The sequence below is a fragment of the Somniosus microcephalus genome, chromosome 2 (genome assembly GCF_052327205.1).
Source record: "Somniosus microcephalus isolate GS21.2 chromosome 2, FLI_Smic_1.0, whole genome shotgun sequence".
Classification (NCBI taxonomy): domain Eukaryota; kingdom Metazoa; phylum Chordata; class Chondrichthyes; order Squaliformes; family Somniosidae; genus Somniosus; species Somniosus microcephalus.
Genome location: NC_140988.1, coordinates 233,073,272 through 233,217,450, shown reverse-complemented (window position 1 = coordinate 233,217,450; position 144,179 = coordinate 233,073,272). Strand labels below are relative to the sequence as shown.

Below are 144,179 nucleotides of genomic sequence, written 5' to 3'. Positions count from 1 at the left end.
GGTCCCCCCCGCCGCCGCACTCCGCGATTAACGTGGCGACGCTCTCGGGCGTCAGGGGCTCCATATTATGGGGCACGCCCTCCACGGGGGGACCTGCCCTACGGTTCTTGGTTTTCAACCGCGCCTTCTTCCCGACCGGACGCCCCTCCTCCCCCCCGCCAGAGGCCTGGATGGCGTTGACCTCTGACGACGACCGGACCCCGGTAGCATTTGTTTGGGGGGGGGCACGGCTAGACCCGGGGGGAGGAGCGGCGGCGGCGCCAGCCTCGGCCACGCCAGTCGCCCTGGCGGCCTTGGAGGCGGGGCAGTTTTTCCGTACGTGCCCCACCTCCTTACAGGCGTGGCACCGCACGCCGTCCGTCGTCCAGAAGACGCGGTATGGGGTCCCCTCGTAGAGGACTGTAAAGGCCCCGTCCGTCTCCCCCTCCCGCGCCAGCTGGACAAAAGCCTGGCGCCGGAAGGAGAAGACATGGCGAAGGCTGGCCTCCCGGAATCCGAGCGGGATCGGCGAAATCCCCGACCTCACCTCCCCAAGTTGGAGCAAGTGGGGGAGGAGGAGCTCACCGGAGATAAAGGGCGGGACGTTTGATAGTACGACCCTCTGCGCGGTGGCCTCAAGAGGGTCCACCGGCAGGAAGGTCCCGCCCACGGTGAGCCCCTGGGAGATGGCCAGGGCCACCGCCCGCTCGGACTCCAGGAAGAACACAGCCTTCCCATACATTTTTGAGGCGGCGACTATGGCCGGAGGGCCGACAACCCCAGCCATAGCCTTAACGCACGCCTCGATGGTCATGTTGGGGTGGGTGTAGCTCTTCACCCCAAGCTTCTTTGTGATCAGGCGGAACGGCGACGGGGCAGCAGCAGAAGCGGGAGCAGCCGTGGCTTTAGTCGCCACTGCCGCATACGTTCTCGCCGGCCCCGCCACCGCCGCAGATGTGGACGCCATAGTGGGGTGGATCTTACAAGAGCTACACACACCCCAAAGTCACAGGCCTGAAAGTGTTAATGGCCTTGGTGTAGGTGGCTTCCCCTGAGCAGAGGGAGTGTATATTAACTGGCCCGCCTCTCCTCTTTGTGTGAAACCAAAACAAGTTAACAAATAAACTGTAACTAAAAATCTAATAACCCTTTAAATAAACCTTAACAAATCAAATTAAAATTTGGTTATTTAAACTAATTACGCACTCCAGTCCCCGCGGCGCCCACCGGTCACGAAATTGCTCGAGCGCGCCGGCGGACACCGCGTGCTCCATCTCTAGGGCCACCCGGGTGCGAACATCGCCACGGAAGAGGGGGAGGCAATCCGGTCAGACGACCCCCCCGACTGCCCATTGCCTGGACCAATTAATGGCTTTCTTGGCCAGGCCCAGGAGCAGACCCACGAGGAGGTCCTCCAACCTGCCCGCTCCCCTCCGCACGGGGTGACCGTAGATCAGGAGCGTGGGACTGAAGTGCAACCAAAACTTGAGGAGCAGCCCCTTCAAGAAATGGAAGAGGGGCTGCAACCTCTCACACCCCATATATACGTGAAATACGGACTCCTCCAGACCGCAAAACAAACAGGTGGCCTGGGAGTCCGTAAACCTATTTAAAAATCTATTGCACGGGACTGCTCTGTGCAACACCCTCCAGGCCAAGTCCCCAATAGAACAAGGGAGGACTCCCGCATAGAGAGCCACCCATTGGGGACCTCCGCCTCCGCCGGAAGGTAAAACGGCACGCCACGGCATGTCCGGACAGCAGGCGAAGATGGCAAACTGGAAGGTGTGCAGGAGCAGCCCGTACAGGAAACCCCTCCATGCAGAATGAAAAGGCACGGAGGGCATCTCCTCGAGACGGCTCAAGTTGTGAGGCGCCAATCCCCGAGGGGAGTTTTGGGGCAGGGCGCCGATAAGGAATTCCATCTGAACGGGGGTAAGCTCGGGCGGGATCGCCCCACGCGCTTGAGCCGCCTCGATACACCTCGTGGCGCCGGGGTGCAGCCTCGCCTTCACCGCCTCGATGGCATCGACCGCGAGCCGGACGTTGTCCCAAGACATGCGCCGCGCCAACTCCTCCGGCGCCATCCAGCCCGCTCCTCCACCATTGAGTAGGTCCCCGACTCTAGTCACCCTGCCAGGCACAGCCCTCCGTTCCGCCAGCCACCCGAACTCACGGACGCGGAGGTGCGGATTCCTGAACAGCGGCTCTCGAAGGACAGCCGCCATTCCTGACGGGGGAGAGCTCCGCCTGGAAGCGTCGGAGTTCCAAACCCATAGCAGTTCCTGGTAGAAGACAGGCAGCTCCTGCAGGCTGGCACGCCTGCTGCCCACTTCCCAAAACAGGAGCTGCATGTCGTAATTGAGGCCGTGCAGCTGGCGGAAGAAATACGTCGCCAGCGCACACCATCTCGGAGGATCCTCAACGTACAGGTATCTCTGCAGCGTCTGAAGACGGAAAGTCGCAGCCTGGGTGCGGAGGCACACCAACGCCTGACCGCCCTCCCAAAGCGGGAGACTCAGAACCGCGGCAGAGACCCAGTGTATCCTGTTGTTCCAGAAGAAGTCGATGAGCTTCTTCTGCATCTTGGCGACAAACGCAGGGGGGGGGATCAGAGTAACCAACCGGTACCACAACATGGCGGCCACCAGTTGGTTTATGACCAACGCCCGACCCCTGTAGGACAACACTCGGAGCAATCCTGTCCAGCGTCCTAAGCGAGCGGTGACTTTGGCCTCCAACTCGTGCCAGTTCGCCGGCCAGGCGTCCTCGGCCGGGCTAAGGTAGACTCCCAAGTAGAGGAGGTGCGTTGTGCTCCAGGCGAAGGGCCTGAACTCCTCCGGCAGGGAGTCCACCTGCCACTGACCCACCAGGAGTCCAGAACATTTCCCCCAGTTGATCCTGGCGGAGGATGCGTCCGAGTAAGTCTGCTGGCATTCCCGCATCCTCCGCAGGTCAACGGGATCCGTGACCATGAGGAGCACGTCATCGGTGTAAGCCGAGAGGACCACCTCCACGCCCGGCCCTTGCAGAGCCAGTCCCGCCAACCTCTTCCGCAAGAGGCGCAGGAAAGGCTCCACGCAAATGGCATATAACTGGCCGGACATGGGGCATCCCTGACGCACCCCCCTCCCGAAGCGAAGGGGCGCCGTCAAGGACCCGTTAACTTTAATCAGACACTCCGCGGCAGCGTACAGAAGTCGGATCCGGGCGACAAAATGCGTCCCGAACCCGAATGCGCGCAGAGTCCCGAAAAGATACTCGTGATCCACCCTGTCGAACGCCTTCTCCTGATCCAAGGAAAGGAAGGCGACCGACAGACCAGCCCTCTGGGAATGGTGGACCAGGTCCCGGACCAGATGGATGTTATCATGAATGGTCCGGCCTGGGACCGTGTAGGACTGGTCGGGGTGGATCATGTGGGCCAGCACGGCGCCAAGGCGAACAGACATGGCCCTGGCAAAGATTTTGTAATCCGTGCTGAGGAGGGAGACCAGGCTCCAGTTCTTAAGGAGGCGGAGATCACCCCTCTTAGGCAGCAGGACGATCACCGCCCTGCGCCAAGAGAGGGGCATCTCCCCGGTCGCCAAACATTCCCCCAGGACCCGCGCGTAGTCGCCCCCCAGGACGCCCCAGAACGCCCTGTGGAACTCCACGGTCAGCCCGTCCAGCCCCGGGGACTTCCCCCTAGAGAGCTGGTGGAGGGCGCCGGACAGCTCCTCCAAACTCAGAGGAGCGTCCAATTTTTCGGCGCCCTCCAGGCCGACCTTCGGCAGGTCCTCCCACAAAACTCTGCGCGCGTCCTCGCTGGACGGATCCGGAGAGAACAGAGCCCCGTAATAGGCGCGGGTCTCCGCGCGAATTCCCTCCGGATCCGAGACCAGAGATCCGTCGTCGGCCAGCAGCTCCAAGAGCTGCTTACGGACCCCCCGTCTTTTTTCCAGCAAGTAGAAGGGGGAGCCGCGGTCCAGGTCCCGCAGGAACTGGATCCGCGACCTCACGTACGCGCCTCGGGACCTGACGAGCTGCAGGTCCTTCAGCGCGCCCTTCTTCTCTTCGTACACCAACCGCAGGGCCGGGTCCTCGACGACTTGACCGAGACGGGACTCCAGGTCGAGCACCTCCTTCTCCAACTGCCCGACCCGGGCCTCCCGCCTCTTGGTTGACCCCTTCGCGTACTCCTGGCAGAAGAGACGGATGTGAGCCTTGCCCACATCCCACCATAGCCTCAAGGAGGGGAAGCCCCCCTGCTTCCTTCTCCAGCCGGCCCAGAACCGACTGAACGAATCCCGGAACCGCGCGTCCTCCAGCAGCAGGTTGTTAAAGTGCCAATACGCGGACCCCCCCCCCGTGCGCGCAGCGGAACGAGCTCCGCCCACACCAGGTGGTGGTCCGTGCATGGCACCGGCCGCATGGAAGCCGCCGGAACGCAGGAGACGTATGCCCGGGAAATGTAGAGGCAGTCGATCCTGGACGCTCCTCCCCCAGACCTCACAAAAGTGAAGGCGCTGGAGTCGGGATGGAGATTTCGCCAGACGTCCACCAAGTCGAGGGACCCGACCAGGTCCCTCAACTTCTCCGTCACCGCCGGGCAAGGCAGAGTGCCCGTGCGGTCCCTCGCCTCGAGGGTACAATTAAAATCCCCCCCGAGGATGATGCACTCGCCCGCATCGACGGAGGTCAGAAGAGTGGACACTTCTTCAAAGAAGCGCGCTTGCTGCGCACCGGTCTGAGGGGCATACACGTTCACTAGATGGAGCGGCACGCCCCCCAGGCGAACAGTGACCTGGAGCAAGCGGCCCGGCACGAGCTCCTTGACCCCCAAGATCTCCGGCTGAAAATGCGGGGCCAGCAAGATAGCCACTCCACTGGAAACACTGGAGAGGTGACTCATGCTGACCCCTCCTTGCCACTCCAGGAGCCACGTGGCTTCGTCTCCCGGAACGGTGTGGGTTTCTTGCAGGAAGCACACCGCATACTTCCCGTCCCGAAGGACCGAAAAGTTATTAAACCTGCGGCTAGCTTCCCTGCTGCCGTTGATGTTGAAGCTGGCTATGGTTATCTTCATTTCAGAAGCACAAACCAACCCCTACTTATGACTAACGGGGGAAGGGAGGGCAGCCGCTAGTCGACCGCCACTCCCTTAGCAGCCCAGTGAGGAATGACCGGAACTGACGCAGCTCGGACGGGCCCACGCCCGCACTCATGCTCTTGTAGGCGACGCGGGCCGACTCGATGAGCAGCGCCAGCCCCGACCATCTATCGAAGGCCCGCCGGGTGCTGTGGCGACCCTGGCACGTGGCCACAAAGTCCCGGAGTTCCCTACTGGGAATGAGAATGAGGGGGGATCCCGGCGAGGGGCGCGAGGTCATCCATCGCCTCATCGGCGATGGAATCCAAGTCCTCCTCCGCCCCCACCACCGAGTCCCCGTCCTCCTCCAGGGGGTCGCCACCGGCGGCCGACCCGTGCGCCACGCAATGCGCAGCGAGCGGCTCGGCCACGACGGCCGGCCCCGCCTCCGCCCGGATCCCACCCCCAGGATCGGTAGCGGAGGATTCCTCCCTGGGCTCCTCTAGGGTGGCCGGGCCAGAAGACGGCGGCGGTTCGGAGACCCCCTCCGCCCCAGGCGCCGGAACGACCGGAGAGATCGGAGAGCACGTAAAAACGTACTCCTCCAATTCGCCCGGCGCCGGCGACGCAGACAGAGGGCCCCCCTCTTCCGCGCCACCGGCCTCCGACCCAGCAGATGGGGTAATTTCACTTAAACCCTCGACAAGGTCGAGCAGCACCTGGGAAACGACCGGGTCGCTTTGGGCGAGCTCATCTTCAGACGACCCGCCCGACCCGGTCCCCTGGCCGCCCGACCTGTCGAGGGGTAACGGCACCGATAAAGGATCTATCTCCGCCGCGGGTTGTTCCGCGACCCCCCCCACGGGCAGGGTCTCGTCCCCATCCCCGGGAGGCACGAGCTGGGCAGGCACCTCTGCCTCAGCCTCCCCAGGGACAGGCGACCCCTGCCGTTCGCCCACGATGGCGACAGCGGTGGGGTGGGGCGCAGCACCCGCGGCGGGCGACGACTCCCCCCGACCGGAGGGACCTTCCTCCTCCCGGTCCTCCTCCTCATCCAGGGGGTCGCGCCTTCTTTTAAGTGCGGAGGGGTAGAGGGAGACCTCCATTTCTGCAGAGGCCTCCCGCGCTCCCTCCGGTGGAGCGGGTTCTTCGGGTCCCTCGGGCCCAAGCCCGGCCGCAGGTTCTGGCGCTACCGCCTCGGCGGTCGCGGCCACAGGCTCGGGCACGAGGTCCCCCCCGGCGCCGCACTCCGCGATTAACGCAGCGACGCTCTCGGGCGTCAGGGGCTCCATATTATGGGGCACGCCCTCCACGGGGGGACCTGCCCTACGGTTCTTGGTTTTCAACCGCGCCTTCTTCCCGACCGGACGCCCCTCCTCCCCCCCGCCGGAGGCCTGGATGGCGTTGACCTCCGACGACGACCGTACCCCGGTAGCATTTGTTTGGGGGGGGGCACGGCTAGACCCGGGGGGAGGAGCGGCGGCGGCGCCAGCCTCGGCCACGCCAGTCGCCCTGGCGGCCTTGGAGGCGGGGCAGTTTTTCCGTACGTGCCCCACCTCCTTACAGGCGTGGCACCGCACGCCGTCCGTCGTCCAGAAGACGCGGTATGGGGTCCCCTCGTGGAGGACTGTAAAGGCCCCGTCCGTCTCCCCCTCCCGCGCCAGCTGGACAAAAGCCTGGCGCCGGAAGGAGAAGACATGGCGAAGGCTGGCCTCCCGGAATCCGAGCGGGATCGGCGAAATCCCCGACCTCACCTCCCCAAGTCGGAGCAAGTGGGGGAGGAGGAGCTCACCGGAGATAAAGGGCGGGATGTTTGATAGTACGACCCTCTGCGCGGTGGCCTCAAGAGGGTCCACCGGCAGGAAGGTCCTGCCCACGGTGAGCCCCTGGGCGATGGCCAGGGCCACCGCCCGCTCGGACTCCAGGAAGAACACAGCCTTCCCATACATTTTCGAGGTGGCGACTATGGCCGGAGGGCCGACAACCCCAGCCATAGCCTTAACGCACGCCTTGATGGTCATGTTGGGGTGGGTGTAGCTCTTCACCCCAAGCTTCTTTGTGATCAGGCGGAACGGCGACGGGGCAGCAGCAGAAGCGGGAGCAGCCGCGGCTTTAGTCGCCACTGCCGCATACGTTCTCGCCGGCCCCGCCACCGCCGCAGATGTGGACGCCATAGTGGGGTGGATCTTACAAGAGCTACACACACCCCAAAGTCACAGGCCTGAAAGTGTTAATGGCTTTGGTGTAGGTGTCTTCCCCTGAGCAGAGGGAGTGTAAATTAACTGGCCTGCCTCTCCCCTTGGTGGTGTTAATTGGGAGGGGGGGCCCTTTCTTCCCTCTGCTCAATGGGTAATTAGTAAGTAAGAAAAGAGGTGCCTTTTGGAGAGGCAGAGAGAGGACAAGGAGAGAGAGAGAGGGGGGGTGGGAAGAAGGGGGGGCCGCAAAGGCAGAGTCCCCACTCAAGATGTTATTCGGTGGGTGGGTGTCGGCAGGGTGCACTCCCCCGATGGAAAACAAAGTCTTAAGATGGTCTTCGGGCAGGGGGAGAAGATGTCTTCGCCTGGGTAGGCTGGAAAAAGCCCAGGCTCAGCCCACACCAGGTCTTCTCGATGTGAAGGAAACAAGCTTCACCTGGGCAGGCTCCAGCCAACCCAGGCCAGGCTTTCCGGCCCGTCTTCTTTCCTCCCCCCGCCTAGAATGCAAAGTCTTTAGGGGGAATGCACAAAGACACCCACCTGCAGATGTTGAAGATGCAGCAGCTCCTCCCCTCCTTCCAAGTTGTAGTGGAGTGGTGTTCTCTCCCCTCTCTCCCTCTCCTAGGCTGGAGGCCAAATGGGAGGCAGTGCTGGAAGGCCTCTCCAGTTGAATGCTGGCCTCCTCCTCTGTCCTCTCCTCCTCCCTCTCCAGGCACCTCTGTAGATGGTTCAATGTTGGTTGCTCACAGCAGCAGCAGGAACAGCAGCTCAGCAGCACCTGGTTGTGGGTTGCTCACAGCAGCAGCAGGAACAGCAGCAGCAGCACAACCTGCTCCTCTGAGAGCTAGGTCCAGAATGAACTCCTGTGAGGGTGCCAGTCAGTTCCTTCTGTAACCTCTAGATGGCACCTTCACTTGTTTGTTTTCCAGCCCTTTGTTAATTGTTCCTAGCTTCCTGTGTTAATGCTTAACGGCCTGTTAGCTGTTCATGGGTTGCACCTGGTTTTCTTGGTATATAAGTTCTGTGGTTGTTTCACTCCTTGCTCAGTCCTAGCCGGGTAACACTAGCCCTTGCTCTGTGGCTCCTGACTTTAATTAGTTGGTTGCCATAGTTCTCTCGAGCTTTGTATTTAAGATGTATTCTCGAGTTCTGTATTTAAGATGTAACTAACTTTGTGTTCTTGTTGTTCTTAGTCTTGATAAGGTGCTTGTCTGGACTGGCGTGTTGCCATGCTGGCGCTTGTCTTGAGCTCTTGAGAAGCCTGTTACCCCTGCGGCAGCCCCTCGTGATAGCTTGTCTCGAGTCACGTCTCGGCAAGCTGGTTGCGCTTGTGGTAAGCTTATCCCAGCTCAGTATGGACAAGTATGATGCCTCATGGAAGCTGTCCTGAGTTCCTATTCTTGACTAGCCGTTTTGTAACTTGTCTCGAGTTCTATGTATATTGTTCTTCTCTCGAGTTCTATGTATGATGTGGTGTTCCTGTCTCGAGTTCTTGCGTATGCTGTTGTGTTCCTTGTATGAATCTAGTTATGTGTGAATCTAGTTAAGTAATGAATAAAGTACTGTTCCTTAAGATTGTATACCTGCCTTTAGCCTGGTTTCTGCACTTGGGTCCAGAACCTACCTTGCCCGGAGGGCACGGCCCCGTATCTACACGGCCCCGTGGCTCCCCAACCCTGACACAATGAGCCCCCAGATGCCCTATCACGTGGTACATACGCCAACACGCAGGTTGATAGACTGAAGACCCTCCACAATGACCTCTGCCACCCGGGGATCACCAGGTTTTTTCACTTCATCAAATCCCGTAACCTGCCCTACTCCATCGAGGAGGTCAGGACCATGACCAGGAACTGCCAAATCTGTGCCGAGTGCAAACCGCATTTTTATAGGCCAGACAGAGCAAGCCTGATCAAAGCCACGCGCCCCTTTGAACGGCTGAGCGTCGATTTTAAAGGGCCCCTCCCCTCCTCTGACCGCAATGTGTACTTCCTCAACATAATTGACGAGTACTCCCGTTTCCCGTTTGCCATCCCTTGCTCAGACATGACCAGTACCACGGTCATTAAATGTCTGAATGACCTCTTCGCCTTGTTCGGTTTCCCTAGCTATATTCATAGCGACAGGGGCTCATCCTTTATGAGCGACGAACTTCATCAGTACCTGCTCGCGAGAGGTATTGCTACAAGCAGGACCACCAGCTACAACCCCCAGGGGAATGGCCAGGTGGAAAGGGAGAATGCGACGGTCTGGAAGGCAGTCCTTTTAAACTTGAAATCTAAGGGCCTTCCGACCTCTCGCTGGCAGGAGGTCCTCCCTGCGGCGCTCCATTTCATTCGGTCACTGCTCTGTACAGCCACCAATGCCACCCCTCATGAGAGAATGTTCTCCTTCCCCAGGAAGTCCACATCGGGGATCTCGTTACCGATATGGCTGACTTCTCCAGGACCCGTCCTACTGCGGAAGCACGTGAGGTCCCATAAGACGGACCCCCTGGTCAAGAGGATGAGCCTCCTCCATGCCAACCCTCAGTATGCTTACGTGGTGTACCCGGACGGGCGGGAGGACACAGTCTCCATACGAGACCTCGCACCTTCGGGTGCTCCCGAAACACCTCCTTCGCCACCCACGCCTACCCCCAGTACGCTTATGTAGCGTACCCGGACGGGCGGGAGGACACAGCCCCCACACGAGATCTCGCTCCTTCGGGTGCCCCTGAAACACTACCATTGCCATTCACCACTACCCACAACCCAACCCCGCTAGACGGCATGCCGCAGCCCCAGGACCCGTCATTGACCACCCAACCACTCAATGAGATGCCTGATTCAACGTTGGATGCTGCACCATCACCGCCGCCACCACGACGATCAGGACGGCATACAAGGCCACCTGATAGACTTACTTACACGAACCTTTGGTACACTTCACCCCACCGGACTCAATTTTAAACAAGGGGTGAATGTGGTATTGTTGTTCACCGTTGTTGTTGTTGTTGCACACTGTTGTACCTATGCATGCCTCAGCATGTCTCTGCTGGCTCCGCCCCTGGCTCCACCCACAGGCCCAGGTATAAAGGTGACCGCTCTGCAGCCCCCTGCCTTCTTGGAACCCAGTCAACCACGAGAGGCATGCTCTGTTCTTTGCTAATAAAAGCCTTTTAGTTACTCTCCTAACTCTGTCTTTTATGAGTAATTGATAGCGCATCAGACGGCCACTGGTAAGGGGTGTCCACCTGCTCCTCTGGGCTCCAGGTCTTGCTGCAGCATTGCGCAGATGTCACCCACTACCTCTCGTGAAAGTCTGAGCCTCCTTTGGCACTGCTGCTCTGTCATGTTGAGGTAGCTGATCCTCTGTCTGTAGACCCTGTTTTGGGGGTATCTCCTGTGCTGACATGATTCCATGTGCTGGCGCCTTCTGGCCTGTGCAGCTTCAGGTGGGTGAGCAGCAGCTTGGAGCTCCTGCTGTTGCTCCTGCAGTTGGTGCTGCTGTTGTTCCTGGTTCTGCTGTTGCCGCGGTTGGTCTTCGTCCAAATCTGATGTCCAGGAGGAAAAGAAATAAATAGTTCCCATTCTTCTGGTAAATACCTCAGTTGAGGAAGCGCTCAGTCAAGGTGGGGAGAGGGGTTTCCCAGGAGGTCACACTGGAGATGGGTGTCAGGCTCCAAACTTCCAGAACAATGAGTATGCCTGCTAAAAGTTTCCCCAGACATGAGACAACAAAGTTCTGCCACCTGCAAATGATGATTGGTGAAAACTGGTTTATAATGGTGGAGCTGCAGCTGTTAGTAAGCAATCCACTTGTGAAGCCACCAGGATTCACTGGCGTGTTCCACAGGAGGCGTGCAGAACGTGGGAAAAGGGTTAAAATCGGAAAGGCCTCTCAAAATGGGATTATAGAGGCACTTAACTGGTTGTTAAGGGCCTTAACGGCCTATCCCACCTCTTGGAGGCGGGATGGAGACGGGGTCAGAAAACTTGCATGTGGGAAAATTGCTCGGAGGCGGGATCGGGCCTGCCCGCCAGTTTTTGCGATTTTAACACCTCACACGCCTCCAATCCCACCTCCTCGGGCCTGGAAAAATCTAGCCCATAGAGTACAAAAGCAAGAAAGTTATGATGAACCTTTATAAAACACTAGTTCAGCCTCAACTGAAGTATTGTGTCCAATTATGGGCACCGCACTTTAGGAAGGATGTGAAGGCCTTAGAGAGGGTGCAGAAAAGATTTACGCAAATGATTCCAGGTATGAGGGACTTCAGTTACATAGATACATTGGAGAAGCTGGGGTGGTTCTCCTTAGAGCAGAGAAGGTTGAGAGGTGATTTGATAGAGGTATTCAAAATCATGAGGGAGTCTATACAGAATAGATAGAGAAACTGTTCCCATTGATGAAAGGGTCGAGAACCAGAGGACACAAATTTAAGGTGATTGGCAAAAGAACCAAAGGCGACATGAAGAAAATCTTTTTTACACAGCGAGTGGTTAGGATCTGGAATGCACTGCCTGAACGGGTGGTGGCAGCAGACTCAATTATGGCTTTCAAAAAGGCATTGGATAAGTACCTGAAGGAAAATAATTTGCAGGGCTACAGGTAAAGGGTGGGGGAGTGGGATTACCTGAAGTGCTCTTGCAGTGAGCAGACACGGGCTCGACGGGCTGATTGGCCTCCTTCTGTGCTGTAACTATCCTATGATTCTAACACCTTTCATAATTTTAAAGACCTCTATTAGGTCACCCCCCAGCCTTCTTTTTTCAAGAGAAAAGAGACCCAGCCTGTTCATCCTTTCCTGATAGGTATACCCTCACATTTCTGGTATCATCCTTATAAATCTTTTTTGCACTCTCTCCAGTGTCTCTATATCCTATTTATAATATGGCAACGAGTGGTTCTTGGTTTGTTTTTTTATGGCTTTGTTAACCTGTGTTGCTATATTTACTGATATGTGTATTTGTACTCTGAGATCCCTTTGCTCTTCTACCCCATTTAGATTAGTATTTTCCAAGTAATACATGAGCTCCTTATTTTTCTTACCAAAATGTAATACCTCACATTTATCTGTGTTGAATTTCATTTGCCAATTATATGCCCATTCTTCAAGTTTTTTAATGTCTACTTGTAATTTGTTGCAGCCCCCCTCAGTATTGACTATCCCCCCACCCCCCAATTTGGTATCATCTGCAAATTTAGAAATTGTGTTTTTGATTCCAATGTCTTAATCATTAATATAAATTGTGAACAGTGGTCCCAGCACTGATCCTTGTGGAACACCACTTCCTACTTTCTGCCACTCTGAATAGCTACCCTTTACTCCCACTGTCTGCCTTCTGTCTTGAAGCCAGCTAGTTATCCATTCTTCTACTTGACCCTTGACTCCGCATGCGCTCACCTTATTTATTAGTCTATTACGGGGTACCTTATCGTAGGCCTTTTGAAAATCTAGATAAATGACATCTACTACATTACTCTCTCTGTTCGCTCTTCAAAAAATTTAATGAGGTTGGTCAAGCAAGATTTTCCCTTTTGAAATCTATGCTGACTATTCATTATTATATTTTTGGTTTCTAGATGTTCTTCTATTTTTTCCTTTAGTAGGGATTCATTATTTTTCCTACCACCAATATTAAGCTGACCGGTCTATAGTTCCCTGGACATGTTCTATCTCCCTTCTTAAATTCTATACTGTTGCCTGTCTTATAATTCTGTGAGGTTCGATCTTTGCTGTCTCCTTTCAAGGCTGAGAAACCCAAGTTTCTCCAACCTTTTCTCATAACTCAATCCCATGATGCTATAGATCAGCCTTGTGGCTGTTCTCAGCGCCACTTCCAGGGCTAGAGTCTTGGTGATCAATGCTGGGCACAGTACTCAAAGTGTGGACTGACCTACATGGAGTCAGCCCACAGTCCGAGGCGGGGGAGGGACAGGCGATCCTGTTGGAATATGAGGCTGGAGTATTGGCACATGAGGTTGGGGTATTTTTCTGAGGCCAGGAGGAGCATTCTTGCTCCTTCTGGACCCACAATAATAAGATTTAAAAGTATTGGGTTGTTTTTTGAGCAGCCTCCAGCTGTCCCCTTAAGAACTTCTGATTAGGCCACTCAATTCTGGTTTCTAATGGGCAAAGCATACACTTATACCTTAAAACTGCAATCAGTGTCTGATGTACATCAAAGGTTCACATATTAAAAGTAGCCTCTCACCTGAAACAGGTGGGCACCCTGGCTGTCCATCCAAAAGCCTGTACCAAGATGATGGCAGCCGAAGCACCAGTGTAAATGGGGCAGTAAGTGATTAAATACTATTTTCATGCCACTGCCCTCCTGTTTGTGCCGGATGGACACAGTTAAAAGCAACCCCAAATGTGTATAATGTTTGCAGGGTTGTGTATAAGTTTGTGTAGGAGTAAGTCAGTAGTAAAGAACTGAATGGTACCTCCTGCCTGGTATGCTGTATTGCTGTCTTTTGGGGAGAATGCCTTGGTGTATCAAGTAGGTCAAATCTCCTCACATATACTTCATGCAACAATTCGCTATCACTCATTTTTCACCCGGTGATAAAAGTTAAAATTAGCCCCATTAACTCTTAGGCATAAACTGGGTGGTAGATCCAGATGGTTCCTTGATGAGGAATTAAGGTCTTGATAAATATTCTTGTCAGGGTATATATCCGTGTTCTTACAAGTTCCCAATTTGTGTCATGCTTATGGGCTTTACAAGAAATACGTGCAACAGCACACATCATTATCTTCTTCCAGAAACCAGAAAACTTATTACTCATTTCCAGCCAAGTGCAGGGACTCAGTCAGTAACCTCTCTCAATAAAGCTTCCACCTATGTTTTTACCGGAAGGTGGTCTTCCACTCCAAATAGGGCCATCGTCCTTTAGTGTGCCTTCTGCAGCAGGGCCTCCAACTCTTCAGCATTAGAGACCAATATTGCCCGCTGTGACACTGTGATCTGTCTCCAGCAAAACTTGCCTTAAATGGCGAGCTGCAGCCGTTTAAGAGATATTCTTTTGCAGGTTTTTCTACTCCACAGCTAATGTGGGATAGGCAAAGCTTTCTAGGCAAGCTATTAATGTGCCAATGCTTTTTCAAATCCGGGAAAAGATTCCAGTCAAAAAATTTGGTACAACCCACCCCCACGCTAGATGTTCTGTTCGATGATGTTCCTGGTGGCAGCATGGCTCTCATTATATGAGTGTTGGGCAGAAGTGTTGGGGTTGCAGAGGGGAGTCATGAGTCAGGTGGAGAGCGGACAGTCCTTGTCTCCGACCAGCCAGCCATGAGCTTTGCGTGGTGGCTGGAACAGTGCTGGCACACTGGTCTGGCACAGGATGAAGGTATCATGGCTTCTTTGCCAGGATAGCGGGCATTCACATTGAGGATTCGCTGATTGTGGTCAAACGCCAACTGCACATTAATTGAGTGGTAGCCTTTGCGGTTACAGAAGATCCCAGGATCATTATGCGGTGCCTGCAAAGCCATGTGAGTGCAATGGCACCCTGCTCCATGGGGAAGCCCGCTATCCTGGCAAAGCCACATGCACGTTCGTCCTGCTTCTCTCTGGTGATGGGGATGGAAATGTAGTCCCTTCTCCTACTGTAGAGATCCTCTGTGACCTCCCGTATGTAGCGATGGACGGCAAACTGATGTTAGCTATATCTCCTGTTGTAGACTGGAAGGATCCGCTGGCAAAGAAATTGAGGACGACGGTGACCTTGACTGCCGCTGAGAGAGCCGTACCTGCCCTGTTTTGAGGCTGGAGGTCTGGTTGCAGGAGGTGGCAGAGTTCTGTGACCACCTCCTTGGTGAAGCGGAGCCTTCTAATACACTATAACTCGCTTAATTGGAGGTAGAAGTACTCTTAGAATACCCTCGGAGGGTAAGGCCTCCTGTTGAGAGCCCTGATGGCCCTCCTCCTCCCTCTGACCACATGTTCCAATCTTTCTCGCTGCCTCCGCTCCCTCCGGCATAGATCCTGGAGGGTGAGGTCGACTGCCAGTACAGCCCCCATTAATGTAACCAAGTGTAGCACTTTGATATGTTGTGAGAATAAATGTAACTAATTGTTAGTAGCCATAACACTCCTGATACTAAACAACCTTTAAATGACTGAATTAAACTGTTGCACAATGTCAAACTGACAAGGAAGCACTGAAACAGCACTAACATGACAGCTGTGACTCATTACTCATGATCCCTTTAAGTAGCGTCCCTGGAGCTGGTATCCGCCTGCTTGATGCCTCCTCTCCCTATCGCTGTCGGGGCAAGGCGCTAAGGCAGGGGCGACAATTAATTTTACAGATTGGGTGCCCAGTGAGCATTTCACGCTCACTGACATCACGACCTGCCTGGCGCTGAGGTACCCGGTGGAAAATCGTAGCAGTGACGCTATGGGGGGGAGGGGAGGGACTAGATTTGGCGTGTGCCGCTGGATTCACCTCGCCCCGGTGTTACTGCATCAGCGCCCCCTTAGCACGCTCGCCAGGCGCTAACGGGAAGCACTAACCAACTGAATTTTTCCCCTAGAGAGTTTAATGGCAATAGTGCATCAGCGAATAAGGTGAAAGAAGGGAATAATGGTAAAAAAATTAAAATTAAAGGCTTTTTCTTAGAATACATGAAGCATTCATAACAAGATAGATGAATTAGTGGCACAAATAGAGAAAAATGGCTTTGATCTAATAGCCATTACAGAAACTTGGTTGCAAGGTGACCAAGGTTGGGAACTAAATATTCCAGGGTACTTGATGTTTTGAAAAGACAGACAGAAAAGGAGGGGTGGCCCCGATAATAAAGTGAGAAAGGATCTTGGCTCAGAAGATCAGGAAGTAGAATCAGTATGGGTGGAGATAAGAAATAACAAGTGGCAGAAATCACTGGTGGGAGTATTTTATAGGTCCCCAAATGGTAGCTATACCATAATCATGGGGGAATTTAATCTTCATATAGACTGGGCAAATCAAATTGACAAAGGTAGTCTGGAGGTTCATGGAATACATTCAAGACAGTTTTCTAGAACAATATGTCATGGAACCAACCAGGGAACAGGCTATTTTAGATCTTGTATTGTATAATGAGACAGGGTTAATTAGTAATCCCATAGTAAAGGATCCTCGGGAAAGAGTGATCATAATATGATAGAATTTCACATTGAGTTTGAGAGTGAAATACTTAAATCCGAAACGAGAGTCTTAGCCATAAATAAAGCCAATTACATAGGTATGAGGGGTAAGTTGGCTAAGGTAGATTGGGAAATTAGATTAAAAGGTATGATGGTAAATAAGCAGTGGCAGACATTTAAAGAAATATTCCAAAATTCTCAATGAATATATTTTTTTTGAGAAATAAAAATTCCATGGTAAAAGTGGTCCATCCGTGGCTAACTAAAGAAGTTAAGGATAGTATTCGATTAAAAGAAGAGGTTTATAATGTTGCGAAGAATAGTAGTAAGCCTATGGATTGGGAGAGCTTTAGAAACCAGCAAAGGATGACCAAAACATTGATAAAAAGGGAGAAAATAGAACGTGAGAGTAAACTAACAAGAAATATGAAAACAGCTTGTAAGTGCTTCTACCAGTATGTGTGGTGTATGTGCCTTTAAGAGCAATTATGGTGTATGTGCCTTTAAGAGCCCCAGGTGTGCGTAATGCCGGTAATTGCCACTTGGGCTATATAAGCCTGTGTATTGTGTATATCCTTTAGAAACCCCCCCCCGGCAGACTTGCTTAGTAAATACCTATGAACCAACTCCTGTCTTCAGTGTCTTTATCTACACACGGACACTACAGTGGCGACGAAGTGGAAACGGACTTACCTGCAATTTGGCAGCACCTCAAGGACATCGATTCCTCCAGCGTCCAGAAGACTCAAGGAAGTAAGAGAAACTGTGGTTTCACCAGCTGGCCAAGCTGGTGACAGGTACTGCGCTAATCCTTCATGGGCGTCAGGCTGGAGCTCCAGCGGCGGGCTCTACAGCTGAGACAGGCAGCGAAATCGGAGGCAAGCAATAACGGACTGGGAGGGTGCACTCGAGAGATGGCCGGCGCGGCAAGCAGGTCAGCGTTTAGACCTCCGTCGGGAACGAGTCTCCAACAGTGAATAAACGGAAACCACAGTAAAACAGCGTTGTTATCGGTAGCAGCGGCGGGAAAGCGCGGGAAGCGCCATATCGTTGCTACAGAGAAAAAAAAAGCGCGGGAAGCGCCATATCTTTTCTGAAATGCCTAAATCTGGTAATATTGAGGCTTTTGATGGCGAAATAGAAGATTGGACCACATACGTGGAAAGAGTAGAGGTTTATTGCACTGCAAATGGAATAACAGATGAAAAAAAAGCTTCAGTACTTCTGAACTTAATGGGCGCGAAGACATACGGGCTGTTACGAAATTTAATCACTCCAGCCAAACCAAAGGACAAGACTTTTAAAGAAATTGTTGATACCCTGCAGGAGCATTTAAACCCAACACCGCTGCTGATAGCGGAACGATTCAAGTTCTTCAAGAGAAATCAACACAAGAATGAAAGTAACACTGATTACCTAACCGAATTAAGAAAGCTATCAAAGTACTGCCAATTCGGAGCAGGACTATCGGATTATCTTCGAGACAAATTTGTTTGCGGTCTCTTAAGTGAAGGAACACAAAAAAGACTGCTTTCTGAAAAAGATTTAACATTGGACAAAGCTTTCAGTATGGCTGTATCATACGAAGCAGCAGCAAAAGGAGCTGCAGAGATACAACAAGAGACACAGGACTTCGGCACCCATAAAATGACACAGGAGTTCAGAAGATGTTATCGCTGCGGCAGGTCCACCCATAACCAGAGGGACTGCTGGTTCAAGGGCAAAGCATGCAGGCAATGTGGTAAGATTGGACACATTGCACGGGTATGCCAATCTGGACAAAATAAATCCACTGACAGAAAACAAAAAATCAATAAAGAAAAGTACAGGAAGGTACAAATGATGACAGACAATAGCTCCGAAGACCAGAATAGCGATAGCGACTCCGGAAACAAGAGACTAAGCTGTCTCAAATTACATAATGTACTTGCCAAAGAGGATTACCAAACCATTTGGGTTACCCTCACAATAGCAGGGTCCCCAGTTAAAATGGAGCTAGATACAGGATCAGCTCTAACCGTAATAAATCGATGAGATTACGAGAGGCTATTTTCGCATATACCTCTAAAAGACACATCCATTATCTTAAAAACATATGCGGGGCAGAAAGTCTACCCCAAAGGAAAAATAAGGGTGCCCGTGGTATACAACGGCAAAGAAATACAAAAGTTGTATTTATACATTCTACAAGATGGTGGTCCACCGTTGTTGGGACGTGAATGGATAAGGAAGATACGTTTAGACTGGCACTCCATTCAGGCACTGACGGTGACCAGTAAGGAAAAAAACAATGATGACATCATACCTGAACGATTAAAAGACATCTTGGTCAACGCCAAAGAAGTGTTTCAAGAGGAACTAGGAACCTTGAAAGGCATCACCGCCTCAATAAAAGTGGAAGATACAGCAATTACAAAATGTTTTAAGGCAAGACCAGTGCCATACGCAATACGTCCGGCAGTTGAGGCAGAGCTGAAGAATTTGGAAAAGGCAGGTGTATTATCCAAAATAGATTGGAGCGAATGGGCAACACCCATCGTTCCAGTCATGAAAAAAACATTGAAAAATAACTCTGAGGAACAGAAAAAAATTCGCATCTGTGGGGACTTTAAGGTGACTGTAAACCCGGTCATTCACACGGTACAGTATCCTCTTCCGAGGATAGAAGATATTTTCGCCTCACTATCCGGAGGGAAACGTTTCACAAAAATTGACTTGGCACAGGCATATCTACAGATGGAGGTTGAGGAGACCTCTAAAAAGTATCTCACAATAAACACACACAAAGGCCTGTACCAGTACAATCGACTGGTTTTTGGAATAGCATCAGCTCCAGCTATCTGGCAAAGAGCTATGGAGCAAGTCCTGCAAGGGATTCCGGGGACTCAATGCTACCTAGACGACATCCTTATAACAGGAGAAAACGACAATGAGCACCTTGCCAATTTGGAGCAGGTGCTCACTAGGCTGAAAGAACGGGGCCTACGAGCAAATCGCCCCAAGTGCGAATTTTTCCAAATCAGATATCATATTGTGGCCACATAATTAATAAGGAAGGGTTGCATAAGTCACCTGAAAAAATTGAAGCAGTTATAAAAGCCCCAGCACCTGAAAATGTTTCACAATTAAGGTCATTCCTGGGATTAATAAATTACTATCATAAATTTTTACCGAACTTATCAACTATTCTACACCCTCTTAATGATCTTCTACAGACAGGAGTGATTTGGAAATGGAACGAAGACTGTAAACGTGCCTTCCATAAATGTAAAGACTTAATCACATCCGAGAAAATTTTGGCTCATTACAACCCATCACTACCAATCAGACTGGCGTGCGATGCATCCCCTTACGGCATAGGAGCGGTATTGTCCCATAGATTCCCTGATGGCTCGGAACGGCCGATAGCTTTTGCGTCACGCTCATTGAACTCAGCTGAGCGTAACTATGCCCAGATAGACAGGGAAGCACTCAGCCTGGTATGGGGAGTGAAGAAATTCAACCATTACCTACATGGACAAAAATTTACCTTGCTGACTGACCATCAACCCCTCATCTCCATATTCAACCCTAAAAAAGGTGTCCCCATTATGACGGCACAAAGACTACAGAGGTGGTCCCTTTTTCTAGGGGCACACCAATACAACATTGAATACAAAGGGTCAAAACAGCATGGGAATGCTGACGGTTTATCACGCCTACCGTTGCCAACGATAGAAGAGGCACCTACAGTAGACCCAGTAGAGATATTCCACTCTACCATAGTGGAATGTCTACCGGTGACAAATTCTGCCATTGAAAGGGAGACAAGAAATGACCCTACTCTCTCACGGGTCTACGATTTAACAGTGAAGGGATGGCCAGCACATGGCGAACCACTGTTGCCAGCATTCTCGCAAAGAAGAGAACAGCTGTCAGTGTGCTGAGGAACCTTGATGTGTGGATCCAGAGTGGTGATTCCACCCAAACTCCAGGATAAAGTGCTAAAGGAGCTTCACAAGGGGCATCTGGGTGGAGTGAAAATGAAGAACCTAGCTAGGGCGTTTGTATGGTGGCCAGGTATCGATGGAGACATCGAAGACATGACCAAGAGCTGCCTAGGATGCCAGAAGGTCCAAAATGCTCCGCCACAGGCCCCTCTACATCCATGGGAGTGGCCCTCATCTCCCTGGCAAAGGGTGCACATCGACTTTGCTGGTCCATTTATGGACTCAATGTTCTTAATCGCAGTTGATGCACACTCCAAGTGGCCGGAGGTAATAAAGATGTCCTCCACCACCACGGAAAAAACCATCACAGTATTAAGGACCATATTTGCCAGGAATGGGCTGCCGGAGCAGATATGTTCTGATAATGGACCGCAATTTGTGTCCGAAGAATTCAGAAAGTTCTTAAAGAACAATGGGGTAAAGCACTACACGTCCGCCCCATACCATCCCGCCACCAATGGATTGGCTGAAAGGTTTGTCCAGACCTTCAAGAAGGCCATCAAGGCCATGGGTAATGAAGACATAAAACTTCAGCACAAGGTGGATAACTTCTTATTTGCATATAGGAATGCAACGCATATGGTTACTAACCAAACTCCCGCCATGATGTTCTACAATAGAAACCTAAGATGCCGGCTGGATTTGGTCAAGCCCAACATCCGAAGGGACGTGGAGAACCGGCAGTTTCAGGGCATGAATGAAAGGCCAACTAGGGCCTTCCAGATAGGCCAACCGGTTTTGGCCCGGGACTACCGTACTGAGAAATGGCAGCCTGGAACTATCTGCACACGATTAGGACCACTGATGTATACCGTGGACATCGGAGACAGCATAATAAGGCGCCATGCTGACCAAATCATCAAGTCATCCGAAAAGGGACAACCTACACCACCACTCTATACATCTAACGATGAAGTAGAGATACCCATATCTACCTCCGATCCGGTGATACTGGAGCCCGATGAACCCGACACTGGCCTTCAAGCCAAATCAGCCTTGCCAGAAGAACCTACTACACCACCAGAAACTACTACACCCCCGAGGCGTTATCCGGACCGAGTCAGGAAGCCTCCTGAGAGACTAACTTATAATTAATTAATACAGCAATGTATATTATTTTGCATATAACATGTAATTAATAATTACTTAAAATATGATGTATTAGTTAGCTAGAAGGGGAGGAATTGTGGTGTATGTGCCTTTAAGAGCAATTATGGTGTATGTGCCTTTAAGAGCCCCAGGTGTGCGTAATGCCGGTAATTGCCACTTGGGCTGTATAAGCCTGTGTATTGTGTATATCCTTTAGAAACCCCCCCCCCAGACTTGCTTAGTAAATACCTATGAACCAACTCCTGTCTTCAGTGTCTTTATCTACACACGGACACTACAGTATGTAAAAAGGAGCAAAAATAAGCGTTGGTTCCCTAGAGGCTGAGACAGGTGAAATTATAATGGGGAATAAGGAAATGGCAGAGACTTTAAACAAATATTTTGCATCTGTCTTCACAGCAGAAGACACAAAAAACATATCAAAAATAGTGGGGAACCAAGGGGCTAATAAGAATGAGGAACTTAAAGTAATTACTATTAGTAGAGGAAAAAGTACTTAAGAAACTAATAGGACTAAAAGCTGACAAATCCCCTGGACCTGATGGCCTACATCCTAGGGTTCTAAAAGAGGTGGCTGCAGAGATAGTAGATGCATTGGTTGTGATTCTAGAACGGTCCCAGCAGATTGGAAGGCAGCAAATGTAACCCCGCTATTCAAGAAAGGAGGGAGAGAGAAAACAGGGAACTACAGGCCAGTTAGCCTGACATCAGTTGCCGGGAAAATGCTGGAATTCATTATCAAGGAAGTGGTAACAGGGCACTAAGAAAATCATAATATGATTAGACAGAGTCAACATGGTTTTATGAAAGGGAAATGGTGTATAACAACTTGTTTTTTGAGCATGTAACTAGCAGGGTAGATAAAGGGGAACCAGTGGATGTAGTGTATTTGGATTTTCAAAAGGCATTCGATAAGGTACCACATAAAAGGTTGCTACGCAAGATAAGGGCTCAAGGGGTTGGGGTAATATATTAGCATGGATACAGAGGATTGGTTGATGGACAGAAAACAGAGTAGGGATAAATGGGTCATTTTCCAGTTGGCAGGCTGTAACTCGTGGGGTGCTGCAAGGATCAGTGCTTGGGCCTGAGAAATTTACAATCTATATTAATGATGATTTAGATGAAGGGACTGAGTGCAATGTATCCAAGTTTGCTGATGATACAAATCCAAGTGAGAAAGTAAGCTGTGAGGACACAAAGAGCCTGTAAAGGGATATAGACAGGTTAAGTGAGTGGGCAATAAGGTGGCAGATGGAGTATAATGTGGGGAAATGTGAGGTTATTCAATTTGGTAGGAAGAATAGAAAAACAGAATATTTTTTAAATGGTAAGAAACTATTAAATGTTGGTGTTCAGAGAGATTTAGGTGTCCTTGTATGGGAAACACAGAAGGTCAGCATGCAGGCACAGCAAGCAATTAGGAAGGCAAATGGCATGTTGGCCTTTATTGCAAGGGGTTTCGAGTACAAGAGTAAGGAAGTCTTACTACAATTGTACAGGTCTTTGGTGAGCCCATACCTGGAGTACTGTGCACAGTTTTGGCCTCCTTATCTGAGGAAGGACATACTTGCCTTAGAGGCAGTGCAACAAAGGTTGACTAGATTGATCCCTGGGATGAGAGGGTTGTCTTATGAGGGAAGATTGAGTAGATTGGGCCTATGCTCCCTGGAGTTTAGAAAAATGAGAGGTGATCTCATTGAAACATTTAAGATACTGAAGGGGTTGACAGGGTAGATGCTGAGAGGTTGTTTCCCCTGGTTGGAGAGTCCAGAACTAGGGGATATAGTCTCAGGATAAAGGGTCAGCCATTTAAGACCAAGATGAGGAGGAATTTCTTCACTCAGAAGGTAGTGAATCTTTGGAATTCTCTACCCCAAAGGGCTGTTGATGCTGAGTCATTGAGTATATTCAAGGCTGAGATAGATAGATTTTTGGATTCTAGGGGAATCAAGGGATATGGGGATCAGGTGGGAAAGTGGACTTGAGGTTAAAGATCAGCCATGATCTTATTGAATGGTGGAGCAGGCTCGAAGTGCCGTAAGGCCTACTCCTGCTCCTAATTCTTGTGTTCTTATCACTCCGCACACCAACTTACCTTGCAGGTGCACCCATCCCTCTCTGTCTTTGCACTTCCTCATATCTCCATCTGTCCATCCACCACTGACACGCACCTTCATCTTAGTGCAATGTCATGCCTCTCCCTCACAGTCACCCTCAACAAATGTTGTCCAGCCATCCGTTCAACACATTCCATTACTCTCACTCATAATTCTCTTCTTTCCCTCCTTGCAAGAGAAGACGGTGGAGACAGGGACAGCAGTGGAGAGTCTGTGTCAGAGGGCGCAGAATGCTCCAAGCTCCAAGCAGATGCTTAACCTTTAAGGCCATTGATGTAGAGGATAATTTTGGAGCAGCAGCAAAAATTATGAAATGTACCGGCAGGCTTTTCAGCAGCACTGTGCACATTTGCAGAGAGATTGGAGGAGTCCATTTCAAACATGAGTGGCATGATGCCGCAGGCATTTGTGATGATCTCTTTGTCCCTGGATAGAGTGGCCACCTGCATGAAGCATCAAATGCCGCAGTCAAACGAGTGCATGTTGGCCCTCACCAATAGCTTGCATACTCTAAATGTCACCTGAAATAGGATTGATGAAACCCTAGCCGTGGCTTTCAATGCCCCACTGATGTGCAGCAAAGTGCTCTCCAGCTCATTGCTAGCAGGGAAGTGCAGGTGGGCCATGAGAGGGAAGATGGAGAAAGGGAACATGGAAGTGGGGAATCTGCCCAAAGCGCTTCCACTTCTCACCCATTGCCCCCCGCCCCCAACCCCCCGTAGTCAGTGCCCCACATGCTGCCTTGTGTCCCGATGGCCGAGTCTGCCCCTGCACAGGTGCAGGTGGAGCAGTCTTTAGCGGGGCCCTCATGGTCTCCAAAACCCGAGGACATCGGCCAAGAGCATTTCAGCAATCAGAGCAGGGATCTGAGCAGCCTGCCTCTACCTCTGCTGAAGCCACAGGGGTTCCACGACATAAGAGTAGCAGATAAAGGAAGATTAAATATTTGTAGTTGTACAAGGGTATGAACATGGGTGTGTTACATAATGTTACATTGTTAAGTTTCTGTTTAAATTTTGAGCCACATAAATATTATTTCTTTGCACCACTTTCTCGCCTTGCCCATTTTTGCCTGCTGCCTAGCAAGTGGCCTTCTCACTTGCGATGAATGGTAACACAAGACTTAAATCCGAGCAATGGGTGTCTGTGGAAGGGATGGTTTGTTGATTGTAGAATTGCTTTGTGCTGGGGGGTGGGGGGGCGGGGCGCGGGTGGCATGAGGGTCCAGCATGTGGCTGGCAGATGGGTGCACTGGTGCAAGCTAACTAAATCTTGCCATTATGAGGCCATGGTGCCTTGGCCACATGTCGTTCATAGAAACATAGAAGATAGGAGCAGGAGTAGGCCATTCGGCCCCTCGAGCCTGTTCCGCCATTTAATGAGATCATGGCTGATCATCCAAATTCCGTACCCTGTCCCTGCATTCTTCCCATATCCCTTGATCCTTTTAGCCTTAAGAAATATATCCAACTCCTTCTTGAATATATTTAATAAGTTGGCCTCAACTGCCTTCTCTGATAGAGAATTCCACAGGTTCACCACTCTCTGGGTGAAGAAATTCCTCCTCATCTCAGTCCTAAATGGCTTACCCCTTATCCTTAGACTGTGACCCCTGGTTCTGGACTCCCCGCCATCGGGAATATCCTTCCTGAATCTAGTCTGTCAAGTCCTGTTAGAATTTCATAAGTTTCAATGAGATCCCCTCTCATTCTTCTGAACTCTAGCGAATATAAGCCTAATCGACCCAATCTCCCTTCATACGTCATTCCTGCCATCCCAGGTATCAGTCTGGTGAATCTTCGCTGCACTCCATGGCAAGAACATCCTTCCTCAGATAAGACGACCAAAACCGCACACAATACTCAAGGTCTGTTCTCACCAAGGCCCTGTACAACTGCAGCAAGACATCCTTGCTCCTGTACTCGAATCCTCTCGCTATGAAGGCCAACATACCATTTGCCTTCTTAGCTGCCTGCTGCACCTGCATGCTTACCTTCAGCGACTGGCGCACAAGGACACCCAGGTCTCGTTGCACTTCCCCTTTTCCCAATCTATTGCCGTTCAGATAATAATCTGTCTTCCTGTTTTTCCCACCAAAGTGAATAACCTCACATTTATCCACATTATACTGTATCTGCCATGCATCTGCCCAATGACCCAACCTGTCCAAATCATACTGGAGTTTCTCGGCATCCTCCTCACAGCACACACGCCCACCCAGCTTTGTGTCATCTGCAAACTTGGAGATATTACATCTAGTTCCCTCGTCTAGATCATTAATATATATTGTGAATAGCTGGGATCCTAGCACCGATCCCTGCGGTACCCCACTAGTCACTGCCTGCCACTCGGAAAAAGACCCGTTTGTTATAAATCTCATCATCATCAAGAAACTACTCATGAAATAACGCTGGACAGCCAGCTGGTGGCACCGTCCAAGGAGTATAAATACTCGGGCGTGGGCCCAGCTTTCCAGGGACATTTTGTAAGACAGGAACTAGTGAAGTACAACTAGACCTTCATGTTCTGAAACAAGTTGATTAAAGCCTTGCTTTATACTCAAACCAAGTGCGTAGTGAGTTTTATTACGTCACCGTTTATTCCAACTCTTTGCTTCCTGTCTGCCAACCAGTTCTCTATCCAAGTCAGTACCTTACCCCCAATCCCATATGCTTTAACTTTGCACGCCAATCTCTTACGCGGGACCTTATCGAAAGCCTTCTGAAAGTCCAAATACACCACATCCACTGGTTCTCCCTTATCTATTCTACCAGTTACATCCTCAAAAAATTCCAGTAGATTAGTGAAGTATCATTTACCTTTTGTAAATCCGTGTTGATTTTGTCCGATCCTGTCACTGTTTTCCAAGTGCTCTGCTATTACATCTTTTATAATGGACTCTAGCATTTTCCCCACTACCGCTGTCAGGCTTACCGGTCTATAATTCCCCGTTTTCTCTCTACCACCTTTTTTAAATAGTGGGGCTACCCTCCAATCCATGGGAACTATTCCAGAATCTATAGAATTTTGGAAGATGACCAGCAATGCATCTACTATTTCTAGGGCCACTTCCTTAAGTACCCTAGGATGTAGAATATCAGGCCCTGGGGATTTATCGGCCTTCAATGCTATCAATTTCCCTAACACCATTTCCCTACAAATACTGATTTAATTCAATTCCTCCCTCTCATTAGACCCTATGTTCCCCGTCCTTACCATTCCAGGAAGGTTATTTGTGTACTCCTTTGTGAAGACAGAACCAAAGTATGTATTTAATTGATCGGCCATTTCTTTGTTCCCCATTATAAATTCCCCTGATTCTGACTGCAAGGGTCCTACGCTTGACTTCACCAATCTTTTTCTCTTCACATATCTATAGAAGCTTTTACAGTCAGTGTTTATGTTCCCTGAAAGCTTACTCTCATATTCTATTTTCCTCCTCTTAATTAATCCCTTTGTCCTCCTTTGTTGACTCCTAAACTGCTCCCAATCCTCAGGATTATTGCTTTTTCTAGCCAATTTATATGTCCTCTCCTTGGATCTTACGCTATCCCTAATTTCCCTTGTTAGCCACGGTTGAGTCACCTTTTTGGTTTTATTTTTATGCCAAACAGGGATGAACAAATTCTGTAGTTCATCCATGTGATCTTTATTTATATTCAGGACCCTAGTCTCTGAGTCAACTACTTCACTCTCCATCTTAATGAAGAATCCTATCATATTATGATCGCTCTTCCCAAAGGGGCCTCGCACAACAAGATTGCTAATTAATCCTTTCTCATTACATAATACCCAGTCTAAGATGGCCTGATCTCTAGTTGGTTCCTCAACATATTGGTCCAGGAAACCATCCCGTATACACTCTAGTAATTCCTCCTCCACAGTATTATTACTAATTTGGTTTGCCCAATCTATATGCAGATTAAAGTCACCCACGATAACTGCTGTGCCCTTATTGCACGCATCTCTAATTTCCCAGTTAATGCCATCCCCAACCTCAGCAATACTGTTTGGGGGACTGTATACAACTCCCACTAACGTTTTCTGCCCCTTGGTATTTCTCAGCTCTACCCATACAGATTCCACATCATCAGAGCTAATATCCTTCCTTACTATTGTGTTAATCTCCTCTTTAACCAGCAATGCTACCCCACCTCATTTTCCTTTTTGCCTGTCCTTCCTGAATATTGAATACCCCTGGATGTTGAATTCCTAGCCTTGGTCACCCTGGAGGCATGGCTCGGTAATTCCAATTACATCATATCCGTTTACATCGATTTGCACAGCTAATTCATCCACCTTATTACGAATGCTCCTTACATTAAGACACAAAGCCTTCAGGCTTGTTTTTTTAACATTCTTAGTCCTTTTAGAATTACTATTTACTGTAGCCCTGTTTGATTAACACCCCTGATTTCTCTGCCTTCCACTTTTGCTTTTCTCCTTCCTGTCTTTTGTTTCTATCCTTGCTTCCCTTTCCTCTGTCTCCCTGCACAGGCTCCCAACTCCCTGCCGTTTTAGTTTAAACCCTCCCCAACAGCACTAGCAAACACTCCCCCTAGGACATCAGTCCCAGTCCCGCCCAGGTGCAAACCGTCCAGTTTGTACTGGTCCCACCTCCCCCAGAACCGGTTCCAATGTCCCAGGAACTTGAATCCCTCCCCCTTGCACCATTCCTCTAGCCACGTATTCATCTGAAATAGCCTTCTATTTCTACTCTGACTAGCACGTGGCACTGGTAGCAATCCTGAGATTACTACCTTTGAGGTCCTATTTTTTAATTTACCTCCTAACTCCCTATATTCAGCTTTTAGGACCTCATCCCGTTTTCTACCTATATCGTTGGTACCTATATGCACCACGACAGCTGGCTGTTCACCCTCCCCCTCCAGAATGCCCTGCAGCTGCCCCGAGACATCCTTGACCCTTGCACCAGGGAGGCAACATACCATCCTGGAGTCTTGTTTGCGGATGCAGAAACACCTATCTATTCCCCTTACAATAGAATCCACTATCACTATAGCTCTCCCACTCTTTTTCCTTCCGTCCTGTGCAGCAGAACCACCCATGGTGCCAGGAAGTTGGCTGCTGCTGCCTTCCCCCGATAAGCCATCTCCCTCAACAATATCCAAAGTGGTATATCTGTTTGAGAGGGGGATGGCCATAGGGGACCCCTGCAGTACCTGCCTGCTGCTATTACTCTGCCTGGCGGTCACCCATTCCCTTCCTGCCTGTGCAGCCTTTACCTGTGGTGTGACCAACTTCCTAAATGTGCTATCCACGATGTCCTCAGCATCGCGAATGCTCCAGTATGTATCCATTCGCAGCTCCAGTGCCGCAATGCAGTCTGTCAGTAGCTGCAGCTGGATACACTTCCCGCACACATGGTCGTCAGGGACACAGGAAGTGTCCCTGATTTCCCACATAGCGCAGGAGGAGCATGCCACGGGGCCGAGCTATCCTGCCATGACATACCCTTTAATTAATTTAAATTAAATTAAATCAAATCAATACCGCTAATTACACTACAATTAAATGATATTCTCAAGGGCCCTTGGTTACTAGCACTCCCCGATACACACCAGAGACCTTAGAAACTATAACCACAAAAATTAAGACCTTCTAAATTTTATAAACTATTAATCTTAACTGTCAAACTATAGAGTAGTATAAATACTCACCTGGCCGAACTCTCCCAATCAGCTGCTTCCTCTTGCCCGCGTCACTTTTTGAATTGTGACGTGGCTCCGGAACGCCGCCACCGGTCTGTGAGATTGGTAAAAAAGCCAGCGAAAGTGAGTTTTAGTACTCACTGTACCGCCGCTCTCTGCTCCTCCTGACACCGGCCTCTGTAAAAAAGCCCGCGAAAGTGAATTTAAGTACTCACTGTACCTCCGCTCTCTGCTCCTCCCGACACTGGCCTCTGTAAAAAAGCCCGCGAAAGTGAGTTTAAGTACTCACTGTACCACCGCTCTCTGCTCCTCCTGACACCGGCCTTTGTAAAAAAGCCTCCTCTGTAGAGGCACTGTGCTCTGCGCCTTACTCTTCCTGCAGCTCCAATCCTCACTGCTACACTGTGTTGTGCAGAGTGCAGCATACCACGATCATTCTGGAGACTCTGGCTGGTGCGTATTGAAGCGTGCCTCCAGATCTGTTGAGGCAGCTGAAGCACATCTTCAGCATCCTGATTGCTTGCTCAATGACACATCTCGTCACCATAAGGCTTCAATTCTAATGCTCTTGGGCCTCTGCTTGGGCTCCTCATGGGTGTCATCAGCCACGCCATCAGTGGATAGCCCATCTCCAAACAGCAAGCCGGTACGTCTGTTTGAAGGTGCAAAGGACTCAGGGAGGGTGGACTGGCGCAGGCTGAATGCATCATGGGAGCTTCCAGGGAATCTGGCAAACCTGCATAATAATCTTTTTGAGGTTGCAGACGAGCTGCAGATTGATGGAGTGGAAGCCCTCCCAGTTCAGAAACATGGGATCTGGGGGTGCCTTGGTTGCCATATGTGTGCAGTTGATGATGCCCTGCACCTTTGGGAAGCCAGCCAGTGCCGCAAACCCGACGCATGCTCATTATGACTGGCTTCATCGGAGGCAAAGTGTACATAATTACTTGCCCTGGCAAACATGGCATTGGTCACCTGTGTGATGCACTTGCAGGTGGCTGACTGCGAAATGCTGCAAAAGTCTCCTGCAGATCCCTGAAAGGAGCCTGAGGTGAAGAAGTTGAGGGTGGTGGCCACCAGGTCCACTTGGCAGCAAGTCTTGTTCCAGCAGGTTGCAAATGTCTGCCACAATCTGATGCGATACTTTGAGCCTCCTGAGGCACTGGTGTTCAGTTAGGTCCAGGAGGCTGATCCTCTGCCTATATACCCTGCGTTGCAGGTATTGCCTCCTGTGAGCTGCACCTCTGGCCGGAGTTTTCTTTACCTGGGCGGGTCGGGTGCGGGCGGTCGGCGTGGCAGGTTACGACCCCGTTCTTGCTTCCAACCCGCTGCAGAAATCGACTTTGTGCTAATGGGGCCTATTAAACCCACCCTGCGCGTTACCCGGCCCTATTAAATGGTGTGGGTCTGATGACATCATTGATGACGCGTTTTCAGCCGGGATATTTAAAGGAGCCATGGCCACATTGCATTTGAAGGTTCATCTAGGAGTGTGCAGGCACGGCACGGCACTGCACCATTGGACTGCTGGAAAGAGTGTCAAATATGAATGCACTGAGACAGAGGACTGCACCTAGGTTTTCCGATGACTCCCTCCATATGCTTGTGGAGGGAGTCAGAGCATGCAGGGAGGTCCTCTTCCCTTTGAATGGGTGGAAGAGACCTCCCCAGGGGACAAAAAGAGCCTCGTTCCAAATAGCAGAGGAGGTGAACAGCAGAGGTGTGTTCAGGAGGACCTGGGTGCAGTGCCAGAAACATTTCAATTATCTCATTAGATCAGGAAAGGTGAGTACAAAGCCACACTCAACTTCATCCTGCTGTGCCTCTCATCACATCCCCATCACTCTGCCTTCCGAACCCTACTCCTGCACATCCTTACTCACACCAACATACCTTGCACCTCCACCCATCCCTTTCTCTCTATCTACATTATCACAGCCCCATCTTACTAGCCACCCCTCATACTCACCCTCATCCTAATGCGATCATACCAACTAACAACACACAAAGAGGCCACTTGGCATTGCCACTTCAATCCATCATAGTCTCCCTCTAAAGATGTAATCCATTCATTCCTTACACTCATTCCATCACTCTCACTCAACCTTCTCTTCCTTCCCTCGTTGCAGGAAAAGAGAGCGCACAAGGAGAGGGAGAGAACCGGCGGGGGGCCTCCATCATTTGCCACCCTCACAAAAGCAGAGGAGGCTGCGTTAGAAGTATCGGGAGTGACCGAGCAGCTGGAGGTGGGAGATGGAGAGAGGGGGACATCTCAGCAATCTGGTGACAGAATTACATATCATACAGCTAAATGGCATACATCAGTCACTCATAAGGGGACTGATGGCATCAGCCACTGAGTAGTCATCATGTGCATAATGATATCTGTACCCATTCTTCATATGACATATCTAACTCATCTCTTTACTCTCCCACAGGTCTATCAAGAGCTCCCCTCCCCCACCCCCTACCAATGCCAGTGTCCAGGAGGAAGAGGAAGATGACTTCTCGAAGGAGCCTCTAGCCTCTGAGAGTGCAGCATCACTAGACATAAGCGCACCCAGCACCAGCGCAAAGACACACAACTCAGTGGGTACCACGTGAGCTAGTGTGTTTTCACCTGGTGTCTCACAAGTCACAAGTGAGCAAGAGCAGATGGTGAAGACAGGGACAGCAGTGGAGACTCCTCGCCGGAGGGCGCAGGATGCTCCCAGCTCTGCTCAGCTGCATGCTGACGCTGAGCTGCGGGGCCATCCAGAAAGAGGGCGATCCTGGAGATGCAGGAAGAAGTGCAGGAGGCTCTGACAGATTTTGCGACCGCAATGTCTGCAAATGTTCAGAGAATGGAGGAGTCCATCTCCAACATGAGCACCACCATGTTGCAGACGATGGCGACTGTAGGCTCTTCCATTGATAGGATGGCCACCTGCATGGAGCAGCTAATGCGCCACTCACAGGAGCACATGTTCTCTGTGGAGAATAGATGGGAGACGCTCATGGACCTCCTGTCTAGGAGGGATGTCAGCGTAGACGTGGGTCCTCATGGAAGTGCGGGTGGCCCATGAGAGGGATGACAGTGAGAGGGGACATGGAACTGTGGGCTTCTCTCAAAGCGCTCACACTTCTCCCCTGTTACCACCCCCTCAGTCAGAACCCCAGATGCCTCCTCGGATAGCGATGGCCGAATCTGCCCCTGCACAGTTGCAGGAGGAACAGACATTGGAAGGGCCATCACAAGCTCCAAAACCCAGAGGACGTCCGCTAAGAGTGTCTAAACAGTAGCAGCAGGGAAGTGTGCAGGTTGCCTTTACTTGCTTCCATCCTGCTGGCTCCTCAGATGTGTCAAGGCATCTGAAGCGCATTTTCAGCATGCCTATTGTCTGCTCTGTGATACATTTGGTGGAAACGTGGCTTTCATTATATCTCTCCTGGGCCTCAGTACTTGGCCTCCTCAAGGATGTCAAGAGCCACATCTTCAGCGGATAGCCCTTGTCTCCAAGCAGCCAGCTGGAAAGTCTGTTTGGAGGAGCGAAGAGCTGAGGGAGGGTGGACTGGTGAAGGATGAAAGTCATGGCAGCTGCCAGGAAATCTGGCGCAGACATGCATGATGATCTTCCTATGGTTGCAGACCAGCTGCACATTGAGGGAGTGGAAGCCCTTGCGATTGCTAAAGGTTCCTGGGTTATAATGGGGTGCCCTGATGGCCACATGTGTGCAGTCGATGGCGCCCTGCAACCGTGGGAAGCCTGTGGAGCAGCACGTCTGTGAGAAGAAGGCTGCTGCTGCTCCTGCTGGTGTTGTTGCTGCCGGTGCTCATCTAGGTCCTCATCTGAGGTAAAGGTAAAACAGCATAAGCAGCACTCATGCTGATCTGATATATGACAGATTGAAAGTGGAGACGCACAAACCTCCAAAGTAGTGAAAGTTACCTCCAATGTAGTAGAAATTACCTCCAAAGTACTGAAAGCAAACTCTCAGAACAAATGCTGTGAGCAAAAGCCTTTCACTTAGGCAAGGGAGCAGGTGTGAGGTCTCAGTACTTATGGTATTTTCTGCCTATTATTTGTTCAGCCCCCTCAATTGCCTCTGTGCTCTCAACTTGCTTTCACTGGAGAGGTCCACGAAGCCCGGGAAATCCGTACACCCACAGTTAAAGTTGAAAACCTCTGTTAAAAAAGCTGTTAATTACTTCTTAACGGGGGTGAAATTGGATTGGGCCCAAAAACAGGCACGGGGAGCGCATAGCCCGATATGCCCGCGCCTGTTCAAAGTGGTGCAGGCAGCACGCAAAATTTGTGCTGCCTGCTCATTATAATGATTGCAGCACTGAGCTCAGCATTAATCAGCACTGCTGGTTGGCTCAGTGCTCGTGACGGGGGCCAATATCGGGTGCAGTCTACTGGTCAATAAAATGTTGCCAAGGTTCTTTGCACTTCTTAAAGAGGAGGTGGTTTGTTGCAGAAGCACCTCATTCTTACTCTGGATGCATCCTTGTCTCAACAGGGAAGAGAAAGGGCAAGGTGCTTCTCTGATGCAGCACGGGAGGCCTTGGTCCTGGGGGGTAAACAGAAGACAGGTCCTCTACCTGCAGGGGGGCAGAAGGCAGTGAAAGGAGATAGTACTAGCTGTCAGTGCCACGTGCGTTGCCCCCAGGACCTGGATTCAGTGCCACAAGAAGCTTAATGACCTCACACAAGTGGTCAAGGTGAGTGAATGCATCTTCAAATGCCATATCCCACCAACTGCACCACTAGCCTCACACACTGCTCAATGCACCACACTCCCATCACTCACCTACCAACAATCATGATTCATACCTCACAATCATAGCTTCACCTCACCCTCACATACTTACCACTGCTGCTAGCCTCACATCCACATCTCACGTCTTGCACACTGCCAGCTATTCAATCACGACAGGAACATCACCCAAACACATTGCACCAGTCACTGACACACTTCCCTTTCTCTTGCAGGTCAAGGTGGCTCACAACCGCAGTGAGCAGCAGCAGACAGGCGGGGGTGAAGCACATCTTCAAAACCTTACTGCACTGGAGGAGACGGTGCTGGAGATCATTGGAGGGCCGTGGTGAGCAGCGAGGTTGAAAGCATTGCTGATGATGGTATGTTCATACCTAATCCTTCTTCTCACATCCCACTTCCCCTTCATGGCACAATCTCTTCTCACTTACATGCTGCTGAATGTGTAAGCATTCACACCTCGCTTTCCCCTCTCCCCTCATCACAACCTGACCCTTGTGCCTTTCTCCTCTCAGATACCCAAGAACTGCCAGCCGCACAGCCTGCCCCCGACCTAGTAAAGGAGGAGCCTGATGGAGAAGAGGCACTGTCACATGAGCTGACACTCCCAGGCACCAGCTCAGAAAATTGCACTGTGCTTACTTTTGAGGGTAGTATAGAGGTGGGATCTGCATATGGTGAGTCACCGGGCACAAGTGGGCTGCAGCCAGGCCAGGGGGAAAGGTTAGCTCGGGTGCCAGCTCCCAGGAGGGCAAGTTCGCACGAGTTCTGCTACACAGGACTCAGATGATGACTTTGATGGGGCGGCCTTCAGAAGAAGGGTGATAGGCATGCACACAGAAATGCTTGGTGCAATGGCAAGCCTGCCAGAGAGCCTCTTGTCAGTGTAAAGGAGCATGGAGGAGTCCAGCTCCAACATTGCACGGGGCTTTGTGCAGAGCTTGGAGCCCATAATTTCCAGGATGGAAGCAACCCAACCATGGTGCTAGGTGTGATGGCCGATGTCACAGCTTCCACTGCAGCACAAGCAGAAGTGACCCAACGTCTTGAGTGCTGTACTGAAAGCTCAGACTGCTCTCATGCAGGCTCAGCTTGCTGTCACGCAAGCTCAGACTGATGCCATTGTGGTTGGGTTTACAAGTGTGGAAAGGGGCTTGCAGGGTCTCACAGCGGTCCAGCAATCTGTGCTCCAAAGATGGCAAGAAATGCTGAAGCGCCACCCCAGGGGAGTGGCAGTGGCTACGTGAAGCAAGAACCTGCTGTTCTCGCTCAGGATGACAGCCTTCTTACTCCCACTACTGCCACTCCACCAGTGGCTTGTCAGCCAGCCAGCCTAGACTACTGCCGCCTATGCTGAGGTGGTGCAGTCTACAGCTGGGCCTTCTAGGCCCAGAGCTCCTCAAGGTTGTCCTGCAAGGCCATCTGCAGTGTCCCCCATGGAAAGTCAGCAGCCTTCCACCAGCCATGCTGCAGCCACTGGGGTAGCATTGCATAGGAGCACTAGAATAGGCAAAGGAACACGAAAGACAGACAGTAAGGGAATGCACAAGGGTAATTAGTTGACTGTTATGTAGTTTTGGATTGACTCATTTATAAATTATGTTTAGAATGTTTGTTTTGTGGTGGCTCTCATTTCAGCTTTGTGTCCAAGAGAACAGTGTGATGTTCCATGTCAGAGGGATGGTGAGGTGGGGAAGTGGTGAGCAACGAGAATCTGCGGTTTCATTCAGGGGAACCGGAATCTGATGAGCCACTCATGGACAGCCCGTCCAGAATGGGGACCTGCTGCCTGCTTTCTCTCTTACTCCTCCTCCTCTTGCTCCTCCTCCTGAGGTGGTCGCAGAACCCATGGTGGCAAGGACTGCACCCTCATGATGGCCAAGTTGTGGAGGATGCAGCAGGTCACCACGAAATGGGAAACCCGCTCTGTCATATACTGGAGGGCTCGTCCCAAGCAGTAAAGGCAGCGGAACCACTGCTTTCGCACCATGATGGTCTGATTGATGAGGCTCCTCATGGCAGCATGGCTGTCATTATATGATACTGGCCACGAGTGGTGGGATTGTGGAGTGGAGTCATCACCCAGGTGTAGAGCGGATAGCCCTTATCTCCGAGCAGCCACCCTCGGGTTTCATGTGGTGGCTGGAAGATTGCTGGCACACCAGACTGGCGCAGGATAGAAACATAGAAGATAGGAGCAGGAGTAGGCCATTCGGCCCCTCGAGCCTGCTCCGCCATTCGATGTGATCATGGCTGATCATCCAAACTCAGTACCCCGTACCTGCCTTCTCCCCATATCCCTTGATACCTTTAGCTCTAAGAAATATATCTAATTTAAAGACTTGGCCTCAACCGCCTTCTGTGGTAGAGAATTCCACAGGTTCACCACTCTCTGGGTGAAGAAATTCTTCCTCATCTCTGTCCTAAATGGCTTGCCCCTTATCCTTAGACTATGACCCCTGGTTCTGGACTCTCCGACCATCGGGAACATTCTACCTGCATCTAGTTTGTCCAGACCTGTCAGAATTTTATAAGTTTCGATGAGATCCCCTCTCATTCTTCTAAACTCCAGCGAGTATAAGCCCAATCGACCCAATCTCTCCTCATACGTCATTCCTGCCATCCCAGGGATCAGCCTTGTGAATCTTCGCTGAACTCCTTCCATGGCAAGAACATCCTTCCTCAGATAAGGCGACCAAAACTGCACACAGTACTCAAGGTGTGGTCTCACCAAGGCCCTGTACAACTGCAGCAGGACATCCTTGCTCCTGTACTCAAACCCTTTAGCTATGAAGGCCAACATACCATTTGCCTTCTTCACCGCCTGCTGCACCTGCATGCTTACCTTCAGCGACTGGTGCACAAGGACACCCAGGTCTCGTTGCACTTCCCCTTCTCCCAATCTATTGCCATTCAGATAATAGTCTGCCTTTCTGTTTTTGACACCAAAGTGGATAACCTCGCATTTATCCACGTTATATTGCATCTGCCACGCTTCTGCCCAATCACCCAACCTGTCCAAATCATCCTGGAGTTTCTCGGTATCCTCTTCGTAGCACACACGCCCACCCAGCTTTGTGTCGTCTGCAAACTTGCAGATATTACATCTAGTTCCCTTCTCTAGATCATTAATGTATATTGTGAATAGCTGGGGTCCAAGGACCGATCCCTGCGGTATCCCACTAGTCACTGCCTGCCACTCGGAAAAAGACCCGTTAATTCCTACTCTCTGCTTTCTGTCCGCCAACCAGTTCTCTATCCAAGTCAATACCTTGCCCCCAATCCCATGTGCCTTAACTTTACACGCTAATCTCTTATGCGGGACCTTATCGAAAGCCTTTTGAAAGTCCAAATACACCACATCTACTGGTTCTCCCTTATCCATTTTCCCAGTTACATCCTCAAAAAATTCCAGTAGATTAGTCAAGCACGATTTACCTTTTGTAAATCCATGTTGACTTTGTCCGATCCTGTCACTATTTTCCAAGTGCTCAGCTATTACATCCTTTATAATGGACTCTAGCATTTTCCCCACTACCGATGTCAGGCTTACCGGTCTGTAATTCCCCGCTTTCTCTCTACCACCCTTTTTGAATAGTGGGGTAACATTAGCTACCCTCCAATCCAAGGGTACAGTTCCAGATTCCAGCGAATTTTGGAAGATGATCAGCAATGCATCTACTATTTCTAGGGCCACCTCCTTAAGTACCCTAGGATGTAGATTATCAGGCCCTGGGGATTTATCGGCCTTCAATCCCGTCAAATTCCCTAACACCATTTCCCTACAAATGATGAGGGCATCATGACTGCTGCCAAGATACCGGGCATTCACCACCATGATGTGCTGGGCGTGGTCGCACACCAACTGCGCATTAAGTGAGTGGTAACCTCTGCGGTTGCAGTACATCTCAGGATTGATATGCGGCACCCGCAAAGCCACGTGTGTGCAGTCGATGGCGCCCTGCACCATGGGGAAGCCCGATATCCTGGCAAAGCCACATGCGTCCTGTGCGTGATTTGGAGAAGATGTGCAGTCGAGCAGCAACGTTCAAAATAGCAGTTCGTACGTCAAATCAGTGTTGCATGCTGACGGACGTCACGATCTGATTAATGAGCCTTTTTCTGGCAAATGTAGGCAACGGCTGCGCTGCTGACCTGTTCAAAATGAGGGCCACTGCAGGCCGCGCCGGAATAGCGGCATAAATGAGGTGGCCACCATTTTTTTGCAAAAACCTGCCTTAACAGCCGGCGTTAAGGTGTGGAATTTTGCGGCCAACATATTGGCAACCCGCCTCTCCAGAGAGGGTTTCTCGCACGCAGCCAAATGCGCTCCAGTTCAATGCAGAAGTCGGCGGGTTTGAGCCGGCTTCCCGATGTACTGTCAATTTCAGTGCTTTTAAACACACATCCACTCCCAAACCCACTCACTCTTTGCAGTAAATATTCCCCCCTTAGTCTCTTTTTGGTGCCAAGAACTGCTTTATTATCTACTTTTGTGCCATTTATTGTGGGGCTCCAATTGTCCCTCTCCCTACCACCCTCACTTCTAAAGCACGCACACTTCTCATTTTGAATACTCTACACCTTTCGGGGGTAATTTTGACTTTGTGCGAAAGTTTAAAATGAACTTTAGCGAATCAGCAGCCTGTTTTACATCTTTTCCAATTTTTATTTCCATAAGCCTAGAGTATAGAAAGTGCAGGTGTGAAATTAAAAAAGAAATTAGGAAAGCAAAGAGAGGGCATGAAAAAATATTGGCAAGTAAAATGAAGGAAAACTCAAAGGTGTTTTATAAATACATAAAGAGCAAGAGGATAACTAAAGTAAGAGTAGGGCCTATTGGAGACTGAAAAGGTAACCTGTGTGCGGAATGGAAGATGTGGGTGTGGTTCTTAATGAATACTTTGCGTCTGTCTTCACAAAAGAGAGGGACGATGCAGACATTGTATTTAAGGAGAAGTGTGAAATATTAGATGAGATAAACATAGTGATAGAGGATATATTAAGGGGTTTAGCATCTTTGAAAGTAGATAAATCGCCAGGCCCAGATGAAATGTTTCCCAGGCTGTTAAGAGAAGCAAGGGAGGAAATAGCGGAGGCTGAGCATCATTTTCCAATCCTCTCTGGCTACAGGTGTGGTGCTGGAGGACTGCTAACGTTGTACCATTGTTTAAAAAGGGAGAAAGGGATAGACCGAGTAATTATAGGTCATTCAGCTTAACCTCGGTGGTGGGCAAATTATTGGAAAAAATTCTGATGGACAGTATTAATCGTCATTTAGAAAGGCACGGATTAATCAAGGACAGTCAGCATGGATTTGTTAAGGGTAGGTCATGTCTGGCTAACTTGATTGAATTTTTTGAGGAGGTAACAAGGTCAATGAGGGTAGCACGTTTCATGTAGTCTATATGGAATTTAGCAAGGCTTTTGACATGGCAGACTGGTCAGAAAAATAAAAGCCCATGGGATCCAAGGGAAAGTGGAAAGTTGGATCTAAAATTGACTCAGTGGCAGGTAGCAAAGGATAATGGTCGATGGGTGTTTTTGTGACTGGAAGGCTGTTTCCAGTGGTGTTCCACGGGGCTCAGTACTAGGTCCCTTGCTTTTTGTGGTATTTATCAATGATTTAGACTTCAATGTAGGGGGCAGGATTAAGAAGTTTGCAGATGATACAAAAATTAGCCGTGTGGTTGATAGTGATGAAGAAAGCTGTAGACTGCAGGAAGATATCAATGGACTGGTCAGGTAGCCAGAAAAGTGGCAAATGGAATTCAATCCGGAGAAGTGTGAGGTAATGCATTTGGGGAGGGCTAACAAGGCAAGGGAATACATAATAAATGGTAGGATACTGAGAGGTGTAGAGGAACAGAGCGAACCTTTGAGTGCATGTCCACAGATCCCTGAAGGTAGCAGGACAGCTGATAAGGTGGTTCAGAAGGCATACGGGATACTTTCCTTTATTAGCCAAGGCATAGAATATAAGAGCAGGGAGGTTATGCTTGAACTGTATAAAACACTAGTTAGGCCACAGCTAGAGTACTGTGTACAGTTCTGATCACCACATTACAGGAAGGATGTGACTGCACCAGAGAGGGTACAGAGGAGATTTACGAGGATGTTGCCAGGACTGGAGAATTTTAGCTATGAGGAAAGACTGGATCGGCTGGGGTTGTTTTCTTTGGAACAGAGGAGGCTGAGGGGAGACTTGATTGAGGTGTATAAAATTATGAGGATAGAAAGGACCTATTTCCCTTAGCTGAGAGGTCAATAACCAGGGGCATAGATTTAAAGTAATTGGTAGAAGGATTAGAGGGGAGTTGAGGAGAATTTTTTTCACCCAGAGGGTGGTGGGGGTCTGGAACTCACTGCCTGAAAGGTTGGTAGAGACAGAAACTCTAATCACATTTAAAAAGTACTTGGATATGCACTTGAAGTACTGCAACCTACAGGGTTATGGATTAGGCTGGATAGCTCTTTCGGCCAGCACAGATACAATGGGCCGAATGGCCTCCTTCTGTGCCATAAATTTCTATGATTCTATGATTGAAGTCAATGATTACATAGAATTATATAGAATTACATAGGATTTACAGCTCAGAAACAGGCCATTCATCCCAACTGGTCTATGCTGGTGTTTATGCTCCACACGAGCCTCCTCCCACCCTAATTCATCTAACCCTTCAGCATATCCTTCTATTCCTTTATCCCTCATGTATTTATCTACCTGCCCCTTAATGCATCTATGATATTTGTGATTAAATGTGGCCACCTATTTTAGGCTGGGCACTTTCACCAAATGGCAGGAAAGTAGATGGGCAACTGACATGGATGATCCACCAACCGACTGAGTGACCAGCTGAAAATCAGGTGGTAAGAGGAAAATCCAGGCCTTGGTAACCAATTTACATTTTAGAATTTTCCAGACAGCAGCAATAACTCTAATACAGTGTTGTCCAATACATTAACCACTATCCACACATGGTTAATTGGTAATCCAGATGTGGCTAATTGCCTTTTTTTTGTCTTTTAACACTCCTGTGAAGCGCCTTACTACATTAGAGGCACTATATAAATACAAGTTGTTGTTGACCTCAATACTCATTCGCATGGCACATGCACGTTAACCAATTTGTGCATTTGTTTGTAAAATGGTACAGTGAAAAGCAGGGTGTGTGAATGTATTTTGATGTGTTCATTGTGCATGCTTTACTTTCTTGGTTACTGCTTATTGGTTATCTGCTAAAATGGAGTGTAACATGGGTGAAAACCCCAGACTTCAACACCATGGAAATACCAACAACAGTGTATGGAGAGGGGAGCTTGCAGAAGATCCAAAGGCGACATGAGGTAACACTTTTTTATGCAGTGAGTGGTTATGATCTGGAATGAACTACCTGAAAGGGTGGTGGAGGCAGATTCAATACTGGCTTTCAAAAGGGAATTGGATAAGTACCTGAAGGAAAAAAAATTGCTGGGCTACAGGGAAAGGGCAGGGGAGTGGGACTAGCTGAATTGCTCTGGCAGAGAGCCGGCATAGGCTCGACGGGCCAAATGGCCTCCTACTGTGCTGTAACGTTACTATGATTCTGTTATTGACGTCAACTCAACCAATCGGAATAACCACTCCAAGCCAGCCAATAACAAACAGCTCCAATGGGGCTCGTCAGGGCAAAGAGCAAGTAACATCCAACTACGTTCCCGATAGAGAGCAGGAGTGGGTCTGGTGCACAGTTGTACAATCAACATTCTCAGCACTCTGATGAAATCAAAGTACGGCTCGGAATTGTCGGAAAAAAAAACTTAAGCTGCATGTCTGACATGTGTTGAGTTGGTCAAATTCATGCTAGAATTCCAAACTTTGGTTTTGCATTGAATGGTGGTAGAGGGTTGTTAAAACCTAACTCTTTGACCAAGCTATAGATCATCTGCCCTAATTTCTTCTTTATGTGGCTCGGTGCCAATTTTTTGTCTTATAATACTCCTGTGAAGCGCCTTGGCACGTTTTACTACGTTAAAGGAGCTATATAAATACAAGTAGTTGTTGTCAAGTAAATGTACAGATGAAGTAGTTACCTGTATTATTACGTAAGGCAGTTTCTATTACAATTTGAGCATGTGGCTAAAACAGTGCTGCTATAGCCGCTCCTGTGTCTAGTCAATGATTTATATTGGACAACACTGCTCTAACAGTGTGTCTGACTGAGAGATGCAACAAATAAAGTTGCTTAAGCGTTTCTAAGGTGACTAACAGGCTACCTCCCGAAACAACAAAAAATGCTGGAAACACTCAGCAAGATCGTGAAGCCTCCCGATCCGACTCAGCGCTTGGTATCTCGAGCGTGAACCCTGCGGCATTGCGTCACTTCCTTCCCATGTGCTCTTTGACCCGATGAGTCGCGCTAGGGGGCGGGGTGGGACGGGGAGCTGGCGCGCTCGCGATCTTTGGCTGTGGCCGCTCTGTTCTGCTGCGTTGCGCAGCGTCTCTATGGAGCTGGCGGCCTCCGGGATGATGGCGGACTTTGATGCGATCTATGAAGAAGAAGAAGACGAGGAGCGAGCTCTGGAGGAGCAGCTGCTGAAGTACGCGCCCGACCCGGTGGTGGTGCGGGGATCAGGACACGTCACCGTGTAAGACCAACCGTAAAACGGGGGGGGCCGGGGGTGGCGGCACGGAGAAAGTAACCTGAGCCGCGGGAGATGACAGGGAGCCAGGGCCCGAGCCTGCCTAGGGTTTAGGTCCAAGGTGTGAAACAGCGTTGACACAGAGCCCAGGCAATGGCGGTAACAGTCCACCCCACGCCAGCCCGGGATGACCGCGATGTCCCGCTGTTTCTCTGCAGAAAAAGTTAATGTTGATTGTAATCGCGACGCTGCCCAAACATCCTGGTGCAGTGAACAGTCTGACTCAGCTTGAGTCAACTCCCAGTAGAGGGTCTTTTTCACAACTCTGCAGGTGATGGGAAGAGTAGTTCAGCTTCATCTCTCAAAGGAAGAGAGATATGGGGATCAACCTGGAAACTGATGCTCAGTGTAATGCACCTTACCTATTGGAGCAGTATGGGGCAACTGAGCAAGACGTAGGTTAAAATATCATTTTGCTACTGTATATTTTTCTTTTTCGATTTCGTCCAGAGTTTTGTCATGTTGCTGTGCATTCTTTGAGCCTTACTGCTTCCTAAAGTATTGTGGCATTCATTTGAGGATATTATCTCAACATGCTTTAAAAAAAAAATAGGAAAACACCTGGCCTGTTATAGACTAAACTGCAGCTGGTAGATTTATTAATGAATTTTATTGTACATTTAAATTTCTCTTGGGTCAGTTGAGAACATGATTAGTCAAAGTTATGATGCAAGCTGCAGTCAAGTAACTTGTCAATAATTTGTTGAGGTTCATTCACAGGTAGTGTGTACTTAGGTGAAGTACCGGATGATGCCTGACACCCATGGAACATTACCTTAGCAAGGAGTCAATTACGTTGGGAAGGAGAAAAATTGCTGATGAGACAAATTCATAACAAGTAGAAAGATGAAGTTAAAATTGCAGAAGTTGTACCTATTTGTACGGGTGGGTTCAGAATGAACTTGTTAGACAAAATTGGGACTACGCTAAATAAAATATAGAATCATAGAGTGGCTACAGCACAGAAGGTGGCCATTCGGTCTGTCAGGCCCATGCTGGCTCTCTGCAAGAGCACTTCAGCTAGTCCCACTCCACTGCCCTTTCCCTGTAGCCCTGCAATTTTTTTTCCTTCAGGTACTTATCCAATTCCTTTTTGAAAGCCATGATTGAATCTGCCTCCACCACTCTTTCAGGCTGTGCATTCCAGATCCTAACCACTCGCTACTTAAAGTTTTTCTTCATGTCGCCTTTGGTTCTTCTGCCAATCACTTTAAATCTGAGTCCTCTGGTTCTAGACCCTTCTGCCAGTGGGAACAGTTTCTCTCTATCTACTCTGTCTAGACCCCATATGATTTTGAACACCTCTATCAAATCTCCTCTCAACCTTCTCTGCCCTAAGGAGAACCACCCCAGCTTCTCCAGTCTATCCACATAACTGCAGTCCCCCATCCCTGGAGCCATTTTTGTAAATCTTTTCTGCACCCTCTCTAAGGCCTTCCCATCCTTCCTAAAGTGTGGTGCCCAGAATTGAGGCCAAACTAGTGTTTTATTAAGGTTCATCATAACTTCCTTGCTTTTGTACTCTATGCCTGTATTTATGAAGCCCAGGATCCCGTATGCTTTTTTTAACCACTTTCTCAACCTGCCCTGCCACCTTTTGTAATGCTGAACTATTTACAGTGGCCACAGTGAATAATGCAATAAAGTATAGCTTTGCAAATTTGCATTTGTAAATGTAGGCACTGAGTTTGATGGCCTTTACAGGATTTACATTTTGTTATGAATTTGAGCCATGTAAATTGTGGATCTCTGTTGTAACCTAGCATTATTGCACAGTTTTGGCTGGTTTTCCAAAGCATTTTGAAAGAGTCTAATGTATCCTTAATACATGTTTGCAATGAATGGTAGTGAGAGATTAAAATAGAAGTTTGGGGGAAATTGTGTATTTAAAAAAATAAAAAAAAATACAAATTTCGGCCTATTTCAGCAATTAAAATGTACAGCAGTCTTGATTTCTGAAATTTTAGCAGTCACTACCTGTTTTAAAATTTGATTTGAACCCTTGGGAATCAACTTGATACATCGAGAGGATCTATCCTTGCCCCCCTCCTATTTCTCATCTGCATGTTGCTGCTCTGCGACATCATCTGAAAAGATAGCGTCAGTTTCCACGTGTAAGCTTACGACACCGAGCTCTACCTCGCTACCACCTGTGTCGACTCCTCCACTGTCTCTAAATTGCCTGACTGCTTGTCCGACATTTGGTACTAGATGAGCAGAAACTTCCAACTAAATATTAGGAAGACAGAAGCCATTGTCTTCGATCCCTGCAACAAACTCTGTTCCCTAGCCACTGGCTCCATTCCTCTCTCTCGCAACTGTCTGAGGCTGAACCAGACTGTTCTCAACCTTGGTATTGTATTTGACCCTGAGATGAGTTTCCAAACACACATCCATGCCATCGCTAAGATTTCCTATTTTCACCTCTTAACATCGCTCGACACTGCCCCTGCCTCAGCTCATCTGCTGCTGAAACTCTCATCCTTTGTTACCTGACTATTCCAATGCACTTCTGGCCGGCCTCCCATCTTCCACCCTCCATAAACTTAAGGTCATTCAAAACTCTGCTTCCCGTATCCTAACTCGCACCAAGTCCTGTTCACGCATCACCCCTGTGCTCGCTGACCTACATTGGCTCCTAATAAAGCAATGCCTCAATTTTAAAATTCTCATCCTTATTTTCAAATCCATCCATCGCCTTGCCCCCATCCTATCTCTGTAACCTCCTCCAGCCTTACAACGCTCCGCGATATCTGCGCTCCTCCAATTCAGGCCTCTTGCGCATCCCTGATTATAATCGCTCCACCATTGCCGGCCATGCCTTTTGCTGCCGAGGCCCTAAGCTCTGGAATTCCCTCCCTAAACCGCTCCACATCTCTACCTCGCTTTCCTCCTTTAAGATGCTCCTTAAAACTACCTCTATGACCATCTGCCCGAATATCTCCTTATGTAGCTCGTTGTCAAATTTTGTTTGATAACGCACCTGTGAAGTATCTTGGGATGTTTTACTATGTTGAAGGCGCTATATAAATGCAAGTTGATGCTGATATACATAAATAATGATGGATAACAGCCTGTGCTATACCAAGAAATTTAGGATAAACAGGTTGATGAGTCTCATCCTTAAACTGCCTGCAATTTTCAGTTCCCTGGAACTGTACAATCAATTATTGTCTATTATCTGTTGTATGTATTCAGAATTGACATCCATCACATGTAGCAACACCTCGAGGGAATCCTCAGTCAAGTTTTGAACATGTTGTTATGAAAGCAGTATTAAGCCAATATAAAGTTCACAGTGCAGCCATCAATGGATCATCAAAACTTAACTTCCCAATACTTTAATATCGCTCGATATCCTAAATTGTAAAGACTGAAGCAAGGGTGGTGCATATAATTTTTCAGACAGTTCAGAGGTATCAAATACTTCGCAGAGATTGTCTTTGTGTAGTGGAACGATGAGTGGAGATTCGATTTTATCCTGAGATTGAAATTTGGCAATGTTTAGATCTTTAATTTTCATCATTTGGATCCCTATTTAAAATTCAATCCTGCATAAAACTTAGAATAACTTTTATTGTCTATTTTGGTCTTTTTTAATAAAATTAACAATAGCCGATAACCTTACTGAGAGCTGGTTTGGTGGAGTTAGCGAGCCCAACAGATGATTTGATATCAGTAGATGTAGTCAATAGCACAGTGCAATGGACATTAGCGTTCAGATGGCCTAAGTTCTTTCACACTGTTATTAAAGCAACTCTAAGCAGTTGCTGATAAGGTCTATAGCATTCAGTAACAACTACAAAGAACACAGAAATTATCGGAGACAGGATAATTACAAAGATTATAGGCAGGATTTTCATTGGGCCGTGGAGGCAGGATTGGAGGTGTGTGGGGGGTAAAAATCCTGAAATTGGGGGGCACGAACCCATCCCGCCCCCAACCTGCCTCCATGCCAGTTTCAAAGGAGGCGGGTACCCGACCCGCACTGGGACCCGCCTCCCCGAGGTGGGAAGGGGATTAGTGCCAATTAACTGCCTGTTAACAGGTAGTTAACATGCAGTTTTTAGCCTAACCCCTATTTTCATGAAGTGTGGGATTCCCGATGGCTCCAAGCCACGCCAAGTTAGCGAGGCGGGCTGAAGGGCTTGGAGGGGTCGAGATGTCTGGTGTTCAGGTGAGTGATGGGTGCATGAGTGCAGAGGTAAGTGTGTTTAAAGTGTTTAAAGAAGTTTTACTTACCTTTACAGCCTTCCTTCATTCAGGTCTCGGGAGTCCCTCATCTCACCAGCACAGAAAGCAGAATGGCCGCGATCTGTCAAAAATTGCAGCATTCAGCTTTCTGTTCCGGAGAGATCTCTAAATCATCGGAGAGGAAGGAATTAACTTGGAGTACAGATTGTCAGTGTTTGACAGCTTCAAACAGCAGTGAAACACTGATATTTCATCTGTCAAAAGGTCTTGACAGATGAAATATCAGTCTGTGACGTCACCTGTTGCTGGGTGGCCCTTAATTGACCTGCTGAGCCCGCTGGGTGGGCTCAACAAGGTCAATCAAGTCAAAATTGTGTGGGTTGGCTTGAACTCAATGGAGGTGGGACTACAACCCCGAAAGTTGTAGTCCCGCCTCCTCAATGAAAATCCAGCCCTATATGTATGATCTGTTTATACTAGGTGCATTAATGTTTTTAAGATATGAGTGCTGAATGCCTCATCAAAAGAACAGGCTTCGGATCAGGAGTAGGCCATTCAGCCCGTCGAGCCATTCAATTAGATCATGACTGATTTGTACCTACCTATCTTCCATAACCCTTAACACCCTTGCCTAACAAAAATTTATCAATCTCAGTTTTGAAATTTTCCATTGACCTAGCCTCGACTGCTTTTTTGGGGAGAGACTTCCAGATTTCCACTACCCTTTATGTGAAGCAATGCTTTCTGACATCATCCCTGAATGGCCTAGCTCTAATTTTAAGGTTAGGCCTCCTTGTTCTGGACTCTCCCACCACAGGAAGTAGTTTCTCTATCAACTCCTTTGATCGTCTTAAATACCTCAATTAGATCACCTCATAATCTTCCATACTCAAGGGAATACAAGCTTAGTTTATGCAACATGTCCTCATAATTTAACCCTTTTAGCCCCAGTATCATTTTGGTGACTGTGCTGCACCCACTCCAAGGCCAATATAGCCTTCCTTAGGTGAGTAGCCCAGAACTGAATGCAATACTCCAGATGGGGTCTAACCAGAGCTCTGTACAGCTGCAACATAACTTCCAGCCCCCTGTATTCCAGCCCTCTTGAGATAAAGGCCAACATTCCATTAGTCTTTGTACCTGTCCACTAGCTTTTAGTGATTTCTGTACTTGGACCCCTACATTTCTCTACTCACCCACAGTTTATACATCCACATATAAAGCAGCTACCCATCATTTTTGATGATGTGTACTAATTGCATCATTTGCAAGCAAAAGGAATTGCAAAATTCAATGTTACAAAAAATGATGCATTTTTAAAAAGGGTACTGATGATGAAACATGCATTTTAAACAGAAGTTAATCGTGTACATAATCACATTGCTGTGAATAGGAATGTATGCACCTTTGCAAAATAAGTATTTTAAGTGGACTCCACTGTTAATTGTGAATATCAATCTCACCTGAAGGGATGCATGGAAACGAGAAAGGCTTATCGTGCAAGAGCATTGCTTTTTTATAAAAGTCACTTTTTTTTTCTTTTATATAAGTCACTTGTGTAGAACAACTTGCTGTAGGTACTTTAACATGTTTTGTAAATATAAAAGTTAGCTGGTGACAGAACATCAATACTAGTCTGAACTGATCTTTGTTTTTATTGACTGCTTGTCAAATTTGAACATCCTCAATCCTTCCTATAATATTTAATGGGAAGTTTAAGTATCCGTTTTGACACGTGGACACCTGCTTAGTTTGAACATTGTCAAGATCAACAGGACTGTAAATTGCATGCACATTATTTGTGATAGGATAATATTTGACCTCTACTGTATAATGAAGTGAAATATGAAAAGCACTTCCACCTTTTTGGCTATTGGCATATTTTGACATGCTTAAATATTTGAGTATAGCAGCATTTTTTCTTAGAATAAGCTGTCAAAACCTTTTCTGCTGAGCTTAGGTCGTGACCAGTCCAAAGCTTTATGGTAGCAATGTCGTAGTATGCTCTGCAGTAATTCCATTTAATAGTAAAATTCTCTTCAGTTTTGAAGACATGCCTCTTTTAGAGTATAATAACTCATACAATACATTTTTGAGTTAAATCTGATTATAAAGTAGAACTCTTAAATGTTACGGGGCCCGTTTTATTGTAATGTTGGTTCAATAATGCACTGGGGGGAAAGCTTAGTATATTGATGTAGGACCAATATTGCAGCCCTTACAGGGTGATGACAGGATGACAATTAATGTATGTTTTATCTAGTACCTGTATATTTGGGGAAATTATACAGTAATAAATGCTATACAAGTATTCACCATTTTATTAATCAGATAGTTTAGCTAAATTGAGCAGCAAACTTAAATGTGCAGTTGCTGCACGATTAAGCCCTGTAAAATTCTTATCAGTTAACCATTGCATTCTTGACTTAGCATTGTTAGTCCTGCTGTTTGGTGGTAGCCTATCTAATTAGCCACAGTACAAACTGGCTGTGTTGTGTGGCTATTATCTTCCCAGTCATCAGGAGGCTAAGCTTTTATTTTTGGGTGTCATCTGGCTCACTAACATTAAGCACATAATCTAGCCTGGGATTGCAGTGCAGTATTGAGGGAGGTGCAGTATTGAGGAAGTGCTGCATTGTCAGAGGTGTCATCTTTTGGATGAGGTGTTAAACCAAGGTACTGTCCGCCTGCTTGGGTAAAAGATTCCATGCACTATTCTGTTAACCAAAGGTATTGAGGGATCTGGGGCAAAGGCGGGTATATGGAGTTGGGCCACAGATCAGCCATGATCTCATTAATGTCGGAAGGGGCTAAATGGCCTACTCCTGTTCCTATTCAAAGAAGAACGGGGGCGTTCTCCTGATTTCTTGACCAACATTTATCTCTCAACCAGCACCATCAAAACAGATTAGCTGTTCATTTACCTCATTTGCTGTTTGTGGCACCTGGCTGTGTGCAAATTGGCTGCTGTGCTTCCCTACATAGCAAGAGTGGTTTATGCTTCAAGAGTAATTCATTGACTGACAAACATTTTGGGATGCCCTGAAGACATGAAAGACACCATAGAAATGAGAGTTGAAATTCATTCTTTAAAACTCGAGGTAAGGTCACAGCCTTATAATTGCTACCTTGTGTGCAGGTTGTTTTATCATGTTTGGGCCCTGCTTCTCTGGCGGTAGCTGTAACGGTGGATGCGAATAGTTAGTGAGCTCCTTGTAGTCAATGCATGTATGTGTTTAATTATTGTGATGCAATCCCTGCAAGTTTATCAAGTGATAAACTACAGTTGGATATTGGAAAATAACAGTCAGTACATATTGGAAAATGGAGGGTGGGAGTGATTGCAAGATTCAGCCACAGGAGGAAAACTTGAGCAGTTTATCACCTGAACCTTGAGATTAAATTATTTTCAATGTGCTCACTCGTGCACACCTATTTTCATGTATTATAATATGAAGTCTGACCTGCTATATGTCAGATGGCATTTTTCAGCAGTGGGTGCCATTTGACCAGGAGGCTTCATCCAGTTCAATACATGATAATCCTGATTGAACAATTAAATTTGTGAAATCAACACAAGATTAATAGAGCTTAATCTATACTGGATTACTGGAAAATTGATGCCTGTTATATAAAAGCATAATGAAAGAGTAACTGCATATTTTGGTTTCACTTTCTTCTAGCCGTCAAGCCAATCAGTTGTAAACATTTGCCTTATGGAAGTGTTCCAAATTATGGTTGATTCCTGGCATTTTTGTTAAAAACACTAGAATCACAGTTTTCAGCTTTAAAACATTCCTGGAACTTAACTGTCTCACCTGATTGTCATTAACACTGATAAAATACGCTGTGACCATAATTAGGCTGTTTTGAGTCTCATTTCTTGATATTGCAAACACATCAAACCATTTTACATTATAAAGTGACTTTTTGATGTCCTGCATCATTTTGGAAATTATTTTGAAGCATGTATTTTACGAGCTAATATTCAAGGGCTGTACAGCTCTTGCTGTTTCCCTAAGAACATTATTTATTAAACAAATTTGTATGTTTAGTTGTAGTGCAAACAATAGTATTTGGAACCAGTCAATAATACTCATTTTCAATAAGTGTAATTGCAAATACATGCAACTTTCATTTGTGGCAGGAGTAATGCTAAGAATGAAGAACACAGAATCATTATCACAGTTGTATTTGTCCTCTAAACCCTGAAGATACTGTCTTGTCTTTGGTCCCCACCACAAACTCCGTTCCCTAGCCACCGACTCCATCCCTGTCCCTGGCAACTGTCTGAGGCTGAACCAGACTGTTCACAACCTTGGGGCCATATTTGACCCCAAAATGAGCTTACGACCGCATATCTGCACCATCACTAAAACCGCCTGTTTACACCTCCGGAACAGCACCCGACTCCACCCCACCTCAGCTCATCTGCTGAAATCCTCATCCAGGTCTTTGTTACCTCTGGACTTCACTGTTCCAACGCACTCCTGGCCGGCCTCCCACATTCTACTCTCCGTAAACTTGAGGTCATGTAAAACTCTGCTGCCCTTGTACTAATTCGCACCATGTCCTGTTCACCCATCACCTCTACTCGCTGATCTGGTTAAGCAACGCCTCAACTTTAAAATTCTCATCCTTGTTTTGAAATCCCTCCATGGCCTCATCCTCCCTATCTCTCTCATCTCCTCCAGCCCCACAACCCTCCGAGAGATATCTGTGCTCCTCTAATTCTGGCCTCTTGAGCATCATGATTTTAATTGCTCCACCATTGGCGACTGTTCTTCAGCTGCCTAGGACCTAAGCTCTGGAATTTCTTCCTTAAACCTCTCTACCTCTCTTTCCTCCTTAAAACCCACCTCCTTCTGCCCTAATATCAAAGTTTGTTTTATAACTCTTATGAAGCACCTTGGAACGTTTTAGTATGTTAAAGGTGCTATATAAATGCAAGTTGTTGATGAATGCTGTGGAATTTGCGGGGGTAGCTTTATTCTGTTTGTTTTGCTGGTATTTATCAACCAGGGTGCCTTTTGCTGTTGTACTTGATGACATTAATGCTAAAGAACATGACCTAATCCGTGCTTAATTTATTGGGTGATAATCTTCAGTTGGTAACTGAGAAATTACATTATATGTTACAGAGCAATATTCTTAAAAATGAAGACCCTTATATGTTACTGACTAGTATAGGAATAACTCTTTGTCCACTGCAGAATTAATCCTTACCCTGGTGAACAAATATGATCATTGTAATGGATGATGACGCTGGACTTTCAAGAATTTTAAAGTATGGAACAAGAATAGGCCCATCAACCATCCTTTCACAGACCATGTAGATTTACTCTCTCATGGATTCTACCCCACCCAATTAATCTCCCCAGGGACAGTGTTGTGTAAATAAATACTCAGTGATTCCCCAATGAAGCAAAAATCTAATACAAAATATTATTAACCAAGCTAATCAAATATGCTAATTCAAAGAAGTTGTTCTAACTCCCTATGACCACTTTTGAGGTCACACCGGGTGTGCAATTTTAGATGTCCTATCTTCAAATGGACATTAATATGTTGGAAAGAATTGAAAGAAGAATGACTAGGATGATTCTGGGACTTGGAGCTTGAACCTATGAGCACTCAGAGCTAAATATTTAATTGAAGAAAAGAAGATTGAGAGAAGACATAATTTTAGAGCTTTAAAATGCTTAGAGGCGTGGGTGACGTAGGCAACAAGTAGGATATGTAGATGGCAGAGTTAAAACTGTCAAACCTCAAGTGAAACTAGAGGTTAGAATTCTTCTCTTACCATTCCCCCCCCCCCCCCCCCCGGGCTAATGGATATATGGAAGAGACTTCGAACAAGAGCAGTTGATGGTGAATTTATTTATTTATTTAAAAAGAAAGCTGAATAAATATCTCGCTGGGAACACAATTACAGGGAGCGGCATGAACTGGGAAATCTAAAATTCTCTGTGAATGTTATTTATTATTCTCATAAAGCAGCAGGTCAGGGTTGAATAATGGACATATTAGGAGAGATGAGTAGTCTGATGTCAGTCTGTAATTTGCACAAAGACTTTTTTTCTTCCTGTGACACAAACTTTTTTAAAATTCGGTTTTACTTGGTGGCTGTCGCTTTAAATCCAATTGTACATGAGTTTTTTTTACAAACTAGCTGGCTACAGTTGTGCCAAACTTAACTCGATACAAATGTTTCCAGCCTTGTTTGTTTGCCTGCAAGGCTTGAGGGAGCAGACAACCCTTTGTATTTCAAATATATACACACTGGTTCAATTATGTGTATGACAGCTGGCCATTTATGAATCCAAATGCCATTTATTAAAATCCAGTAAGCCTAGGCAACCAATCGGAGGGAATTTAAGAGGCAGAAATTGTTTATTAATGGAGTTAGTGGAGGTTTTTTGAGCCACCGAGAAGCTTCACAGAAAAGTAATGTAGTTAGCTCTCGCAGTTAGAAAAGATTACAACCAAGAAAAGGATTGCGTACAAAAATATTTATAGAAGAATAACTTAGGAATTCTATTATACTATCACTGTTATTTACTTCTTCATCTTTTGTAAAATAAATTCACTTAATTTAAGCTTAAAGCAAGAGCTGAAGTGATGCTGTATTGCTTATCAAAGATGAAAGAGATCTCCTATGGAGGACTAGAATAATTCCAGTAGCTAAAAATTATTGAAGGAAAGGTTCTTCTGTTTATTATTCTGGGCATATTGCCAAATGCTTACCAAGATACCGCAATTCGTGAAGGCACTCAAGCATAGGGAGTTGGGGCTCACCTATGAGAATGATCTAAAATTCAAAAACAGAAAAGCCTACGATAAGACTGGTAGGAAAGACCCAAAAATGTAACACAATTTTCTGCCCTCCTCATCTGAATTCATTCACTTATTGGATATCGGGCAACTTCTCGTACCTTGCCTAAATGGCTAGTGTTCACAAGTGAGTTTAGACAGTGAGTGTTGGCAGGCTGTCCAATCAGGAGAGGGGAGCTATCATGACGAAGGGTCACAGACCTGAAACGTTAACTCTGTTTCTCACTCCACGGATGCTGCCTGGCCTGTTTCCAGCATTTTCTGTTGTTATTCCAGTCTTGGCTTTGTCTGGATATCCACAGTTGTACTCTTCCGGCAGGAATCTCTGGATATTGATCAGGAGTGGAGTTTTTTTAAAGTTGACCTTTAATTCTGCATTAAATAATATTGTAGGTGTGGGGGAAGTACTTCATGTGGTATGTCAGGGTCTGATCTTACCATGTTCTATAACTTCCCCAACCTCTGCTTCTTTTGCTTAAGACTCCCTCTGCATGGAGACATCATCTAAATTATTTCTATTTAAAGCGCTCAATGCTGAAAGGTATTTTATAGACACCAACATTTATTTCTGTAGAGGGGCTTCTGCATTACTTTGGCGCACTCAAAAGCAGATTTTCTTGGCAAGAAAATAGCATTATTTTGCATGCATGCCTAAATACTGTAGATCAAGTATGAAAATAATTGCATGTCCACAGGAAAAAATATTGGAATTCAAATCACAATAGTGCCTACTTTGTTCTGAGAACATCCTTAATTGCAAGTAGACTTAAGTTCAAAACACATCTTTTGTAGGGTTATTAAAATCTACTTGACCACCCTGTGTGATTCTAACTGCTTCAGGTTGCCAAAGAATCTCACTCCTACTTAGCTTGGAATATCTGTATACAGGTTAGTAAAGTACTCTCTTAATACTAAACTTCAGTGGTTTTGTATTCATGTAGGATTTTCAAAGACAAAAAGAAAACTGAGGAAATGAGAACCAGCCTCTCTCGCAGGAAGGCACAGAATAGGTCAGGAATAACATAAGAATAAGAATTAGGAGCAGGAGTAGGCCATATGGCCCTTCGACCCTGCTCCGCCATTCAATAAGATTGTGGCTGATCTTCGCCCTCAACTCCACTTTCCCGGCAATCCCCATATCCCTTGATTCCTCTAGAGTCCAAAAATCTATCTATCTCAGCCTTGAATATATTCAAAGACTGATCATCCACAGCCCTTTGGGGCAGAGGATTCCAAAGATTCACAACCCTCAGAATGAAGCAATTCATCCTCATCTCAGTCTTAAAAGACCGACCCCTTATCCTGAGTCTAAGCCCCCTAGTTCGAGTACAAAAGCAAAATACTGTGGATGCTAGAAATCTGAAATAAAAACAGGAAATGCTCAGCAGGTCAGGCAGCATCTGTGGAGAGAGAAACAGAATTAACGTTTCAAGTCGATGACCTTTTGTCAGAACCTGAAAGGTCATCGACCTGAAACGTTAACTCTGTATCTCTCTCCACTGATGCTGCCTGACCGGCTGAGTATTTCCAGCATTTTTTTGTTTTGCCCCCTAGTTCTAGACTCTCCAGCCAGAGGAAACAATCTCTCCGCGTCTAACCTGTCAATCCCCCTCAGAATCTTGTATGTTTCAATGAGATCACCTCTCACTCTTCTAAACTCCAGACAGTATAGGCCCAATCTACTCAATCTCTCTTCATAGGACAACCCTCTCATCCCAGGAATCAATCTAGTGAACCTTTGTTGCACCGCCTCTAAGGCAAGTATATCTTTCCTTATATAAGGAGACCAAAACTGTGCACAGTACTCCAGGTGTGGTCTCACCAAGGCCCAGTACAATTGTAGCAAGACTTCCTTACTCTTGTACTCCAACCCTCTAGCAATAAAGGCTAATATGTCATTTGCCTTCCGAATTGCTTGCTGTAACAATTTCTTGAAACTGCTACTTTGGTAACTACTGGATAATGACTCAACGCAAATGTTTTAATTTTGGTTATAACAAACCTATTTTTAATACTTTATTCTCACGCCCCTTTAGAAGTGCGTGTTTGCGCGTGAGTGCATGTGCTCATAGAATATTATAGCACAGAAGGAGACCATTCGGCCCATCGTGCCTGTGCCGACTAAGCTTTCTAATTAGTCCCACCCCCATGCTCCTTTCCAATACTCCTGAAAATATTTACATTACAGGTATATATCCAATTCCCTTTTGAAAGTTACTATTGAATATGCTTCCACCACCCTTTCTGGTGGTGCATTCCAGCTCATCATAACTCGCTGCATAAAAAAATTCTCCTCATCTTCCCCTGGCTCGTTTGCCAATTATCTTAAATCTGTACCCCTCTGGTTATTGACCCTCCTGCCAGTGGAAACAATTTCTCCTTATCTAATCTATCCAAACACTTCATAATTTTGGACACCTCCTATTAAATCTCCCCATAACCATCTCTGCTCTAACGACAACAATCCCAACTTTTCTAGTCTCTCCACATAACTGACGTCCTTCATCACTGGTACCATTCTAGGGAGTCTCCTCTGCACCCTCTCCAAAGCCTTGACATCCTTCCGAAAGTGTGGTGCCCAGAATTGTACACAATACTCCAGCTGAGGCTTAACCAGTGGTTCAGCATAACTCCCTTGCCTTTGTACTCTTTGCCTCTAGTTATAAAGCCAAGGATCACATATGCTTTTTTAAAGAAACAAAGAACTTGCATTTATATAGGGCTGTAACTATTTGTAACACCAAAGTTTTGTTTGGTCCCCTTGGAAATAAGACCATATTTCTGATTGGTGCCCTTGGAGGACAAGACACACCCAGCAGTTTGTCTGGGATGTGTAATTAGATCGTGCTTGTCTGAGTAATCAAGATCTCTGCAATGTGTAATTTGATCCTTTCATTGTAGAAAATATCAGGGCATAAGGGAGAATTTCTACCTAATATTCACAAAAATATGCCCGGAATTCAGAAATTTGAATGACGACCAAAAACTCCCATACCTACTAGGGGAAGAGAGAAATTGTGTAACCTTAGCGGCACACTATGTTACAGCTTGCCATAAACAGGGACAACCACTAAATATAAGAAAAGAGTATATACAAATTATATGAATGTATATTTATACACTCAGGGATATATCTGTTTATACACTGTATGGATAGATCTGTATTTTTGTGTACAACCATGAATGTTTTTCGATGCTTTGGCAACATAAGATGTACCTTGTCATGCCAATAAAGCGATTTGAATTGAATTGACAGCCAGGCTGCAGAGCTCACAGTGTTAACACTATTGCTTTCAGAGAACAGACAGGGCTCACCCTCCCCAGTTCAGATAGGAAGGGGTGAGGCCATGGAGGGATTTTAACATGAGGCTGAGAATTAAAAAATCAAGGTGTTGGTTGTAGTGTATGTAACCTGTACTACCTTAAGAGGATACCTTCAGGGATGGACTACTTTTCAATGGCTCCTGTACATTGTAGTACCGGTGGTGACCACACCGGTATATAAACCCTGCGGAGCAAAGTGTACCTCAGTTCCGCCCTGACCCTCAATCACTAAAGACCTGTTTACTTACTTCTGTAGTCTGTGTCCTGTTATTCAGTATAACTGCACTTGTAGACACAGACTCAACAGTGGCGACGAGTCTGATCGTACCTAGCGGCAGTTTTGCATCCAAGGAAGCTTCGTCCTCGGGAACGGGCGTCGAAAAAGGGCATCCGCCCTCAACATCCTGCTGAGCACTGCATTGCACGGGAGGCCATCGGGAACCCGGGTTGGTTTTCTGGCCACGAAGTCCAACATCGGCAACAGGCAGTGATCATCCCTTCTACGACAGCGGCGGGTAAGCCCGATCGAGCGGCACGGGGGGGAAGTCGGCCGAGTTGTCAGTGGGAGAAGGGGAGGGAAAAGGAAGAAAAGGGCGGAGAACACGACCGCAGCCGGTGTCGGGCCGGACTGCAATCGGGGCAGAGACGCGCAGCAGCGCAAGGAAAATAAAGGCAGGAAGGACCGCTGGGAGGCGTGGACGGCAACAGCGCGGGAATCGCCATCTTGAGTCGGGGGAAGAAGACAAGCATGGGAAAAGCCGCCATCTTAAATTTAAAAAAAGGTTTAAAAATGTCATCATATTAAATAATATCCGAAGGGAAAGGAGAAACTCAGCAAGGATGCCAAAAACGGGTAACATCACTGCTTTTGATAACTATGATGTACCGGATGATAAGAAAGCACTAACCCTATTAAACTCGATGGGTGCGAAGACGTACGGGTTATTAAGGAACCTGGTAACCCCAGACAACCCGGTAGGGAAGAGTTTCGCGGATATTGTTACTATCCTGCAAGAGCATTTAAACCCCACACCGCTGCTGATAGCGGAACGATTTAAATTCTACAAAAGAATTCAACTTAGGAATTCAGCGTTGCTTTCTTCTTTAACAGAACTGCGCAAGTTGTCAAAGTACTGCCAGTTCGGAACAGGACTAGCAGACGCACTGAGAGATAAGTTTGTGTGTGGGCTCCTAAGGGAAGGAACCCAGAAGTGACTGCTAGAGGAAAAGGACCTTACGCTGGACAAAGCTTTCAGCATCGCAGCATCCCATGAGGCAGCAGCACGGGGCGCTGCAGAGATACAGCAAAGGCCACTGGAATTCAGCACCAATGAAATGGCATTGGACGCAGTAAAGTGCTATCGTTGCGGAAGGACAACGCATGACCAGAACCAGTGCTGGTTCAAAGACAAAGAATGCAGGCAATGTGGCAAACTTGGTCACATAGCGAGAGTATGCCGGTCAGGAAAGAAGACCAGCAGCAAAAAGTCACCGCAGGAGAAGTACAAAAAAGTACACAAGGTGACAGAACAGTTCGGATGAACAGAAGACCGATTCAGACTCCAGCAGTAAGGAACTGGGTTGTCTGAAAATACATCATGTGGGTAACACAGCAGACCACCAAACTATCTGGGTCATGCTCCAGATAGCAGGAGTTCAAGTGAAGATGGAATTGGACACCGGGTCGGCATTAACGGTCATGAATAAGCAAGTTTACAAAAGGTTATTCTCGCACATTCCCCTGAGGGATACGGAGATTGTATTGAAAACATACACTGGGCAAATAGTATACCCCAAAGGAAAGATAAAAGTAAATGTGGCCTACAATGGTAAAGAAAGTCAGAAAATGGACTTGTATGTGTTACCTGATGGAGGTCCGCCACTACTGGGACGGGAATGGATCCGGAGAATAAATTTGGACTGGCATTCCATACAAGCACTGACTGGATGCCTGTAAGGAGGACGACGTCAAACCTAAACGACTGTCTAAAATCTTAGACGATGCTACGGAGGTGTTCCAACAGGGACTTGGAACACTGAAAGGAATTACGGCAACCATCAAGGTTGAAGAACATGCAAACCCAAAATTTTTCCAAGCCAGACCGGTGCCCTATGCGATACGACCTGCTGTGGAAGCAGAGCTGGAAGGGCTAGAACGTTCAGGGGTACTGTCCAAGGTGGACTGGAGCGAATGGGCTCCACCCATTGTTCCTGTCATGAAGCGTTCGTTGAGCAACAAGCCGGGGGAACCTGGGAAGGTTCGCATCTGTGGCGATTTCAAGATCACTGTTAATCCAGTTCTTCACACGGTGCAATATCCGCTTCCGCGGGTTGAAGATATCTTCGCTTCGCTGTCGGGCGGGAAGCACTTCACCAAGATAGACCTAGCGCAGGCGTACCTACAGATGGAAGTTGATGAAGCGTCACGACAGTATCTCACGATCAACACACATAAGGGCTTGTATCCGTATAATAGGCTAGTTTTTGGAGTGGCATCAGCTCCAATGATTTGGCAAAGGGCCATGGAGCAAGTATTGCAGGGAATCCCAGGCACACAATGCTACCTGGATGACATCCTGATTACAGGAGATAACGATAATGATCACCTCGCGAATTTGGAGCAGGTGCTCATCAGATTGAACAAATATGGGCTAAGAGCTGATCGCCAGACGTGCGAGTTCTTTCAAAAGCGAATCTCGTACTGCGGCCACGTCATTGACCAGGAGGGGCTCCATAAGTCACCTGACAAGATCGAAGCTGTTGTCAAAGCTCCAGCACCGGAAAATGTATCCCAGTTGAGGTCGTTCCTCGGGTTGGTTAACTATTACCACAAGTTTCTTCCAAATTTATCCACGGTGTTACACCCGCTAAACACTCTATTGCAAACGGGAATACCATGGAAGTGGAGCGATGATTGTAAGCGGGCTTTTCAAAAGAGCAAGGCACTGATCACCTCTAAGGAAGTGTTGGCTCACTTTAACCCAACGCTGCCTATTCGCTTAGCTTGTGATGCTTCTCCATATGGTATCGGGGCAGTGCTCTCAAGTTTCCAGATGGCTCGGAACGGCCAGTCGCTTTCGCATCCAGATCATTGACCTCCGCTGAGCGCAACTATGCTCAGATAGATAGGGAGGCTCTCGGCCTAGTGTGGGGAGTTAAGAAATTTAACCATTACCTGCAAGGCCAAAAGTTTATGCTGCTGACAGATCACCAGCCGTTGGTTTCCATTTTCAACCCTAAGAAGGGTGTTCCGGTAATGACGGCGCAGAGGCTTCAGAGATGGTCCCTTTTCCTAGGGGCACATCAATATGATATTGAATTCAAAGGTACAAAGCAACATGGAAATGCTGATGGGCTGTCGCGCCTGCCACTACCTACAGCGGAAGAGGCACCGGCAGTTGACCCTGTCGAGATATTTCACTCGACCATCATCGAATGCTTACCAGTCACCAATGCGGGTATTGAGAGAGAGAGACCCGAAATGACCCGACACTGTCTCGGGTCTACGACTTGACAGTGAAGGGGTGGCCAGCACATGGCGACCCACTGTTACCAGCATTCTCAGCCAGACGAGAACAGCTGTCCGTATGTCAAGGAACATTGATGTATGGAACAAGGGTGATTATTCCTCCTAAATTAAGGGAGAGAGTTCTGAAGGAACTGCACGAAGGTCATCTGGGGGGGGGGAGTCAAGATGAAAAGCCTTGCTAGGGCTTATGTGTGGTGGCCAGGTATCGACAAACAAATAGAGGATCTGACTAAAAGCTGCTCAGGGTGCCAAAAAAGTTCAGAACGCACCTCCAATTGCACCGCTGCATCCGTGGGAATGGCCTTCAGCCCCATGGCAACGTGTGCATATCGACTTTGCAGGTCCATTCATGGATTCCATGTTTTTGATAGCAGTAGACGCACATTCTAAATGGCCAGAAGTGATTAAGATGTCGACCACTACCTCTGAGAAGACGATTGCAGTTCGAAGGACCATATTTGCAAGGAATGGATTGCCGGAGCAAATATGTTCAGACAACAGACCACAGTTCGTGTCAGAAGAATTCCAGAAATTCATGAAAAAGAATGGGGTGAAACACTATACATCTGCCCCATATCATCCGGCTACAAATGGGTTGGCCGAGAGATTTGTACAAACGTTCAAAAAGGCGATAAAGGCCATGAGTGAAGACCATATTCCACTACAACACAAGGTGGACAATTTCCTAATGGCGTATCGAAATGCCACACATGCAGTGACAAATCAAAGCCCTGCCATAATGTTCTATAACAGAAGGTTGCGGTCCCGGTTGGATTTGTTAAAACCCAATGTGCGACGGGAAGTCGAAAACAAGCAATTCCAGCATGTAAATAATAAGGCCACTCGTAGTTTTGAAATAGGACAACCAGTGTTGGCCAGGGACTATAGGGATGATAAATGGCAACCTGGGACAATTCGTACACGACAGGGACCCTTGATGTACACGGTAAACGTTGGAGAGAACGTAATACGACGTCATGTTGACCAACTTGTGGAATCGAGAACAAGGGTCGACCCCATGTCTACGGCAGAGACACCAGTTGAAGAACTTATGGAGCCTGTAGCATCTACCTCAGACTCAAACGTATTGGATGATGTTGAATCCATAGGAGATCAAGTGGATGAGTCACCCCCGCAACGGGAACCAGAGATCCCTGAAAGGCGTTATCCGGGCCGGATCAGGAGGCCTCCTCAGAGACTGAATCTTTGAACAGTTATTGTGTGTCAATTGTATATATGTTATCCATGTAGTGTATTAATTGGGGGTGTCCACTGTTAAGCTAAAAGGGGAGGAATTGTAGTGTATGTAACCTGTACTACCTTAAGAGGATACCTTAAGGGATGGACTACTTTTCAATGGCTCCTGTACATTGTAGTACCGGTGGTGACCACACCGGTATATAAACCCTGCGGAGCAAAGTGTACCTCAGTTCCACCCTGACCCTCAATCACTAAAGACCTGTTTACTTACTTCTGTAGTCTGTGTCCTGTTATTCAGTATAACTGCACTTGTAGACACAGACTCCACATTGGTGAACAATGTTTCTCCTCATTTCTTTTGGGTGCGGGATTCCCTTTAACGAGCTGCGCAGGACCTCCAGACAGCTGCGCACCCACGCAGCTTAGCAAACACGGGTGATGGGTGAATGGGACTTGCTGCGTGTTAGGATACGTGCAGCAGAGTTTTGGATGGGCTCAAGTTCATTGAGGGTGGAAGATGGGAGGCTGGCCAGGAGAACATTGGAATAGTCGAGTCCGGCAAATAACACACAAATGTAATGTTATGCATGTTGTAGGATCAACACAGAATACGTGCTCATTTTTAAAAAATTCATTTATTTTTTGTCCACCCTAGTTGCCCTTGAGCGGGTGGTGGTGAGCTGCCTTCTTGCCTGGGGCTGGTCGAGGGGGGGTGGAGGAGAGGGCGAAAGTGGTGCAGGTGTAAAGGGGTGGGGGTGGAAGAACATGATCCAGGCCTAAGAGGGTGGGAGAATATGATCTATCTTCCCATCTGGATCACGTTCTTGCTCTCATTTCTCCCCCCCCCCCCCCCCCCTTTAGACCTGGATTATGTTCTTCACCCTCCCCAAAGTTCTCACCGTGCTCACCCCCCCCCCCCCCCCCCCAGCACGGAGCTCCTCTTCATCTCCCCTCTCCTCTTCTCTTCTTCCCCCCCCCCCCTCTTCCCTCCTCCTCTGATCTCCCCCTCTTCCCATCCCTCCGATTTCTCCCCCCCCCCCCCCCCCCCCCCCCCCCCCCAAGGCTAACAACGGATCATCTGACCTCTGCACGGAGCCGAGGAAAGCGCAGGCCACAGCTGCCACCCAGTTGGGAACTACGCATGTGCGACCGGACCAAGTGTGCATGCACAGTACCAAATGGGCACACGTGCAGAAAGACCAAAAATGTGTTGCAAATAATCACTCCGTTTATATAGCGCCTCTCTCGACCACAGGACATCACAAAGCACTTTACAGCCAATTTAGTACTTTTACAGTGTAGTCACTTACGTAATGTAGGGAAACGCAGCAGCCAATTTGCACACAGCAAGTTCCCACAAACAACAATGAAATAATGACGGCCAGATCAACAAATATTTGTGTATGTGAACCTCCAGGTCACTCTGTTCCTGCACCCCCTTTAGGTGTTGGTAGGTAACTTGTGCCATGTGGCAAGATGTATTCTGTTTGTCCATGAACACTTAACATCTTTTATTTGCTGTATTAATAAGCTATGTTAGCATTTAAACTAACTTTTATATGTATTGTTCCTTTTGAAATTGGACACAGTGTGAAGCTGCCACATAGCTTGTTCGTTCATGTGTAACAAGTGGTGCTTCTCTTCAAAAACATTTTTAAAACTTTAGGTTGTAAAGTCGGGTTGTCCACCAACCAGTAAAGGAATAGTGCTGGTGAGAGTTGTGCAAAAGTCTGTGATTACCAGTTCATCCTCTCGATTACAGAGTGCTGCAGGTAGCCATGCAAAAGACTGTGGCTGCGATTTTATTAATGGAGGCGGGTTGGGTGCGGCTCAGGTGGTTTCCGGCTTCCAGTTCCGCCCCCAGCTGCATCCGGCCCACAGACCTGGCTTTTGCCTTGATTGACCTTGTTAAGCCTGACCTGCAGGCTAGCCGGCCAATTAACAGGAAGTGGGTCAGATGACGGTCATTTGATGACGCGTTATCTGCCGGTTTCCTTAAAGGGACCACGCACAATTTTATTTTGACAGTTGATTTCTGAGTGTTTGACAGCATTGAGGTGCTGCAAACACTGACAATCACTGCACAAAGATGACCTCTTGCACCCAGGCGCCAATGACTCCCTCCATAGGCTGGAATAGATGGCAGCTGCAGGTGAGGTGACAGAAGCAATCTGTCACTGGTGAGAAAGGTTCTCCCAATGAGGTGGCACTGGACATGGATTAAAAAACTTGAAAGCTAAAGAAATCTGTAAATGTATTAAAAATGCAGTACCCAACATTTTCTTTCCTCTGAGATTCACCATCTGCCACATTGGATCCTTCATAGAATCATGGAAAGTTACAGCACGGAAGGAGGCCATTTCGGCCCATCGTGTCCGCGCCGGCCAACAAAGAGCGTTCCAGCCTAACCCCACTTCCCAGCTCTTGGTCCGTAGCCCTGCAGGTTACAGCATCCCAAGTGTACATCCAAGTACTTTTTAAATGTGGTTAGGGTTTCTGCCTCTACCACCCTTTCAGGCAGTGAGTTCCAGACCCCCACAACCTTCTGGGTGAAGAAATTTCCCCTCAAATCCCCTCTAACCCCTTCCACCAATTACTTTAAATCTGTGACCCCTGGTTTTTGACCCCTCTGCTAAGGGAAATAGGTCCTTTCTATCCACTTTATCCAGGCCCCTCATAATTTTATACACCTCAATAAAGTCTCCCCTCAGCCTCTTCAGTCCCAAGGAAAACAACCCCAGCCTATCCAGTCTTTCCTCATAGCTAAGATTCTCTACTCCCGGCAACATCCTTATAAATCGCCTCTGTACCCTCTCTAGTGCAATCACATCTTTCCTGTATTGTGGTGACCAGAACTGTATGCAGTACTCTAGCTGAGGCCTAACTAGTGTTTTACACAGTTGAAGAATAACCCCCCCCGCTCTTGTATTCTATGCCACGGCTAATAAAGGCAAGCATTCAGTATGCCTTCTTAACCACCTCATCTACCTGACCTGCTTGCTACCTTCAGGGATCTGTGGACATGCACTCCAAGGTCCCTTTGTTCCTCTACACTACTCAGTGTCCTACCATTTAACGTGTATTCCCTTTCCTTGTTAGCCCTCCCCAAATGCATTACCTCACAGTTCTCCGGATTGAATTCCATTTTCACCATTCACACCACTTCTGCAGCTGCCATCAATCCAGAAACATTACAGCAGACTCGCAACACACAACACCTACTTGGCGTGGTGTGCGGACGTCGGGAAACCCAAGCCAGAAGCGGCAAAATTCAAAAATAGACTGGCAACTATCTGTTAATAGGCAGGTAATTGCCTGTAATCCGCTTCCCGCCGCTAGATGTCTCGTCCATTCGCAAATCGGGGACCCGACACTTGGGAAAGCTGTTTGGAGGCGGGTTGACGGCGGGATCGCAACCCGCCATCAATCAAAACTTTTAACCTATGACCCGCCGCCAAACCCGCCCTCTGAGCGCCAGCAAAATCGCGGCTAGTGTTCTTCAACCAATGCTCTTGTTTTATGTGGTTGCTGTTGGAATTGTTGTCTGCTGTCAACGCTATTCTTTGTGCATTACATGGAGAGGGCAAAATGACGTTAAGTGCTGAGAATTGAGAATAAAACCTATAACTAACACACAAGTCATTTTTAAATCTCCCAACCTCATTCTTTTTTCAAAAAGAATTGAAGTTCATATTCTGTAATTTTAAGTGTGTTGCCCTAATATGCTAGGTTCCTTTTGTAAAAGAGGAAGCTTTAGAGTGGTGCAAGTGTAAGAATTGTTGGGCAATCCTCTAGACTCTGACTAAAATGATCAAATGTGTTCAAAATAAATTATGCAACTTTTTTCTAATGATCACTAAATTTTTATCATTTGCATTTGAAAGTGCCAAATAATTTCAGTTAGAATTAATTTACACTGTAGATTTGAATCCATATCCACTGATTAATCCTAAGAATTAGTACACATCAAGGAAAATCAAAGTTCTTAATTGAGTACTGTTACTGTACAGTGAAGACCTTTTAACTGATGTGGCATGAGAATAAATGAGCATCATTTCAGTAGATGTTTACAAATGCAAGCAATGGGAAACCAGTTGCTCTTTTATAGTCATTCTGATAATATAGCGTATAAACATGTGCAAAATATTTCTTTTAATAGATTTTAAATAAGGAAAAGTCATTTGCTTTTTTTTTGTAAGACAGCAAAGCAGACATTGTAAAACTGACAACTGAGTGGAGCAGGAACAGGCAGAAGGAACCACAAATATGCATTTCATAGTACCTTTTGACTTGGAAGAAAGAAAACATGATAAAGTGCATCTCTGATATAAAGTTAATGGAACTTAAAAATAGTTTGACCAATTGCAGTTTAAACATGCAATAACCATTTTTGATCTGTAAATCTTGTATTTAACATGGTCTACATTAGTGATGTTGGCACCCTCTGCTCAACAATTATCCAGAAGCATCACAATGAATTGATCTTGCCATGCATGATCACTCAGACTTATTAACGAATTGGGTAGACATGATTCTAATTGCTTTGCATTAAAGGTATGAAATGTGACAGTGGATTGCTGAACTAAAAAGCTGTCCGCCTAGGTGACTGACCCATCAGAAAGTAGAAGATCTGTGCAGTTTAACAGTATTTACTTTAAACTAGTGTGCAATTGACAAGAATTTTTAACATTGCATTAATTGAAAATAAACAGGTTCAACCCCAGGCTCTGTTGAATAAGCTGATTTCAGTGAGGACAATAATGGAACACAACAAATGGCTTCAGTGTCCTGGGCTGCAAACGGAACAAATTAGCTAGGTTTCCTGCTTCTCGTTGCTATCAGTGATCCCTACTTCAAAGTGACTATAAATGTTGGCTGCATACAGCATCAGTCTGACTCTGATGGCCCTCAAGATGAAATAGACTGACAACATTAATTTCAGTTGGGTCTTGTTGCTGGACCAATGAGGGGGAAATCGGCCTCTGTTCCTCCTGGTTGCTGTATAGTGACTCCTGTTGCATGTTGGTTGAGAACAGGATCAGGCTCAGCTTTGAAGGATGTTGAGAAGGGAAGGCAAGAGAGATATTTAGTGCCATGGAAGAATGACCACTACAGCGGGGCCACTGGTGATCATGGAATTTGCTTGAGCATGTGAAAACTTTTTCGAGGACTTTGTTCAGCTTTCTCAAATCTTCATATAAAACAAACCTCCTATCTTTTTAGAACTAGGCAGTGATGGAAAAGGTTCCTTTTTGGGTATCTTGGCATCTCATCTGTAATGGTCCTGAATTTTAGGAGTTCATTACAAAGCAGCTATCTTCTTTATCCAGATTCTAACAAATCAACTACATCAGCAGATGTCTCCAAAATGTAATCTGCACATCTGCTGAGAAAAGATGAAAACTGAAGGGGAGAAAAAGTTGTGAAAGTAATTTAGGACCTTGCATTCAACTTTGTTTTCTTCTAATGTGGGTATATTCTTTGCACCAGGCTCCACTCATTTTTAGTGTGTATTTGACCACTGGCTCTATTTTTAGTATTTAATCGCAACAATATATTTTTAAACGTTCATGAGTAAAATTCCACCTCCATTTGGCTTGGCTACCCGCATTTCAATTCTAAACTTCCCATATTTGTGTGCTATTTCTTCAAAAATAGCACAGCGCATTTGAAACAAATATCCTCAAATATGTAAATTTTTCTGCCTTCTATGCTGTGTGGTTTAAACGCAGATCTTCGTGGAGAAAATATTGTCACTAACAGCAACTTTACTGGAAAAGGCCAATTTTTTTCAGTATTTTTAACTTTCTAGATTTAGTATTTTTGGGTGAATTCTACCCCTGCTGCCTTTCAGTTTTTAAAATTATTTTTACCTTTGCTTTTCTTGGTCTCGGCTGGTGCCTACAGTTGAGAGCACATTGCCCCTGGCAGCTAAGCACCAGCACGTGGTAGAAGCCACCCAGCCATGACTGTCCCATTGAATTTTTCCATCCTCAGTTGAGAGACATGCAACTTCTGCTTGTTGTCTTTTGTTCAGTGCAGCTTGGTCGGAAACTGCAGAGCGGCACTGAAACATGTTTCAGTTCAAGTCTGGAGGTTTCTGACAACATACGGAATTACAATAGGTGTTCTAAATATTGATCTGTCTAGGATATAATTCTGCTTGCATTGAATTATTAAATTTATCTAAATGTGCATCTTTCCAACTTTGAAAAGTACCAAAGGGCCTATATTTGTAAAAATAGGTTTTGTTGACCTAACTCCAGATATAATCTATGTAATTAGAAACTTATATTTCTGTTCAAAGTTCAGTGGCAATGATAGGTTCTGAAGATTCTCCATCCAGTCTTACTACAAAGTTTTAGATCAAACTAAAATAGTGATAACAATAATATGTAAACAATAGCAGAGAAGTTTAAAACTTCAAAAACCTTGGGCTCGGCAATACTTCTGGGTTGATTACTATCCAAGTTATCTGGTTAAACCTTTGTCAGCCTTAACTTTTTCTCATTCTCCAGGATTAAGCAAGAGCAGATCAGAGTAGTGCAAAATTTTAGAATGTGCCAGTCCATTTAAATGTAAATTTAATCTGTAAAATTCAGAGGTTCATGTGTAACAGAAACTGACGTTGCAATCTGCTTCATTAAAGGACAAATCAACCCTTTGCAACTGTGGCTAATATGAAGTTTTCACTCTGCATTGTAGTGAGTTTTTGTTTCACTGAGCAGCAAAACAACAACTTGTATTTATATAGTGCCTTTAATGTAGTAACGCCCAAGGTGCTTCACAGGAGCCTTATCAAACAATGGCCCAGATTTTCTGGTAAGGATAATGGTGAGGCTATCTGCACTCTAATTACCGCAAGTCGCCATGAAAGTCTGTGGGCAAGTATAAGTGTAATGAATAGCATGTGCCGTTCGTTTGCTGCTGACTGCAGAATCCGGGCCCATGTCTTTTAAAATTTATCGACTATGAGACTTTGAAGCTTTAACCATGTATCCATACATGCAGCAGCTTAGTATTCTTCATAATGGGAAGAAAAAGGACGGTATCCTATTGGATTATATTTTCATGTCAAGCTTTAACTCTGATTTATTGCAGTGAGTTGAGGAAGGATGTTAGATAACCTGCTTGCAGTGTCTAGAACGGGCATTGCTATTTCCAGCTAAATGACAAATATTGCATAGTTTTCAACAAAAACTGGATGAATTGCACTCATTCTAAATTTCATATCCTAATAATTTTGGAAGTTATAGCTAAATGTCACCATATCCATTCCTTCAATATAAACCATATTCAGTAGTAATTAAAGTCCAATGTGGCCAATATCATTGTAAACATTTCAGAGGCTGTTGGGGCAGTGTTCAAACACATGGTACCATTCACCTTAAGGACCTGGGTTTCAAATCAGCTCATATTGATGGAATGACTGCACCTTTGCCTTTCGCTCTAAGGACTGTTTTAAGTTTGGACAGCCTTGATCCACTTCCTAGTGGAGCAGTTTCTAAATCATTAAATATCTATATTTCAGCACTAATTGGGTAGTGCCACTCAGAGGCCATAAGACAAAAGTAGAAGTGAGGCACTGATGCAGTACTGTTGCTCTTCTGAGATTGGGTGAGCCTTTGCTATGCTGTACAGCGAGTGCTTGATGCTGACAAGTAATGGGATGTTGACATTCCATAGGGACTAATTTTTTGAGAGCAAAAGTTTCTACCCCCCACTCCAAAAATCTTATTCTAGTGTGCTTCTTCGTTTCATCGTTCTGAATGTTTTATACATGTGAAATATTTTATTTTGATCTGTTATACTACAAAGTCAAATTCCGTTATTGAAATAGTGTTTCAAAGTTGTGTAAATCCGTGTTCTAATTTGTTGTGTAATTTCAGGTTTGGTTTGAGCAACAAATTTGAATCAGAATTCCCTTCATCGTTAACAGGAAAGGTAAATCTTTTGATTTCTCCTCTTAGTCAAGTTTCCATTTGCTGGTGATGGGGGTAGAACTTGCAATTGAACAATTTTATGAAGCTGTAATTATTTAAATGAAAGTGCATTAAATGTGGGCAATGCTAACTTTTTTTGGAAGCAAAAACCTGTTAAAAATGTATGCCATAGATGTGACTAATATCAGGTAGTCAACCAGTAATAGACAGCTCGCACCAAGGCAAGAGCCATACCCCCCCCTGGTTAGCAGGTCATACATGAAACATTGCCATTTTTATGGTTGTTGATGAAAACCTTATTTTATATATGCTGTAATATTTGTTTTGTGTCTGTATCACCATTTGTACTTGAACATTTGAAATATTTACTCCCATCACTGCTGTCCATACTGAAGGAGCTAAATGCTGCTGTGGTAGTCTTAGATGATTAGTTTTCTCTTTGTTCCTGGACAGTGACCACTTTTCAGTACCATTTTACTCAGCAAAAACTTCTGTAAATCTTGAAAAACATGATGAAAACATGCAGCAGTGTCAGTACTGTGCTTAAGTTATTGGTACATAATCAACCTATATCTAGAAAATTCTAAAACTTTGTTTCTTTTTCACTTTTACCCTTTTTCTTTGCAACTGTAACTTTAAAAGCATTGTTATATCCATCCTTATTTAAGCATTATCAGAATATGTGGTATTAGTTATACATTGTGTAGTATAACTAGTAGACATCATGCATCACCCCCCCCCCCCCCCCCCAATCACAAGTTATTGGGCCAAACTAACTAACAGTTTGGTCCAAGAACAAAATACTGCGGATGCTGGAAATCTGAAATAAAAACAGAAAATGCTGGAAATACTCAGCAGGTCAGGCAGTATCTGTAGAGAGAGATACAGAGTTAACGTTTTAGGTCGATGACCCTTCGTCAGAACTGGGAAAAGTTGGAGATGCAACAGGTTTTTAAGCACGTGTAGGGTCAGGGAGAGGGGGGAGGGGAGGAAAGAACAGTTTGGTCAATATCTTTTTTAACTAATTCGCCATAAACGTCTTAAAATCCAAGATACTCGTACCATAAATGCTAACAGACACGAGACAGTTTACAGCAACAAATTACCATGGCTGATGTAGTCCAGTCTGTCTCCCTCATTCTTGCTTCTATTCAAGCAGATTTCAGATGGCTCAGCTATAGCTTGGCTCATCTCAATAAGGGCCTAAAAGAAGGAAGAGGAATTTAAAAAAAAAAAAAAAAAAAAAAAGTTCTTGTCTCCAAAATGGGCAGAAGAGGAAGAAGCAATACATTTGTTTTGGAGGTAGAGGCATGGCTCAACTCTCCTCGGAAATTCATCACAGCATTTACACCTGCTTCAGAAATGTTTACATTTGCTAATGCCTGTGGCCTGGTCCCTTTTCCGCTTTATTGCCAACTGCCAGATTCTCGTGTCTTGACAGTTTCCTGCACCCTCTGTAAACTTCAGTTCATCAAAAACTGCTGCCCATATCCTGTCCCGCACCAAGCCCCGCGTTACCCACCACCCCTGTGCTCACTGACCTACATTGGCTCTTGGTCCCCCAATGCCTCCAATTTAAAATTATTTTCTTCCCCTCGTGACCTCGCTGCTCTCTATCTCTGTAACCTTCTCCAGTTCTACAACCCTTCGAGAATTTTGCGTTCCTCCAACTCTGGCATCTTGTGCATCTTCCCCACCATTGGCGGCTATGCCTTCAGCTGTCTAGGCCACAAGATCTGGAATTCCCTCCTTAAACTTCTCTCCACCTCCCTCCTTTTTTAAAATAATCTTTAAAAGTTATCTCTTTGACCTAGTTTTTGGTCCCCTCTCCTAATATGTCCTCCTTGGCTTGGCATCCGTTTTTGTCTGGTTACGTTTCTATGAAGTGTCTTGCGATGCTTTTTTTCTATACTAAAGGTGCTATATAAATGCAATTTGTTGTAGTAACGAGATTAATAGTTGGTTAGGATAAACTGACTCTCCAAGCTGCCGGCAGTACAAAATGATACTGGAGTGAGACAAGTATGCCTTAAGAACATAAGAACATAAGAAATAGGAGCAGGAGTAGGCCAATCGGCCCCTCGAGCCTGCTCCACCATTTAATAAGATCATGGCTGATCTGATCCTAACCGCCATTCTACTATCACAGAACCATCTCCTGAATCTAACAGAATTAGACACACGAAATAGGAGCAGGATCAGGCTACACGGCCCCTGGGCCCGCTCCGCTACCCACAGGCCATGTCCGATCCGAACCGAGACTCCTGTCCAAATTCCTGCCTGCTCCCCGTAACCCTTAATTCCCTTTACTTCTAGGAAACTGTCTATTTCTGTTTTAAATTTATGTAATGATGTAGCTTCTACAGCTTTTTGGGGCAGCATATTCCATGGACCCACCACCCTCTGAGTGAAGTAACAACTTCTTTAGCCACTGTTTTATTTTAGGTATTGTAGTTCAAGATTCATTTTACAATAATAAAGGTACTTCTGGCATTTGAGTAACCTTATTACTATAATAGTGTTTCAGCATTGCAGAATGTGAGCTGAAAACTTACGAAACTACCTAGCCCAAGAAGATGGTAATTTCCCTGAACTTGCCAGGTGCCTAAGGGTTAAAAACTAACATGTATGATGCAATAATTGCTACCATTTGTAGTACTTGGAAAATTTTTGAATCAGCCCATTATGTTTTCAACTGTTTTGCTTCAACAGGTTGCACCAGAGGAATTCAAGGCCAGCATTAGCCGGGTTAACAGCTGTTTAAAGAAGAATCTTCCTGTCAATGTGCGATGGCTGCTCTGTGGCTGCTTGTGCTGTTGTTGTACCTTGGGCTGCAGCATGTGGCCAGTAATCTGTCTCAGTAAAAGAGTAAGTTTTCTTGAAGTCTTTAACGTGTCTTCAACCCACTTGATCAATAGTGAATTTTGTGCTGAACAAGGTGAGGAATGTCAGCTACTGAATGGAACTGTTTCTCATGAGTCAGGATCAAGTAATCCCAGGCCAGTTATAGCATGATAAAATGCAGAGTAAAGCTCCCTCCACTCTATTCCAACAATATGCCTCAATCCCAACCATAAAGAGCACTTCTACTTCCATCAATGTGATGTTTTCCACAGTTGACTATGCTATATGAAATTGTCGATTTGTGCTATTTATTGCCAAATTAAGGGTAGTTTTATGACCCATGCCCACCCATGCTGGCTTGAGGCTACCTAAACTAATTTCACACAAGACTCTTGTACCAAGCAGAAAGAGGCATTCATCCCACTAGTCTGGACTGATTTCAAATTGGGATTAGTGTTTTTGGAAGACAAATTAATTTGTAACTGTATTTTGCTGATCATGGAAACCTTTTTCTCATCTTGTTCAAAATCAGGATTAATTTTACAAAATACTTTTGTTCTTGAAAAATGTGTTATAACAATTAAACACTAATATCGACACTTGGAATTGAGTTTACATCTATATAAATCTGTTTTCAAAATGTCATCTGCAATCAGAAGTAAGATCTGATCAGTGTTAGAAATGATTGGCTTTCAGTGAAGTGTTGAACCTAACCTTGGATGACCTCCAGAATTTAAAGGAGAGGTTGAAATTGATTTATAGGGATATTCTGTTAAATTATGTAGGTGATTTTCAATCTTAGACCTTTGAGACAAATGTTATGTAGATATCCCAAAATCCGTCAATACAAAAATCCTATCCAACTACCCCTTCAACTAATTTTTAGCTATTCATTAGGTATTGCCATTAAAGCAATCAAAAGCAAAGTTTTGTATGTAGTGTTTTGTTCTGAAGTGTACTACAGGAAACTTTCTGGTATCCGGCACCGACAGGACCGAGCTGGTGCCGTTAGATCAAAACTGCCGTAGAAACCAGCGGTAATGTTAAAACATACGGAGCTCAGAGCTCCGTGTGAAGCAACAAACCCTGTTGCTTAGCAACAGCTTCAAAACAGTCGGCGCAGCTTGCAAGCATCAAGCTGAAGCTGTTGCTTAGCTACAGAGACGTTTGCAGAGCCAGGACTGGAGAAAAGAAGCAACGAAAAGAAAAAAAATTATCTGAACCGACTCCTGAATTTTGCCGATAGATAGAGCTTTCTGGACATTTAACCTCCGGATAAACGAAAGTTTCCTGTAATTGTAAATTGAACTGCACAGTAATACTTATACTCATACAGAATCCTTGTGATTCACAAAAAAAACATTGGTTTTGTGTTAATATGGCTCTATTGCTTTGATTTTTACTTTTGGGCAACCGTATAGTGACAAGACAACACGACATTGCTGTCCTACAGCTCAGCAACAACAACTTATATATTTATATAGTGCCTTTAACGTAGTAAAACATCCCAAGGCGCTTCACAGGAGTGTTATAAGACACAAAATTTGACACCGGGCCGTATAAGGAGAAATTAGGGCAGGTGACCAAAAGCTTGGTCAAAGAGGTCGGTTTTAAGGAGCATCTTAAAGGAGGAGGTTTAGTCAGGGAATTCCAGTGCTTGGGGCCTAGGCAACAGAAGGCACGGCCACCAATGATTGAGCGACTATAATCAGGGATGCTCAAGAAAGCAGAATTAGAGGAACTCCTATCTCGGGGTGGGGGGGTGGGGGGCGTTGTGGGGCTGGAGGAGATTAGAGATAGGGAGAGTTGAGGCCATGGAGGGATTTGAAAACAAGGATGAGAATTTTGAAATCGAGGCGTTGCTTAACCGGGAGCCAGTGTAGGTCAGCGAGCACAGGGATGATGGGTGAATGGGACTTGGTGCGAATTAGGACATGGACAGCCGAGTTTTGGATGACCTCAAGCTTACGTAGGGTAGAATGTGGGAAGTCAGCCAGGAGTGCGTTGGAATAGTGAAGTCTAGAGGTAACAAAGGCATGGATGATGGTTTCAGCAGCAGCTGAGATGAGAGCAGAGACGTGCGATGTTATGGAGGTGGAAATAGGCGGTCTTAGTTATGCCGTGGAAATGTGGTCGGAAGCTCATTTCAGGGTCAAATATGACACCTAGGTTGCAAACTGTGGTTCCGCCTCAGACAGATGTTGGGGAGAGGGATGGAGTCAGTGGCTAGGGAACGGAGTTTGTGGCGGGAACCAAAACAATGGCTTTGGTCTTCCCAATATTTAATTGGAGAAAATTTCTGCTCATCCAGAACTGGATGTCGGACAAGCAGTCAGACAATTTAGAGACCGTGGAGGGGTCAAGAGAAGTGGTGGTGAGGTAGAGCTGGGTGTCATCAGTGTACATGTGGAAACTGACGCTGTGCTTTTGGATGATGTCACCAAGGGGCAACATGTAGATGAAAAATAGGAGGGGGCCAAGGATAGATCCTTGGGGGACACCAGAGGTAACGATGTGGGAGCGGGAAGAGAAGCCGTTGCAGGTGATTCTCTGGTAGGAGGACTTTGGTAGGAAGAATAGAAAAGCAAAATATTTAAATGGAGAGAGACTACAGAATGCTGCGGTACAGAGGGATCTGGGTGTCCTTGTACATGAAACACAAAAAGTTAGCATGCAGGTACAGCAAGTAATTGGCAAAGCAAATGGAATGTTGGCCTTTATTGCAAGGGGGATGGAGTATAAAAGTAGGGAAATCTTGCTACAACTGTACAGGGCGTTGGTGAGACTACACCTAAAGTACTGCGTACAGTTTTGGTCTCCTTATTTAAGGAGGGATATACTTGCATTGGAGGCAGTTCAGAGAAGGTTCACGAGGTTGATTCCTGGGATGAAAGTGTTGTCTTATGAGGAAAGGTTGAGCAGGTTGGGTCTATACTCATTGGAGTTTAGAAGAATGAGAGGTGATCTTATTGAAACATACAAGATTTCTGAGGGGGCTTGACGGGATAGAAGCTGAGAGGATGTTTCCCCTCATGGGGTATCTAGAACTAGGGGCATAGTTTCAGAATAAGGGGGCGCCCATTTAAGATGGCGATGAGGAGGAATTTCTTCTCTTGGGGTCATGAATCTTTGGAATTCTCTACCCCCAGAGAGCTGTGGAGACTGAGTCAGTGAATATATTCAAGGCGGAGATAGACAGATATTTGAACTACAGGGGAGTCGAGGGTTATGAGAAACGGGCAGGAAAGTGGAGTTGAGGCCAAGGTCAGATCAGCCATGATCTTATTAAATGGCAGCGCAGGCTCGAGGGGCTAAATGGCCTACTCCTGATCCTGTTTCTTATGTAGTATATTCGAATTTCCAAAAGTCATTTGATAAAGTGCCACATAAAAGGTTACACAAGATAAGGGCTCATGGGATTGGAGCTAATGTATTGGCATGGATAGAGGATTGGTTCATGGACAGACAGCAGAGAGTTGAGATAAACAGGTCATTTTCAGATTGACAGGCTAGTGGGGTGCCGCAAGGATCAGTGCTGGGGCCTCAGCTATTTACAATCTATAATAATGACTTAGATGAAGAGACCGAGTGCAATATATTCAAATTTGCTGACGAAACAAAGTTAGGTGGAAAAATAAGCTGTGAGGAGGACACAAAGAGCCTGCAAAGGGATATAGACAGGATAAGTGAGTGAGCAATAAGGTGGCAGATGGAGTATAATGCAGGGAAATGTGAAGTTATTCACCTTGGTAGGAAGAACAGAAAAACAAAATGTTGTTTAAATTGTGATTAAACTATTAAATTTTGGTGTTCAAAGAGATTTAGGTGTCCTTGTACAGGAAATACAGTAAGTTAGCATGCAGGTACAGCAAGCAATTAGCATGTTAGCCTTTATTACTATGGGTTAGAGTACAAGAGTAAGGAAGTCTTGCTGCAATTGTACAGGGCCTTGGTGAGACCACACCTGGAGTACTGTGTACAGTTTTGGTGGTCTTATCTAAGGAAGGATATACTTGCCTTAGAGGCAGTTCAACGAAGGTTCACTAGACTAATCCCTGGGATGAGAGGGTTGTCCTATGAGGAGAAATTGAGTAGATTGGGCCTATACTCTTTGGAATTTAGAAGAATGAGAGGAGATCTCATTGAAACATAAGATTCTGAGGGGGATTGACAGGATAGATGCTGAGAAATTGTTTCCCATGGCTGGAGAGTCCAGAACCAGGGGGCATAGTCTCAGGATAAGGGTTCGGACATTTAAAACTGAGACGAGGAGGAGCTTCTTCACTTAGACAGTTGTGAATCTTTGGAATTCTCTGCCCCAAAGGGCTGTTGATGCTCAGTCGTTGAGTATATTCAAGGTTGAGATATAGAATTTTGGAATCGAGGGATATGGGGATAGGGCAGGAAAGTGGTGTTGAGGTCGTAGATCAGCCATGATCTTATTGAATGGCGGAGCAGGCTCGAGGGGCTGCATGGCCTACTCCTGCTCCTTATTCTTATGTTCTGCCATGGTGGAATTTGAACTCCTGCCTCTATTACTAGTCCAGTAACATAACCACTATGCTATTGTACCCCATACAGGAAACTCTTTATTATCTGGCACCACAGGACCGGCGTGGTGCCGGTTTATCAAAAAGTCCAGATTACAGAGAGGTATAGTTTAAAAGGTACGAGAGCTCCATACACAGCAACAAATCCAGGCTTCCCTGTTGCTTAGCAACATGTGCAGGGGCCGTAGACCAAGTGTCCCTGTTGCTTAGCAACAAGTGCACGAACCCCAGTTGCACAGCCACAGATCCAGAAACTGCCACTAATATGAAGTAAAACTTAACCGGCAAAATTCAGGAGTAGGTTCAGGTAACAGAGGTTTCCGGTTATTTAGGTGCCGGTTAAAAGAGAGTTCCCTGTACTTGAGAAGCCATTCTCAAACAACATAAATTAATGACAGACTGCTAAATAGCCAACACATTTTCTGTTTAAAAATATAATGGTCAATATAAAGGAGTATACCTTTACATGGATTGATATATTTTGTGAATATCGTCGAATTCACAAGACTGTAAAAAATTAGTTTGCCTGTGGTTAATTTTTGAATTACGAGCCACTATTCTTAGACTTTTAAATAATGGAAAAGGGTTTAATGGGCTTAAGAGAATTGAATAGTTTACATGAACAAAGTGGATTTGCTCCACTTGTTAACCTACTTCACTTCAAGCCCAGATTTTTCTACTGAATATACATTTACACAACAACAGAACTCTAATCTGAACAATTGAGCCAGGGATGCAGAAAACGGATTTGCTGCAATATTAGTATGTTATGTGCAAAATGCTTGAATCACACTGTGCTGACTTCCCAAGCTATACCAGCTCCCAGCAAAGGTGAGGCATAATTTTTAGAATAAATCTGCAATGTAAAGCCATCAGGCTTCAATCAACTACTTTTTCAGAGAACAACTTGCCATGTAAGCCTTGTTCTACTTGAACAGTTTATGATGCTTTTTTATCTTGGGGTGATAGAGTAAAATTTTCCACCTTGTGCACAAAACTTAATTTTATAACCAGAAAATGTATTTTAGTTTATTTGTTTAAAAAAAAAAAAAAAATAAGGGTATGATGTGACTTGCAAGAATATACATTCCACATTTTCACTGCAGGAGTATTATTGGTTCCATGCCAGAGGTAGTTGTCTGTGATGTTGGGTACTAAATGTATAACATAAACAGTAAGAAATGGATATTGAAAAGTATACTTCACTAAAGAGAAAAAATGTTTTGAAACATAAGAATGTGGCGACAAGCCTTTTATTGATTTTCATTCAAATATTTGCCAATTTCAAAATAGCATACATTTTAACGAATGGTCTGTGCAGTGAAGGAGTACTTCCAGCAATGAGTAACTTCTTTTAAAGTCGCTTATATAATTTTAACAGTGCAGTAGAAAATTATTGCTGTACATCAGTATCCAGGAATGAAAAGATTATAGATCCCTATTTTAGTGCAGGAGCCAGAGACTCTAATAAGCTTAGGACAAATCAGGCCTTTGCCAGACTTGGCATGTCAGATGGTCTAAGAGAGCAGTATTCCATTGTAAATCATTCCTTCTCGGATAACATTTTGTAAATTATGTGAGTGAGATAAATGGAGGGGGAAACTTAAACAGAAAGTAGTCCTAAGTAGAATATCGTTCCCATTTATAGTATGCTGATTCTTTGAATACAAACACACTTGCGAATATAACTCTAGCAAAACTCTGGATGACAATATATGGAACATTTCTTGCTTTAAGTGTGATTGTCAGATCTGTATAATCAGTCTTTCAACCAGATAACTGTGCCCCGACAAAGAAATTCAATTCACCAGCGTCTAACTATTTCTGAAGTTCTGAATGCTCCCTTTATGTAAAATGTAACCTTGTTGTCAGGATCTGTTGACCATAATTAATGACTAATTTTATTTGGCTGTCAATTAACTTTTGAACAAGCCAGCCAGCATGAGAATGGTACTGGATTATTCACACGTTTGATTTAATTCATATCCTGCCATACAGAAGACTGAGAACAACAATAATATAATGCAATAAACAGTGGCTGAAAATGTTTTAATTACATTAGCATGGCAATTGGCATATATTGGCTAGTAGCCTAACATTCATTATGACATTGTCCTGTGCAACATGCACTTAGCCAAGAAGTTATATCATTGTAAATTACTTTGTTTCAATGCCAGTAAATACAGCTTTGATTACCAGAAGAAGCGGTTTCTTTACCACAGCCTTTCATAACTAATAGAATAGTTGATGATATCTAAATACTTTTAACAAATATGTAATGCTACTGCGATTATGTCTAAGTCCTGAGTATAGTGAACAGTTCTTTTGTCACATTTGCTTCCTGTAACACCATTTCCATCACACCTGTCTGTCAATTATTAATTTTTCCTCCCGCTAATAGAATCCTACAAGCTTCGTCTCCAAGTTAGGCAGCACTGGCAACTCTTCCAGATTTCCCAACTCTGTCTTCGTATGTGGTGCTATTGTTCATCGTGATACCTGCCTCAGAGCTGGCAAAATCAGCCTCTTGCTTGATGTTGCCTCATTGCTTCCCCCTCTTCCTGCTGCTGCCTCTCACCGTGCCCTGGCCACTGGCATCCCCAACCCCAAAGTCTCTAAGTGCTGTCTGATTATTCCACACTCTGAAGAGACTTGGTAGAGGGAAGCAGCTTAAATTTCTTTAATGCTTTAAAGACTTTTAAAACCCTCCTTGCAGTTAAAGAACTTGAAGGTGGTCCCTACTAACAGCTGGCAATGAGGCCTGTTTCACTGACTGGGGAGGGTTGGAGGGATTCCCAATAGGATTTCCCCAGCACTGAGCATGGGAAGCTTTTTTTTTTAAATATACATATTTACTATTACATTTTTTAATAACTAGGGGTTTCCTAGCTAAGTGCTCATCCCCATTACATTTGGAATCACTCTTGTTGCTGTTCTCTCCACCTTCAATGCATTTGTCATTTTTGTGGTGGGAGCAGAGTTGAGCACAGTGCTCCAAATGTGAACTAATCAGTGCATTGTGAAGCCTTAGTATAACCTCTATAGACTTGTACTGTTCTGGCTATATACCCAACCTTTTATTTATTGCTTTGTCATCTATTCCTTATATATTTCTTTCAGTTCGAAACGTTCTTGTTCCCAAAACAGACAATGCTATACCATTAGCTGTTTCTTATTGCACAGCTATATTTGAAAATTACTATACTGGTGCACCCTGTTTCATATCAGGCAGAAGTTAGTTAAATTTTAAAATTTAGTTTCCAATTTTATCGTGAGCATGAATATTTATGCTGAGCTTGTAAAATTAATGAACAAAAATAGTAGGAGAACCTTCATAAAAGCGTAATACTGTGGATGCTGGAAATCCGAAATAAAAACACAATGCTAGAATGCAGGAGAACCGTCAACTGCTTTGGTGGATTTTACATTTATTGGTAAAGTTTACAGCAGCACTGATGCCACCCCGAACCACCCACTATATTTTATTGTTGTGAAGGGAGGGGAAGAGAGGATTGTTGCTTCTGTTAATGAAACACTTCTGCATATCTGGCACCCATTGTTTACATCAATCAGCCCTCCGAGGCACGTATAACTCAGTTGGATGTAGTGTAAAGCACCTTCTACTCTCACCCAACAATATGACTAAACTTGAGCCTAAGAGACTGTTCCAGTGTCTGGTTTTTCTGTTTCCTTTTGACGGTATGACCAAGATTGTGAATTTGTGATGTGGGCCTAACACTTCACAATACAGTGCTGCACAATCATGGCATGCTGCTGGTCTACTTTTCTTTATTTAGAAAAACACACAAAATGCTTATTTGGGCTGAAATAATGCCAGTCAGTTCCTTTTAAAGTGGTTTCTTAATGCACGATGACATGAATAATGAATACTTTTGCATAACAAAGCAACTAGCAAAAGTAACATTTTTTGAGGAGGGGGATTGTTTTTTCTTTCTCTCATTTTCCTCACCACATACCATTCCTCAGTTCAGCAGGTGACCAACCATTGCTGCTTTTTAACCAGGTTCTAGAAAGTGTATAACTTGTCCATTATTACTCATTGTCACCTTCAGATCTCTGGGGTGAAATACTTCTCCTTCAGTCATAACTAAGACTAAAAACCCACTATTTGGGGAAATTATGGGCATGTGCCCTTCCATTCTGTAGCACATGTTGGAGTGTCAATTTAGCATTCACTCTGTTTTAATAGCTTTTACATTGCTTAACAGGGTAAACTATGCTAAAGATAAAGAACTGGCATCAGCAGAAGCATGAATTTTTGTTCTGAAAACCATAAATCCCATCTTTACAAGAATTTACAAAATAAATTGTGCTGTTTAAGGAGAGGGACAATTATGTTATGTAATGTGGTCATACTTGCATATACAAATTAGACTTTCTCATCAAACTCTCCACTATTAAAACTACCTTTTTGTAACATTTGGAGGTTATAAGAATGAACAGTGAGGTATGGTAATTGTAATGGATTTAAATATGCAACTAAGTGGAATGTGGACTTTGTAATGGAAGCTTGTACATTTTAATTTTAATTATTTAATAGCTTAGGCACAGCTGCTAAGCCTCCTGGTGACTGATGTGACGGCAAATATTGGGTTTGTGTTATTGTTGTTTTTATTATTGTTTAGAGATAGAAATAGAAAAAATGACCATTATAGTTAAGGCTTCCCACATTAAACCAACTTTAGAGAATTATGTAATGGGATACTTTACAAAACAATAAAATTCAGGCTGTCTAAACCATAGTGGTATTAAATTTGCCTTCCTGCATATCACTGTTAGAGGAATAGTGCAATTTAAATATCTATTGTATAACTAAACTTTCATAGCTTTGCTGAGAGTCATTTTAGGGTCTGGATTTTTTTTAATTCAGTGCCATTTATTTTGGCTGTGATTTAGTGACATTTCCCTCCATTGACTTGAAAAATCAAGTGTTTCCTATTTTGTTTTGTACTTTTCACCTGCTTCTCACTGTAAATCACTAAGATGTCAAGTGTAGTGATTAATTAGGCTGCACGTGCAAGTGCTTTTTTGTCACCTGTCAAGTTGTAAAGTAGATGCATTATTGGAGACTGAGATGCCTTTTAGTTCACTAAATTTCTTAGTGGACATGCAGAGCAGCTTACCAACATTATCTGCTTTGTTTTTGGTACTTTCAGGTGCAGACTCAAATCTTTTCTAAGTTCATAAAGACTGGTGATTGGTTGGAACAATTAACAGCTGTGGAGATCAGCAATCGGATTTCTTAACCAACTTTATAATAAAAACTATTTTTTGCACCTTGTGGAACAAATAGTTTGAATAAATGCTGGCCCACGTTAACTGAAAACTAAACATTTCAGTTGAACATGCTGAGAATTGGACTCTTGTTTCCTATCAGTGAGCATTTCTTTTCTGAGCTCAAATTAAAATGAAATCAAGACAACTAATAGTTCACTTTATCTTGAACTACAATTATATCCTCTCAAAGACTTAATTGATTGCCTTTTAGTCAATAACTAAAGCACACGAAAAGTATGTATTGTCAAATGCAACATAAACTTTTAACATAGTTGCAGCCCACAGGTCAAGAGCAAATAGCTTTATCCTGCATATAACCTAGCACAAACACAGCCATACCAAAATGTTTGTGTCAGTGTATCCCTTCCTCATGCATTGTGTAATTAAAATTGTCCAGTGACTTTATAAAATATACAAGTGAGTGTAAGCTCTTGAAAATTCAATGAAGGAAAGTTAAAAATAGTTCAGTAGTTGCCTGCTGGGCACTATTACAGAAGTTTTTATTTGTGAAATTAATTGCAAAAATATAGGGCGGAGAAGAAGCAGTTGTTAAGGTGACTAACTGGTAATTTTCCAACTTTGGACTCTCGACAAGGAGTCACATCCACTAGGATATCGGAAATTTGGGTGCTGATTTTGCATGACTTTTTCCAACTATTAATTTAAATTGTCAGAAAATTCTGCACAGCACATGCTGAATATGTACTGTCAGACACTGCAGCTCCCTGCTAACGTGCAAAGCCATAAAATTACCCCTGTAAGTTTGAGATAAATGCACCCGAGTCACATTTGGCCAAGTAAAGTTCACTTTACAGTGCCTGAATAATGCATTTTGGTTCCAACCTTGCAACGGTGTGATTTTTTTTCTCTATTTCCTTCGCCAGCCATTCTTATGGCTGCTGAGTGAGATTGCTGAGTTGTGCCTAATTGTTCAAACTCGTATTCTGTAGGCCCAAACTTATTTTTCATATGATTCTCATAGCTGGCAGTGAGAGATGACTTTCTTCCCATCGATGTCATCTGGATTGAAATGGGATCAATGTACTGTGATACCCACTCGCCTTGTGAATTAAAAAAAACTTTTATTTGAATCAGATGTGTACATTATAATAGAGGAGGAATCCTGAAAGATTTATCGTATTTACTTTTAACAAAGACCTATAACCACCTATATTCTATTTGCTCTGCAATCAGACCAATAAATGCCACTTTAAGGTCACCCAACAGGAAGTGTAAATCTGAGGAGATGGAAAAAACCAGTCCTTACAATTTTCCTTCTTTCCCTTCCTGCCTTTCCTTTCTTCATTCCCCAAGATGCAGTGTGTATAATGCTCCATCTAGCACCCGGGAAATGTTTTCCCTGTTTGTCTCAGGCAGGTTTGAATGCCAGTTGAAATTGATGCTACAATGTATGACACTTTAGAGCTGCCCGGCTACCAAGTAATAACAGAATATTTGTGCTGTTAGAGCAGTATTTCTCTCTTCCTGGCAAACATCCATGTTAAGGTTTTTATTTCAGATTTCCAGCATCTGCAGTATTTTCTTTTTGTATCCATGTTAAGGTTGTTGTTGTACTTCAGAGACTGCTATAGCCATTAAACGGGTTGAAACAAGCTTCCTCGATGCCTCACTAAATATATCCAATGAGTAGCTCCATCTTGCAGACCAGGAAGTCCCAGGCTCATCTTCTATCATGAGTTACCTGATCTCAACCAGACGAACAGTCAAATGGCCACTAAAATTTGCCTCTGTACCTGCTCACTATCCAGTGACCCCTTTTAGAAGTGGGGATGTGTTGGGGTCTGGTAAGATAGGGTTGGACTCAGCTGGCAACTTGGCAAAAGTATCGGAGGGCTACCAATGTTTACTGAACTATTTCCTACAAAGAAACTAATGCCTTTAGAAGGGAAGGAAAGAGGAGAAAATTACAAGGAAAATGTAGATCGAGTGAAGTGTATTTCCTTTCATTGAAAATATTTTAGGTATTAAAAGTACAGAAGTGCATCATCGTATTCAGATTTGCTAATGGCAAGAAGACAGAGATCAATTTTTTAGCAGATAATAGTCTGATCATTAATCTCCCAGTGTTTTATCTTAGTTAAAACTTTAGTTTGATAGAATGTGTTGGCGGGTTTGCTAGAAACAGAACCTTGGGAAATAATTTGTAAAACTTCCTTTATTGAGAGCCTGACATTGAAATTTGCAATTTGTACAGCTTCTGTTATCGAGGCTGAGCAGTCTTCCAGCTTGTGTTGAAAGTTTTTGTTCTAGCCTATAATGTGATTGCACCCAATAGTTCCATTGGTACTTGCTTTTGTTAAGAAGTACAGCCACTGCAGAATGCAGCCAGCCAGCATTGAAAAAAAACAGAAATGAAGTATATCCTGTACTTAATGTCTGTGCTAAAGGGATGTTCGAGAGTGAAATCTGTAGTTTTGTATTAGTGTCACCTTCAGATCAGCAGCGGGTGGGCAGGCAGATGCCAGTTTGAAGTAGAAGAACGTAGTACCGTCTTTTTCCATTGATAAAGTAGCCTTTCAGAGTCAATGAGCTCTGTCAATGCAAGCTTGTCAAGGCTACAACTTCATAGACCTAAGAGGCGGTTTGAGAGGTCAGGCCTTTTCAAATTCGCTGTGATGCAAATGAACTTTGCTGCTTAAACAACTATTGGAATTTTTATGTCCGCTCCTTGTCTGTTTCACAAAGTCATTGACGAGACATTCAGTGCTTTTTAAATTGGGGTAGCATTGTGATAAAGACCAAGTACAGATTTACGGAGGGCTGAAAGCAGTTAGATCATGTTCTTTTCATGGTACCATTAGAATCAAATCGATTTCCCTCAAGCCTTCAGAATGGCAAATTTTAACAAAGCTTTGGGGGCTAGACAAGGGCCAAAATGACTGAACTGAATGTTAATTACACTCCACAAACTTATTTTCTTTTTATTTCAGATTGACTAGCAACCAAAATTAAAAAGTGTGACCATAAACTGCTATATCGTTTACATGCAAGGGAGGTCAGGCTTTGAAAAACAACTATCTCATAAAGCAGCTAGCTGACAGAAATGGTTGATGTGACAATACATAGATGCTGTCACAAATAACGTTGGGCAACATTAGCAAAGTTTGGAATTTGAAATATATCTTAACAAACTTTCTTTGTTCAAATATATAACGTCTACCCTGTTGCGCACTCTTGCTTCTATTCTATGTTTGTGTAGCTGGCAAATAACCAGTAATAAGTACCAGTAGTTCAACAAATTATTAGTAACTGGAAAGTCTGCATCTGGATAGCTGATGTAACAGTTAAGTAGGGAATTAAACCTCCCCCAAGGGTATTTTTGTTTTCAAAAAAAAAATCTGTTCTAATTCTGAAACGCTATTGATTTGCCAAACGCTTCATTTGCAGAAAGTAAAAATCACATTAATCTATGTATGTACCTATGCTATAATCACAAAGATTTTATTACATTAGAGTTTTCTTTCTTTTTCAAATTCAAGTTAGACTGGAAAGAAAGTTTAAAGTGGATTTTTTCCCCAAAGTATCTTTTTAAGATTTTTAATTTTCCACAGTTCTGAGTAATGGCTTCAGTTTTAAAAAGGTCTAAAAAATAATGGTGATATTTGGACAACTGGTTATGTTCACTTGTTTGCTTAAATGTATTATTTTATTATAACATGTGCAGAAAGTACTTCGGATTGTTTATAGAAAACTTTCTGCTGTTACCAGTTTTGGATGTTTTACAAGATATTCCATTGCACTTAGCAGAAATATTAGTTATCAATATAGGTTATTGTATTTTTTCATGTTTTCAAGTTGTGTAACCAAACTGGTAACAATATACTTTAAAACAAATGCATTGTTACATAATTATCAATTTTTGTGTTGGTTAGAATTTCATATAATCAAAAATGTAGCTTCACATCTAAAATATAACATTTTATAGATAAAATATTTTAAAATTTGCCAAAACTTTAATTTTCTGAAATAGATGCTACAAGTTTGACTCTTGCCTCACTAAGGAATGGCTAGTGCAGCAAAAACTGTGACGGACACTTTTCTGGGTTAACTAAAATCTGCCTTTAAGGGAAAATTATTCCTTGCAAATTTCCATGAGAATATCTATGACCTAGTTATATACTTTGTGAAAAGTTACAACTTTTCCTAATTAACACTGTGAAGCTTCAGTTGTACGTTAGAACAGGAAAGAGCAAATGTGTATCTCGTACCTGTTTTTGTTTTGTTTTCTGACATCCTTTTAAACAGTGATGTACTTGGGTTTGTGAGCAGCAGCTGCATCAGTGGTGCAGTTGAACTGCAGGGCAATGTTTAATGGCTTTTCTGCACCTGCAGCTATAGAGGCTTATTTTGACACCTGGCGTCATCACTTATTTACCCTCCCCCCATCCTTTTTAAAAAGAACAATTTTTCTCTGCTATCTGAGTCCAATTCCTGTTGATATATAGATATATGTTAGTGATATGAAAGGGGTAATCAGTAGGGATTCTTTTGTGTCTCTTGCTCTATTAGAAGCAATATTGCCAGTGTTACATGTTCTATCTTTGATTCAGACAAAACATGAACTAGCTTCCAACATTAGTTCTAATAGTCATGGGCACCCCTGAAGAAGTAGCACAGTAAACCATTCTCTTCACTCTGCACGATTAAACCAGATGAAGGAACATGAAATAAACGGGTGTGTTTTGAGAAATGAGACTACATACAAATAGTAAAACAAATTCCACTACCTGATGGTTTTACTTCACTGTATTGGGGCAAACAGAATTTTAGCACACTGATACATAAATTGTCTAATAATATTCTGCTAAACTTCAAGAAGGGATGTAGTTCTCAACTCTGTATTTGTATTACATCTAATTACTGATAATTTTTTACAATTTATGTGTAGCTGGAACGAGAAATTAACTTGAGCATTAATGGATACTAATTGTAATAAAGGAATCCTTGTTTTTTTTCTTAAACCTCATTCTTTTGGTCAAGTTTGATATACTTCATAGTGGAGCGTGATGTTTTAAAGTATAAAATTATATTTCGTTGTGCAGAGCTTTTGATTTGGTACATGATTTGAGAATTACTATAACAAATAAAATGTATGCATATGCAAACACACAAATATTCTAGCTATGTAGATTTTGGCAGCATGTTTCTTGTATACATACATTAATCTTACCATTTACTTGTACACAATCTGCATTTAATATTGTTTGATGTTGCATGCATGATTTTTGGATGGCTTTTAGTAACCAATGTGATACTGAAATTAGTTATTTTAGAATAGTAATAACTTTCTCCTTTGTCATAACTAAAAGCCCTTTAAAAGGTTGTTGGGGGGTGGGGGAGAAATGAGAACCATTTTTAGTTACTGTTTAACACTAAAGGTGCTTTGACAGCACACAGAGCCTGTGGCATAGGACCACCCTGTATTCAGTCACTGTCCCCACACCTCTCTGCCTCTTCCATTCACACAAGCAGCTGCACTGCAAAGTTTTTCAGAAGCCAGTCAAGAGTAAAATTCTACCTCATTTGTCTTCCAGACACGAAGATCGATCGAGAAGTTATTAGAATGGGAAAACAATAGGTTATACCACAAGGTGAGTGCCGCAGGGAGCAACTTTAGCATGGGGTTCAGACCATTGGGGTCTGAATTGCACAGTATGGAAACAGATGCTTTTGTTGGTAGAAAAATATGAAAGATGGATAAATGGGTTTGTCTGGATGCAGGAATAAAATGGAAGTCATTTTTCTTCCCTTTCTCCATTTCTTTTCCAGCTGTGCTTGCACTGGAGACTGAGCAAAAGGAAATGTGAAACCAATAACATGATGGAATATGTAAGTTAAAGGGCTGTTTTGTTACTTTCTCTATTAAATGATCATTTATTTTGCTTCTGATCTTATTCTTTTAGCAGTTATTAATCAGAAAGGTGTCAGCCTACTTAATCGCTTGAGTGGAAAAATTTATTACGGTCCACAGATGCACATATTCACGTGCAAGGCAGATTTATAAAGTTATGAATGGCCTGAAAACAAGGCTTGCACTGTGTTCTGAAAATAATAAATTAATTGCCAGAATGAATTAACTGAGATGTATTAGGGGGGCTGGTGTGTGCGTCCAAAGAGACAAATATATGAGTTGATTACAAAACCCTTTAAACCTGTTTCAGTTTAACTATGCAAAGTAAAATTATAATCTCTCTTCCAAACACACACATGAGAGCGCACAGAAAATTAAGTTACCTGCAATCTGAACAATAATCTAATGGAGAAGTGACGGGTCCCATGAGAATCAAGTAAAATCATTGTTGTGGTCAGTGATTAGACAAAACGACTATTGATTGAGTAGGTACTGTATCACATCTTAGAAAGTGAGAGTCAAATTTGTGACGAAAGCAAAATTACATGCATGCAGTTTGCTTGTTTACTTTGAAAGCTCTAAAGGAAAACTGCTTGGGTCACTTAATCTAGTACTGCGTCTGCCAGGAATTTCATTTTTTCTGAAATTGTGTTTCTGAAACTTATTACGAATTAGTAAGCTCTGCGAGCATTATGTAGAATTGGCATCAGCTAATCAAAAAACAGGGTGGCACATCACATTACGACAGATTAGTAGAATAAGAATTTGACTCCCATAGTTGCTCCACCCACCAAATCCCATTATATTATTTACAATCAGGTAAGGCACGAGACTTTCTCACTATACCCCACTTTTCAAATCCCCATAGGAAGAGGCACGTCACTTGATGCCACTCTTCTATGCCTGGTAATGCCCTTTTAAAATGTTCTTGGCTTGGTATGGGAAGACTTATTGGGGGGGGGAGGTGGCGGGGGTGACGGGATTGGAGAACAGGTTAAGGATAACTTGCTAACATTGACTACTACAGACATGTAACCAGTACTTCAAGGATATTGTCCATAGTCCAAATGCTGTGCTGTTTAATATTTTAAAAAAATAATGAAAGTAGAACCAAAGTGATCTGAGTTTGTATATAAATTGCAATGTGCTTGTTGCATGTAGTTACAAGGTCAGACTTCTGTTCCTCTGTTTTCCTCAAGGAAGATGGTTGACACACAATGTTTTGTTGTATCCTAACTCTTAACGAGCTAATTAGTTTTAGTTTTAATCTGAATTTTTTTTTTAAAGATTGCAAAATGATTTTGGAGAATTTTCCTTATGTCACTCATAATGCCTCCTCTATGTTCCATGGAAACTTTTAGGATTGTGAAAGCCGTAAGAGTTTAGTAGCAGTTAGAAAATACAACATTTCAAACTTTTTTCCTGGTGTAATTTCACAAATCTTAGTTAACTTCTATTTAATGTCTTATTTAACTAGCCGCTTTTCTCATCACCTTACTTGCTGTTAACCTTATTGAAAACCCTATTTGAATCCAAAGTCTACAAGATAACAAAGGCCTTTCAAAATGCTTTTTTGTGTGGAACAGCACCCATTCGCTGAATTGGTTGCTATAGATTATTTGTAACATCAGCAACTATATCAAACATGTTGATTTATGAGAATGTGAAAGGCACGTGAAGAGCTTTTTGTAATGCAAAGGAGGGAGGACCTGAGTGAGTTGTTAAAGGTTTTTCTCTTCATAGATAGCAACGTCATGTCCCTAGTCTCCAAACAAACAAGAAAAGTTTGAATTAAGATTTATTCTTTGCTGATATGAACTGTTTTGCTGATAGTTTCAGCTAAAGGATAACTAGTAACCCTACATATCTAAAGTTCTAAACTGTTTTTAAATTTAGAAGATTGGCATGGAGAAAGATAAGCCAGCACCAATGTCATATTAATTTTTTCTTGTTTTTAGAAAATGGGAATAGTTTATTATAAATACTAAATGAAAGATAATCATTTGAAAGCAATGGACTAAATAGTTTAGAAATTGTCAGCAGTTACTTTAGGTGTAAATATTGACTTCTTTGCTCTAAGCAAATGAACTTGGAGCAACTTGGTGAGGATATGCACAAGCCAAAACATTCAATAAATCAATGTTTCTCGTATAAAGTATAAAAAACTTTTGGATGAAGTTAGTTTGAGAAGAAAATAATTGCTGATTTTTTTCCCCCACGATCTATTTATATGTACTTCAAAATGTTCCTATACATTTTCTACACTTCAGGTTTTATATCTAAATTTAAAGCATTTCTGTGTATTGCCTAACACAATATATTTAAAAAATCTCAAACCCATAATTTTGGTGCTTTCCTTAAAAAAAAAGGTAAACCTGATTTTTAGTTTCATTGAAAAATCATTTTGAAGTCATCAGAGTTATGACTTCTCTAGAATATGTTTCACTTATATTAGAGCCTACCCAACAACAGCAGCCCCAACTTTGTCCGCAGTGCCTCCAACTATATGGAGTTCTTCCTCAAGAAGTGTTTTTCTCCACCCCAGCAGATGGACAGCACCAAACACAAATGGCTGCTACCAATGGCACTGGGTGTCATATACCTCAATTTACATGGACATGGGCAGCCTGCCTGCACTAATGCCTTTAACACAGCAATGCATCTCGAGGCATTTCACAAAGGAGTCGGGAGTTAGACTCCAAGTAGGAATTGGGAGTTAGGAAGGGTGACTGAAGGTGAGGTTTGTGAATCATAGAATTGTACAACATAGGAGGAGGCCATTTAGGCTATTGCCCCTATGCAGACTCCCTGATATTCCCATTTCCCTGCTCTTTCTCCATAACCTTTTAAAATTTTCTTCAAATGTTTATTCACTTCTCCTTTAAAAGCTGTTATGGATTGCACTTCCACCACTGTTTCTGGTAAGGCATTCCTAACAACTCTATTTAAAAAAAAAAAAAAGAACCTCTGAACCTCTCCCTTAATTTTTTGGTGATCTAAAATTTATGCCCTCTAGTTACTGAATCACTGGCCAGTGGAAATAATCTTTCCCTCACAACTTTGAGTACTTTAGCAGATCTCCTTTTAACCTTCACTGCGTAATGAAATTAAATGAAGTGTAATGAAAAGAGCCCAAGTTTCTCTCTTTTTCTCATAATTAAAACCTCATCCCTAATATCATGGTGAATCTTTTCTGCAACCTTTCTATGGCCATGACATTCTTCCCAAAATTAGGTACCGAAACTGGACATCACATTCTGACTGCAACCTAGTCAGTGTTTTGTTTAGGTTTAAAATTGCTTCTCTGCTTCTGTACTTGATTCCTCTATTTGTAAAACCTAGGATCGCATAAGCTTTATCAACTTGTCCTCCCACTTTTAAAGATTGTGTATCTGAATCTCTAAGTCTCACCGTTCCCCTACTTCTTTTGAAGTTTTACTTCCTTATTCTTCCTACCAAAATGTATCACTTACCATTTCTCTGCATTATATCTCATTTCAACCCGTTCTGTCCAATCTACTAACCTGTCTGTCCTCTTGAAGTCAATTACAGTCCTCTTCACCGTTAACTATACTTTTTATTTTTGCGTTATCTGCAAATTTTGATATCCTATACCAAATCCCAGATCATATAAACAATGGTCCCAACCCTGGGAGACACCACTGTTTACATCCCTCTGGTCTGAAAAACATCCACTAACCACTACTCTTTCTCTTCTGTCCTTTAACCAACTTCCTATTCATGCAACCACATTCTCTTTAATATCTTCAATTTTATCAACAAACCTTCTCTGCAGCACCTTATGAAAATCGATATATATGAAATCTACTGCATTTTCTTTATCAGTACACTCTTGTTATTTCCTCAAATAACTATTAAATTTGTCAGACATAACTTACCTTTTACAAATCCATGCTAGCTTTCCCTAATTAGATTTTATGTCTTTCTAGGTGAGTATTAATTTTGTCCCACACTGTGGTCTCTAGACACTTATCCACTACCAATGTTCAGCTGATTGGTTTATAGTTTGTTTAACCCTTTTTGAATAGCGGTAACACTCCAGTCCCCTGGCATAATTTTCATATTTAAAGAGGCAACCCTTCAGTCCCCTAGTATAATTTGAATATTTTAAGAGGATTTTTCCCCTCAAACTTCCCTCAATATTCTACAATACATACCATAAGGGCCTGAACACTTTTTCACTTCACATTTCAGAACCTGTTTGAACTTCTGTATGTAGTTAGCTATAAATAGTGAAAATTTAAAAAGATTTCAGGTTCACGATACTAAATCTCTTCAGATTTTTCCAGAAAATGTTGGAAATTATCATTGCTCTGTTTTATTGGAAAGGAATCGAATCAAAATAAACAAGAATTATGTTACAACACACAGCTTCTTCCTATTTATATTAACCAGGTGTTTGTGCAGCACTAGTGATACTGTGTGGGTTTTGTAATCTTGGCCATTGTTAATCACATGCTGGGAGTAGAATTGACTCATGACCTTCAAGTTAAAGGAAGGACATACTAAATGGTTTGAATATTTGTGGGACAGTTGCTGACTGTTATTCCTCCTTCACCCTTGTTAAAACATTGATATTAGGAAAAAACTGTTCAGAGGCTTGTACTTTTTTTGTAATCACTTTGTTTTAATTGCTTCCTTTTCAGGTCATCTTAATAGAGTTTTTACCGAAGACACCAATATTTCGACCAGATTAGCAACGGTTTTTTTCAGAGACTTGTCCAAGTGTGTTGTCCTTCCAATGGTGCCTTGCTTGGTACTCTCCTAGTGAAGATTGTGTCAGTCTGACAGATTCTTATGGTTGATATCCACAGTTTTTCACTGGTCTGTCCACACATTTGTGCTCAAGTTAATTTTTTTGTATTTCTCGTAACTCTTACATTCCAAACTTCTTTCATTTGTCCACTTGATGCATTTATCTTGTCATTCCTTTCATTTGTCTCATCACCCTCTCCAAAAATGCTTCTAATCATCATCTTGCTCGCTCGTTTTTAATGATCCTTGACACACATTTCCTCTTGCATGCACAACAGCTTTACAACACTCACTAAAATTATGTATAAAATGGTTCTACGGTTACTAAAATAATCAGTTTGGTAATAATGTCTGTGAATCACCCCTAGGAGGTTTTCGATAAAGGATTAAAATTACTAGTTGGATTTATTAGAAGAATCAACTTTTTAGTGTGTTGCATTCTCCAGCCGATACCTGCAGAGCAAACAGAAGTAACTTATTTGTACTGTGTTGTCCTCTTATCCCCTTTTAATGCACCATTTTTTCCTCCTGTCCCTTTTAAATTTGAACTTGAGACCTACTGTGCACATATTCAGGAACACAAATTATACTGTGGCTACAGAAGTCACAACATTCATATGAAGAAAACAGAGTGAAGAAATCATGTCAACTGGCTCTGCCTACATCCTAAACATTTAACTCAAAACAAATGGAATAAAATACCTTGAATTAATACTCTAGCAAAATGAAATGAAGGCTTTTGCATGCATTGTATGGTCACTAGGAGCCAGGACCATGGAAAATGCAACAGTATTGCAACCATAAAATGAATACTTTGTTCAGGTCGCTGCCATAAATGATGGCTTTTATGACTTCTGTTACTTTGTTTACTTTTTTTCTGTACATTTAGGTTTACATGTAGATGTTTTGATTTTTTCCTGTACAGATGTTAACAAATGACAGTTCATTATGCAGACTGATGTGTATTGTATAGATTCTTGGGTCAGGCCAATTTTTTTTTTTATTCTGCACCTTATGATAGTGGAACCCTTTCAGTGTATTCAAAGAGGTGCTGCTTTCCGTTTCAGTACTTCACTGCATACTAGCATGAATTATGGTGCAGGTTAATGTTTTATTTTTTAGCTTTTTTAATAATTAGTTTTGCTCTAACTTTTAGAAAGTCTAGTTATTTCAGAGGTTGGTCCTTGTGTTTAAAGGACCAGTTGTTATTGTTAAATACAATATCTGGAACATTAGGGATTGTCTTAAAATTAAATTCCCATATCCTGATTAGTACCCTTTGCTGCTGTTGGAAAAATTGTACACAATTAGCTTTTTCTTGCATTTGTTCCCAATAACCAACAATGAAGTTCAGTTTTTATGATGAAATTTGTTCAGATGTGTGTGATTATCCAACACATTCTATAACTTCTGAATTACAAAAAAGTTTCATAATTGAATTGAGGTTTTGCTGTATGTAATATATTACTGTCCTAGTCAGTGTGTGTGTACGCTAACCTGATGCCCAGATCCGAGGCGCAGGGTTGCGGGGAGAGATCGGGAATTCGCTTAACATTCCTGTTCATTTTGGAGATCAAAACGCCGCCGCCTTCTGCTGTGGCAGAGAGGGAAAGATATTTTTGTTTTTCATTTGTGTAAATGTTACAATAATCTGACAGACCAAAGTCAATGCTGACACAATTTTGTTTGATTAATAGCAGTTTAGCAATTTATCTGATTCCTTCTCTCTATAGTGAAACATGTCACTCATTTATTGCCTCTCAAGAAACAATACTACACAGTCAATGAATTGATAGTGTAGCTGTTCTATAAACAATAATGTCTCTGTTGAAGTATGGTCTGTCAGCAGCTGTCCACTCTATTGCTGGCTAATTGTGTCAGCCAGATCACATGCATGTTCAGTTTGTCATGTGTTTACTATGTTTATATTGCCTTTATATCCATTTGTGCTCATCATTTACTTCAAATTCACTTGCATTATGTTACTGCAAGTGATTCTCCTAGGGACAATGTACACCAAGAAAGCAGTTTCCTACAAATGGATCAATGAGAATTAGTTATTTCAGAAATAAAAGACACTCGTCAGAAATATTTAACTGCAATATTAATGCTACTTTATCTTAAATATGAATGTAGATTTCTTGTGATTCCATCAAAGTAGTGGAACACTTGCTTCCTAGTTTTTCATTGGCAGTCCAGCACTGCCAGTCATATATGTCAGTCTTTGCCGTTGGAATGAGTTTCATCAGTTTATTTTTTCCGGGGCTGTGGGTAGCTGCCTCACACTATGAATGTTCTACCTTGGAGGAAAAAGAAATCATTAGAGGCACTTTACATTTCCTGTCTAAACCCTGCTACAGACACCAGTTGTTGGCAGGTATGGAGTGATCTGGGGCCTGGACTAATCCCTGGTTTAAAGGGACTAAATGTTAGTGAGATGACACATGGAATGAGGCATATAGGTAGTGTTATTAAATGTTTTTCCTTTCACATTTTATCTCAAACTAGTCCCAAACAACTTCAGATATAGTGTTCCAAACTTTGTCTAATAGCAGATTTTCCTGTGTAAATACCAGGTGCTGTTGGCTAAGTATGAGGCACAGTTATCTTTGGAGTTGGACAAAGTCCAGTACTGTGCCAGGAGTGATTATTTCATCAAAGCCTAGGAAACAGTGGCTTTCTAGTTGTAGGTTAAAACTATTTAATCATTTTTACTGTGTAGGCTTTATATAACTGCAGCAAATCTTAAAAGATCTTAATGTACTGTAAATTTGGAATCTTTGATGTGTAACTATTTTGTTATCGTTTATCAGGGAACCTGACCCAAGACTGGAATTTTTGAGATTTGTTATAAATATTCACAAATATTAAAGTGTCAGCCTTGTATCATAACACCTTTGTGCATTGAAACTATTTGCTCTACAGCAACATAATCCAGATTTGTTTTGGAACATATGTAATCTTCAAATATGTGAAAAGTCATAATTTAAAAATGTTCAGTGAACATTGTCTTCAGATCTAAATGCAAAAGTAAAAGATGCAACTGATGCTTTCTGAACTATCTAGGAATAGGAAGATTTCCACTATGGTGTGTGTTAGGAAATTGTAAGCCTGTTTATAAAGAACTAATTTTGATTTCATATGCAAAGTGTCAGAAGAAATCTTTGCTAAAGGAGAGTTGTAAGAAATGTCTTCACTTGGTAATGGACGTTAATGGAAATATTTTACAGGAGAGAGGGTAGAAGAGATAGAAGTCATATTTGAAGGAGTTGAATATTGTGATGGAGCTTACCGGTTTCTATAGAAGGATAGAATAGATGGGCTGAATTGTCCTAGTGTTCTCTATCTTTGTGTCCATTGGGTAGTATGTAAATGAATGCTTAACCCCTTCCTAAAAATCTTGGTTGCGTATCCTGCACTTCTGGTTTATCAGCAAGATTATTAATGGTGGTGTCTCTGACTGCTTGCCAATCTTTCAGTCTCTGAACTGCCTAAAGAATAAAGCTGAAAGAGACCTTGCAGTCAAAGGAGGCTGCAGCCACCTAATAGCCTGGGAGAGCTAAAAAGAAAGCCTTGGCTGTTGAGGGGGAGATCTAGGAAATTCCTTTCTGACCCCTGCAGGCAATCTAAATGAGGAGTTGCAGGAGACGACAGTGGCCGTGATGCTCCTACCTTTTGTGTACTGATAGCCATAGCTAGGAACTTGTCCAGCTCCCTTTTGAACTCTTGCAGCAAATCTGCCCTCCATACACGCGCCAGCAACTTGTTCCAAAGGTCCATGGTCATTGCAAAAAGACCAACCTCCTGACAACTAATCTAATTATATACTTATGTATACGTCCCTAATCTACCTAATTCAAATAGTCTATCCATGTGGGCACAGTTTAGTCACTTCACTACTTGAAAGCTCTCAAACAAATCTCCCTGAAGTCTATATTTTTCTAGAGTAACAAGTCCCAGCTTTCTGAAGCCTATTGTAACTTAATTTGTAGAGTCTCTATATCGCCCACCATATGAGTGGACCAAAACTGGACACAGTATTCTAGATGAGGCCTAACCAAGGTCTTCTAGTGCTTTTTGTTCTATATTGGATCATTCTAGAAATACATTCTAATAGAATTTGTTTTTGCAATAGCCATCCGGCACTGGTAATGAACCTTCAGAGATTCATGTACATTCAACACCTTGGTCTCTTCCTGGTTGACAGACTTTAGTTAGGATCCCTGCATAGTATACACATGCTTGGCTTTAGCCCTATCTACATGCATAACGCTACAACTATTGATATTAAATGACATATGCATGACACGGGCCCATCCCCCAATCTAGATCCAATTGTAATTGTTTTTCTCATCCAAGGTTCTAACTTGCGCAAATCTTGTGACAGTTCTCTCAAGGCCTTCATCCAGATCATTAATAAAGATGAAGAGCAACGGTCCATCGATCCATGCGGGACTCCACTAGTAACAAGCCTCTACGCAGAATCACTACTTTCAGTAACAACCTACTGCCTAGGACAATGTAACCAATTCCTTATATAACCTTAAAATTTGCCCATGTGTCCCACAGGAGTCTATTTTATAAAGTAGCCTATTGTGTGGCACCTTGTCAAAAGCTTTTTGAAAATTTAAGTATACACTCAATTGGGCTACTTTCATCCATCGACCTAGGAACTTCCTCAAAAAATTCAACCAGGGTGGTAAGACATGACCACCTTTACCAGAAGTCACCTTGAGAGTCTCTAATAACCACTTCCCTGTCCAGATGGTCATACACAGTGGGGGAAACTTTCAACTTGGGAAAACCTGTTTTGGCTCCAAACTATGAGCGTGAAGATACTGAAAGTTGGGTGCCATACTTGCACGCCTGTTTTGTGCACAGAATTCGCTTGCTGCTATTAGGTGGTTAGTGGGCCTATTCATTTAAGCATACTAATCAGGGTCCTGCACTATTTTAAGGACCCAAAAGCCCTTTTCATACATCTGCCATCCTATTTGCTAATTCTAAATCAGTCACAGAAATCATGGGCAGGAACAGCCTGGAGGGTACTATTTCTAGTGGTTTTTAAAGAGATCATCAGCTGCTCTCGGGTAAATCACTGGTTAATTTATTTAGACTGCTAGCACTTTTTTCCAACTTTTGACTGCTGGAATTGACAGTAATCAACAACAACAACTTTAACACCTTTAACATAGTAAAATGTCCCACAGTGCTTCACAGGAGTGTAATCAACATAATTTGACACCAAGCCACATGAGATATTAGGACTGGTGACTCTTCTAAGGTTTTAAGGAGAGTTTTATAGGAGGTGAGTGAGATAGAGGGGTTTAGGGAGGAAATTGCAGAGCTTAGGGCCTAGACAGCTGAAGGCACAATGGTGGAGTGAAGAAGATATTAGGATAGGTGAGGCCAGTTTTAAAAAGCATCTTAAAGGAGGAGAGGTTTAGGGAGGGAATTCCAGAGCTTGAGGCTTGGCAGCTGAAGGCACAGTCACAAATAGTGGAGCAATTAAAATTGGAGATGCTCGAGGCCAGAATTGGAGGTGTGCAGATATCTCGGAGGGTTGTGGGGCTGAAGGAGATTACAGAAATAGGGAGGGCCAAGGCCACGGAGGGATAGGAAAACAAGGATGAGAATTTTAAAACAGGCGTTACTTAACTGGGAGCTAATGTAGGTCAGTGAGCATAGGGTGATGGGTAAACGGGACTTGGTGTGAGTTAGGACATGGGCAGCAGAGTTTTGGGTGACAAGTTTGTGGAGGGTAGAACATGGGAGGCCAGCCAGGAGTGTATTGGAATAGTCAAGTCTAGAGGCAACAAAGGCATGAATGAGTGTTTCAGCATCAGATGAGCTGAGGCAGGGGCAGAGTCTCACATTTGTTAAAGTAATTTGGTGAGCCAGCAGAGGAGTTTTGACATGGGTTTTCTGTCAAACTTCTGATTGGTTTCAATGAGTTTGCTGGTTTCAATGGGTTTGCTGATTACACTGCCATTCTGGCAAGAAAAGGAGGAGAAGGAGCAGGCTGGAGTCCAGGGAGCTGCAGCTACAGAGAGGAGAGACAGAAGGAGGACAGTTTGCAGGAGGCCCTACCCCACAAGTGTACAGGCCTAGAATGTCTTACCTGCAGTTCATTGGGGTGCAGTGTGTGAGGAGGCTCTGCTTTACCAGGGAGGTTCTCATAATGCTCTGTCACCTGTTGCAGGATCAACTACAGCCCAGCACAAGGTTACATACATTCTTGTTTGTGGCTATCAAAGTCACTGTGGCTCTGAACGTTTGTCTTGGGGGTCATTTCAGGCTGTAGCAGGTGACATCTGCAACACCAGCCAATCAGTTGTGCAGGCCTATATTCAGCAAGTGACGGATGCACTCTTTTCCAAAGCCAATTTTCATCTGGCCGTTGAAGCAGAATTGGACACGTGGGGGGTTAAAATTGCAAAAACTGGGGGGCGGGCCCAACCCTGCCTCCATCCCGCCTCCAAGCAATTTTCATTAAATCGTGTCTACTGGTCCCATCTCCGTCCCGCCTCCAAGAGGCGGGATAGGCTGTTAAGGCCCTTAACGAGCACTAAATTGCCTCTATAATGCCATTTTGATAGGCTTTGGTGATTTTAACCCTTTTCCGACGTGAAGCACGTCTGTTCTGAAACACGACGGTGAAACCTGGCGGTAGCACAATTGGATTGCTGACTATTAGCTGCAGCTCCACTATTAATTAGGATATTTGATCAACCATCATTTGCAGGTGACAGGACTTTGTTGTCTCAGGTCTGGGGGAACTTTTAGAAGGCATAACCACAGCTGTGGAAGGTGGAAGTTTGGAGCCTGACACCCATCGTGTGACCTCCTGGGAAACCCCTCTCGCCACCTTCACTGAGCGCTTCCTCAACTGAGGCATATACCAAGTAATCCTAAGCCCTCAGTGTGGAAGTCCCATTTGCGAAATGACACACGCCACAACTACAGCAGTAGCCATCAGTTTTTTATTTACAGTAATCATCTGCTGGCTTTTTAACATAAAACATCTAATTTCACCCAAGTGACTACCCTTGTGACTATTTGTGCAGTATCTTTCTCTTACGCGTGCTCCTACGTGGTGCTTCCCAGCAGATGTGGAGGCCCCTTGCTCACTTTCTTGCTGCTCCTGTCTCGACACCTTTGGCGGGCGTCCTCTGGGGCTGTGAACCTGTGAGGGCTCATCAACAGTCTGCTGCTCCTGCGGCTGTGCAGGGGTTGAGACGCCGATCTCAGATGGGTATGGACTCTGGTGGGGCTCTGACCGAGGGCTCTGCAGTGGCATGGAAGTGTGAGCGCTTGGAGAGGCGCCCCCACTTCCTTGATGTCTGCCACCAACATCCCTCTCATGGGTCAGGTCCCCCTCAGTGCTTGCAAGTGGCTTGAGAGCACCTTGCTGCACATCAGGGGGGTCATGGGGACCCGTATCTGCACTGGCAGTCCTACTCAGAAGGACTTCCATGAAGGTCTGGTTTCTCTGTTCAATAGATGAGCATCGCTCCTCCAGAGATGTCATTCTATTCAGAACACTCACCATGTTTTCTGCACTCTGGCGACTTATCACCTCCATGGAGGTTGCCATCCTTTCCATGGTGATGCATTCATGCGCCAATGACTCCACAAAGGCTCTGCTGATGTTTGCAATGGACTCCTCCATTTGCTCACACTTGCAGCGACCCTGGAGACAAAACCTGCCAGAGTCTACTGCATCTGTTCCTGGAGTTCCAGTACCACTGATCTTATGGATGGACCCAGAGGCAGAGGGTCGACATGCAGCTGAGCCGAGCTGCCAGAGTCCTGCGCCCTCCGACTAGGACTCTCCACTGCTGTCCCTGTCTCCACAATCTGCTGATGCTCACTTGTGAGCTGTGATACACCAGGTGAACAATACTACTCTATCTCGCGATGGTCCCACCAAGGTGTGAGTGTCTGCGCTGGTGCTGGGTGCGCTGAATTCTGCTGACGCTGCACCCTCAGTGGTTGCAGCTTCCTCTGAGAAGTCTGGATGCTCAGGCTGTTCCTCCTGGCTAGTGGGGATGAGTGCTTGCGATGGTCCTGTGGGGGAGTAAAGGAAAGAGTCAGAGATGTGATGCCAAGTTACATGCACATTGCATATTGCAGATGATCATCAGTCCACCTGTTAGAGCTTCAGAATCATTATCAGCGACTCATGCAATGTAATTGAGAGAGATGGAAAACTATTCTGTCACCAGCTTGCTGTGATGCACCCCTCTGTCCGTCCCCCACTTGCGCATTGTCCTCTACTCCCACGATCTCCAGGACTGCATCCTCCCAGGGGGTGAGGTGGGCTACTGAGGGTGGCCCTCCTCCTGTCCTCGCTCTTTCTCTCTTATTGTGAGCTCTCTTTTCCTGCAATGAGGGAAGACAAGTGGAGGTTGAGTGAGAATGAAGGAGTGAGTGTAGAGAATCCATAGCATAGATGTTTAGAAGGAGACAATGATGGAGTGAGGTGGCAAGACCAAGGGCCCTCCCTGTGTGTTGTCAGTTGTTTTCATAGCATCACAGTGATAGGGAGTGTGAGGGCTGCATAGTCGAATAGTTAGGTGAATGTAACCATAGAGAGAGAGGGAATGGGTAAGGGTGCATGGATGTCGGTGTCAAGTGGGATGTGGAGGAAGAGATTGCTAAAGCTGAGTGCTGGTGAGGAGAGGCAATGGGGATACATAGATACATAGATACATAGAAGATAGGAGCAGGAGTAGGCCATTCGGCCCTTCGTGCCTGCTCCGCCATTCGATGAGATCATGGCTGATCCTTTAATTCAGTATCCCGTCCCCGCCTTCTCTCCGTAACCCTTAACCCCTTTTGCCCGTAGAAATATATCTAATTCCCTCTTAAATATATTTAATGAGCTGGCGTACACTGCCCTCTGTGGCAATGAGTTCCACAGGTTCACCACTCTCTGAGTGAAGAAATTCCCCCTCATCTCTGTCCTAAATGGTTTAGCCCTTATCCTTAAATTATGTCCTCTAGTTCTGTTCTCACCCGCCAAGGGAAACATTCCTTCTGCATCCAGTCTGTCTAGACCTGTCAGAATTTTATACACTTCTATGAGGTCCCCTCTCAATCTTCTAAACTCCAGTGTGTACATCCCTAAACTACATAGTCTCTCCTCATAGGTCATTCCCGCCATTCCTGGTATCAGCCTGGTGAATCGCCGCTGCACCCCCTCCATGGCAAGAACATCCTTCCTCAGATGAGGCGACCAAAACTGTACACAGTACTCGAGGTGTGGTCTCACCAGTGCCCTGTACAGCTGCAGCAAGGTATCCCTGTTCCTGTATTCTAACCCTTTTGCTATGAAGGCCAGCATACCGTTTGCCTTCTTGACCGCCTGTTGCACCTGCATGCTCGCCTTCAGTGACTGGTGTACAAGAACACCCAGGTCTCTCTGTACTTCCCCCTCTCCCAATCTATTGCCATTTAAATAATAATTTGCCCTCCCGTTCCTGCACCCAAGGTGGATAACTTCGCACTTGTCCACATTATAGTGCATCTGCCATTTATCCGCCCAATCGCCCAGTCTGTCCAAATCGCTCTGGAGCTTCCTGGTCTCTTCCTCTGAGCCCACCCCCCCTCCTAGTTTAGTGTCGTCTGCAAATTTGGAAATGCTGCATCCGACTCCCTGATCCAGGTCATTAATGTAAATTGTGAACAGCTGGGGGCCCAGGACAGATCCCTGTGGTACCCCACTTGTTACTGCCTGCCATTCAGAAAATGAGCCGTTTATTCCAACTCTCTGTTTTCTATCTGACAGCCAGTTCCCTATCCACGCCAAAACTTTCCCCTTTATCCCATGAGCCTCAATTTTCCATGCTAATCTTTTATGTGGGACCTTATCGAAGGCCTTTTGGAAGTCCAGGTACACCACATCTACTGGCTCTCCCCCATCTATTCTACCAGTTACTCCCTCAAAAAATTCCAATAGATTAGTCAAGCACGATTTACCCTTTGTAAATCCATGTTGACTCTGTCCTATCCTGTCCCCATTTGCTAAGTGCTCCGCTATTTCATCCTTAATGATGGACTCCAGCATTTTGCCCACAACTGATGTAAGGCTTACAGGTCTGTAATTACCTGCTTTTTCCCTACCCCCCTTTTTGAATAGTGGGGTAACGTTAGCTACCCTCCAATCCATCGGTACTGTTCCCGAGTCTAATGAATTCTGAAAAATCATCCTTAGTGCATCCGCTATCTCTAGGGCCACCTCCTTCAGTACCCTAGGATGCATGTTATCAGGCCCTGGGGATTTGTCCACCTTCAATCCCTTTAGCTTCCTTAACACCATATCCTTAGAGATATTGATTTGCGTCAGTTCCTCCTTTGCCAATGTCCCTATTTTTCCCGATATCCCAGGGAGGTTTTTTGTGTCTTCCTTCGTAAAGACTGACCCAAAGTATGCATTTAGTTGATCTGCCATTTCCTTATTTCCCATTATATATTCCCCCGTATCTGACTGCAATGGACCAACTTTGGTTTTCACCAGTCTTTTCCTTTTGATATACTTATAAAAGCTTTTGGAGTTAGTTTTTATATTTTCCGCCAGCTTGTTTTCGTAAGCTATTTTGCCCCTCTTGATTATGCCCTTTGCCCTCCTTTGCTCTATCTTAAACTGTTCCCAATCTTCCGCTCTGGCGCTTTTTTTGGCTATTTTATACGCCCTATCTTTGGATTTTATGCTGTCTCTAATTTCCCCTGTTATCCACGGTTGAGTCACCTTTTTAGATTTCCTTTTATGCCAGATTGGTATAAACAATTTTTGCAATTTTGTCATTCTATCTTTAAATGTTTGCCATTGTTTATCTACCTCCAGTCCTCCCAGGAACGTTGTCCACTCAGACCTACTCAGTTCCCGTCTCATGGCATCATAATTCCCCTTGTTTAAATTCAGGACCTTAGTCTCTGAGTCAATTTCTTCGCTCTCCATTTCGAGTGAGAAATCGATCATGTTATGATCGCTCTGACCCAAGGGTCCCCGTACAACAAGATTACTGATTAGTCCCTTCTCATTGCACAGTACCCAGTCCAATATAGCCTGTTCCCGAGTTGGTTCCTCGACATATTGATCCAGATAACCATCCCTCAAACACTCAAGGAATTCCTCCTCCTCATTATTTTTACTGATTAGGCTAGTCCAATCTATATGTAAGTTAAAGTCACCTATGATGACAGCTGTGCTCTTATTGCACGCTTCTCTAATTTCCCTCGTGATGCCCTCCCTAACCTCTATTTTACTATTTGGAGGCCTATATACCACTCCTATTAATGTTTTTCGCCCCTCGCTATTTCTTAGCTCCACCCATATAGATTCTGTATTAACTGAGTTAATATCCTTCCTTTCAATTGCATTTATCCCCTCTTTTACTAGCAATGCTACCCCTCCTCCCTTTCTTTTTTGTCGATCCTTCCTAAATACTGAATACCCCTGTATGTTAAGCTCCCAGCCCTGCTCACCCTGCAACCATGTTTCCGTAATCCCAATTAGATCATAATTATTAACCTCTATTTCCACAGCTAATTCATCTACCTTGTTCCTGATGCTTCTCGCATTAAGGTATAAAACCCTCAGGCTTTTTTTATGCTCACATTTTTTATGAATTAGTTTGGCCCTTTGTTTTTTGTTCCTCACCCTTTTATCATTTATTTCTGTCTGCCTTTCACTTTCCTCTATTTCACTACATAGGTTTCTAGCCCCCTGCCATACTAGTTTAAATGCTCCCGAACTGCTTTATCAAAAATTACCCCGAGAACATCAGTTCCATCTCTGCACAGGTGTAGACCGTCCCTTTTGTATAGGTCACACCTACCACAAAACTGGTTCCAATGCCTCAAAAATTTAAAACCCTCCCTCTTACACCACTGCTCAAGCCACGTATTTAGCCTAACTATCCTGTTCTCTGTACTCTTACTAGCACGTGGCACTGGTAGTAATCCAGAGATTACTACCTTCGAGGTCCTACTTTTTAGTTTGGCTCCTAACTCCCTAAATTCTACTTGTAGGACCTCGTCCCTTTTTTTAGCTACGTCGTTGGTACCAACATGTATCACGACAACTGGCTGTTCCCCCTCCCCCTCCAGAATGTTCTGCACCCGCGCCGAGACATCCTTGACCCTTGCACCAGGGAGGCAAGGGTCAAGGATGATTGAGGGTGATGGGAAATTCATACTCACTTTTCCAGTGTGCAGAAAGTTATAAAATCTCTTCCTGCACTGAAGCCAGGTTCTGCGGGTTACTGACAAAGAGTTGACCTCCTCTGCCACCTGGATCTACACAGCCTTGGTTTGCTGGGGAGGCTTCTTCCTCCCTGAAGAAGGGAAGAGCACCTCTTTATGTGCTCTTGCTCCCTCCACTAAAGCCTGCAGGGCAACGTCATCGAGGCGGGGTGCAGACCTAGATCTCTAGCTGGCCATTCTTCCTGCAGGTGCCTCTCACTGCAAAGGCCAAAAGGTTGGCAGTCTGCAGAAGAAGCAAGGCTGGTTGCAGACCTTAAATGCAGCAGCAATGATGACATCATCGGAGGTGACTTTCAGGCTGGAAAAACTCATTGGCCATGGGTTCCCACACATTGGAACTCAATTGGCCAATTAAGTTAAAATCGCATCATTCTCCCACATCGATTTAGAATCGGGTGGCTAACACAAAATGCGGATTACACGACCCCAACCCGCCCCAGTATCAAAATCCAGCCCAATGACTTCATATCCTTCTCCATGGACACCGAGAAGCAGGAAGACAGGGCTCTGGACTTTGCCAGGAGTGAAGGTTTCTCCCAGGAGTTCCTCTTTCTGTGCGGCTCCTTCCCTGGCATTGTGCACCTCCCCTTTAAGAGCTGTAGGCTAACATTAAGTCCGCCCAATACTACCCCCCACCCCATAAACCAACGGGCAGAACTCATGGTCGGTATGACGGCGTACTCTGAATACACCGGCATACCTTTTGAAATTGACCGTAAGTTCGGGATTTCAGGCACATGCACTAAATCCTGAACTTGCAGTCTGTCATGTTCTGACTAAACAGATCATCAGCTGTGACTGTCAAATCCTCATTGCTGACGAGAAGTCAGATTAATTTCCCACTGCGCATCAATTATGCTGGAAAATTTTATAGCTGGTGCAAACAAGTGCAGGAGCCTGTTTACACAGTGTATGGGGAGAGGGGATGAAAAAATTGTATAAATAATTAAAAACAAACACATAAAAGCACCGTGTATCAACCTACCAGACAGCTGTAAAGGCTTGGTTTGAGGGATCAGATGTTTTAATCTTTTTTTTAATCTTGCAGTCTTCCAGTAAATAACAGTACTTACTCCAAAGTATTCCCTGTGCTTTTTAAAGCCAAGTACTGCACTTGTCAAATAAATATTCACACCGCTTAATTTACAAGTGATTGATGTTGGGTATCGGAGATTTCTGTTCCTGATTGGCTAGTGAAAGGATCACCACCCCACATGATCCCAGGTACGCTTGTGCCCCTGGGATCCATGGGCCACTACACTGCGCGCACCTTAGCCGCATTTCAAAACAAGTTTTCATTTGGGGCTTCGCAGCAGGCAAGATCTAATGGGGCTGTAATTTCCTAGTACTGACTTGTTGCCCTTTTTTGAATATTGGCACAACATAAGCTTCCATCCAGTCCATGAGAACAATCCCTGACCCTAGTGAGCTGCTAAGTATATAAGCAAGGGGCTCAATGAGCACAGCTCCCTTGTGTGAATGCCATCAGGACCAGCAACAAGGTCTATTTTGAGATTCCTTATTCATTCCAGGATTGTATCTGTATCCACAACTTTAGAGTCAACTGCACAAATTCAGTAATGATAACTGAGCATAGTCTACTGGAGTGAAGACTGATGCAAAGTAGCCATTTAAAACCACTGACATATCGTGACAGTTAACCTGAATCTGCCCTGAAGAATCCTTCAATGGCCCTATGCAGTCCTCTGACTCCTAACATAGCTATAGAATTTATTATCACTACAGCAATATCCACTATCTTCTTCCGCAGTTACTGTTTGGTGGCACTGATAGCAACTTGTGTTGCTTTCAACTGAGCTCAATACCTATTCCTGTTCTCCAGAGTTATTTTATTTTAGTCTGTTAAAGCATTTTTCCTTAAGTCTGATTTGTGCATTTAGGCAGTTTGGCTTGTGTTTTTCTTTTGTATCTAGGTATATACATGACTTCCTTTTGCAGTAGGATTTTCTTTTAACTATTCCATTTCTCTTCTGTGTTGGTAATATCCCACCAAGTAGGATTGTCCAATTGGCCTGATTCAAGTCTTCTGCCATTTTTGTCGATCTATCCTTCTCAAAATCCAGAACTTGCATTAAATTTCCAGTGACTTTGGTTTGTCTGATCAAGTTGAATCTAAAATATTGTGGTCACTGTTGCCCAGGTATTGCTCCACATGGAAGTCTGATGCTGCATCAGGTTCACTACTAAAAAACTAAATCAAGCACCCGATTACCCCTACTTCCTCACTAACATATATTAGGAAACAGTAATTTATGATGTCTACAAATCTTTCAACTGTCCTGCCCTCAATATTTGATGGTTCACCATTATTCTAACCAATTCTTCTAAAAAGTTTGTTGATCTAGAAATGTTAAAATCCAATTAAAAGTTATAGAGCTTTAATCATGCAGTAGGGAGTGGTAGCATAGTAGTTATGTTACTGGACTAGTAATCCAGAGGCCTGGACTAATGATCCGGAGACATGAGTTCAAATCCCACCAGGCAGTTGGGGAATTTAAATTCAGTTAATTAAATAAATCTGGAATAAAAAGCTAGTATCAGTAATGGTGACCATGAAACTATCGGATTGTCGTAAAAACCCATCTGGTTCACTAATGTTCTTTAGGGAAGGAAATCTGCCATCCTTACCTGGTCTGGCCTATACGTGACTCCAGACCCACAGCAATGTGATTGACTCTGAAATGGCCCTCTGAAATGGTCTAGCCAGCCACTACAAAAAACAATAATAAAACCGGATGGACCACCCAGCATCGACCTCGTCAACGGCTACAGACATGACAATGGCACACCCAGCCCAGTCGCACAGTGGTCCCGTCTTCACACTGAGGACACCCATCATCGTGTTGTGTGGCACTACCACCATGATAAATGGGATAGATTCAGAACAGATCTAGCAGCTCAAAACTGGGCCTCCATGAGGTGCTGTCCACAAAAAGCAGGACAAATCCAATCCGGCCAATTACTGCTCCATCAGCAAAGTGATGGAAGGTATTGTTGACAGTGCTATCAAGCAGCACCTACTCACTAATGCCCAGTTTGGGTTCCACCAGGACCACTTGGTTTCAGACCTCATTACAGCCTTGGTCCAAACATGGACAAAAGTGCTTAATTCCAGAGGTGAGATGAGAGTGACTACCCTTGACAGCAAGGCAGCATTTGACCGAGTGTGACATCAAGGATCCCTAGTAAAACTGAAGTCAGTTGGAATCAGAGGAAAACTCTCCACTGGCTGGAGTGATACCTAGCACAAAGGAAGATGGTTGCGGTGGTTAGAGGTCAATCATCACAGCCCTAGGACATCGCTGCAGGAGTTCCTCAGGGCAGTGTCCTAGGCCCAACCCTCTTCAGCTGCTTCATCAATGACCTTCCCTCCATCATAAGGTCAGAAGTGGGGATGTTCGCTGATGACTGCACAGTGTTCAATGCCATTTGCAACTCCTCAGATAATGAAGCGGTCCATGCCCACATGCAGTAAGACCTGGATGACATTCAGGCTTGGGCTGATAAGTGGCAAGTAACATAAGTGCCAAGCAATCACTATCTCCAAAAAGCAAGCATCTAACCACCACCCCTTGACATTCAATGGCATTACCATCACCAAATCCCCCACCATCAACATCCTGGGGGGTCACCATTGACCAGAAACTTAACTGGACCAGTCACATAAATACTGTGGTGACAAGAGCCGGTCTGAGGCTGGATATTCTGCAGCGAATGTCTCACCTCCTGACTCCCCAAAGCCTTTCCACCATCTACAAGGCACAAGTCAGGAGTGTGATGGAATACTCTCCACTTGCCTGGGTGAGTGCAGCTCCAACAACACTCAAGGAGCTCGACACCATCCAAGGCAAAGCAGGCCACTTGATTGGCACCCCATCCACCACCTTAAACATCCACTCCCTCCACCACTAGCGCACCATTGCTGCAGTGTGTACCATCTACAAGATGCACTGCAGCAACTTGCCAAGGCTTCTTCGACAGCACCTCCCAAACTCATGACCTCTTCCACCTAGAAGGACAAGGGCAGCAGGTGCATGGGAACACCACCACCTCCAAGTTTCCCTCTAAATCACACGCCATCCTGACTTGGAAGTATATCGCCATTCCTTCATTGTCGCTGGGTCAAAATGCTGGAACTCCCTCCCTAACAGCACCCTGGGAGTATCTTCATGACATAGACTGCAGCGGTTCAAGAAGGCGGCTCACCACCACCTTCTCAAGGGCAACTAGGGATGGGCAATAAATGCTGGCCTTGCCAGCAACGCCCACATCCCATGAACGAATAAAAAAAAGTATTTATACAAAGTTGCAGGTGCTGATATTCTTGTGACCTTCAGTTGTATTCTGATACTTAAAGAATGTAAGATCCGGATCACAGGCTACACACAGATTACCCAACAGGGCTTTAGAAGTTGTAAGGCTTTTATTAATGAACTACAGTTTTAAAGCATAATCAGATATTACATATGGTTTAAGCTGAGTATAATAGATATACAACCCGTGACAGTAGAGAGCGATCTACGACGCCCAAAGCGGAATGCCACGACCGGACGGACGGGGAAGCAGTACGGTGGTCTCGGATTGGTGGATTCCTGCAGTCTGCTGCAGCGGTCACTTCCATTGGGTCATCTCTCAAACTGTTGGAGGTGTTAGGCCGTCGGCCACCTCAGCGGCTAAACTTGACCAAGGTGTTAGGCTGTAGCCACCTCGGGGAAGCCTTCGCCCCTGAATGCCTGGTTTCCTCTCTCGGTCGTCTATATTTATAGTTATTTCGGTGGGCTGGTAATCACCTGGTGTCAATCATTTGATCCCCATCCCATTGTCCAATTGTGAAGTGGGAAGGCATCCCTCACCGTCCCTTTCTGCATGGCTGACAAGGCCTCCCTCTTATCTTTCTGAGGAATGTTTTGTTATGTTTCTTTAAGGACATTTTATGACTTTTCGGCTCCATTTTTGTCTATTATCTCCCACCCTGTGTTGTTTTGCATTTTATGATTCCCTTAGCACTTCTACTTGTCTTTTGATGCTTGCTATTTGATCTTGCTGGCATTTCTGCTATCTGTTCCCGGCTGCATGTTGCCAGTCTCTGTTCTAAGAATGAAAACCCAGCTTTGAATCTAACAGCTATTTCTTACAAGAAGCATCACAGCCTGGTTAGAAAATGTAATGCAGGAGAGCAGTTTATGTTGGAGACTATATTTGTGCTATCTGTTTCATGTGGTATAAGCAAGCTGGTCCCATGGCATGGCCTGAGTGGCAGACCATTTGATTGGATTTTTGTTTAATTTATCTGTAATATTGTACATTAAAGTTGAACTTTTGTAAGTAGGTCGATTGGGAAAATTAAGTGGCGTTCTCTAGCTTTATTTCGAAATAATGTTTTCTTGTGACTTACTTTGATCCCGGGGTTTCACTCTACCAGTGAGGACATTCTACCCACTATGGGTAATCGGCCTCATTATTGGCCATACTGCGAACCGCTCATTTAAAAATAAACTTCGCCAATACATAGTCAGGGAAGCCTGTGTTAAACGAAGTAATCTCAAGAAAGGTGAAATAACCAAAAACTGATTAAAAAAAGTAAATTTATTTGCACACTGGGGACATTTCTGGCATCTCTATTTCCAGAAACAAAATATTGTCATACTCTTTTTTAGATCTTCCCGAATTTCCCGCCGTGTTTTCACCGATCGTTAGCATTGCAATTACTGTAATGTCTCTTCAACTTTTTAATCCACGATCATATTGTTGCACTAGTTCGATAGCTACCAGTCCTCGTATTTTCATTTTGTAAAGTACACTAGGTTTTGAAAATGCAGCGTTTTGGTAAACGTGCGATGGGTATTTCCAATTGCTGCCTCACCCGTAACAAGTAAAACACTGGATACTGTACCGACCATTGTAAAATTGCATAGAAAACAAAAACAATTTACCGAAGTAATGAAATGTGGCACACGCGTTCAACTATAAAACGTAAAGTGGGCATTGTTTTTTTATGAAGTCTGTGGAAGGCTTTGCCCTTCAGATAAACGTCCTTTAGGCTGATCCTGCTGGAAATCAAACGCTCGGAAGGAGAGAGGCCGCTGTAGCACATTCATTAGTAGCTTAGCTCCCAGTTAGCCGGGGTGTGGTGTAATGTTGCTGAGAAGAAAAGTTGCACGATCGATTTAATGTAGCCGATTGTCTAACGTGTGAAAAAGAGTAACAATTCTGTGAGTTAATTTTGAATTTTTCATAGTCTGTCTGCCTGCTAGGTATTGTGCTGCATTCTCGCAGATAAATGCCCATTCCATGTGGGCTGTTGGATCCTAAATGCTCTCGCCGTGACACTCGGCTCTCCTTTTGCAATCAAGATTATGTTGCTAAGGAGATTTGCTTTACTGTTACCACTGATTTGTGTTAATACGTATTGAATACCTCTTAGTATTCTTTCAGACAAGGGCGAAGGAAAACTTTCCTAAGTTTCGGAATTTACATTACAAATGAATCGGTCGTGTAATGAAGCCGATATAAAGTGCGGAAGAGAAAAGAGGCTAAAGAAGGGCACTCATGTGAGAAATGAAGTGAGCTGCAGGCTGCTGTTGTTGAGTTGAGAGCGTTCAGTATCAGCTGGAAGAGTGGGAGAAAGGGAGATCGAGCGCCTCCATCAGCCCCGACCACCCACTCACTAAAACCCTCGGCACAAAATCATTAGTATCGCCTTGACAATGTACTGAAAAAACTACCAGCTTCACCTACACTCCTGTTTGGATATTTTTTTATTCGAGTGAAGCTGTGTACTAAGCTAACAGCGAAATCTACCTTTGTAGGACTGATTATAACCAGTTTATTCTGCACTAACAACATGTTTCCAAGAGTAAATATTACTGATACCAAGAATGGGCTCTGATTTCTTTCGAATCATTTCAATTGTGTTTCTTGTAAATTGCATGTGAATATTGTGAGCAACGTGTTAATGGGCCTGGAATAGGCTTTCTTTGCATAACAGCAATAACTCATTTTCACTAAAGGGGGATGATGTCGAACTTCTAATATCTGGCCCAGTAAAAGCACTGTCGATCAAAGTGGTCAACGGCCCATGCAACCAAACTTTCAAAGTACTCATTTTAGAGATAATAAATAGCAATTAAATCGGTTATAATTACAGTTAGCAGCAACAAAAATGTCTGTTCTGCTCTACAATTATTCTGTTATGTTTGTATGTTACTGCTCCTTCTTTCTCAAGAGTACAGTCCAGCTTCTAGAAAACTAAAAGAAATGGAAAACATTTCAATATTATTGGTATAATATAGAAAATTCCAGCAACATGACTTTCCTTAACTCACATGCTACTCCCTTGTGGAAGCCATCTTGGCTCAGAAAGGATGCTGTATAATTTCTTTAAGTATTGAGCTTGAATACTGTAATTCCTGTAGACAATCATTAGCAGCTGGTTTCTACAATACCAAGTCTTTCTCCTAAAGAAATAAAAAAAATACAGCATTAAGAAATAGGCCCTGAACCTTACAAAGCCATAGCAAACTTGTGTACTATATATCGTGTCATCGCAGAGAGGCTAGACTTGTGTAAATGTCGAGTATTGCTTGTCTTCAGTATTTTTGAAGCTTGTTTACTTCAGTACCTTATAAACAACAGCAACTTGCAATTATATCATATGTTTATATATAGAACACTGTCCCAAGGCATATTACTGAGGTATGAGGAAAATGGAGGCCAAGCCAAAGAAGGAGCGATTAGGAGAGGCGAGCAAAAAATAGGTAAAATAGTTGGGTATTAAGGAGGATCTTAAAGGAGGTGGAGAGGCAGATGGTTTAGGGAGAGAATGCCAGAGAGTGGAACCTAGACAGCTGGAGGCACAACTACCAATGGTGGAGCATAGGAACAAGGCTAGACCATTCAGCCCATGAACTTGTTCTGCCATTCAATCAGATCATAGTTGATCTGAACTTCGATTCCGTTTACCCTCTTGTTCCATATGCTCTGACACCCTTACCTAACAAAAAAATCTATCATTCTCAGTCTTTAAAATTTGAATTGACCCAGCCTCAGCAATCTTTTGGGTAAGAGTTCCAGATTTCCATTTCCCTTTGTGTGAAAAAGTGCTTCCTGATATCACTCCTGAATGGCCTGGCTCTCATTTTAACATTATGCCCTCTTGTTCTGGATTTTCCCACTAGAGGAAATAGTTTTTCTTGTAGCTACCCTATCAAATTCAATTATTGTTTTAAACACCTCAATTATATCACTCCTCAACTATCTAAACTCAAGAGAATTCAAGCCAAGTTTATGCAAATTGTCCTCATAATTTAACCCTTTAAGCCCTAGTATAATTCTGGTGAACCTGCGCTGTATCCCTCCCAAGGCTAGTATATCTTTCCTAAGTTTCGCTGTCCAAAATTGAATGCAGTACTCCAGACAGTGTCTGACCAAGGTTCTATACAACTGAAGCATCACTTCCTCACTTTTGCATTCCAACTCCCTTGAGATAAAGGCCAACATTCCATTAGCCTTGGAATGAAAGGTTACACTGGTGAAGAACAGCACAAAAAATTGGGGCTTTCTTTCAGTAGAACAGAGAAGGTTGAGGAGGGATCTAATAGATGGTTTTCAAAATTATGCAAACTTTTTAAGAGGGTAAATCGTGAAAGATTGTATCTACTGGTTGGCAAATCAGTAACAAGAAGGCATTAACAGAGGTTTATCACAAGAAGAATGAAAACAGGCAAATTAGAAGAAATGTTTTCGCACAGGAGTCTAAGAACATTGAATGTTTTACTAAAGTAGCTGTTGAGACAGAGACTATAACATCATTTAAAAGAGAATTGCATATGTATTTGAAAAAGGAAGACTATGAAAGGAGATGAGGAAAGGACAGAGAAATAAGATTATAGTCAATAGCTTCATTTGAAAAGCTAGGCCTGGCACAGGTGTAATGGGCTGTACAGTCTCCTTCTGTGCCACAATTTCTATGATTAGATGAATTAACTTTGAAGCAATCTTTCTGTATGCTGAGTTGAAACTTGATTTAGTAGTGTTCTACACCATGTTTTTTTATTGGTGCATCGTAATGGGCATCACATGTAGATTATTTTCACAGCTTACAATAAATACAATCAAATAACATCAGGTATCATGGATGTATGTTTGTAGATACAGATAATAGTTAAACCTACTACAATTAGTCAAAACTTGTTACTTTAATTTTTACAATACTAAAATACTGTGGATGCTGGAAATCTGAAATAACAACAGAAAATGCTAGAAACACTCAGCAGGCCAGGCAGCATCCATGGAGAGAGAAACAGAGTTAACGTTTCAGATCTGTGACCCTTCGTCAGAACTGGTAAAACGTTGGAGATGTAACAGGTGTTAAGCAGGTGCAGAGGCAGGGAAAGGGGGGGGGAGGGGAGGAAAGTGACTGAAGGCACAGTCTGTGCTAGGATTGAACTCAGGAGAGATAAAATGTTGCAAATGGGGATGGCAGAATCATCAACAGCTGCCGCCTGAAAAAATGGTGGGGGGGTTATAGTCTGAAATTGTTGAACTCAATGTTGAGTCCAGAAGGCTGTAAAGTGCCTAATCGAAAGATGAGGTGCTGTTCCTCGAGATTACGTTGAGTTTCATTGGAACAGTGTAAGAGGCCAAGGACAGAGAGGTCAGAGTGGGAGTGGAGGGGAGAATTAAAGTGACAGGTGACCGGAAGCTCGGGGTCACCCTTATGGACTGAATGGTACTTCTTGCAATTTAGTATACTGTATTCGCTGCTCACGATGTGGTCTCCTCTACATTGGGGAGACCAAATGCAGATTGGGTGACTGCTTTGCGGAGCACCTCCATTCAGTCCGTAAGGGTGACCCCGAGCTTCCGGTCGCCTGTCACTTTAATTCTCCGCTTCACTCCCACTCTGATCTCTCTGTCCTCGGCCTCTTACACTGTTCCAATGAAGCTCAATGTAAGCTCGAGGAACAGCACCTCATCTTTCGATTAGGCACTTTACAGCCTTCTGGACTCAACATTGAGTTCAACAATTTCAGACTATAACCCCCCCCCCCCCATTTTTTCAGGCGGCAGCTGTTGATGATTCTGCCATCCCCATTTGCAACATTTTATCTCTCCTGAGTTCAATCCTAGCACAGACTGTGCCTTTAATTCCTTCCTCCCCTCCCACCCCGCCCCTTTCCTGCCTCTGCACTTGCTTAAAACCTGCTACATCTCCAACTTTTTCCAATTCTGACGAAGGGTCACAGACCTGAAACGTTGACTCTGTTTCTCTCTCCACAGATGCTGCCTGACCTGCTGAGTGTTTCCAGCATTTTCTGTTGTTACTTTAATTTTTATTCAGGTTTTGTGGATGTGCTTGCTCACAAGTGTGAGGGATGATTGTGCTGGTGAATGGAACATTTTTCTACCTTAGACATTCATGCCCTGAAATTCCCGGAGCCCTCTCCGCTACGGAAAGTGTGATGGCGTGGGACTTCCTCCAGGCCCTGACCCAACACCTGGGGACGGAGTTATGTGCGTAAAAAGGGTGGATGCCAAAGCATTTCCAGCATTCCTTGTGCATTCGTCCTATGGGAGTCCATAAATTTGAATGTTACCTTGCTGCTTCATTAAAATGCGATCAATTACCATTGGGAAATTTAAATTTAAATAAAGGAAACTATGATGGTGTGAGGCGCGAGTTGGGTAGGATTGATTGGGGAATGTCACTCAAAGGGTTGACGGTGGATAGGCAATGGCAAACATTCAAAGACCGCATGGATGAACTACAGAATTTGTTCATCCCAGTTTGGCATAAAAATAAAACAAAAAAGGTGACTCAACCGTGGCTAACAAGGGAAATTAGGGATAGCATAAGATCCAAGGAGAGGACATATAAATTGGCCAGAAAAAGCAATAATCCTGAGGATTGGGAGCAGTTTAGGATTCAACAAAGGAGGACAAAGGGATTAATTAAGAAGGGGAAAATAGAATATGAAAGTAAGCTTTCAGGGAACATAAAAACTGACTGTAAAAGCTTTTATAGATATGTGAAGAGAAAAAGATTGGTGAAGTCAAGCATAGGTCCCTTGCAGTCAGAATCAGGGGAATTTATAATGGGGAACAAAGAAATGGCAGACCAACTAAATACATATTTTGGTTCTGTCTTCACAAAGGAGGACACAAATAACCTCCCAGAGATGCTGGGGAACATAGGGTCTGATGAAAGGGTGGAACTGAAAGAAATCAGTATTTGTAGGGAAATGGTGTTAGGAAAATTGATGAGGCTGAAGGCCGATAAACCCCCAGGGCCTGATAATCTACATCCCAGGGTACCTAAGGAAGTGGCCCTAGAAATAGTAGATGCATTGCTGATCATCTTCCAACATTCGATGGAATCTGGAACAGCACCCATGGATTGGAGGGTAGCTAATGTTACCCCACTATTCAAAAAAGGTGGTAGAGAGAAAACGGGGAATTACAGACCGGTAAGCCTGACATCGGTAGTGGGGAAAATGCTAGAGTCCATTATAAAAGATGTAATAGCAGAGCACTTGGAAAACAGTGACAGGATCGGACAAAGTCAACATGGATTCACAAAAGGTAAATCGTGCTTGACTAATCTACTGGAATTTTTTGAGGATGTAACTGGTAAAATAGGTAAGGGAGAACCAGTGGATGTGGTGTATCTGGACTTTCAGAAGGCCTTCGACAAGGTCCCGCATAAGAGATTAGCATGTAAAATTAAAGCACATGGGATTGGGGGCAAGGTATTGACTTGGATAGAGAACTGGTTGGCAGACAGAAAGCAAAGAGTTGGAATAAATGGGTCTTTTTCCGAATGGCAGGCAGTGACTAGTGGGGTACCGCAGGGATCGGTCCTTGCACCCCAGCTATTCACAATATATATAAATGATCTGGACAAGGGAACTAGATGTAATATCTCCAAATTTGCAGATGACACAAAGCTGGATGGGTGTGTGTGCTGTGAGGATGATGTCGAGAAACTCCAGGATGATTTGGACATGTTGGGTGATTGGGCAGAAAAAATTAGCAGATGCAATATAATGTGGATAAATATGAGGTTATCCACTTTGGTGGCAAAAACAGGAAGGCAGATTATTATCTAAATGTCAATAGATTGGGAGAAGGGGAAGTGCAACGAGACCTGGGTGTCCTTGTGCACCAGTCGCTGAAGGTAAGCATGCAGGTGCAGCAGGCAGTTAAGAAGGCAAATGGTATGTTGGCCTTCGTAGCGAGAGGGTTTGAGTACAGGAACAAAGATGTCTTGCTGCAGTTGTACAGGGCCTTGGTGAGACCACATCTTGAGTATTGTGTGCAGTTTTGGTCGCCTTATCTGAGGAAGGATGTTCTTGCCATGGAAGGAGTTCAGCGAAGATTCACCAGGCTGATACCTGGGATGGCAGGAACGACGTATGAGGAGAGATTGGGTCGATTGGACTTGTACTCGCTGGAGTTTAGAGGAATGAGAGGTGATCTCATTGAAACTTATAAAATTCTGACAGGACTGGACAGACTAGATGCAGGAAGGATGTTCCCGATGGTCGGGGAGTCCAGAACCAGGGGATACAGTCTAAGGATAAAGGGTAGGCCATTTAGGACAGAAATGAGGAGGAATTTCTTCACCCAGAGAGTGATGAACCTTTGGAACTCTCTACCACAGAAGGCGGTGGATGTCAGTTCATTAAATATATTCAAGAAGGAGTTGGATATATTTCTTAAGGCTAAAGGGATCAAGGGGTATGGGGAGACAGCAGGGACAGGGTACTGAATTTGGATGATCAGCCATGATCGCATTGAATGGCGGAGCAGGCTCGAGGGGCCGAATGGCCTACTCCTGCTCCTATCTTCTATGTTTCTATCTTTGTATGAAACCAACGGTTTGGGCCCTACATCTTGACGAGATGTTACCCTCGCAGCATGTGTACTTTGTGTTGGAACAAAGGAGGCGGAACAGATGGGATTTATAGTGGTTGACGTCATCTCATCAGTTCTGCCTCCTTTTCTGATGTCAGCACCAAAAGGGTTTGACTCAAGAATTCCCCACTTCCAGTAGAATTTTCCACTGTGTTTAAAAAAACAGGGGTGGGGGGGAGCAGAGAACTGGCAGCACCAGGTCCCACCCCCAAATTCTGGCATTCCATCCAGCTTATACAACATCCTCCCAGGGCCAGCAATTCTGGGGCTTCAATGTCAGCATTATGCATAGCTCAGGTGTAACACACCCTCTCCCTTAACAATATGCCTTAACCACAAACTACTACTCGGCTACTGAAACCTCCATTTCCCCCCATTAGACATCCTGTGGCTTCTGAGTGAGACTTCCAGTTTATTTTCTATCAAATTATAGGCAGTTTTAGACAACTGACCTGCATAATCTCAGCTAGAAGATGAATGTTTTATTTCATTAGTTGGGGTTGCATTAAAACCCAATCCCAAGAACTGTGTGGGCAGTGTTCTAATTCCCTGCCACCCAGTCCAGTGGTAAATCTGGCTGACACTGCTTGACCGCTAATCAAATGTCAGCATCTCTTCACTCGTTCCACTTCACTTAATCAAACACTCTGGGCTCGATTTTGCCAGTGTGGGCGGGCTGGGGCCTGTCAGGTGGGATTCGTGTCAAGACCCTGACTCCGAAGTGAAGTGTTAAAAAATTGCGATTTTCCCCTAATTAGGCAATTGATTTCCAGCGTGTGGGAACCCCTGGTCCAATGAGTCTTTTCATACAGAAAGTCGCCTCCGATGACATCATCAATGCTGCTGGATTTAAGGCCTGGAAGCAGCCTTGCTTCTTCTGGAGACTGGAAATGATTTGGAAATTGTATGAAGGACTTCATTTACCGATCATGTCCACCAGCAAGCAAAAGTGTGCACCTCGCTTTGATGACCTCTCCCTCCAAGCTCTGGTGCAGGGAGCAAGATCTAATAAGGAGGTGCTCTTCCCTTCCTCAGGGAGAAAAAAGCCACCCCAGCAGACAAAAGCTGTGGCCCAGGTTGTCAACTCCATATCAATGAGCCGCATAACCTGGCTTCAATGCAGGAAGAGGTTTCATGACCTTCTCTGCACAGGAAAAGTGAATATGACTTTCCCATCACCCTCAATCTGATCCCCATCGCCTCTCCTCACCAGCACTCTGCTTTGCCAACCTCTTCCTCCACATCCCACTTGACACTTACATCCCTGCACGCTTACCCATTCCCTCTCTCTCTATGGTCACATTCACTTAACTATTCGACCATGCAGCCCTCACACTATCACTGTGATGCAATGACAACAACTTACAACACACAGGGAGGGGCCTTTATCTCCTTCTAAGCATCTATACTATGGATTCTCTATACTCACTCCTTCATTCTCACTCAAACTCCACTTGTGTCCCTCATTGCAGGAAAAGAGAGCCCACAATAAGAGGGAAGGGGCCATGACAGGAGGAGGGCCACCCTCAATAGCCCAGCTCACCGCCTCGGTGGAGGCGGCCCTGGAAATCACCGGGATCGAGGAGGATTCCCAAGTGGGGGATGGACAGACGGGCGCATCACAGCAAGCTGGTGACAGAATAGTTTGGCATCTCTGTCATTGACATTGCATGAGTCACTGATAATGAATCTGTTGCTCTAACAGATTGACTTATGATCATCTGCACTATTCAATGTGCATGTAACTTTCACCTCACATCTCTAACTCTTTCCTTTACTCCCCCACAGGACCATCAAAGCCCCCGTCCCCACTGTCCAGGAGGAAGAGCCAGAGCCAGAAGACCCTCAGAGGAAGCTGCAACCTCTGAGGGCGTAGTGTCAGCAGAATTCAGCGCACCCAGCAACAGCGCAGACACACACCTCAGTAGGATCTTCGCGAGATAGAGTAGTGTTGGCACCTGGTGTATCACAGCTCACAAGTGAGCATCAGCAGATGGTGGAGACAAGGTCAGCAGTGGAGAGTCCTCATCGGAGGGTGCAGGACTCTGCCAGCTCGATTCAGTTGCATGTCGACCCTGTGCCTCCAGGTCCATCCAGAAGGAGGGCGGTGCTGGAACTCCAGGAACAGGTGACGGAGTCTCTGGCAGGTTTTGTCTCCACAGTCGCTGCGAGTGTGGAGCGAATGGAGGAGTCCATCGCGAACATGAGCAGAACCTTTGTGGAGGCATTGGCGCATGAACGCATCATCGCGGAAAGGATGGCAACCTCCGTGGAAAGGATGGCTATCTCCATGGTAAGGCTGGCTACCATAGAGGAGAGAATGGCTACGGTAGAGAGGATGGCTACGGCCATGGAGGAGCTTAGTCACCAGGGTATGGAAGACATGGTAATTGTTCAGAATAGAATGACATCTCTTGAGGAGCGATGGTCAGCTATTGCAGAAACAAGTCCTCATGGCCCCCTGAAGTGCAGCAAGGTGCTGTCAAGCCACTTGCTAACTCTGAAGTGGGGCTGACCCATGAGAGGGATGTTGGTGGCAGACAACAAAGAAATAGGGGCTCCCCTCCAAACGCACACACGACCATGCCATTTCAGAGCCCTCGGTCAGAGCCCCAACAGAGTCCTCACCCAACTGAGATGGGCGTCTCAGCCCCTGCACAGCCGTAGGAGCCGCAGACTGTTGGCGAGCCCGCACAGGTTCGCCACCCTAGAGGACGGCCGCCAAAGGCGTCGAGACAGGAGCAGCAAGAAAGTGAGCAAGGGGCCTCCACATCTGCTGATGCCACAGGGGAAGCACCACGTAGGAGCACGCATAAGAGGAAGATAAAGCACAAGTAGGCACAAGGGTAGTCACTTGGGTGCTGTGATGTTTTGTATTTGGACCAGACATCATTGACATTGTATTATAAACAGATTTGATGGCAAACTGTTGAAGTTGTGGCCTGTGTCATTTCGCAAATGGGACTTTCACATTGAGGCCTTAGGGCGCCTTGCAATTATCAGAATGGTGGTCAGAGTGATAGGATTCCGCAGGTTCTTCTCCATTGTCGATGTTCTGGTAAGAAGGTGCAAGACAAAAGTGTTTGATTATGCAGGCTAACCAAATCTGGCCAAGATGAGTGCGTCCCTTGCATCCCGGGCAGCAATGTTGTCGCGCGCTGGCGCCTCCTGGCCTGTGCAGCTTCAGGTGGGTGACTAGCAGCTTGGTGCTCCTGTTGATGCTCCTGCTGTTGGTGCTGCTGTTGATCATGGTTCTGCTGCTGCCGTGGCTGGTCTTTGGCCGAATCGGATGTCCAGGAGGAAAGGAATTAAATTGTCGCCATCCTTCTGGTATATGCCTGAGTTGAGGAAGCGCTCAGTCAAGGTGGGGAGAGGGGTTTCCCAGGAGATCACACTGGAGAAGGGTGTCAGGCTCCAAACTTCCACAACAATGAATAGGCCTGCTAAAAGTTCGCCCAGACCTGAGACAACAAAGTTCTGCCACCTGCAAATGATTATCGGTGAAAACTCCTTTGTAATCGTGGAGCTGCAGCTGTTAGTAAGCAATCCAATTGTGAGGCCGCCAGGATTACCTGGTGTGTTCCAGAGGAGGTGTGTAGGATGGGGGAAATGTCTAAAAATCAGAAAGGCCTCTCAAAATGGGATAATAGAGGCAATTAAGTGGTTGTTAAAGGCCTCTTGGAGGCGGGATGGAAATGGGGTCAGAAAACACGCATGTGTGGAAAATTGCTCGGAGGCGGGATGGAGGCAGGATCCGGCCCACCCACCATTTTTTGCGATTTTACCACCTCACATGCCTCCAAACCCGCCTCCTCATGCTTGGCAAAATCGAGCCCTCTGTGGTAGATTTGTACCTATTTCTCACAAAGATGTCCATTGTAATAATGATTTTGCGCTCTATTTTGTAGTTTTACCTCATAGTACAGATTGCCATGTAAGACACTGATAATAACATTTCTATTTAAAGGAAGAGTCTTTGGGGGAAGAATTGGGTATCGCCCATTTTGGGGTGCTAGTATCGGCCTGGTGCAAAGTTTAGCGCCCGGTGCTAATTATTGCCGCTGACCACAAAATTCATCTCCAGCGCCCCTGGAGGTGATTTGAGCTCTAAATCAGGCGCTACACACCTCTCTTAGGGCGCTAATGTCGGGGAGCGAGGCGCTAGCTCACAACACTACTGAAGCTCAGGCGATGTCAATTACCATGGAACTCAGACAGACTGGCGCCATCCAGTTCTTAAAGGGGAGGAGCCGTCTTGATGCTTAGCCACACCCTGCTCATTGCAGCCTTGAATCTCGGTCTGTAAACACCTAACCACCAATGTGCTTAAAGTAGTGATAGATAGGTCCAGGGAGAGAGCTTGGCGCTTTAGCGACCAGGCATTGGTGGCTCTGGTTGGCGCTGTTGAAAGACGACGGTTTCCAAAAACTGGCAGGAGGCCATTGCCCCACGAGTTTTGAAGTGTGTGGAGGGAGGGGGCCCAGCATGTGTCATCAAGGAGCCTGGTGCTGAGGACACATACACAGTGTCGTAAAAAGTTCAATGACCTCACTCGGGTGGTCAGGGTGAGTACCTGCTTTTCAAAACATCTACATCCCACCATCTCAACCACACTGTGCCCAGACGGTGTAAATACCCAAAGGCCCAACAACTCATCCAACAACTATGGCCATCTCATAAAAGTCACATGCACATCCCACACCTTGCAGACATTAATGGCTATTTAGTTATGGTAGGCACATCTGCCAAACACATGGCTGCACACTCACTCACACGCTGTCCTTTTTCTTGCAGGCCAAGCTTTCACATAACCACCGAGAGCAACAGCAGATGGGAGGAGGACAGGCGGAGCTGCACCCTTTTACAGAATTGGAGGAGAGGGTCCACAGACTCATTGCGAGCCAGGTAGTAGGCGCTGTGGCCGTTGGAGAGGGCATAGAAATATAAAAGATAGGAGCAGGATTAGGCCATTCGGCCTCTCAAGCCTGTTCCGCCAAATTCTGTGCCCTGTCCCTGCCTTCTCCCCATATCCCTTGATCCCTTTAGCCTTAAGAAATATATCCAACTCCTTCTTGAATATATTTAATGAATTGGCCTCAACTGCCTTCTGTGGTAGAGAATTCCATAGGTTCACCACTCTCTGGATGAAGAAATTCCTCCTCATCTCAGTCCTAAATGGCTTACCCCTTATCCTTAGACTGTGACCCCTGGTTCTGGACACCCCCGCCATCGGGAACATCCTTCCTGCATCTAGTCTGTCTAGAATTTTATAAGTTTCAATGAGAACCCCTCTCATTCTTCTAAACTCTAGCGAATACAGGCCCAATCGACCCAATCTCTCTTCATACATCATTCCTGCCATCCCAGGTATCAGTCTGGTGAATCTTCGCTGTACTCCCTCCATGGCAAGAACATCCTTCCTCAGACAAGGCGACCAAAACCGCACACAATACTCAAGATGTGGTCTCACCAAGGCCCTGTACAACTGCAGCAAGACATCCTTGCTCCTGTACTCGAATCTTCTCGCTATGAAGGCCAACATACCATTTGCCTTCTTAACCGCCTGCTGCACCTGCATGCTTACCTTCAGTGACTGGTGCACAAGGATACCCAGGTCTCATTGCACTTCCCCTTTTCCCAGTCTATTGCCGTTCAGTTAATAATCTGCCTTCCTGTTTTTGCCACCAAAGTGGATAACCTCGCATTTATCCACATTATACTGCATCTGCCATGCATCTGTCCAATCACCCAACCTGTCCAAATCATCCTGGACTTTCTCTGCATCCCCCTCACAGCACACACGCCCACCCAACTTTGTGTCGTCTGCAAACTTGGAGATATTACATCTAGTTCCCTCGTCTAGATCATTTATATATATTGTGAATAGCTGGGGTCCTAGCACCAATCTCTGCAGTACCCCACTAGTCACTGCCTGCCACTTGGAAAAGACCCGTTTATTCCAACTCTTTGCTTCCTGTCTGCCAACCAGTTCTCTATCCAAGTCAGTACCTTACCCCCAATGCCATGTGCTTTAACGTTGCACGCTAATCTCTTATGCGGGACCTTATCGAAAGCTTTCTGAAAGTCCAAATACACCACATCCACTGGTTCTCCCTTATCTATTCTACCAGTTACATTCTCAAAAAATTCCAGTAGATTAGTCAAGCATGATTTACCTTTTGTAAATCCATGTTGACTTTGTCCGATCCTGTCACTGTTTTCCAAGTGCTCTGCTATTCCATCTTTTATAATGGACTCTAGCATTTTCCCCACTACCGATGTCAGGCTTACCGGTCTGTAATTCCCCGTTTTCTCTCTACCACCTTTTTTAAATAGTGGGGTTACATTAGCTACCCTCCAATCCATGGGAACTGTTCCAGAGTCTATTGAGTCGACCCCCTTGGGGACAGCAACGGTATGTTCATCAGCTTTCTCTCCTCTCTCATACCACTTCCCCCTCACACTACCAGCCTTTTACGCATTCAATCTAACTAACTGTCTTCAGTCCTTGCTCCCTTCCTGCCCTCACGTTAAAGCCACTTTTCTACCTTCCTGCTTTCAGATAGTGAACCACCAGCTGAGCAGCCTGTCCCTCAGCCTGCCAGTGGCAGCGACGTGCCAGAAGAGGAGAAAGAGGAAGCCGGAGCCTCACCACCTGCATCTCCCGAGGGTGACACTTCCAACACTGGGGCCATGCGTTTACTGGAGGGGAGCAGGGGGTTTGCATCTGATGTGGGTGAAGCTCCAGGACTCAACAGGATGCACAGGACTCAGATGAGGACCTCAATATCGCAGCCATGAATACTCAGGCTCTGATCATGCATACGGAGCTCATGGGTGCAATGGCAAGGATGTCCAAAAGCAGGAATGCACTGACTAGGAGCGTGGAGGAGTTCGCCGCCAGCACAGCTGTCATCTGTGCGCAAACCTTTGAACCCATCCTTGCCTCGTTACAGAGGATGGTTGAATTTCCGGGAGACCATGGGGACCCAGAGCTAATGCTGCGTATAATGGGTCAGGTGGCAGGCTCTATTGCAGCACAGGCCGACGCAACGCAATGGCTTAGTGCTGCAGTCGAGTCATTGGCTGGTGCCATCCAGTCTCAGACGTCTCTCATGCAGTCTCAGATTGATGTCACGCAAGCGCTGACTGCTGCCATCCTCGCTGGGTCACCCACAGTCCATCGGGGATCTCACAGTGCCGCAGCAGGCCAGCAATCTCTGCTTGAGCAGATTGCTCCGGATGCTGAGGTTCTGCCCTGGGGGAGTGCCGGTGTGTTGGTTGAGCAGGAAGGTGCTTGTAGTGTATGTACTTTGCAGAAGGAACTATATTCTGCAGCCCCTGTATACTGCAGTACCAGTAGTGACCACCCCTGTGTATAAGCCTGTGTAGTAACTTTGCATAGTAGTTCCAGTTTTGTCTCCACTCAGTAAACACCTGTTGTAACCTACTCCTGCAGTCCGTGTCTCAATTACACACGAACATAATACTGGTGACGAGCAGATCCGAACTTACCTACAGTTTTGCACCACCTCATGGGGATCCATCCCTGAAGTGAAGTTGTTGGAGGTCGAGGCCAGAAAGAAGAAAGAAAAAAAACCAAACAAACAGAAGAAACGGGTGTCGACCGTGGACAACCACCTCTGATTCATCGGAGTTGAAGATTTGCAGGAGAGGCTGTCGAGAGCGGGGCTTGGTTATCCTGTCTATGGTGTTCCAGCTAATCGGGCTGGTGGCAGGTAGTACACTGATCCTTCCTGGGCTGCGGCGGGCTAGAGCTCGATCGGGTGGCTTTTCAACGGGGCCGAGCAGCGTTGTCGGGAAGAGGAGAGAGAGAGAGAGTGTGGAGCACACAGGGCGCGGCCGGTGCTACGAAGCCGGGCAGCGTACAGACCCGAGAAGAGGGAGGAAAGTGTCCCGGAGGGTTTGCTCTGACGACGGGAAAATAAAAGAAATTAGAAGCGCAGAAAGCCGCGAGGAGCTGCAGTTTGCCACGGGGACCGCGGAGAGTGGCGTTAGCAGCAGCGCGGGGGCAGAAGTGCGCAAAGACCATAGGGCGTCGCCATCAAGGCATAAAAACGCCAGTAACAGCGCTAGCAGCAGCGGAGAAGATAGAAAGCGCGGGAGGCGCCATTTTGTTCAATCGGGGAAGAAGGCAAAGCGCGGGAGGCGCCATCTTAGATTTCCAAGATGCCGAAGACTGGCAATATCACTGCCTTCGATAATGCAATAGAAGACTGGACCACATATGTGGAAAGAGTCGAAGTATATTGCAAGGCAAATGAAGTAGCCGATGAGAAAAAGGCATCGGTACTACTAAACTTAATGGGCGCAAGAACGTACGGCCTATTGCGGAACCTGATCACTCCAGCCAAACCGATGGCGAAGAGTTTTAACGAAATTGTTGATATCCTAAAGGAACACCTAAATCCTACACCGCTGCTGATAGCAGAAAGATTTAAATTCCACAAGAGAAATCAGCATAAAGAGGAGAGCAATGCTGATTACCTTACGGAACTACGCAAGCTATCAAAGCACTGCCAGTTCAGAGCAGGACTGGCAGATACCCTATGGGACAAATTTGTCTGTGGACTCCTGAGTGAAGGAACCCAGAAGAGGTTACTCTCAGAGAAAGAGCTGACGCTAGATAAGGCTTTCAGCGTAGCAGTGTCATATGAAGCAGCAGCAAGGGGAGCTGCGGAAATACAGCAAAAGCCACAAGAATACGGCACCCATGAAATGACACGGGGATTTGAAAAATGTTATCGCTGCGGCAGAACAACCCATGACCAGAAGGACTGCTGGTCCAAGGACAAAATATGCAGGCAATGTGGAAAGATGGGACACATTGCACGAGTTTGCAGGTCTGGAAAGAAGACTAACGACAACAAAAAGGCTACTAAGGAACAGTACAGGACAGTACAAAAGATGACGGACAGTAGTTCCGAAGACCAGAAGAGCGATATCGACTGGTATTCGGAGTAGCATCAGCTCCGGCGATATGGCAAAGAGCGATGGAACAAGTCCTGCAAGGGATTCCGGGGACTCAGTGTTACTTGGACGACATCCTAGTGACAGGTGAAGATGACAGTGAACACCTTGCCAACCTAGAGCAGGTGCTCACTAGACTAAGAAAACATGGGCTACGAGCCAATCGCCCCAAGTGCGAGTTTTTTAAGAAACAGATATCGTATTGTGGCCACGTGATTGATGAAGAGGGGTTACATAAGTCCCCTGACAAAATTGAAGCGGTAGTTAAGGTTCCAGTGCCTGAAAATGTGTCGCAACTGAGGTCATTCCTCGGATTGGTGAATTACTACCATAAGTTTTTGCCGAATTTGTCGACAATTCTGCACCCACTGAACGCCCTACTACAAACTGGAGTAGCATGGAAATGGAGCGATGAATGTAAGCGGGCCTTTCAGAAGAGTAAAGACCTAATCACTTCAAGAGAAGTATTGGCTCACTACAACCCATCCCTACCGATAAGACTGGCGTGTGATGCATCTCCCTATGGCATTGGAGCGGTACTGTCACATAAATTCCTTGATGGTTCAGACAGGCCGATAGCTTTTGCGTCACGCTCGTTAACTTCAGCCGAGCGTAACTACGCCCAGATTGACAGAGAGGCCCTCAGCCTGGTGTGGGATTGAAGAAGTTCAATCACTACCTGCATGGTCAGAAATTTACTCTACTAACTGATCATCAACCTCTTGTCTCCATTTTCAACCCTCAGAAGGGCGTCCCGATAATGACAGCACAACGGCTACAGAGGTGGTCCCTTTTCCTAGGGGCACACCAATATGACATCGAGTACAAAGGAACTAAACAGCATGGGAATGCTGATGGATTGTCGCGCCTACCATTGCCGACGGTGGAAGAAACACCTGCAGTGGATCCTGTGGAGATATTCCACTCGACCACAGTCGAATGTCTACCTGTGACGAATGCAAACATAGAAAAGGAAACACGAAATGACCCGACACTCTCCAGGGTCTATGATTTAACGGTGAAGGGATGGCCAGCACATGGTGAACCACTGTTGCCAGCATTCTCGCCGAGAAGAGAACAGCTGTCAGTGTGCAGAGGAGCCTTGATGTGTGGATCCAGAGTAGTAATTCCACCCAAATTGAAGGATAGAGTGCTCAATGAGCTTCATGAGGGTCATCTGGGAGGAGAAAAAATGAAGAACTTAGCCAGAGTGTTTGTGTGGTGGCCGGGAATTGATAGAGAAATTGAAGAGATGACCAAGAGCTGTACAGGATGCCAGAAGGTCCAAAACGCCCCACCACAAGCCCCTCTACATCCATGGGAGTGGCCCTCATCTCCATGGCAAAGGGTACACATTGATTTTGCTGGTCCATTTATGGACTCGATGTTTCTAATTGCGGTGGATGCACATTCAAAGTGGCCAGAGTTAATAAAAATGTCCTCAACCACCACAGAAAAAACTATCACAGTCTTACGAACCATATTCGCCAGAAATGGGCTGCCTGAACAGATTTGCTCCGACAATGGACCACAGTTTGTGTCTGAAGAGTTCCGGAGGTTCTTAAAGAACAATGGTGTTAAGCATTACACATCCGCCCCATATCATCCAGCCACCAATGGATTGGCTGAGAGGTTCGTTCAAACATTCAAGAAGGCTATCAAGGCAATGTGTAATGAAGACATACCCCTACAACAGACACATGCAGTTACCAACCAAACTCCAGCCATGATGTTCTTCAATCGAAGACTACGATGCCGCTTGGATTTGTTTAAGCCAAACTTCAGAAGAGATGTGGAGAACAGGCAGTTTCAGAATATGAATGAAAGGCCGGCCAGGAGTTTTAAGATAGGTCAACCAGTTTTGGCCCGGGACTACCGCACAGAGAAATGGCAGCCAGGAACGATCTGCACACGGCAAGGACCTCTAATGTATACCGTGGACGTTGGAGAGAGCATTGTAAGACGCCATGCTGACCAGATTCCAGAGTCACTGGAAAACGTCAATTCCACACCACGATCCGATACACCTGGTGATGAAACCGAAGTACCAATTGCATCTACCCCAGAATCAGTGATATTGGAAGCAGATGAACCAAACAACGACGTTGATCCCAAATCAACTTTGCCAGAAGAACCTGATACCCCAAAGAGGCGTTATCCAGACAGAATCAGGAAACCTCCTCAAAGACTGAACTTATAATTGCTTAACTTCAGCTAATGTATCTAGCAACTGTAATTGTAAATATGTTATTTAATTATTAATTGAATGTTATGTATTGTTTAGCTAAAAGGGGAGGAATTGTAGTGTATGTACCTTGAAGAAGGAACTATATTCTGCAGCCCCTGTATACTGCAGTACCAGTAGTGACCACCCCTGTATATAAGCCTGTGTAGTAACTTTGCATAGTAGTTCCAGTTTTGTCTCCACTCAGTAAACACCTGTTGTAACCTACTCCTGCAGTCCGTGTCTCAATTACACACAGACATAATAGTGCTGTCCTCTCTCAGGATGACAGCATTCCTGCTCCCACCACTGCTACTTCGCCATTGCACTTGCCACAGCCTGTAACCCAGCCAGCCGAGACTGCTGCCGCCCATGCAGAGTTGGTGCAGATTGCAGCCGGGCCCTCCAGGCCCAGAGCTAGTCGAGGGCATCCTTCAAAGCCATCTGCAGTCTCTGGATCCGAGATTCAGCAGCCTCCTGCCAGCCTTGCTGCAGCCACTGGGGCCCCATTACAGAGGAGCAGTAGGGTTGGAAGGGGGGAAGTGCGCAGGGGATGAAGATGACCCTCGAAGGCTGAAAAATAAAAATTATCCAATAAATGGGGGGAAAGTTTGTGGCAAAGTATGATGTTCATCTTAATATATTGTTCACTGTGTGGACGCTTATCTCGATGTTGTGAGAACGAGTTTTGTTAGTTTATGAATTGTGTTTGTTTGTAATTGTTTGTCCTGAATAAATAAGACACAGTTTGTCATACAAATTAACATTTTTATTGGAACTTTACAACTTTGCTCATTTGACTCATTGGAGCTTAGCCCGGCAATAGGGGCTGTGGGATGCTTGCGATGATGTGCTTGTTCATCCCAGAAGCCATCTTCTCTGTCATTCGTTAGAAGCAGTGTCTTATCAGGCGTTCACGGACGGCCCTTGCAGAGGCAACATTGAGCACCTCCCTCCCACGCTGTTGCTGCTCATCCTCCTCTTCCTCCTCCTCCTCCGCCTCCTCCTCCTCTCCCTCTTCCTCCTCCTGAGGTGGTGCACCAATCCCTCGTGGCAATGGCTGGGTCCTCATAATTGCGAGGTTGTGAAGCATGCAGCACACAACAATGAAAAGCTAGGCTCGCTCGGGAGAGTACTGCAGGGCTCCTCCAGAGTGGTCAAGACACCGGAACCGTTGCTTCAAGAAGCCGATCATCTGCTCAGTGAGGTTCCTAGTGACACTATGGCTCTCATTGTATGCGAGCTCAGCAGGAGTGTTGGGGTTACGGAGCGGTGTCATCAGCCAGGTGCAGAGTGGATAACCCTTGTCTCCGAGAAGCAAGCCATGAGGTTGACGCGGCGGTTGGAAACATAGCCCACCAGTCTGGCGCAAGATGAAAGCATCGTGGCTGCTGCCAGGATAGCAGGCATTGACGGCGAGGATGCGCTGTCTGTGGTCGCAAACCAACTGGACGTTCAGAAAGAGGAAGCCTTTGCGGTTGCAGAACACCTTTACATTTTCGTGAGGTGCCCGCAATGCCACATGTGTGCAGCCAATGGCGCCCTGAACCGTGGGGAAACCCGCTATCCTAGTGAAGCCACATGCGTGTTCATGCTGTTTGTCCCGGGTCATGGGGAAAGAGATGCACTCCCTTCTCCTTTTGTACAGAGCATTTATGACCTCTCGGATGCAGCAATGGACAGCGAGCTGGGAGATGTTCGCAATATCCCCAGTTGAAGCCTGGAAGGAGCCGCTGGCGTAGAAATTCAGAGCCACCGTCACCTTCACTGCCACTGACAAAGACGTCCTGGTCCTGAGCTGAGGCTGCAGATCTGGCTGCAGGAGGTGGCAGAGCTCAGTGACCAACTCCTTGTTGAAGCGGAGCCTTCAAAACACTACTCCTCGGACAAATGAATATAGGAGAATTGTTCCTGGAATACCCTGGGAGGGTAAGGTCTCCTGTGCAGAGGCCTGTTGGCCCTCCTCCCCCTGGCCACGTTTGTCACACTCTCTCTGCGCCTCTGCTGCCTCCGAAGGTGAAGCTGGAGGATGACGCCCCAAGTTAGTAAAGCCCCCATTTAATCTTCTAAATGTGGTCAATATGAAGCTCATGAGAAATAGGAACCTGAAAAGTGGTGCTCAGGGCCAAAACTCCTTGTAGGGCAGCATTAAATCCCTCCAGGCGTTTCTCTCCCTTTCAACCTGCGTATGCCAAAAGTTTTGCCGACAAGAAAAAGCAGGAAGCGCCAGCCTTTAAATAGCGCTCACCCAGCTCCTTGCCGACTGCAAACGGTCCCCCTCTACCTGTTGTTCCTAGCGACAGGCGCTAAGGCAGGGAGCAAGAAACAATTTCCGGTCCGGGGTGCTACTGGGGCGTTGCGCGCTTGTGACGTCACGAACTCCGGGCGCCGGAGATCGTGGCGATAGTGTTTAGCGCCACCGCAAAGCACCACATCAATTTTGCGGGCGTCGCTAACAATCGCCGCGGTCGGGCGCTAAGTTACCAGCGCCCCGTTAGCGCCCCCTTAGGCACTAACGGGAGGCGCTAACCCACCCAATTCTTCCCCCTTTGTAGCTATTGTAATCGTGCACCACCTATCTGCATATTATGCAGCTATTATTAAATGAATGAACCCATTCATTTCCGTACAACTCAAGAAGTTCGCAGACGAAAGATTTCCAAATCCATAGGCTATAAAATTCAAGTAGTAGAATCTATCTGTCCTGACAGTTTTCTCCTCTTTCTCTCTCTCTCCTCAGTTTTCTCTCTCCTCTCAGTTTTCTCTCTCTCTCCTCTCAGTTTTCTCTCTCTACTCAGTTTTCTCTCTCTCACCTCAGTTTTCTCGTTCTCTCACTCCTCAGTTTTCTCGCTCTCTCTCCTCAGTTTTGTCTCTCTCCTCAGTTTTCACTCTTTCTCTCTCCTCAGTTTTCTCACTCTCTCTCTCCTCAGTTTTCTCACTCCTTCTCCTCTCAGTGTTCTCGATCTATGTCTCCTCTCAGTTTTCTCGCTCCCTCTCTCCTCTCAGTTTTCTCGCTCTCCTCTCACTTTTCTCGCTCTCTCCTCTCAGTTTTCTCGCTCTCATGTCAGTTTTCTCGCACGCTCCTCTCACTTTTCTCGCTCTCTCTCTCTGCTCAGTTTTCTCGCTCTCTCTCTCCTCTCAGTTTTCTCTCTACTCAGTTTTCTCTCTCTCACCTCTCAGTTTTCTGGCTCACTCAACCCTCAGTTTTACGCTCGCTCTCCTCAGTTTTCTCTCTCCCCTCAGTGCTCGCTCTCTCTCCTCTCAGTTTTCTCGCTCTCTCTCCTCAGTTTTCTCGCTCCCTTTCTCTCCTCTCAGCGTGCTCGATCTCTCTCTCCTCTCAGTTTTCTCGCTCCCTCTCTCCTCTCAGTTTTCTCTCTCTCTCTCCTCTCACCTTTCTCACTCTCTCTCCTCTCAGTTTTCTCGCTCTCTCTCCTCTCACTTTTCTCTCTCTCTCTCCTCTCACCTTTCTCTCTCTCTCTCTCCTCAGTTTTCTCTCTCTCCTCTCAGTTTTTTCGCTCTCTCTCATGTCAGTTTTCTCACACTCTCCTCTCACTTTTCTCGCTCTCTCCGCTCAGTTTTCTCGCTCACTCTCTCCTCTCAGTTTTCTCTCTCTCGCTCCCTCCTCTCAGTTTTTTCTCTCTCTCCTCTCAGTTTCCTCGCTCTCTCTCTCCTCTCAGTTTTCTCTCTCTCTCTGTCTTCTCTCAATTTCTCACACTCTCTCCTCTCAGTTTACTCGCTCTCTCCTCCCACTTTTCTCACTCTCTCTCTCCACTCACTTTTCTCACACTCTCTCTCAGTTTTCTCTCTCTCTCCTCTCAGTTTCCTCGCTCTCTCTCTCCTGTCAGTTTCCTCGCTCTCTCTCTCCTGTCAGTTTTCTCGCTCTCTCTCTCCTCTCAGTTTTCTCTCTCACTCCTCTCAGTTTTCTCTCTCTCTCTCCTGTCAGTTTTCTCTCTCTCTATCCCCACAGTTTTCTCTCTCTCTCCTCTCAGTTTTCTCTCTCTCTCCTGTCAGTTTTCTCTCTATCCCCACAGTTTTCTCTCTCTCTCTCCTGTCAGTTTTCTCTCTCTCTATCCCCACAGTTTTCTCTCTCTCTCCTCTCAGTTTTCTCTCTCTCTCCTGTCAGTTTTCTCTCTCTCTATCCCCACAGTTTTCTCTCTCTCTCCTCTCAGTTTTCTCCTTGCTCTCTCTCTCTCTCTCTCTCTCTCGCTCTCTCTGTTATTTCTCTCTCCTCTCTGTTTTCTCACTCTCTCCTCTCAGTTTTCTCGCTCTCTGTCTTCAGTTTTCTCTCTCAGTCCTTGCAGTTTACTGTCTCTTTCTCTCCTGTTTTCTCTCTCTCTCCTCTCAGTTTTCTCCATCTCTCTCTTCTCATCTTTCTCTCTCACCCACAGTTGTCTCTCTCTCACCTCTCAGTTTTCTCCACGCTCTCTCGCTCTCCTCTCAGTTATTTCTCTCTCTCCTCTCTGTTTTCTCACTCTCTCTTCTCAGTTTTCTCACTCTATCTCTTGTCAGTTTCCTCGCTGTCTCTCTCCTCTCAGTTTTCTCAAACTCTCTCTCCTCTCAGTTTTCTCTCTCCTCTCAGTTCTCTCTCTCCCGTCTCTGTTTTCTCACTCTCTCCTCTCAGTTTTCTCGCTCTCTCTCTCTCCTCAGTTTCCTCGCTCTCTCTCTCCTCTCAGTTCTCTCTCTCACCTTTCTGTTTTCTCGCTCTCTCCTCTCATTTTTCTCGCTGTCTTCTACTCTCAGTTTTCTCACTCTCTCCTTCTCAGTTTTCTCTCTCTCCCTCCTCTCAGTTTCCTCGCTCTCGCTCTGATCTCAGTTTTCTCTCTCTCGCTCTCTCTTCTCAGATTTCTCTCTCAGTCCCTGCAGTTTAGTCTCTTTCTCTCCTTTTATCTCTCCCTCCTCTCAGTGTTCTCTCTCTTGCTCCCCTCTCAGTTTGCTCTCTCTCTCTCTCCTGTCAGTTTTCTCGCTCTCTCTCCTCTGAGTTTTCTCGCTCTCTCCCCACAGTTTTCTCTCTCTCTCCTCTCAGTTTTCTCTCTCTCTCTCTCCTCAGTTTTCTCTCTCTCTTTCCTCTCAGTTTTCTCTCTCTTTCCCCTCTCAGTTTTCTCTCTCTCTCTCCTCTCAGTTTTCTCGCTCTCTCTCCTCAGTTTTCTCGCTCTCCTCTCAGTTTTCTCTCTCTCCCCCTCTCAGTTTCTTCTCTCTCTCTCCTCTCAGTTTTCTCTCTCTCCTCTCAGTTTTCTCTCTCTCTCCTCAGTTTTCTCGCTCTCGCTCTCCTCTCAGTTTTCTCTCTCTCCCCTCTCAGCTTTCTCTCTCTCTCCTCTCAGTTTTCTCTCTCTCTCCATGTAGTACCATTATTCAAGAAGGGTAGCAGGGATAAACCAGGGAATTACAGGCCAGTGAGCCTAACATCTGTGGTAGGGAAATTATTGGAAAAAATTCTGAGGGACAAAATTAGTCTCCACTTGGAGAGGCAAGGATTAATCGGGGATAGTCAGCATGGCTTTGTCAAGGGTAAATCATGTCTGACCAATCTGATTGAATTTTTCGAGGGGGTGACTAGGTGTGTGGATGAAGGAAATGCTGTGGATGTGGTTTACATGGACTTCAGTAAAGCTTTTGACAAGGTCCCGCATAGGAGACTGGTCAAGAAGGTAAGAGCCCATGGGATCCAGGGGGCCTTGGCGCGTTGGATCCTAAACTGGCTGAGTGGCAGGAGGCAGAGGGTGATGGTCGAAGGTTGCTTTTGTGACTGGAAGCCTGTGTCCAGTGGGGTACCTCAGGGATCGGTGCTGGGCCCCTTGCTGTTTGTGATCTACATTAATGATTTGGATGAGAATATAAAGGGTATGATCAGTAAGTTCGCGGATGACACGAAAATTGGTGGGGTGGTAAATTGCGAGGAGGAAAGCCTCAGGCTACAGGACAATATTAACGGGTTGGTCAGATGGGCAGAAAAGTGGCAAATGGAATTTAACCCTGAAAAGTGCGAGGTGATGCATTTTGGACGGACAAATAAGGCAAGGGAATACACAATGAGTGGTCCGACCCTAGGAAGTACAGAGGGTCAGAGGGACCTTGGTGTACATGTACATAGATCCCTGAAGGCAGCGGAACAGGTAGATAAGGTGGTTAAAAAGGCTTATGGGATACTTGCCTTCATTAGCAGAGGCATAGAATATAAGAGCAGGAAGGTTATGATGGAGCTGTACAAAACGCTGGTGAGGCCACAGCTGGAGTACTGTGTGCAGTTCTGGTTGCCTCACTATAGGAAGGATGTGATTGCTTTGGAGAGGGTGCAGAGAAGATTCACCAGGATGTTACCTGGGATGGAGCGCCTCAGCTATGAAGAGAGACTGGACAGGCTGGGGTTGTTTTCCTTGGAGCAAAGAAGGCTGAGGGGGGACCTGATTGAGGTGTACAAAATGATGAGGGGCATAGATAGGGTAGATAAAGAGGAACTTTTCCCCTTAGTAGGGGGGTCAATAACAAGGGGGCACAGATTCAGGGTAAGGGGCAGGAGATTTAGGGGGGATTTGAGGAGGAACTTTTTCACCCAGAGGGTGGTTGGAAGCTGGAACTCACTGCCTGAAAGGGTGGTAGAGGCAGGAACCCTCACAACATTCAAGAAGCATTTGGATGAGCACTTGAAATGCCATTGCATACAAGGCTATGGACCAAATGCTGGAAAATGGGATTAGACTGGACAGGGAGGGATGGGCGGCGCAGACACGATGGGCCGAAGGGCCTCTTTCTGTGCTGTAAAACTCTATGACTCTATGACTCTATGACTCTATGACTCCTCTCAGTTTCCTCGCTCTCTCACCTCAGTTTTCTCGCTCTCTCTCTCTCCTCAGTTTCCTCGCTCTCGCTCTCCTCTCAGTTTTCTCGCTCTCTCTCACCTTTCTGTTTTCTCGCTCTTGTTATGTTCATTAATAACGAGTCATTTTCATTATGAACAGCTAGCTTCTAGCTAGTCACTTTATTCATGCCATGTGGACTTCTACAGCATCCATCTTGACTACTGCTTTGTGGGTAGCCTAGTGCATCGTGGGTAGTCCCACTCTTATATACATACAGCTCCTACATACAGCAACATACAGCTCCACCTAGTGTACCATTCTAGAATGACATGTTACTGATCATTACATCCCCCTTTCTTTGAGGTTAAACAAAATCAATATCAATCAACTTTCAAGAAAAATGATAAAGATGATATCAGTAACACTTTTGTTAGTGCTCTATAAACATAAACATTTTCACAACAGTCAATTACTTTTCAATATAGTTTTCATTGTACTCAAAGCCTATCAGGCTTTTTTACTTCACGTGTGGATCTTCTCAGCACGGGTAAGTCTGATGTGTTTTCATGAGAGCCTGTATGTCATAGAGTCATAGAGTCATAGAGTTATAAAGCACGGATAGAGGCCCTTCGGCCCATCGTGTCCGCGCCGGCCATCAAGCCCTGTCTAATCTAATCCCATATTCCAGCATTTGGTCCGTAGCCTTGTATGCTATGGCATTTCAAGTGCTCATCCAAATGCTTCTTAAATGTTGTGAGGGTTCCTGCCTCCACAACCCTTTCAGGCAGTGAGTTCCAGACTCCAACCACCCACTGGGTGAAAAAGTTCTTTCTCAAATCCCCTCTAAACCTCCCGCCCTTTACCTTGAATCTATGCCCCCTAGTTATTGACCCTTCTACTAAGGGAAAAAGCTCCTCAGTATCCATCCTATCTATGCCCCTCATAATTTTGTACACCTCAATCATGTCCCCCCTCAGCCTCCTCTGCTCCAAGGAAAACAAACCCAATCTGCCCAGTCTCTCTTCATAGCTGAAGCGCTCCAGCCCTGGTAACATCCTGGTGAATCTCCTCTGCACCCTCTCCAAAGCGTTCACATCCTTCCTGTAGTGTGGCGACCAGAACTGCACACAGTATTCCAGCTGTGGCCTAACCAGTGTTCTATACAGCTCCATCATAACCTCCTTGCTCTTATATTCTATGCCTCGGCTAATGAAGGCAAGTATCCCATATGCCTTTTTTACCACCTTATTCACCTGTTCCGTCGCCTTCAGGGATCTGTGTACTTGCACACCCAGATCCCTCTGACCCTCCATCTTGCCTAGGGTCTTACCATTCATTGTGTATTCCCTTGCCTTGTTAGTCCCCCCAAAGTGCATCACCTCGCACTTTTCCGGGTTAAATTCCATTTGCCACTGTTCCGCCCATCTGACCAACCCATCTATATCGTCCTGCAGACTGAGGCTACCCTCCTCGCTATTTACCACCCTACCAATTTTTGTATCATCCGCGAACTTACTGATCATACCTTTTACATTCATATCCAAGTCATTAATGTAGACCACAAACAGCAAGGGACCCAGCACCGATCCCTGTGGTACCCCACTGGCCACAGGCTTCCAGTCACAAAAACAACCTTCGACCATCACCCTCTGCCTTCTGCCACTAAGCCAGTTTTGTATCCAATGTGCCAAGGCACCCTGGATTCCATGGGCTCTTACCTTCTTGACCAGTCTCCTGTGCGGGACTTTATCGAAGGCCTTACTGAAATCCATGTATACCACATCCATTGCGTTACCCTCATCCACACACCTAGTAACCCCCTCAAAAAATTCAATCAAATTAGTCAGACATGATCTTCCCTTGACAAAGCCATGTTGACTATCCCTGATTAATCCTTGCCTCTCCAAGTGGAGACTAATTTTGTCCCTCAGAATTATTTCCAATAATTTTCCTACCACTGATGTTAGGCTCACTGGCCTGTAGTTCCCCGGTTTTTCCCTACTTCCCTTCTTGAATAATGGTACTACATTAGCGGTTCTCCAGTCCTCTGGCACATCCCCTGTGGCCAGAGAGGTCCTGAATATATGTGTTAGAGCCCCCGCAATCTCTTCCTTTGCCTCACACAGCAGCCTGGGATACATTTCGTCCGGGCCTGGGGATTTATCCATTTTTAGGCCTGCTAAAACCGCCAATACCTCCTCCCTCTCTATGTTAATATGTTCGAGCATATCACAGTCCCCCCGCCCTATTTCTATGTCTACATCGTCCTTCTCCATAGTGAAAACAGATGCAAAAAATTCATTTAGAACCCCTCCTACATCTTCCGGCTCCACACACAGATTGCCACTTTTGTCCCTAATGGGCCCTATTTTTTCCCTAGTTATCCTCTTACCCTTAATATACTTATAAAACATCTTAGGATTTTCCTTTATTTTGCTCGCCAGTGTTATTTCATGGCCCCTCCTTGATCTCCTAATTTCTTTTTTAAGTATCCCCCTGCACTTTTTGTACTCCTCTAGGGCTTCCTCCGTCTTTAGCCTTTTGTATCTGCCAAAAGCCCTCCTTTTTTTCCTAATCCATTCTCGTATATCCCCTGACATCCAAGGTTCCCTATGGTTTTTGGAACCACCCTTGACCTTTATGGGAACATGTTGCCATTGTATGATCTCAATCTCCCTTCTGAAAGCCTCCCATTGCTCCGATGCGGATTTTCCTACAAGTAGCTGATCCCAGTCCATTTTGGCCAGATCCTGCCTTATCCTATTAAAATCGGCCTTCCCCCAATTTAGAACCTTTATTTCCGGCCCATCCCTGTCCTTTTCCATGACCACCTTAAATCTCACCATATTATGGTCACTGTCACCAAAGTGCTCACCTACTAGCACTTTTTCCACTTGGCCGGCCACATTCCCTAGAATTAGGTCCAGTACCGCCCCCTCTCTTGTAGGACTTTCTACATGCTGGCTCAAAAAGCTCTCCTGGATGCACTTTAAGAATTCTACACCCTCTGAGCCTTTCACACTCTGACTATCCCAGTTAATATTGGGGAAGTTGAAATCCCCCATTATTATTACCCTATTATTTGCACATTTCTCTGAGATTTGCCTACATATCTGTTCCTCTATCTCCCCCTGACTGTTTGGAGGCCTATAGTACACTCCCAGCAAAGTGCTTGCCCCCTTTTTGTTTTTAGGCTCCACCCATATGGCCTCATTAGAGGAACCTGCTAATATATCATCCCTCCTTACTGCAGTAATTGACTCCGTAATTAATATTGCGACACCCCCTCCTCTTATACCTCCCCCTCTGTCTCGCCTGAAGATTTTGTACCCCGGAATATTGAGCTGCCAGTCTTGCCCCTCCCTCAACCATGTCTCCGTGATAGCAACAATATCATACTCCCATGTGTTTATCAACACCTTCAGTTCATCCACCTTATTTGCAAGACTCCTTGCAATAAAATAGATGCCACCCAGCCTTGCCCTTATATATTTGCCCTGTCTACCAAGCTGACTTGTTTTTTTCTCTATAATTGGCAGCACATCACCCCCTATTTCAGCTCCCCTCTGTATCCCATCCCCCTGCCAAGTTAGTTTAAACCCCCCCCAACAGTGCTAGCAAACCTCCCCGCAAGGATATTTGTCCCGCTGGTTCAGGTGCAACCCGTCCGACTTGTACAAGTCCCACCTTTCCCAGAAGCAGGCCCAGTGATCCAGGAAAGTAAAACCCTCCCTCCTACACTAACTCTTTAGCCACGCATTCATCTGCTCTATCCTCCTATTCCTATACTCACTAGCACGTGGCACTGGGAGTAATCCAGAGATTACAACCTTTGAGGTCCTGCTCTTTAATCTGTTACCTAGCTCCCTAAATTCTTGATGCAGGACCTCATCCCCCTTCCTACCTATGTCGTTGGTCCCAATGCGGACCACGACCTCTGCCTGCTCACCCTCCCCCTTAAGAATGCCTTGTAGCCGCTCAGTGATATCCATGACCCTGGCCCCAGGGAGGCAACAAACCATCCTGGAGTCACGTTTGCGGCCACAGAAACGCCTATCTGTTCCCCTTACGATAGAATCCCCTACCACTATTGCTCTCCCACTCTTTTTCCTCCCTTTCTGAGCAGCAGAAGCGTCCCTGGTGCCAGGAAGCTGGCTGCTGCTGCCTTCCCCTGGTGAGTCATCCCCCTCAACAGTATCCAACTTGGTATACCTGTTTGAAAGGGGGATGTCCGCAGGGGTTCCCTGCACTTCCTGCCTGCCTCTGTTGCTCCGCCTGATGGTCACCCAATTTCTTTCTGCCTGTGCAGCCCTACTCTGCGGCGTGAACAACTCGCTAAACGTGCTATCCACGACCCTCTCAGTGTGTGTTTGTGTTAGATTGTTCTGGTGGTGAGTGACAAGATTCAGTTGCGGCATTGTCATCGATTTGCTCTTGGATAGTTTCTTGTGTTTTCAGGAGGGAACGGCAGTTCCTCCTGAGAACCTGTCCTTCCTCAGTTCTAACAGTGTATGACCTTGGTCCTACTTCCTCAAAAACTGTAGCTTTCCTGGTCCATGCATCTGGATCCTCAATCCTGACAACATCATCCCTTGTCAATGGTTTCAGAGTTTTGGATGACTTGTCATAGTATGATTTCTGTTTCAGTTTTAACAGTTGAAGTCTCTGTCTCAGTTCCTTACTCTGCTTTTCTTTTGCACAGCAGGGTAGCGTGGTGTGCAACTTGCGACCCATTAGGAGTTCAGCAGGTGAAGAACCAGAGTCTAAAGGTGAGGCTCGGTAGCTCAGCAGGGTGAGATAAGGATCAGACTTGCTTTCTGTCACTTTCTTCATTAGCTGTTTGAGAACTTGAATGCATTTTTTTTTCTGCCTTACCATTCGACTGAGCATACAAAGGACTGGATGTGATGTGCTGAAAGTCATACTGTGCTGCAAACTGTTGCCACACCTTACAGTTGAAGCACGGACCATTGTCGCTAACGGCAATCCTGGGAATTCCATGTCTGGCGAAGATGGATTTCACATGCATTATGACACTGCTTGCTGTGGTGCTTGAGAGCAGCACCATCTCAGGATAGTTAGAATAGTAGTCAACCACTATTAGATAGTCTTTACCATTCAAATGAAAGAGGTCCATACCAACCTTTTGCCATGGTGCTGTTGGTATGTCAGCTACTATCATTGGTTCCTTTGCTTATTTGTTTTGGTGTTTCTGACATGTCTCACATTCGCCTATCATGTTCTCAATGTCCTTATTAATGCCAGGCCAATAAACAGTGTCTCTTGCTCTCCTTTTGCATTTTTTGTCAGTGGGTCGGGGCATTTTGAGTATGGCATTTACTTTTTCCATATCTGGCTCTATTACTTTACCAGATAGATTATCTCCTAGGAAAGTGACTTCCTGGACGCCAAACTGAAACTTGGCTTTGTTGAGCTTCAGTCCATTCCGGCGTATGTGTAAGGGTTTGGGGCTTCTTTAAACTGGTTTAAAGTAATTTTCCTGGTCTTGCAGCCTTTGCCTGCACATCAGACCAATTCCAATAAAACCAATTTTAAAACAGCGGTTTTGAATCGCTACCCCACCTTCCAGCTCTGACTGCAGGGCTTATAATTATTGATATTAAAACAGACACGTAGTTTGGTTGAGAGAAAAAAAATCAAGTTTTATTAACTAAAAGAAACTATAATCAAAATATCAAACTATCCCACACGAACACAGTGAAATTGTAAAACTATACAACAGGGGGGTTGCAGATGGCGAAAACGAGGGATACAATGGTACAATGTTATTTAAACAATCTTAGCAATTCCCTTAAATCACCATCCCCCCTTAACTCCTGCTAGGTTGCCTTGTTGAGGAGTCAGAAACTCTGCTCACATGTGGTCCAGCGAAGAGAGAGAGGGAGAGAGAGCTCACCTATGGTCCCAGGAAGTCAAGAGAGAGGGCTGGCTTCTCAGCCCTATCTTTATACCTGGTGAGCCCCTCCTGTTCTGCCTTGCAAGGGCTGTGTGCAAAATTCCCCACCCAAAAGGGTCCAATACACAAGGGAAAGCTGTGATAGGCTAACTCAAAGTGGTTAGACTGAGTTAATGTGATTTTCGGAGCTCCCTGGGCTGAAACAAAAGGGAGATACAACTGCTCTATTGTCCAGTACTGGGTGATTTAAAACCCATTCAAATCTTAACGTTTCCCATTCAAGATACAAAAAGTCTCTTCTGCAGTTTAGGTGTATCCACTCGATATACAAACAAATGCTAATAGCATTCAGTTGCTTGTAAACAAAGCATTGTCCTTTGTCTTCATTGAACCTTACTTCCAGACACAGAAAGCTGCATTCCAAGCCTCTTTTGTCTCGGCCATGTGGTGCGACTGCCATTTTTTATCCCCGGAAATTTAAAAGCACATCACTCAGGGATCCTTTAATCAAAAAAATGAATCTTCAGAACTGTAAATTATTGCGAATTCTTACAGTCCGCCCTTGGATACTTCCAGCTTGCTTTTGAAGAAATGAGCAATAAATTCTGACCCCCCACAAGCAACCATCCCCTGTATTTACCTAATAGCTATCTGCCACTGTTGCCCGTCCCGTCTATTCCCCTTAAATTCAAGGAAAAAACCATGGTACGGTAGGCATCTTACAGATACTTCAGTTTTCAATAAGGGGTCTCATACCCTTACATGCTTGTAAAATTATACAGTGTAAACCAAATTTACAATCACTTTTTTTTCATCATAACTTGTTACAAAATGTTGCAATCTTAGTTACACAATGTACTCAAAAATTATCGCAAGCACGGAGAGGGTCCTACGCCTCTGCTCAACTTGGAGTTGTCACAAACTGGTCCCAAGCACGGAGAGGATCCGACGCCTCTGCTCAACTTGGGGCTGCAACACAAAATACAAAAAAAAAATCATTAAACAACATGCTTAAATGAACCCCGATCATCACGTGCCGATGATGGGTCACGAAATTCGAGTGGGCATTGCTCCTCCCACTCGGGCAGTAAAAGTACCTTCCACCCCCCTTTGATCAGCTTAAACTTTAAAACAGGCAGAATGGATTCAGCGACCAGCCTGCTCCGCCAGCCCTGAACCGTTCCTTTGTCCCTTTGTGGAGGCGGGGTACCCCTCGCGTTTAAAATCACCTTGGCACAGACTGAGACCGGGGAGTATGGGATCTCATGACTCCCAGTCCCTCCCCCTCCCATCTTCCCTCGACTGGCTGCAGAAAATGATGGGTGCCTGTGTGGCAGCACTCCCTGGCCCCACACTGATCCGGCCACCCACTCATCCTTCCCAGCCACAACTTATCTTCTTTGCCCGTGGGCCCCCGGGTGAGTACCTCCCTCCCCCGACCGCACCCACGTGACTCTTGGGTCTCCGCCTCCTCTGTACAATCTTCCCGGGCCATCACCACCCACCCCCGGGGAACGCGTCCCTATCACAAGGTGCCTGCGCTTCCCCGTCGTGACTCCTCGACAGCGAAGTCTCCCGCAAGTGAACTTCGGTCAGGATAGTGCTGGGTTGGGGGCCGTGCCCCACCCAGCTGGAGCCATCTCCTCCCCATAGGAGGAGTAGGCAAGTTCCTCTGGACTCTGTCCGGTTTTTCCCGAAGACCGCTGCGGGGTCTCCTGGATTCGTCCAGTGGCGAGGTGATCCCCAACATTCCGTATATTCATTCGATGTCCAGCTCGGGCTGGGCGAACATGGCTGCTTCATTTTCCAATCTCCTGCAAAAACTTAAAAGGACATGCAGCCAAGTCTCACTGACCTGCTGCCTTAGGTGGAGACATGGTCGGGTCCCTCGACCTCGGACCAAAATACAAACATTCGGCACACATATAAACTTAAACTCTTTGCACTTTAACTTGAAACTAGTTAAATCAACAAAA

The 144,179-nt window shown here is 45.2% G+C and overlaps 1 protein-coding gene across 2 annotated transcripts; it reads left to right on the top strand.

Moving 5' to 3' along the window:
- Positions 1–41,262: 41,262 nt before the first annotated feature.
- Positions 41,263–96,210, top strand: LOC147123278 (cysteine-rich hydrophobic domain-containing protein 2). Of its 2 annotated transcripts, none has more exons than XM_085969983.1 (6): positions 41,263–41,369; positions 69,675–69,729; positions 72,441–72,596; positions 87,976–88,032; positions 88,211–88,270; positions 92,960–96,210. In XM_085969983.1, exons 1-6 carry the CDS (start codon positions 41,329–41,331, stop codon positions 93,008–93,010), a joined length of 420 nt encoding a protein of 139 aa, XP_085826109.1. In that variant the 5' UTR covers positions 41,263–41,328; the 3' UTR covers positions 93,011–96,210. The 2 variants fall into 2 exon arrangements, with proteins under 2 accessions (XP_085826109.1, XP_085826102.1); XM_085969976.1 differs by lacking the exon at positions 41,263–41,369 and adding an exon at positions 42,435–42,650.
- The last annotated feature ends 47,969 nt before the right edge of the window (positions 96,211–144,179 follow it).

Coding starts and splice junctions, on each gene's coding strand:
- LOC147123278 (XM_085969976.1), top strand. CDS start 42,508: ATGGAGCTGGCGGCCTCCGGGATGATGGCGGACTTTGATGCGATCTAT. Junction 88,033..88,210: donor ACAATAGGTTATACCACAAG/GTGAGTGCCGCA, acceptor TTTCTTTTCCAG/CTGTGCTTGCACTGGAGACT. Junction 88,271..92,959: donor CCAATAACATGATGGAATAT/GTAAGTTAAAGG, acceptor CTTCCTTTTCAG/GTCATCTTAATAGAGTTTTT.